Source organism: Desmodus rotundus, chromosome 5, assembly GCF_022682495.2.
Source record: "Desmodus rotundus isolate HL8 chromosome 5, HLdesRot8A.1, whole genome shotgun sequence".
Classification (NCBI taxonomy): domain Eukaryota; kingdom Metazoa; phylum Chordata; class Mammalia; order Chiroptera; family Phyllostomidae; genus Desmodus; species Desmodus rotundus.
The window spans coordinates 165,083,153-165,222,874 of NC_071391.1; the positions used below are offsets into that span (position 1 = coordinate 165,083,153).

The following is a 139,722-nucleotide window of genomic DNA, read 5'->3' on the forward strand; positions in this document are numbered from 1 at the left end:
GGCTCTGTTCCGGGACACCCGGGATCCATGTGTGGGCTATTACCATCCCACCAGCCCTGCACCCCGGCTTTCCCCCGTTTTCCATGGTGAACGGCGCTGCAATCGTGAACCAGTATCTGATGAAGCACAGGTGGATAACACAAGGCCCGTGGGCCGAATCCGGGCCTCCACCTTGTTTTATCCGGCCCAGCACCTGGTTGGCAGCGCCGAGCTCTCCTTTACTGTTAAGGAGGAGTTACATTTATACAGTCCTGAAATTACATTCGTCCCTTTGAAGGCAACCTCCAGGCTGGTGTGGCCCCTGGTGACAATGAGTGTGACACCCCGGTAAAGGGAACCCCTCTATCAGGCTGAAGGGAAGCGGATGTTTCGGGGCTCCATGGCGGGGAGTTGGGCCCCTTGTACTGCAGAACCAGCCCTGACACAGTCCTCCAGTTACCGACCAGCCGCATGCGCCCGCTTGGGGCTGGATGAGCTCCGCGGGAACAGCCCCGGTTGGCCCACGTCGAATGGGGTGCATGCCCGGGCAAACACCACACGCTCACCAGCACACACCTGCATGCCCACCCACACGGCGCCAGAGGCGGCCCGCAGGCCACAGTGGAATACACAGCCTGTCACGGTGACCCTCAAAGGGGGACCGACCCCTTGCTGACCTCCGAATGTCGGGACTGATTTAGGGCACTCGGGCCACAGGGTCAGAGGCCCAGAGCACCATGGCCGAAGCCAGTCACACCTGCATAAGCCGGGCAAATGATGCATCGCGAGGGACCGTTCCTTCATCTGTGGAGTTTTATGATCAAATATTACGCATACTGAGCCCTGGCCGGGTAGCTCAGTTGGTTACAGCATCGTCCCCGTACACCGAGGTTGCGGGTTCCATCTCTGGTCAGGGCACATACAAGAAACAACCAATAGATGCATCAATAAGTGAAACTACCAATCGATATTTCTCGCTCTCTCCCCCTTCCTCTCCCTAAAGTCAATCAATAAAAATTTAACAATTAGAGAACAAATATTACATCTACCTAAAAAACCGACCTGTAGCCTTGCTGAGTTGGAAAAGGAGCGCCGTGTCCTGCAGATGAGCCCTGGGAAAGATTCGGACGTGGGCGGGGTTCACAAAAGTCGAGACGCAGTCCCCTTTCTCTGCTCCTCCCCCGTGTGCCGGCTCTCGCCCCTGCCCCGTCACTGACACCCTCTCTTGCCCCGGAGCGCCCCTGACCTGGACAAAGGTGCTCACGTCGTCCCAGCCGCAGCTGGACCTCTTCTGCGGTTGGTGCAGGGTGACTAGGCCCGCCGGGCTGTCCTCCCCAGACACGACAGGGACAGGGCCTCTTGGCTGCTTCCTCACTCTAGTCCCTGGGGCTGCTAGGCCTCCATCGGTGCAAACTGGTCATGTGACCTCCCCCTGCCCCCACCCATAATCACCTTGTTTAACAATACACACCTGAGCTCAGACACCTCTTCCCGCAGTTCTCCCACCTGCCACCTCCTAGTTCAACTCTCTCTAATTCACCTGCCTCCCGCCCACTGGGTCCTAATCCTTCCCACTGCTGGGAGCTGCGAACAGCAACCCCGGAGCCTGGAGGCTGGCCTTGCCAAAGGATGCTGCCTTAGACCGCTCCCCTTGACCAGGCCCCTCTGAGCGGGGGCAGGGGCAGCGGAGGGACTCCCGCTCCAGGCGAGACGCCTCTGCAGGCCCGCAGCCAGCTGTGGCTGCACGGCCGGGGCAGCACGCCTCTGCTGGAGCCCACTTCTGAGGGCTCATGTGTAACACTCAGCGTTACAGCGTGCGCATGTGTGTGTTCAAACACGGCACTCACACGAGTGTGGGTGCACAAGTCACAGCCACCCAGCGCCCCGATTACTCTTCCAAACTCTCACGGGCGCTCAGTCCTCTCTCGCTGGCAGTGCGTACATTGTCTGTTCTCCTGCTCAACCTTGTCTCCCCGGATGGGACGTCTCAAAGGAACAGGTGCCGTCCCCAAAGCATGCCAGGCAGGTGGTCACCCCTGCAGGGCGGAGATTATCACCCTCGGTGTAACACTAACAACACTTGTTGCACACTCACTCTGGGCATCATTGTTTTGCTCACACACATGCTGGGGACGAGCCTCATGTCACGGATGTGAGGGTGATGAACACTCGGAGGGGCATTGCTGGGCACCCAGGACGGTGGGCCCCCGCTCACTCAGGACACGGCTCTGGCCCCCGTGGGCTGCGGGGGCACGGACGCGGAACCCTTCTGTCCTGCCACTGCGAAGGCTTGGAGTCCGTTTGCCTGTGTGTTTCTTTGGGCTTTCAGTGACTTGGACCCTAGCCCCAGTGGAAACCGCACTCGACCCCTCTCATAAGAACGGTGTCCTCGTGGTGTGCAGCCCGCCCTCCCGGACCCCTGGGCGGCAGCGCCTGCTTGGCCTCTCTTCAGAGAGAAGGAATGTTGGGGCTTACACTGGCTACTGGGCCTGCGGATACATGATTTTTCTCTTGCACGTCATGTGCATGTAACTGGAGATCCGAGGCCCGATATTCTGAAGGGCGGGGGCCACTGACATTTGCTGCTGCAGCACAGGCTTGGCTGCGAAACCCCCAGCCCAGCCCAGCCCTCTCCCTCCCAGTGACTGCATTTGATCCGGGACGAGAGGTGGAAACCGAGGCACCCGTGAGGGCCTGCAGCGCCTCATCGTGACCAGGTTGTCACACACGTCATATTTGAATGTCATGGTCCCTCTGGAGGCCACCTTGAATTGTCATTCAAGGACCACGGCTGCAGGAGGGGTCCCGGGCGGTGAGCACACCCAGAGAAGCGGCAGTATGCAAGAGCGCATCGCAGCAGAAGTAGCGGAGAAAGTGGCATTGGTGCCGTGTAGTAAAAACAGCAGCAGCGCCCGAGACAGTGACGGCAGCAGCGTGGAACCGTAGGAAGGGCCATAGCACGTGCCGTGGTGGGAGGGACATCAGCAGCAGAGCTGGGGGTGGGGGGCGCACTATCATCTGAGACCATTTGAAAAGTGGGCGCCAACCCGCCTCGTCACTAAGCTCACCGTGTGCTTGCCAGCAGGGTCCAGTGAGGAGAAGGGCGGATGCCACTGAAACCACCGTGGTTCGCTGGCCTCTGCTACAGGCCTGGCACACGGCGGGCATCGCTCCTCAGCTGGGTCACGACCCTACCATGTCTGCCCCCGGGGTCCCGTTTTCCGTGTAAGGGGAGCTCAGCTCAGTAAGACCACTCAGCCAAGGCCGAGGTCGTAACAGGCAATAGAGCTGGGATTTGAATTTCCGCCAGAACAAGCCGCAGGCGAGTGCTCCAGACACGCAGGAGTCAAGGCTTAGGATGCAGATGCCGAGCACGGGCCAGGGACAAACAGAAACACCAGGGACAGGTGTACAACGCGCACTTTTTTGCCCAAATTTTTCGAGAGAAAAATAAGGATGAGCATTACACACAGGAATTAGCACCAAAACATGGGTGTGCACTATACACAGCAAAATACGGTAATTCACCTTGCTCATTACCGAAGAGACCCAAGTAGGTAGAATAGATCGCCACATAGAAGACTTAAACAATATACCGAACTGGGCGAAGTGACCCGACCTGTGTCTAGTTCCGTGCCAAGGAGACCGGAAATACGCAAATATTCTGAAGCGCCCGTGGAACCTCCTTAAAACCGACCTCTCAGCGGCCACAGGCGGAGCTCAGGGAACAGGAAGGGAGCAGACACGCCACAGATAGCACTTGTCAATGCAGAGGTTAAACAGCAAAACCAGAAGTAGAACCGACGACGAAAGACTTCCATCTCCTAACCCTCCGGTCAGAGAATAAACCGAAGCCTCGCCACGGAAATGCAAACTCTCTAGGCGTGCAAACTGCGCACACCTGGGCCGCGGGGCCCCCGGCTCAGAGGGAAGGCCTCCTGCAGCCGTTGGACCCGAGGATGGGGAAAATGAGAAAGATAAAGTTGAGGGAAGCGGGCAAAAGAATGAGCACGTGGGGGCGGAGAGCATTTCCTTAGAAACGGAGAAAAGTAGAACTAATCAAGAAACGCGAGACTTGGGTTTCAAACATCTAAGTGCAGGGACAATGAGGAGACACGATGGAGTGCTCATAATGGGAAATAAGGACAAAGGGACTCCAGACACAGTCACCAGACACAGAGGCTTTGCAGACTTTGTGCAGATAAATGGAGAAACTGGGAAGAAAATGTGTCACCTGAGCTGACCCCCGTGGGGAGGCCACATTCTCAGTAGACCTCGTCACGGGGAGCAAGTGACGTCCTCGGAACTCACCGTCTCCCCGCAAAAGGGCCCCAAGCCCGCCATTCAACAGGAGACGTCCACCAAGTTGAGAAAAAAATTACTTGCATTTTAGTGAAAGTTTCTGATCAGGAGGAAGAGGAAGAAGGACAAAAAAGTTTCCAAATCATCTTGCAAAGGGAGTATGTAAATGTAAAACTTAAACCAAACCGAGAGACAAAAGGAATGAGGAAGCTGCAGGCCAGCCACACTGAGGGACGAAGACACCCCATTTCCGAACCTGGGTCAGCCAGGGAGGCCCGAACGGGTGGGGTCTGTTGTACACACGCAGGGCGTTTCAGCCGTAGAGGACCCACCGATACAGGTCTCCACCTGAGTGGACCGAAAGGAGAGAATTTATATCATCTTTGCCCAGGTGTGGGATCTATCTGATGGAAGTGAAAGTCCATTCCTGATTTAAAACTCTCAAGAAAACAGGAATGGGCCGGGGTGTAACCTGTTCTCTACTCCGCGGGCGCCCTCTCTCAGGCCGGCTCGGGTCTGGGCGCCCCCACAGCAGTGCAGCTCAGCGAGGCCGATGGAAGCCCGGGTCACTCCCCACACTGGGCGAGGTGGTTTTACTTGTGGTAAGAGAGCGCTTTGCAGCCCCAGCGTCTCACCCTTATGCCTGATGAGCCAGGGCTTCTGACAACGTGTTCTGAGTGGGGCCCGGCGGTTGGTGGGTGAAAAGTATTCGGTGCCCTTGTTGGAAGTTCCAGAGAGGCCTCCTGGTCAGCCATGCGCAGACCAGCAGTGAGGTTAGATCCAAGATGGGACGCTAATCCCTGCAGTCACTGCGTTACTAACAGAACGCGGTGGATTCATCCTCTTCCCGCATCTTAGGGGTGGAGAGCGGGGACCTGCTGTGCCCAGGGCTCCAGTGTCATGTTGGGGCGTCACTCGGGGCAGGGGGATGGGAGCGCAGTGCCGCGCTCAGAGCCCTTCGAAGGACTGGAGTGACTGGCCCCCAGGGCAGGTGGCGGTCACTCAGGCGGTGCCCGTGGCAACCTTTCTCCCTCTAGTGTGAGGAGAAATCACTGCCTGAGTGGGCAAACCTCTTGTCCTTAGAGCCAACGTGGAACATCCTGCGGACCGCTCCGGTGAAGGTTGGTTTTGCGTCGTCTGGAGCAGGCACACCCGCCCGGGACACCCAAGGAAGTGGACCAGTGCATGGTGGAGAGGCGCCGGTCCACCTCCGGCTGCCCGAGCCTGGCTTCCCCGTGCCTGAGGTCCTGGGTGCTGGCGGTGATGACCGCAGGGCCCAGGGCGGCCAGTGGCCACAGAGGGCTGTCCTCCAGCCGGCACACAGGTGCAAAGCGGGCGCTGGGCTGCCCCAAATGCCACCCGGTCCTTTCTGAGACCAAGCACTTGGGAAACCTCTGCTTGCTGCTCTTATTCTGATTCATCTCAGGGGGGAGTGTACTCTGAATGATGTTGGGTGATGTTGGGTGACATTGGGTGCAGGGTGGAAGAGCAGGAGGTAGACACAAAACTCCAAGCACAAAAACAAAACAAAACAAAACAAAATAAAAAATAGTAACAAAAACTGCCAAGCCCAAGTCCGGTAAATGCATTGTTGGAGTGCCACCTGCTGGCTGTCCTTGGCCACTGCGTGCTGGCTGGCTTCCACCGAGTCCTGAGTCCACAGCCCCAGGCCCCTGGATGCCCCCCAAAACCTGCAGTCGGGCTTCTCTGCTCGGATCCAGGGGTGGGGAAGTCTTTCTACAGCAGACGACTTAACAGCCCTTGTCCAACCCGAACGTCCCACGGTTCCCATACCCTACAGAGCAATTTCAGTTCCCTAAGCGTGGGGCTGGATGACATCCCAGACCTGCCCCAACTCTGCTCCCCCAGGATCCCTGAGAGAGGGGGAGAGAGAGATGGATTGGTTGCCTCCTGTACATGCCCCAATCCAGGGTCAAATCCCCAACCTAGGCATGTGCCCTGACCAGGGGTTGAATCCGCAACCTTTCGGGTGCTTGGAACAATGCTCCAGCCAACTGAGCCGCATGCCCAAGGCTGATTGCTGGGTTTTGAAATCTAACCTCCTCCTAGCCTGCCGATCCTTTAGTGAACGAGATGTCCGCTCCTCCCGGAGCCAATCGAAGTCGAGGTCGCCCACTGTAACCGTAGAGTCCCTGTTATTTCTCCCACCCAACAAGAGGCATCCGTGTTTAACACACTGTCCGACCAGCAGAAGAAGGACGCTCCCAGATCTTCATGAGAAGCGAACGCCCGTGGACTGGGAGACACGTTTAAGCACTTGGGTTGCAGGGCGGCCAAGGGGGACGGGACGCAGAGCTCCCGATGCAGAGATACTGTCTGAAGCTGGTGCGGTGAGGTGGTGAAGGCAAGGGAGGCAGGAGGGTGCGGACTTCCCCAGGACCCGGCCCCCTCAGGTGAACGCCCCTGGGGGAGGAAACCCCAGGACCGGACGCTGCCTTCCCCGCAAGAGATGCCTGTTCCCCCGCTGCCTGCCCCCCATCTCCTTCCGCCTCCAACTCCGCCCATCACTTCTGCGGGCTCCCCACCCGAACAAAAGATGCAGCCAGACAGAACTTACAAAAGTAGCCTGTATTCCAGCCAAAATATCTTTAAAAAGAAATCCCTTCCAAAGGGGGGACAAACTACATAAGACACAATACATTCAAAATATGTATTGAAATTACAAATCACACTTCCCCATGGGACTGCGAAGTACAAATCACGACGCGAGAAGGCATTCGGACGGCTCCCCCGTACATCACAGTGCTGGCGGCGCGCACGCGCTGCCGGGGCCACAACACAGCCGCCTGGCCCCGCGTTCCCGCCGCCCGTCAAACGCAGCACGTCTACAGGTGCGTGGCCCACTCATGCAGGTTCGAGACAAGGTTACAATGACAAGCGAAGTCGGCAGGGGCCATCAGGGTGCGCAGGCACGCCCCCGAAGCCCCTGCGGGGGATGCGATGGCCCAGCTGAAGGGCGGCAGGGACCGTGGGCTGGACTCCGGACGGCAGCACTCCCGGTCCCAGCGCACCTGCTGCTCCAAGAGAACGCAGGCCCCTGCGCGCCACGTGGCACCTGGGGCCACTGCGGCCACTGCTCTCCATTTCAGCTCCCTCGGGACTTGGGTTCATGCCGAGGAATAAACAAGCTTTGGTTTTTTGTTTGTTTTTTTTAACGAGACCTTCCTGGAGCTCTACACACGCACCATGTTCTCCCTCCATGAGTTCGCTACAATGTGTCTATGTATATATACAAGGGGTATTTATTAATACATGAGAATCTGAGAACCATACAGAAAGCGCGCCCTGGTTCTTCCCAACCCCCCCCCCCCCCGTTTTACCTGGGGGAAACTGCCCATTCCATTTTTTGAGATAACTTTTTAATTTTTGTCATTTAGGGGAAAAAAGATAAACTCGTCTTAAAGTATTTCTTGCATATGTGATGACCTCTTTCCTCGTGAGCCTGGGGCTCACATCAGGAATCAGCCCGGCCCCTCAGCCAGTTTTCTGGAACAACACAAGGTTAAGAGATGTGGTTCCTCTGATGGAGAAGCGACAAGTGGGGGTTCCAGCGGCTGCTCCCGGGGGCTCAGGGAGAGCGGACACAGGCAGGTTTGTTGTAGCAAAGGTCTCATCTGTGCTTAGTCCTAACTTAGTCTCCGCTGTGTGATGCTCACAGCGACCCCTCCTCTGAGGCACTGGCCACTGGTGACAATGGCAAAGCTTGGCTATAGGCTGCAGGACATGGGACAGGGCCAGCTGGACAGACGGCCATGCCCATCCAACCTCACAAGGCGGTCGGTTTCCAACAGGACTCAGACAACCTTCGGGCCAGCGGGGCCTCCACTGCAGCCCTGGTGAGTCTGGGAGGCTCTTCTTCCTTGTCCCCTGGACTGAAGGCCTCTGATGGAATCCACATGTACATGCCTCCAGAGGGTCTGCGTGAAAACCGTCTGCCACGGGGGTCTCATCGTCACATGAGCGGGAAGGAGTCCACCCCCTAAGTAGAGAACTCGCCAAAGTTTCTCAGGGACTGACGGTGAGGTTAAAATCCAAACGCAGGCCAGCTCCCCACGCTCTGTCCACATTTTATGCCGAGTCTGGTTGGCATCACGTCCCCATGGACAGGGGGCCCGGCATTCCTGACTGACAGACGTCGGAGGAGGGGAAATGCAGGGTTACATAAGGACCTCGGGCGACCCGCCGGTGTCTTTCCAGGGAATGGACGGTTTCAGTTTTATTGTCGCTGAAGCGCACCGAGGCTCGCTTGGTGCCAAACCTCAGAGAAAGCAGGCGCCACTTCGGCTCCCGCCGGCCCCACAGTCTCGGTGGTCCCAAAGGGGTCAAACCGCATGCTTGTGAAATGCGCCAGCGGTGAAGGCACAGGCAGGGTTTGGCCACGGACTTCTCAGGGTAGACAGACAGCCTGGCCCACCAGGAACAGAGCAATCGGAGCTCGCACCCTGGGAACGTGGCCTTTCCGAGGCTCTGGCCCCCGCCCCAGTGGACAGAGGAGGGACGGTCACTGTGCAGAGAGCAGTGGGCAGCAGACAGGACCGGTGGGATGGACCGGGATGGGGTGCAGCCCCCCAACTCTGGACCCCTGGACACAGGGCCACGCACCTGCTGCTTCCACACACGTCAAAGCACGGTGGCCTGAGGGAGGCGGTCACATACCCCGAGACGCAACCTCAAGCACAGGCCACCAGCTTCACCTTCGGGCCTCACAGAGCTGCCACCCTCTCAGAAAAGCCATCGGGCCACCGGACCCTAGCGCCCCTTCTCCAGGCACTGAGACTCGCTGCCCAGCCCTCCTCCCCTCAAAGGCGGGCGCAGGCATGTTCTTCAATGTAGATACTGAATTTTTAAACTACAGTTACAAGGGAAAATTTTGACACAGACCGGTTTCCTGAATGGCTTGTTTCATGAAAGAAATAAACACCAGAGGGGAAGAGTGAGGTGATCACTAAACCTCAAGAAATAAAGAAGAGACTTCTTCTCCACGGGGAGGTAAACCAGACCTGAGATGATACAAACACCCCCCCCCATTTACACAAGGGCCCCCCACAAGCACACGGGGGAGAGCAAAGTCAGATTTTGTTTCCCTTTACTCCTCTGTGGAAGGCTCATTAGGAAGTTTTCATAAGTTCCACTGTAATAAATCTGCAACATCTGCCCCTCCACCGTGCTTGGAAGTCCCAAGTTCCACGCAACCAGCTCACTGTGTACAAGCACACGGGACGGCTGACACCAACTCTCTGTAAAGAATGCACGCTCCCCACTTTTCAAAGTTAACTGATGGGGTGGCACATCTCACTGACCCGTGCACGCCACTGCCGTGGGAGGGAGCAGTCCCACGGCCTGGAAAAGACTGAGTGGTAGACCCCCGTCAGAATGAACGGAAAGGTTTTCAGCAGGGGCAAACGGTTAGGGTCGGCGCCTGGAGCTCAAGAAAGCAAATAGGTCATGAAAAGTCTGCAGAAACCCAGGAAGCGCCCCCCAGCCCCCAGGGCCCCCCGAGGACCGAGAGCCCCGTTCCCTGCCTACTGTCCACTGGGGGAGACAGAGGCGAGCGCCGAACCGCAGCGACGCCCAGCAAAACCACTTCCGAGCGGACGTGTGGGTTCTGAAGACATGAAGCGGGTCTGCTGACACCCGGGCGAGCAGAAATAAGCCGATGAGCGGAACTGGCTCGGCAAAGCGCAAAGAAAGGAAAGGCAAATCGATGACGGCGACGGTCCTTCCAACACAGCTGTGCTTCCGAAGAAACGCGGAACAGGCTTCTGGAGGGACGCCAGGGCGCCCAGGCCCCAGAGCTCCTTCACCCCAGCTTCTGAGCCTGCGCGCCTCACATCGCGACGAAGGCATAGGATGGCGTAGACGCACCGTGTTGGTTTTCCACTACTCCGCTGGGAAGAAGAACGCCTTCTGAAAAGGATGTTAGGAAGTGCCATTGGGGATAAAAAGGGTTGTCTTCCACGGCGCTATCAAGTCAATACCGGAGTCTGCAGCGAGCTTCAGCCCTTCCAAGACTTCTCTCGGCGACATGGCGCCACCTGGAGGCCAAGGGCGGGACGACAACACTCGCGGAGAAGGTCTCCTGTGCACCTGCCAGACACTGCTAGTCTGTCACCACAGGGAGAAAGCTGCCCGTGTGCTTCCTGCAGCACCTCCCGGGTGGAGTCTGCGGAGCCAGGTTCCGCCGGGACGTGCCCTCCACCCACCAGCCCTGCCACCCCTGCCTCGGCGACGGCACCGGGGCCTCGGCGAAGGTTCTGACATTGGTCCCTGGAACCACGGCGTCCAGAGTGACACTGTGAAGCTCAATGGGGCACATAAGGCAAGAACGATGTTTAGTGGGGGGGGGCAGTGGGGAAGGGGCTCCACGCTTCCCGGAGGCAGGGGTCCCGTGCCAGCATCGCGCCTTCCTCTAGGTGGGTAGGGGGTCGTCGTCACCTTTGCTGCACTTGCACTTGCAGCAAAGCACGAACGGGGTGGCCAGGAGCAGGAACGGCGAGGCCACCAGGAGCAGGAGCCCAAATCCGGCAAAGATGCCCACGACCTGCAAGAAGGAAGCACGGGAGCAGAGGGTGAGGCGGCTGGCCTGTAGGCGCCACAGCTGAAATATGACCCATACAACCACCCCATCCACCCCTCATCCGCCCATGCCTCGCCCTCCCACCCACGCATCCGTCCACACATCTGTCCATCTGTCCATCCACCCATTATTCATGCGACGTCCATCCATGAAGTCTTTCATCCAGCCTTCCACCCATTTATCCATCCATCTACCCATCACCCACTCGTCTACTATCCATACAACATCCACCCATCCATCCATCCATCATCTCTCTCCACTCGTCCATCCAGCCTTCCACCCACTCATCCATCCCCTCGTCATCCATTTATCATCCTTCCATCCGTCCATCCACCCTATTTCCTTCCCTTCCCTTCCTTCCCCTCCCTCTTTCCACCTGAGCACCCAAACACCCATCCATTTACACATCCCGTTAACCCAGCAGCTTCTCCTGCGCTAGACGCTGTCCCACCTGAGCTAGACGCTATCCCACCTGAGCTAGACGCTGTCCTGAGTGTTGCAAATACAGAGGCACTTATGATCGTGGCCCCCAAGAAGCAGACAGTCTGGTGGAAAGAGACCACAATCTAGTCGACTCTAACAGTGCAATGAAGAAACCCTTCCATCAGGTTCTGGGTGTGGAGAGCGCCAGGAAGAAGGAAGCGTTTCTCGGGGAGGTGGCTACGACGGTGGAGAGAGGCGGCGGCAGGTGAACAGGAAAGGCTGGGCTGGGGCAGGGGGCAGTCCAGGTAGGAGAACAGGAAAGGCATGAGCACGGAGCATCAGGGATAGCCAGCCCTGGGTTAACCTTGTTTTAACACGTATGTTTTATTTTGTATTTTGTGTTGTTTTAACACGTATGTTTACCCCTAGGTATGAGTAAATGCTGGAAGAAATAAGCCTCGAATGTAGACTTGTTGCCATCCAAATTAGGCAGGGAGGCTGGTCAGAGAGACCTGAATCTGCTTTGGGCTAGTCTCCTCCCTCCCAGGCAGCTCAGGGCCCAGGACAGAGACCTGAAGATGGTGTTACAGCCCCACCTAGTGCTCAGAGGGATCATTACACAAACGCCTACTGCCTAGTTCTAATCCTGACTCAGGTGTTTACTTCTCCCTGGGCCTCAATTATAAAATGATTTTCTCAATTATAAAATAAACAAACGAGGTGAAAGATCTCTAAGGACTGCTAAAAGCTCTGAAACACTGTAGGATGCAAAGCATCCCAGATGTGTGAAGAAAAATACGAGCTCTGTCCAGAAAAAGTCCAGCCATTATTAATATAATGAGAACCATTTGTGCAAATCGATGTGACCTGGCAGCCAAGGAGAGTGGACTGGGATGCGCACGTGTGAACAATGATGACTTCACTGTACTGGTCAGTGGGGGGCAGTAGACACCATTGAGTGAGCACGTGTACTGTGTGGCCGTCACATTCAGAATGACTGAGCAAGTAGAGCAACGAATCTGTATCCAATTTTGCGTGAAGCTTGAACAGTCCTCCACAGAAACTATTGGGATGATTCAGAAGGCTGCAGCTGTGGGCAACGGTGACTGGCAGCTTCATCACGACAATGTGCCCGCTCATGCATCACGTCTCATGCAGAGTTTTTTGGCAAAACATCCAATCGCCCAGGTGACTCAGCCCCACTACAGCCCAGATTTGGTGCCCTGCGACTTCTGGCTTTTCCCAATATAGGGAACTGACCCATGTGGCAGTGGCGAATGTGGCTCAGCCCTGGTTTGGAAAACCGACAGGTGCAAGGTGGTACACAGGAGCCGGGCCCACAGATCGGCTTTCCCGTGGGGAACCAGGCCTGCATTGTACCCAGGCTGCTTTGAGACTTGCTTTTGCTAAAACTCCCTCACCCTGAATTGAGGCAGCAAATGTTTACTGCATATCTTTAAAGTAACTTCCTAAAGTCTGTTAATCCTCCCAAGGATGGGGTGTAACCCGTTCAACCGCTTTTCCCCTTGCATTTGCAACATTCTTGTCTTTGTTATCTGTAAGAAGTAAACAGCAACATCTTTCCTGTGCATAATAAATGAGGACCTTCCGTAAGGTAATATGCCCAGAAAAGCAATAAAAGCCTGTCCAGGGAGGGGTCGAGGCACTCTCTCTCACTCAGAGAGTGGCCATGCCGTCCCTTTTCTCCGCAGGACTTCTGCAGTCCCTGTGAATTTGTTCACCGCAGCCACAACACACGGACCCCACTGGTCGGAGTCCACATCATCCCAAAATGGAAACCCCTTTGAAAGGGAAGAGATTTCGGACCATCAGTTAGATTCAGGAAATTACGACAGGGCAGCTGATGGCGACTGGGAGAACTGTGTGAGGTCCCAAGGGGCCTGATGTGTCACTGTCCTGTACAGTGTTTCCTGTATCTTGTATCTTCTTCATCAATGTCAGTGTTTCACGGCACGTGGCCGGGTACCTTCTGGACAGGCCTCATGCACCTGGACTCCTGCCCGAAACCACCACCCGCACGCATGCACTCACACGACCCTGCATCAGTAAATGAGACTGGGCTGATGCTGAGACCCAGTGTTTGCCCAGCTGGCCGAGCCCCTTGGTCTGGATCCCAGCAGGGGAATTACGTGCCATGAATTCACACCACGCTTTGTCAAAACCGCAAGCCATCTCAGATGCCGCAGAAACACCAGAAGATGTTATTCCCCCTAGAGGGAGCTCTTGACTCCCCCCCCCCCCCGCTGCCCTGTCTCTAAAGAGCTTTCTAGAATGTAGCCACTGTTCTTTGCTGGCCCACCATGGGCAGCTGCCTCTTCCCCGCCAGAAGCAAGGTGGCTGGGACGGAGCCCACCCCACCCGCAAAGCCACACGACCCACTGTCGCTGTCCCAGGAGGCGTTCCGGGCCCTGACTGCAGGGACCGTCAGCTCGGCCTCGGGGCCACAGGGGATTGTTGAGGATGTGCACTCCCACGCGGGAGGGACAGCGCCCTTCCTCACGCACCTGCCCTGGGACCCGGCTCCCTTACCTCCTGCATGGGGGTGGCTGGCCTGCTCGGTGGCTCTGAGTGCAGGAATCTCATGCTGGCCGCCAGCCCCCGGGGTCTGGCCTCTGAGGCCACCTCCGACCCTTTCCACCCCACTCCTGCCCTGAGCTGGGAACCTTCAGAGAACCATTCTACCCACCAACCCGTTCCCATCCCCTCTGCCCGTGCTCACACCTGCGCAGCCAGCTCCCCATGCAGCCCTGCCTTGGGCCCACTCCTGTGGACCTTCCCATCACACCCTCTGAAAGACCCCTCCCCTGTCACACGCCCTGCCCAGCAGAGGTCCTGCCGGGTGCCTGTTGCTGGTCTATTGCCTCATCGTGAAGCGCAATGTGGGCCCTGAAAACGGAGGACGGTGCCAGGCACCCAGCAGGGAACATAGGTGCATAGAAAGAGTGAACCTGTGTTAGCGACAGGCCTCCACAGGTGCACAGGGACCTCTTCAAGTCGCTCACCTTGGGGCCTCTGCAGGGGTTGCCTCCTCCAGGGCTGCGCGAGGATCGACTGAAAAACTGTGAACCGTGGCCGAGACCACAGGTAAGAGCAAGTCCCTCAGGCCCCACGTTCTCCGTGTGCACCGCTCGGGCCCCACCTGAGAGCAGGAACTGCACGTCCTAGCTCTGGTTTTCTACGCAACTGGCAGGTCTTCTGGAAGCTACCCTCACACACACACTTGCACATGCACACGCACACACACCCACACACCCACACACACTCTTCCTGAGATCCAAGTCTAGTTGGCTCGGCCCTACCTGTGTGCGATGCCAGATGACAGAAGCTCTGGAGTGGCCCAGCTTGTCCCTGCAGGGTCCCTTATCGTAGTGGATCAGGAGGAAGTCGTCCTGGGAAGCGAGAGAGAGAGAGAGAGAGAGAGAGAAAGAGAGAGAGAGAGAGAGCAAGAGCCGGGGCGAGTTAGTGCTGGAGTCCTGGGCCAAGTTCCCAAGGTCAACGGGGATGTGAGAGGCAGGGTGTGACAGCGGAGGGTGAGCAAACGCCACTCCACACGACTCCTGCCGCCCCAGGCTGCTGTCCTGGATGTCAGCCTCCCCTGAAGCCAGCGGCCCTGGGCTCAGTGGCTTTCTAGATTTTGGACGAAGGAGAGAACTGCGTGACTCAGGGTAGTGGGAGGCTCCTGCTACCCCCAGGCTGCCCTGGGCCCTGGCTGGGTGTTGTCCTCCGGGGTCCCTCTGCCTTTGCATCCAGGCAGGATTATCCTTGGAGGTGAAGGTTTCCTTTCTCTCTGGCCACCCTCCTGCCTGTGCAGACGGACCACCCAGGTTCTCTTCTCAGAGAACCAGCCTCGAACTGCCTCTGCAATCCCTCTGGCTGTCCAGTAGTGGGCAGTCACTCCTGCTGACTCTCAGGGAGAAGGACAAGCCGCTCTCCCTCCCGGTGCTCACGGCCCAGCTGGACCCCGACCACCTTCCCGTGACCTCTCCCGGACTGTAGGCTCCCCTCACGGACACCAGTCTGTTCACTAGGACCCCGGCCCGTGCTTGGCAGCCCAAACTTCAACAAGCCCCGACTGAATTACAGGAGGATTTTCCAGACACGACCCTCTGCTCCGCCATGAACGGAAGCTGCTGTTTTCCCCCAATTATCCGTAAGAAGAACAGCTCCATAAATGGCAGAAAGCAGGGCTGGTGGCTGTTTATTCTCTAATGAGGGTGCAAACAGCCTCTTTTGGAGAACAGAGGGACGGGCCTGGGGCCCAGTGTGTCTGCAGGGACATCGAGCCCTTCTCCGGAGGTCCCAGGAGACTGGGTGCAGTGGCTCTTGTCTGGCCCCCCCAGTCCGCTCTGCTGGGAGTGCCCGGGTGTGTGTAGCCAGGGAGCACCCCCTCCTCCTGGAGACGGTGCCGGGCCTGAGTCTGCTGACTGTACAGGTCCCCGCCTGGTGCCTGAACACACAGTGCTGCATCATTACCCTGGATTTCCGGGGGTAGTGAGAAGCCGTGGAGGGAGGTCAGGAGCCCTGGCTGCTGCCACTGGCCTGCGCCCTCACCCCAACCCGCAGGGAGAAAGGCAGCGCAGGCAGAGACGGACGCGCACCTCCCCCAGGTGGACCCCCGTCTTCGTGAGGCTGTGGCTGAGCACTCCCGTCCACTGTGAGAAATCCAACTGCACTCTCCTTCCCACGGAGGTTGCTGGGCATGCCGCCGGAACCAGCCTCCCCACATAGCACTCCCCTTCCCAGACCGCCCATCGCAAAGCCCTGCACCGCAGGCTCCTGAACAGTTTTTGAACTTGTTTTCAAAACACACACCGAATCACGTGGCGCGGCCCAGATGAGAAGCCGTTTGTGAGCTCCCCTTGCAGACAGGAACAAATTGACCTCACGTGAGTCACCTGAACAGCTGATGGAAAATGCCGGGTCCTGGGCCCGTGGGTCTAGGGTGGGCCCAGCTCACAACCTCCCATGGTTGGGCCAGAGTTTGGGAGGCAAGGTCCCCGTGCTAGAGGCCATCCCTCTCAGCTGAGCACAGAGACCCTCATCAGGGCCCCAAGTTCACATTCTGGCCAAGCTCAGGCCCTGTACTCTCTGTTCCTCCTCATCACGTCCTGTTCTCTTTGCCTGGTGAACGCAGGCTTGTCCGCCGTCACCTCGCTGTCACTATGCCTCCACCATCCCACAGCGGAGCCTGCTCCTCCCCGGGGCTGCCGGCGGGCTTCACACCCCCTGACCTGCAGCACAGTCCACAGGACCGCTGCTGCCAGGGCTAGGGGCTCCTCTCCCTGGGGCTCACCCACTCCCCTCCCCTGTGTCTGGGCTTTGCCGGCCATCCCAGCAGCAGAGCGGGGACACGGGACACGCCTCCTGAGCAAGAAGAAAGCGTGTTCAAACAGGACCTTTCTTCTCTCCCAGACGCACTCTCAGGGGCTTTTACAGTGTAAATGACTGTGGGGTCAGAAAGTACCGGAATACGGTAAAGTGCAGAGTTACAGACGTATCCCTTGTATGTGTCAGACATGGAGAGACTGTACACACGGACTGTCTATGTGCATATAAGCATGCACATTACACACACATAGGATGCACGTGTCTGCATGTAAATATATACATTACGCACAGACTCTGTGCATGTAAGGTCCCAGGGAGCCCTCCCGGGCTCCGAGGCCAGGGTGGCCCGAGCGTCCCAGCACGCCCGCCCGGGACCCGCAGGCAGGCGCCAGGCGCGGGCGCTACTCACGTCCAGGGACTCCAGGCAGTACCAGCAGAAGGCGTGTTTGCAGTTCTTACACATCATCTGGGCGCAGCCTTCGTCTCGCTCTATGTAGACCTTGCACTTGGGGCAGCGCTTGATGGGCGCGTCGTCCTCCTCGGGTCTGAAAGCCGAGCTGCAGGGACACGCTCTGTCAGGGCCCCGCCCGCAGGCCCCGAGCTCTGCCCCAGGCTGGGAGCACTGCCCGCCTGGAGCGGCCGGGGCTGCTCGTTATTAAATGAGATAAAGCAAAACCAGAGACGAGAACTCCGGGAAACAACCACCAAAACTGTGAACTGGCCCCTTCAGTTTGGGGGGAAAAGAGCAACATGTGCACACACCCCAATCTAGAGAGAAGTACAGACAAGCAGAAGAAAACATGGCAAACGGCTTAGAACGCAGGAATCTGAGTACCGGGGTCACAGTCAACGTTTGTGTCGTGATCCGTGTGTCTTTATGCTTTCCGAAGGGCTCATCCATTTTATACACGCTCTCGCTTTCAGGGGGAAAAATGCCACAGGAACACACGGGTTGCTGCGCTAGCTCTCCCTGGCCTGTGCTCACAGTGCCTCCCGCAGAATCTGGCGGGTTTGCAGGGTTCAGCTGGACGGCTCCAGAGCTGGGCCGAGTGCCAGCTCGTCTACAAACCCACCGTGCGGCTGCCCCTGGGCCTCAGTCTCCTCGAGAGAGCAGGAAGGAGAGAAGCCCGGGGTGACAAGCACCGGGCGCGACAGCAGGTGGGAGAGGTGCCTGACACACGGCAGCAAGGTTCTGTGCTGCTCATGGAAAGGTCACACAGGTACTCAGGTGTGACGAAGGAACAAGGTCCGTCCCACACAGCTTGCATCCAACCACGGCCGAAAGGTGGGCAGGGCCCACACCTGCTGGAGGTGACCAGGACTCCTGCGAAGTTGGCAGGCACCGAACCCCGCGTGACAACCAGCCTCGATCACACTGCTTTGGTTGGAAGGCGCGACCTTAAAGCAGAGGAACCGGTTTTCTCATGGGACTCACGAGCAGTTCTGAAGGAAACGCCAGGGACAGAGGCCACGTTAGGGACAGAGGCCACGTTAGGGACAGAGTCTCCCCGGGGGACGTTTTCAAACAGAAACAGTCACACCATGGAAGTTCTGAGGCTTCCAGCACACACAGACATTTAGCTGGTATGAACAACAGTTTTCCAGCACTTTCTGGCCCTCGAATTATGCTTGAAATGCGATGACCGTAAAGGTACAGAGGCAGATAGGACTCTGAGAGCGCCACCACCGTCCACATGCCGCAGTGTCTTTGAGGCTCAGGCGTGACACGCGTGCAAAGCTGGCCAGGTGCTGCTTGGTACCGTGGGTGAAGGGGAGACTGGGTTTTGCAAAAGCAGACTCTATTACAGGCAAAGAGCTGAGCGCACTGTAGGTCACAAGTGGCACCTTGCAGTGGGCCTCAGGACCAGGGACCCAGGCGGGAGTGCTGAGGACTCCAGCAGTCTAGGGTAGCGCCCCTCCCCGGGCGAAGACCTGGGGTGACAAAGGTCGAACCGAGGCAGGCCTCGGCGTCCGGAAGGACCAGCCAGGTAAACAGAGGGACTGGACACAATGTGGTAGGCGCCGCAATCAACACAGACGGGCTCCAGCGGGAACATGGAGGGCGGGGTCTGCAGCCCTGCCCTGGGAACCCAGGAGCTGAACAAAGGCAGGGACCTGAGCCAGGCTTCGGGGTGATGAGGAGTCCCAGAAACAGGAGGGGGCAGAGCCGGACGTGCCAGGCACCAGTGCCAGCATGTGCTTGGGACAGAGCAGGGATGTGCCCCAGGGACACCCAGGGGTCTCTGTGCGGGCCAGGTCGTGGGGAGTGGGGGTGGGGGCAGCCGAACGTGGAAGGGGAGGGGAATGGGGACCAGCTGGCGACCACACCCGGGGTGGACAGCGGGGGTTTGTCTGTTAGAAACACGGTCTCAGCAAGTGCAAGGCCAACTCTTAATGGAACCATAGGCACTGCAGTCTTTCAGCAAAAGAAGAGGTGAATGTCATCACTTCCCCATGGTCCAACCCACCAAATTTCAAGGTGCAGAGAATGGTGCACAGTGCCCACCGGGGCACCAGCTGCGGAGCCAGGAGGGGACAGGAAGGCGGGAACACAATAGCGACTGACCATGTTCTCCTGACAGGCTTGGCCTTTCAGGGGATGTGGCCCCCAGGAACTTGTTGTCAGGGATCCTTCTGGTATTTAAAGCTACCTCCCGCCCACGGCGTCTGGCTCCTGCACCCCATTTTGGGTCACCTTCAATAGCAGAGTGTTGGGAAAATCTCAGGACGCAGAGCCCCTCACAGGAACCGTCTGCATGTCTGTCTTTCCAGGCGGACAGAGTGCAGCTCGGGGCCCAGGCCCCTTTGCGTCTCCAGGGCCCTGCACAGCACCCCGCCCGTAAATAGTTCTCAAAATTAAACAATAAACCAACCGGCCAACCCAGGTGTGAACGAGACTCAGCAGGGGGCGCTGATCTGGGTGCTGCCATGTCTGCCCTGTGGCATCTGCAGGGAAGAAGCCCCCTCCCTCCCCCCTCTCTGAGCCCTCCCCCTCGACATCGTGCACTGAGCCTACCTGGTCTCCCCGGGGAGGTAGGTGACCGGCACGGCCTCGGGGCAGCCCTGGCCGGGGTGCCAGCTGGCCTTGCAGGCGGAGCAGAACTCCGTGTCGCAGGCTTCGCATTGCACCAGCTGGGGCGTCTGCAGGCCCATCTCCTGGAGCTGGCACACAGCCTGGCAGGTGGACGCTGGGCACCAGGTCCGACAGGGGTCCAGGAGCACCTCTAGCACAGGGGATGAGAGGGACAGGTCAGGTCTGGAGAGGGACAGGTCTCAGAGGAGGGCGTCTAGTCAGCACAGTCATCAGCAGGCGCCCACCTGGCTTTCTCCTCCTCTCCAGGCATCCCTGCCTCCGACCCAGCTCCAGACACCCCGGGGTCCCCTAGGAACACGGCTGCTGCACCCCACATGCCTGTGGCCCCCGTGACCCTCTGAGAGCCTGCACCCCGTGGCCTGGGCACCGCCTCCCCAGGACATGGATTGCTGAGGCAGGCCTGTGCATCAGCCCGGCGGCCTCACAGCCTGGCCCAGAGCAAGATGCACAGCAGACCCTCAGGCAGATCCTCGGGCAGACATCGGATGGCTCATCCTCCTGGGACGTCGGCCTCCCGGGGTGCACCTCAGCCCTGAGCTCACTGCTGTGTGCGGGGTGTGGGGTCTTCCATCCGGTGGAGGTCAAGGTACTAAGGAGCCAGATTTAATGAAATGAGCCCGGAAGTGGTTTGGAAAACAGGATACCCAGATGCTGCCGTTTCTCCACATCCTTGCTCAGAGCTGCCCGCATTCCTTCACACAATGGGTCCCCCGCTGCCCTCCCGGTGAGCCTGGTTTTGCATTTCATTCAGCCCTCCTGTGATGTGACTCCAGAGAACTCTCAGTGAGGGGCAGTGGAGGGAGCGGTGACAGGAAACCTTGGAATGCTGGTGTCCCGCGAAGCATCCGGGCCATTTTCCAGGCCTGCAAGTGGGCCGCGGGTGTCTAAGCCCTTTAGCAGGGCAGCTCGGGGAGGGAACCCGAGACGACTGAACTTTGCCGGGGAGACTCGGAGGACGATGAAAGGCCGTGCTTCTGGGCTGTGGGGCCAACTGGCAGCCAGGGAGGGCTCCGCTCACCCACATCAAAAAGGGGATCTGTCCTCACTGGGGACCTGCGAGGGCTGGGGCTGGAGGTGGCCTCACCCAGCAGGCTGCCACAGGACACGAGTGTCCGCCACGTCCCCCAGTTCAGTGGGGAAGCCAGAGTCAGCCATCTAGGAAAAGCTTGAAACAATCTCATCGTCTATTCCAGGGGCTGGCAAACCTTTCCTGCAAAGGGGCAGGCGGTGAGCATCCCAGCCTGGGAGGGCCACCCGGACTCGGTCCCACTGGCCAGCTCTGCTGTTGCAGCACAGAGGCGGCCATGGTGATCCCTAGGTGGGTGTGCCAATAAAACTTTATTGACAACACTGGGCCAGGGGCTGGGTGCACTTGGCCCAATGGTCATGGCTGGCCAGCTCCTGATCTAATCTAACTCCCCACTCTGCCTTTTTTACTAAAGTGTATTCATCAATGGCGTAACACTATCGAACTGGTAGGCCTGGCAGAAGATTAGAACAACTTGATAATAAAAAGAAACTCTGGAATCCAGGAAAATGTGCTCCTCTTTCATCGATCTTCACTGTAATAACGTAAAACCGTGATGCCCCCCTGGTGAGTCAAGGAGGAAAAACTGCCTGTTGTTAGCTGTTCACAGTGTCAACGTTTGCTTTCCCAAGACCGGTTCTGGCTGTCAGACCCGAGGAGACGGCTTTGTGGAAAAACGCAGCCTCTGCCCCAGAGACCGTGCACGCAGCAGCTCCCTGCTGCCGGCCTGAGCTGAGGGGGCAGGCGACAGGAGGGAGGGCTGCCCGGGCTGGGTGCTGGGGGCTGCGGGGAGTGCCGGGAGCATCTCGGTGTAGGGGAGACGCCCACGTCCTCCTCAGGCATCGGAGTCTCGCAGAGTACCTAGCAGCCCTGTCCCTCCCTTCTCCGATTCACCTGGAGAACTTCACTACACAGCCCCCCGCCTTCCCTGCTCCGTCTGGGGGGACCACTGGGTATGCACACCCAGGAAGGGCCCTGCAGGCTGTGGGTGCTGCGTGCCCGACGCCAGGTGGCACCTGGAGAGAATTCTGACCTGGCACTGACCAAGGTTAGTGCTGGTCAACCTGGGAGCCCATGCTGAGACCCTCCTGGTTCCCACTGCTCTCCAGCCCCCCTTTTGCTCCGAGGAGCCTTCGACCTCAGGAAGGGACCTGGCTCCCAAGCCGTGTGCTGTCTCCTCACGCACTCCAGGGCCTCACCCTCCTCGCACAAAGGCGTGGCCATTGCCTGCTCTTGTGTGAAGCCCAGCTACAGTATGGCATGCAGGGGAGAGGGGGCCCAGTTACGGTTTCCAGGGTAACGACTTAACTTCTGTCCTCCTGCAGCTGTGGCATGGCACTGCCTGTCCCACAGGCAGACTCCCTGCGGGACAGGTGATGGGCAAACGCTCTGTCCACCCCGACAACTGTACACAGACGTCAGGGCACGGGGACCCCTGTGCACACGGCCCCGGGCTTCAGTGAATTCTGCATCAGCATCCCCACCACGGAGCACTGCCAGTCAGGTGTGCAAGGTCCCTAAGGAAATCCACCTTGGCTGGTATGGCTCAGTGGGTTGAGCAGCTGACTTTGAACCAAAGGATCGTCAGTTCGATTCCCAGTCAGGGCACATGCCTGAGTTGCAGGCCAGGTCCCCAGTAGGGGGCGCATAACAGGCAACCACACACTGATGTTTCTCCTCTCTTTCTCCCTTCCTTCCCCTCTCTCTAAAAATAAATAAATAAAATCTTTTAAAAATTTCTCTTAAAAAAAAAAAAGGAAATCCACCCTCCCTAGGCAACACCAGAGAGCGTTTCTCTCTGGATGGGGCCAAAGTAGGTTTACAGCTGTTTGTATGGAAAATAGTACAATAATTAATAAACAACAGTACCAGAATAATAAACAGTGTTTCCCATACTCGCCACTGTGAACCTGCTTCCGCCCCGCCCCGTATGTGCCCACACAGCTACATTCACCCGTCACATGCGTATCTAATGTCCTAGACATCACATTATAACAGATCTAAGACCTCTGTGGACGTAAGTGCACATAATGTAGTTTCAAACAAGGCGAGCAGGGTATTTCCTGGCGCACTAGCAGAAGCCAATCAGAACCCCCAATTCCCAAAGATATATTAATAACAGCTTACTGTAGCAGGTTCCTAAAAGCCTTACCTATATAAAAACCCAAGACTTTTTTTAAAAGGTGTTTTCCTTTTTTAAGCCTGGCCTTTCCTTGGGAAGCACGTGGTAACGGGCATGTGCCCAGCGACCCTCGAGGCCCCGTACGGCCGTAACAGTCTGTGCACGGGCTGCAACCGGGAGGCAGCATCACTGATAGGAGCCCTTGCCTTGGGCCAGGAAAGGTGTTTCATCTCTGAGCTTCTCTGTCCTTCAAACACACAAACCCACGCCAAGGCCTGCCTTTGGCCTCATCTGACGGGCGCGGCGATGCCTGCGGGGGTGAGGGTCCCAGGAAGCCGGGGACCTGTCTCTGGGCACCAGGGGATTCAGAAGAGGTGGGCATGGTATGACACCTGCAACCCAGCAGGGTCGGTGCTCCCACGGGAGCTGGGTGTACACAGGGGGGCTCCCCAGAGAGGACGTTGCACTGTCCCTGGCCAGCCTCCAGGAAGCTCCCGCCGGGCAGGCAGGGGCTCTGAGAGAAAAAACGTCCCTCACACACTTGCCCGGCTGCCTGCTTGCCGAAGACCGGCTGGAGGAGTGGAGCATTCCCATTAAAATCGAGCTTTTACAGCTCAGGCATTCCAGACCTCATGGAGACAGCATTTGCGACTTAAACCAGCCACAGGACATGTGGAGAAATCGAGTTCTCAGAAAACCCTGGAACGGTCTGAGTTTTCTTCCAGGGCCTTTCAAAGGGATTGCTCAAGTCCACACATGTTTTCCGACCGTATCTCAGAGCCTGTCCAAGGACTGGCCACAAACAAGAGCTGTATTTTAGCTCTAACATTTGGACGTTCAGACAAGTCTTTAGTCCTATTGAGTCTGAGTCCATTTGTTCTGGCTTTTAATGTGGCAAAACATTTTACAGTGATAGGTTTGACGGGTGTATTTTTTACCTAAGTCAAGTTGGGTTCATTTTTATGCAAAAGAAAAAAAAAAAAACCTTTTGACAAAGCCAAGGTACTGAGAAATCAGAGCTAAAATGGGGCAGGAATATCTACCCAGCTGCATTTTTAAATTAAATTCAGTGTCACCGAAAGTTCACTTTCTTATAACCCAAATAACTGCCACTTTCTGTTGAGGTTCTCGGGAAAATGTTTTCCAAAGAGCCTGAAAGTCTTAGAAATCCAAATTAATCAATTTTATAGCTGTACAGGCTGACTTGTGTATCACACAGCATTATATTTAAGTTATAAACAGTCAAAACCAAATGATAAATGCCGTTTAAATAAACAAGCTGTGGAAAAGAAATTTTAATGCCATCAAAAACGTTTTCTGTTTTCTTAAGTTGGCCACTCATTCCTTTTTTTTCTGAGAAGTAATCCTCAAGAGGAAGTATCTTTAGCATTTCTTGAAGAAACCACATACACACACGGAAATTTTCCACATTTAGCTCACCAGGAGGCCCCTGACCCTCTCCTCGGTCGATCCCTCGCTCCCTCCCACGTGGGCGGTTTTCCTGGAAACCAGAGCCAGGGCTGGATCTCAGGGGGGAGTGTCTGCTGCCTGCCCTCCTGCACACTGAGCTGGAAATCTCAGAATCTGGCCTGTTCACCCTGAAGTTTTACCTACACATGTGAGTCCTCCAGAGGAGCCCAGGGCCCTGGTTACAAATCTATAAACAAGGCCAAAGATGAAGACCTGCCTTGCCCTGCAAACAGCGTCAGGCTTGCAGAATCACCTCAGGAGTGCTGTTACCACGTCACAGCTGCCCTGCGCACACTCCATGCCTTGCTCCACGCGGCCCGCCTGCCGGGGTGCTGGGGAACCCCAGGGTCTGGACAGGCGGGGCTCCAGCCTGGAGGGCTGTGCAGGGTGGGGTGGGAGGGGATCAAGCTCACACCCCACCCTGCCCCACCACCCACTGGAGAAGGAGATCAGGGTGAGTCAGTTAGCCTCGGGGGTGTCAGTTCACAGATAAGAACAACCTTGTAGGGCTGATGTAAACTTACTGGGATAAGACACTCCGCCCCCAGGAGGCCAGGCCTGCGGGAGCTGGCCCTTGAGTGCAGGGAAAGGTCACGCTTTGCGTAGGGTGGTGGCAGGGTGAGTGCCTGCTTCTCCTGGGCTCGGCCTCAGGCCTCCCGTCCAGGCCTCTGCGTCTCTTAAACTCAGTGAAGGTCTGAGAGTTCAGCCCTCAAACTGCTGGGCTGAAGACTGACGCATCTCTTTAACCACCCCCCCCCCATGAGGACCCGTCCCTGGTCCCTGTAACACTTGTGTTTCGGGGACCGCTCCTGCCACCACCCAGGTGACCGACAAAGGCCTTCCGACTCTGAGCTCTTCAGAGAATTCAGACTGCTGTAGCCAAATGATGCCCCCTCCTATCTCCCAGAAACACTCCCGCCAGCTGCCCGGATTCTGTCACGGGGTTCGTAACCAACGAACTTGCTGGGGCACCCACCTCTTTCAAACTGTAGCTTCTTGTATCTTTGCATAATTTCAGCCGCAACCATGCACTCGATCTGAGGGAGAAACACCAGAAACAAGGAGCATAACAAGCTGAGGGCTGGACCACGATGCAACTCGGCCAAAATGGAACCCACACCCCCCTGGTCACAGGACGCGCTGTCCTCCCCGGTACGTGCCTCGCTCTCCTGCAGGTGGCCCTGCTTGGGGCAGGCCGCATCCGGGCAGCTGATGGCAGTTTCTAATCCTTCTTTGATCAAGAGTTCCACATACTGTTTCAGGCACTGAAAGAAAACCCAGAGAGGTGTGTAAACATCTGCACGTCCTTGAGGCCGAACGTACAGGGATGCATTAAAAAAACCCCACAACCCCTTAAGCACATTCCAGTACAGGCTGGTATTTTCACCGTGTAGCCCGGAGCTACCATCCAATTAGAGGTTTTCTTCACTCACCCTGTTGATGGGGTGACCCTCTGAGCCAGGGACCACTTTCTGGTGCACAGAACTCGGGCACAGGTGGGATCCCCACTCACAACCCCAGTGGGGACAAGGCCCGAAAGTTTGTCAGCAAGGGGATAGCTGGGGAGGGAGGGCCGGAGGTCACCCTGCTCAAGTGCACGCTAGTGTCCATTGTGACAGGAACAGTGTGACCCTTCTATCGGTCAGAGGTGAAAGCGGAGTCCCCAGCTCAGCCAGAGAGGCAGGGCCCAGGCCGGGGGCAGCCCAGCCCCGCGCCCAGCTGGGAGCCACCTGTCCTCTCACATAGGCCCCGCACAGACGCAAACCGAGGTTAGTCAAAGAGGTCCAGTGGGAGGCTGATCTCCTATCAGAGTTAATGGGCCGTGTACCCAATCCCTCTTGCTTTGCAGCCTGCTAGTCATAGAGCCCAGGCTCCTAAGAAGTATTTTCATTAGAGGCCACAATCAGAAGGGAAGATACGGCCCTCCCCAGGTGAGCTCCCCGCCCAAACAGGCTGTGACAAAAACTCTGGGAACCCAGGGGGCATAGGAACCTGGGCCAAGGTATGAAACATCTCCCTCCCCAGCACCTCCAACCCCACGTCTGATCAGAGCCCCAGGAGCTCTCCTGGGATAACACCCTCGCTGGCTGTCGCAATTACACTGTGAAATACTGTCAGAGCAATTCACCAGGAAGAGCCTAAAGCTGTTTCCTAAGCCTCCACCTCCCAAAATGCATAATCCTTTCACCGTGTTACAGGAACCCGGAGATGGGGGCTGGACGCTGGACGGGCAGAGGGGGACGTCCTGCCTCCGCTCCGAGGCGCTCGATGGCGAGGACAAGTCAGTCTCTCTCTCAGCCTCACTCCCCCCCCACCCCGGGAGTTTGGATGATTTAACTTACTCATAGTGGAGGTGGAAGAACTTTATGCAAGAGAAACAGTCTGGAAAAGTACCCCGTATTTTGCCATGTATGATGCGCACTTTTTCGCCCAAATTTTTGAGGGAAAAATAAGGATGCACATTATACATGGGTAGTACCTGAAATACTTTGTATCTGTTCTTATATTTTGTAATTATTTGTTACATAAAATGTCTTGTACCCGAGTATGTTCAAAAATAAATGCCAAAATTCCTTTATAATACACAAAACAAGTATCTAAATATAAATAAATAAATAATTGAATTAGGTAGGGGGCGTGCAAGAGGCAACCACACATTGATATCTCTCCCTCTTTCTCCTTCCTTTCCCCTCTCTCTAAAAATAAATAAATAAAATCTTTAAAAAAATTAAAACGAAAGATTCTTTCCCCGCAAGTTTGGGCCAAAAACACGGGTGCACATTATACATGGCAAAATACAGTAGTACCCGTTCAATACAGAGGTAATAATTTGTGTATTTTATTTACATAGGTAATGTGGTAATTCTCACCATTCTATCAAACTAAAAAGAGTCACTCATGAAAGACCCGAGACGGCAATTTCTTTAAAAAACAGAAGCCAAGGGGCTCCTCGGAAGGTGCGTTTTCCAGCGCTTTGCTCAGGAGCACTGAACAGCGTGGTGACATCACACGCCGATGGCAGAGGTGGCGTGCATGACCGAGGTCCCTGTGTGGCAGCTCATTCCGTGGTCCGGCCAGAGGTCTGGGGACGGCAGGGACCCTGATCTGAGACTGTCCTCGGATCACCTACATTTCGCCAACCCAAGAACCGTGAAGAGAACCCCTCAGGAGCCAGGACGAGCCCGGCAGCCCGGGAGCCCCGTCTGGGGCGGGAGAAGGCAGCTCGGTGTCAAGAGGGAAGTGCATGGAAACCAGCCCCAGGTCTCAGGGCAGAAGGCAAGCAGGAGGGGGTCCCGCAGAGCCTCTGTCGGGCCTGCGCCCCCTCTGGCGGCACCGGGTGACCCGAGGGGAGACACTACGCTGAGCCCTGCACCAGGGGTCCATTTGCTGCAGGGGCGGTCACGGGGATGTCCTATTTGGGGCCTCGTCCAACCCAAGGAAAGAGGGTGAGGCCATGGTCTGCGGAGCTCGGCAGACACATGGAGCCCTCGTCCTTCCGGGCAGAGGCCACGGCAGGTCCTGGACTAGTTTGGGCCACGGTTCTCTCCACGACAAGGTAGGGATGTCTGTCCCCCTAGCACCACGCCCAGGACGGGGCACCGGCTCACTGAATGTAACTGACACGCTCTGCGGTCTGCCCGTGTGACCTGTTTCTCACCATCCCAGGCAAAGAACAAAAATAAAGATGAAAACCTCAGCAACAAGATCACTGTTCTACTTCCCGTAATTAAGTTTGTCTACACCGGGTGTCTGGGGGCCACAGGCGCCGTTGACCGAGAAAATGCAGAGGACTCCCTCTGCACCGTGCAGAACGGTGGGTCCCAACAGGGTGCTTATTCTCCCCGAGAAGCAACACACAGCGATTATGCTGGCAGGAGGCGTGCACCCAGGGGGCGCCGACGAGCCTGCTCGTCACCATGCGAGGCCACCAGGCCAGCACATGCCTGGGACAGGCAGCGAGTCTGGCCGAAAGCCACCCCAAGACAAGCTCTGCCAGAAGGCGCCGACACCATTTACGAAATGACTGCTCTGGGAGGAGCCAATTGTGTATGACACTGGAAGAGAGGGGGTTCAAGTCGGCCCTGGCAGCCGGGGAAAACGAGCCCAGTCTTCCCCCAGAGAGAAAGTGGGCCAGGATGCCCGAGCTGTGTTTTCCGATCTCGTAGGAAAAGGAGTCTGGAAAGGCGCAGGAAAAGATGGGCAAACAGACACTTTGGTGCGAGTAGACGTGCGGCCTCCCCTCTACCCTCTCAGCCATAGGTGCCGGCGGTCCACTGCCAAAGCGCCGCTCAGCCCCTCGCCCACCCACAGAGCACCAAATGGGCAAACCAAGAGGCTCTTTGTTTCACCTCTCACGAATCAGAAGGGGCTTGGGAGAAGGAGAGGTGCGCCCCTTGGGGTATCTTGCCAATAGGGGGGGCGGAGGCGGGTTTCCAGGGCCTCAGGGCTGCTACAGGGCCTGGTGGGCCTCTGGGAAGGAACTGGGAGATCAGCTTTGGGATGCTGAGGCAAGTGCCCAGAACGGGGAGACAGTGTGTGGGTCCCAAGGGTCCTTCCCTAGGAGGGAGAGGCGAGGCCTAGGGGCGTATGTAGGAAGCCTGCAGCCCTTGACCTCGGGCGCAGGGTGGAAATGGCCTCACAGCAGCCCTCCGCCCTTCCTGGAGTCTTTGGCAGGCATTTACTTAAGGGCCTTGAATAGGTAATTATGCGATTGTAATGCAGGGAGCAAGAGCCCTGGAGTGCACGCCCCTTCCTCCCGAGGCCATCAGCACACAGGTGCCTCCTTCCCCTCCCCTGAGCTGCAGGAAGAGCCCCCCACTGCCTGCAACATTGTAACTTTTCCTAAACGCCTTAAAAACATCACAGCTGCCCCGCTGTTTCCCGGAAGCCCTTCTTTGAAAAACCAGTGCTCTTTTTCTCCTTTCACAGCCCCGGTTTAAATTAAGCACTCGATCTGAATTACAGTTGCTTATTTATTGTTACTACTATTTTCTACAAACAAGAAGCCAAAACAACAACAAACAGTGAAGGCCTCCCCCCCTCCCCCCAGTAAAAAGGCTGGGTGTGTGGGCTTGTCAAGGGGAAGAAGACGAAGCCAGGGCACCCAAGTCCCGCCCTCCAGGACGGCAGGGGCCTGCCAGGCAGCAGACTGCAGCAAGGGCGCCAGGATGGGGGACTGGCCTCAATTGGGGGGAGACAGGCGTGTGCACGAAGCTGATTTTTTCACCCAGGGACCCGTGCCGCCAGCCTGTCTCACCCTCCGGAAAGGGAAAGGAGCCCCTTCTGTGCCGATGGCCGCCGCTCTGTCTCTGCACCTGCCCCGGCGCCCTCTCCTCCCAGCCTTCCTCAGCTCCCAAACCTGCCAGGACTGTCCCGTCCCCCAGGGGGAGTCCCTCCCCCAGGCCCTAAGGAGGAACACTTCTTGGCCTGTCAACTGCAACACGGGATCCAATCCAGTGAGCATCACTGATCGGCTCTCAGGAGACCAGGGGCTTGGGGGCCAGGACTCTGCCCCGCAGAACGCTGAGTCGGGCACAGGCAGAAGGCAGAGACGTAAATGTTTGCAAAGCCCGGTCTCCTTGTTTGTAAAACGGAGGTGACGACACCGAATGAGCTGATGTCCCAAGGAGACCACGAGACCTGCGGAGTGAGTTCCGTGACGTGCGGGCGAGAATGGAGAGCACGTCTCGTGCAGACGGCAGGAAGACAGACCATCACATCCGAACAGGGACACGCCCACACAGGCGGCTGGCCTGTGTACAGCAGTGACAGCCACTCGGGAGAAACAGTTTTGGTAATTTTAAGTTTAAAGAAAGTGGTTCACCCTGGCTGGCGTGGCTCAGTGGATTGAGCACCGGCCTGCGAAGCAAAAGGTGGCCAGTTTGATTCCCAGTCAGGGCACGTGCCTGGGGTGCAGGCCAGGTTCCCAGTAGGGGGCGTGTAAGAGGCAACCACACATGGATGTTTCTCTCCCTCTCTTTCTCCCTCCCTTCCCCTCTAAAAATAAATACATAAAACACAAAATATTTTTTAAAAAACGTGGTTCTTTTTCGGACTTTTTTTGCATTCCTTAATGGAAAGAAAAATTAAATAAACTGCACTGAAAACAAACCCAACCCACTCCTCTTCCCTCTCTGAGGAGTCAGCACTGGGTCAGGGTCGGGCCGATAGAATGAGTCCCCCCAACCATCACGAGCAGATCACGGGCCCCAGATGAGGCTTGCTCATAAGAAACCCTAACTGTGACTGCATCTAGGTCAGCCGCAGGCCAGGGCGAGCTGACGGCACGGCCGGACGGCCCCGCGGTGCGCCCTCACTGGGTGAGCGCTGTTACAAGCCCAAGCGTTCGGCTGTGACACTTGATATGAGGTGGGGCAAGGCCTCCCTGTGCAGAGAGTGGGCTGGGGGCCGCGGGCCACGGCAGCTTTGCTGCATCACCCTGCCAGCTCCGGAGAGTCTGCTGAACTCACAGCCTCTGCACCAGGGGCACCTGCGGTGGAATTCTACTGGGGGCTCAGGGGGTGTGACCCAGGGAGTCCCAATCAGCACGGGGAAGCCTGGGAAGGGAGTGACCTGCCACCTGCAAAAGTGAGGTCACAGGCTGGCTTGGCGTCTGTAAACACGAAATCAAAGGCTTGTCCTGACACTCTTTTCAACCGAAGTTTCCTCCAGAAACACCCACCAGAGTACAGAAGATGCAGCGGCACTGGGCGAGGGTCGTCATCTGCTCGAGCGGGTACTCGCCGAGGCACAGCTTGCAGGACACCAGCGGGTCCAGGGCCAGGTCCCACGTGGGCCGGTACCACGCCGTGGTCATGGCCGGGCAGCCTGCAACGAGAGAAGTCAGGCCGTGGGACGGACGCTCGTCGCTCCCGGGTCGGAACTGGGGCAGGTCAGGGCTGCTGCCTGCAGCGGGAAGGGGGCCCAGTGGTGCGGATGGGCCAAGGGTTTCAGGGGACTCCCTGGGGTCCTCTGAGAAGTCTTAGTCAGAGTCCCCTGGCCTAGGTCTGTGGGGGACTCCTTCCCCACATTGACAGTGACATTCAAGTCTAATCTCCAAACGACGAAAGACGCGCCTCGTCTCTACCCTTCCCTCATCCCTCCCAGGGCTGCTGAGGAACATGTCTCCCACCCGCCGAGCACCCAGCCTGGGGGAACAAAGCCTCAGCCGCCAGGGACCGGTTTAGAACAGCTGTGGAGGGGATCAAACTGGCCTCCAGCTGAGCCAGTCGGTGAACCACGGTGAGGCTGGGGTCAGGATTCGGGGCAGGGACTGGGCGGCGTGTGGGAGGGCCCGGTCTCCGTCCAGGGAGGCCGGGGAGTAAGAAGCCAGGAAAATCCCTGGGTCAGTGGGGTGGGGAAACTGAGACAAGAAAACCCAACAAGGCCGAACGGTTTGAGCAGCTTGCATCCGCTGGTGAAACGCAAGACCTCACCTGCCCAAGCCAAGGACACTCGAGAGCAAACGGTTCGGGCCTGTCCTCCCTGACCAGAGGACACACAGCGCCCCGGCAAAAAACCACAGGGTCCAGCAGGAGAGGAAAGCCAGCGCAAGGGGAGAGCGGACACTGGAACAGAGGGAGCGAGCGTGGGGAGAGGCCACCGACTCCCCTGTCAGTGCCCCTCCCAGGAGCAGCAGCCCCTCCCGAATCCCTGCATCTCCCCCACACAACCCTGCTTCCGAAAGGGGGAAGGGGGGTGTCAGGGTCTGTGCCCGCCCCCTCTCAGGCGGCCGACCTCTGATGGTCCTAAAAACACAACCGCAATCGGGTCCCCAGCAGAGCGGCGACAGAGCCCGGGGCTCGGCCGCCCGCTGCCCTGTGGTTCCACCAGGTGCGCCACTGCCCGAGCACCCTCGTCCAAGGTGACTGCACGTTCTGCTGTCAGCAAACAGCTCGTTGACAAAACTTCAGGTAAGGTCTGCATTAGTTGGAACCTTCCGGATTATTTAAACAAGCCTTATATTTGGCCTAACAACAACAAACACTCAGACGACGACCCGGGGGTCACCCTGTGATCTGGGGGTGCTGGGTGCACTGGGGTCAACACTTCTCACCTGCCTGACTGCACTTCACTGGCTTCACCCCCCCACACCTTGGGGTGCATTCTTGTGGCTCCTGTTCTTCCGGATACCCACAGGAGCCTTCTGGACCGATCCAGGCTCACGATCTGTTTTCCTCCACGTGTCTCTGCACCTTTTCTCTGTGTTAACCCTTGACGGTTTGTTTTCAGTAACGTCTCTTAAGGCTCAGTGTACAGAGTGACAGGTACGGTTTTTGCTTGGTGTTGTTTTTGAAATATGGGGGGACGACGTTGTAAGGTATCTGGGTGACAATTAGTTTGGGTTAACAATGGGAACGAGCCCTAAGAAGGACACAACCCTTCACCGACGGCTCCGGAAAACACGCAGGACTGGAAGTGGCCCCCAGGGGGCAGCGGCTGCTAACTGGCTTCCCGTCCGAGAGCTGGGGGGAGGCGGGCTGTCAGTTCCCTGGAACAGTCCTGGGGTCAGGTCCCCGAGGCCCCCAGGAGCGGCATCTCTCGGGCAAGAGATCACACTGGGGAACCAAGCCGACCTGGGTTCACACCCTTGAGCAGCTACTTGGTATGCGACTTTGGAGAAATTATGTAACCTCTACAAATGACAGTTTCTCTCCCCTCCTGTGCAACCTCACCCACCCACCGCCGCCTCCCAGGTGCACTTGCGGGGAACGAGAACACACTTAATATTCCTGGGGCCTATTAGCTGCTTGCAAAGGGCAAGTCATGATCACGTGTTGGGACTAAGGCCTGGGACCTGAACTGGCACGGACCAGAGAGGAGGAACACTGATAAACTCAGTTTTGGGGGTGGTTTAGGCTGATGGCTGTGCTCTCTGGAAGAAGCAAAGGAAGCCTCCAGAAGCCTGGTGCTTTACCCCCCGCTGGGCAGTGGGGTCCAGGCCAGAACATTGCCCCCAGATGTGTTTCGGAAGGGCAGAAACCTAGGGCTCGCCCCTTCCGCAGGGGGTTCGTGGAGCCCACCCACCGTGAGTCCCTCCCGAGAGCCACAGCCCATCTCTCTCCACCACGGTCGTGCCCAGCTTCCTCCCAGGGCAGCTCGGCCCCTTTTCCTGTTTACAGCCTCCCCGAAGACGTGACCCTTGGCCCGGACTGCAGGCCTGACCTCTCGCTTCCTTTCTTGGTTTCCACTCGCCCTGGAGACTGGGTGGCTTCCCACTGCCCTGGGCACACGTCCCAGCGGCCCCTCACCCCCGGCCAGCTGGGAGTTTCTCTCCAGCGGGGTCAGATCCCAACTTCCCTGCATTCTTCCCCCTCCAGGGCAGATCCCCTCCGAGGTGCGCTCAAAATCGTGACTTAAACGCTGCCAACAATAGGTCATATTTTACCCCAAAAAAGAGTGTATATTTATTGTTTAAGCCCATCACGGACCTTCCTACACACAGGATGGGCGGAATGTGGCTTGGTGAACGCCGAACAGCTGCGAACTGGGACCAGGAATTTGCTAAGAGCATCACAATGCACCATCACAGACAAGTGGCCTTTGTTTTCCCAGTGTCAATGTCCAGTCACACGAAACAACCAACTATTTTAAGCACATCTGGTCAATTATTAGCATTATTCAATCTAAGGAATTCAAAATGTTTACGAGGCGAGTGGCTTATTCAGCGAGGGCTGGGGGTGTGCAAAGCACCCCGTGGGCTGGGACGGGAGAGGTGTGCGAACGCGGAGAAAGAGCTGGGAGCGAGAAGAGACCGTGGAGGGAGGCAGCCCGCTGATTCATACAAGGCAGACGTGGCTCCTGGACCAGACCCATCCAGCCCCCGGGGTGTAGGGCTGTGGGCTTCGGTGGGTTTCCCTCCTCCCACCTTCAAAGAAAGTAAAGGACGAGAAAGCAGGTGTCAGCAGTCACTGGCCCCTTTCCCCCCATGACCTCCTCCAAAAAGCCCCTGCTCTCCGAAAGCCAGCTGAGCATCACCCACGTGTGCTCCCCAGCCCCTCCCTCGCCACATGTCTGAACCCCCCACCCAGCAATAGTCCCCGGTGCTCCGAAAAGTCTCCCCGCTCCCTCAGAGGCCCTCAGTGGTCCCCGTGCCCAAATCTATGGGACAGGGGGTCTGTCGGTGGTCCTCAGCATATGCTCCCCAAAACAGCAGCCCCGGTGAGGCCTGGGACTTCCCGGCACACACCTACTAAACCTGAACCTCAGGCAGGAGTGGGGGGGACGCACCGGCCTGTGTTCGCTCCCGCCGTACAGGGTGTTTCAGCCACAACAGTGCCTGACGACCACTGGTCTTCATCTTCCCGCCCGAGAGCACACCCCACCCAGCTCCACGCGCTGCCAAAGCCCACGGGGTTTAGCCCCCATGAACACATCGCCCCCGAAACACAGCTACACAGCCTGCGTCGACCAGGCTCTGGGTGGACTCTGCATATTAGCTCTCACTCACTCCTTTTCAAGACTGGGGGCAGGTATGGCTTCCAATCGACCCCCAGTGACAGTCAGCCTGTCGCCCCAACTTGATGAGCTAGATTTATAAATACACAGCCTGACTGCTTCCTGCCCACCATCACGCCATTCATCTGTGCATTCTGGGTGAGCTATCAGACCGGTTTTACCAATGAAGAAACCCAGGCACAGAGAGGGTGAGACCCTCTGCTCCAGCGCACAGAGCTGGCGGCTAACTGGCAGTCTGCATGACCCCGGGGACCCTCCGTGAGCCACGCTGCCGGCCCCTCCCAACCCCCTCTGGGTGCAGCTCGAAGAGAGTGCAGATGCAGGAGACACGGACCCCACCTCTGCCCAGGGGCCTGCCGGGCCTGCCTCAGTGACCCCCTGTGGGCAGCGGCTGGAGGCCATAGCTCGGTCATCAGGAGCTGTCAGCCGCCGCCACAGCCACTGGAGACGGGAGAACAGGAGCGGAGCAGGAAGTTCACTGCGGAGGAGCTGACTTAGCCACGTCAGGAAGGAGCTGGCAGTTCGCTCCTCCGAAGGCCACACTGCTCCACAGCTCCGTGGTAAAACGTGGCTGCTTCCTGTAGCTGTGCCGCCCGGTGCCCACGCACACCCACGCAAACCCTGCGAGCGCCTGGTCTCAGCAGTTTTATTCATAACCCCCGAAGCTCCGAAGCCGCCAAGACGCCCTTCAGCAGGTGATGGCGAAGACCCCGAGGGGCCTCCAGACAGCGAAACGCTACTCAGTGCTTAAAGGACCTGGGCCCTCCAGCCAGGAAAAGACGCCGAGGGACCGTCCCATGCCTGTGACTACTTGAAATAAGCCGATCGTGCAAGGCTCTAGCCCGTGTGATGCCAAGTCTACGGCACGACTGTGGAGGCAGCGAGGAGGAAGGGACAGACGGGGGCCGTTCAGGGCAGCGAGTCTCCTCCGTGTGGTGCCCAGCGGTGGGTGCACACCATTCGCGTCTGTCCAAACCCAGAGTGCACCGTGCGACGAGTGAGCCCTGACGTGAGTCCGGGGACTGAATCGCATCCCCTCGTTGCAGCCCTCACCCTCAGGGACTTTAGGAGGTAATTAGGGTTACACAGGTCATAAGGGCGGGGCTCTAGTCTAACAGGACCGCTGCCGATTAAAGAGGACGATCTCCCTCACACACGTGCACACACACACAGGCGGAGAAGGCCCCAACCTCTAAGCCACAAAGAGCATTCTCACAAAACCAGCCCACGGCGCCAGGCTGATGCTGCCCTCCCAGCCTCTAGGACTGTGAGGAAGTGAATTCCTGTAGTTTATGCCCCCTGGCGTATGGCACGTTGTCACGGCAGCCTGAGTGACAAAGACAGCGAGCCGTGGACTTAGGGGTAGAAGGGTGTTTCCTTGTGGGTTCGTCAGTGGTAACAAGTATGCCGCTCTGGTCGGAGGCGTCACGGTGCTAGGGGCGTCCACGGTGCTGGGCACGTCCACAGTGCTGGCATGTCCACAGTGCTGGGCGCGTCCACGGTGCTGGGCAGTCCACGGTGCCGGGGCGTCCACGGTGCCGGGGCGTCCACAGTGTTGGGCAGTCCACGGTGCTGGGGCGTCCACGGTGCTGGGCAGTCCACGGTGCTGGCATGTCCACAGTGCTGGGCGCGTCCACGGTACTGGGCAGTCCATGGTGCCGGGCGTCCACGGTGCTGGGGCGTCCACGGAGCTGGGGGCCGTCCGCCTCCGGGGACAGGGAGCGGGTGGGAACTGGGCACTCCCCCTCAATGTTGCCGTGACCCTGCAACGCTTCCCTGTGGGAACTGAGCACGCGCATCGGCTTCCTCATCCAAATCTAATGCTAAGTCTGGAGTGATTAAATCTAAAGGACCCTAAAATACAGAGTTTATTGTTAAAAACAACTTCGTTTAAACCCCAATAAGCCCACAGAAACGCCAGTGTGTGCTGTAGGACTCTCCGTCACCTGCGCAGGTGGGGGAGGAGGAGTTCCATCACTGGGACTTTCTGACTGGGGAGCACAGCATCAGCCCCGGGACACAAAACCCCTAGGGTGGGCGAGGGGACGCTCACTTGGAGGGAGCAGTGGCTTCCCCAGAGCAGGCCCAGCCCCGCGCCCCACCCTGTCAGAGCTCCAAGGCTGTGGGCCCCTTGCCAGCAAAGTCTGGGTTGGGGAGAGGTCACGAGGGTGATTCCCGTAGGAAGGCTCCTGCTGCTGCTGGGGTGTCCCTGAAAAGGGCACCCCATGAGAATATGACAATACCCCACGGAAAAAGGCCTCAGAGAAATTTCCGGGCAGGCCAGGGCTAAGGCCTTGAGACACTGCCTCCCCAGCTCTGGTTCAGCAGGCCTGCACACTTGCTTCTGGAAGCTGCTCCTCTTCTGGTGGTTCGGCTTGGGAAATAAATGGCCATTGGGGAGCTCGGTCTTTCCCCAGAGATCCGATAAAACCGTCCACATCCCCCCTTTAACCAAAGGCTCCACAGCTCCCACTTGACGCTTGGCTCCCCACATGGCCTGGACCAGCCTGGCTCTCAGACCCCCGTCCGGGAACAAAATGCAGAGGAAGACACAAAGGGCCTATTATCTCAGCTCCAGTTTGCCCGCTGAAACACCACACTTGCCCGCCAGTGAGTGGGGCTTTAACATTCAAACACACAGCCATTACGTTTCACGGCTGCAGGAGTCCTGGTGTTGTGGGTGGAACTCAGGCTCTGCCACGGGATCGTGAGGAAGGCGTTCCAAGGACCCACTCACTGCAGACGGTGGTGTGGCAAGATGGCTTATTAGTGGAAATCCGCCCCCAGGTTTTCCAATGTCCCATCTCCATCTGTCCCACCATGGAATAGGTCCACCGTGTCCTCAGCAGACAAAAGCCAGTGTCCAGTTTCTGCTTCATGTTGACGCTCTGTCCTCTGCAGCCCAGGCTGTCTACCTCGGGCCCTGGTAGCGGCTAGGCCCACATGGTTGTGTGCTCCTGGGTGAGAGAGAGTGTGCCAACATGTGGGGTGTGTACAGGTCACGTGTGTGTGTGTGTGTGTGTGTGTGTGTGTGTGTGTGAGAGGGAGAGGGGGAGAGGGGGAGAGAGAGAGAGAGAGAGAGAGAGAGAGAGAGAGAGAGCTAGAGCTGCTTCTTTGTCCCCCTGGGGTTACATTAGCATGGGTTTGGGATGGACCAGGTGCTTTTTCAAAAGAACCAATCACCTTGCCAGGCTTTCACAGGCTTTTTGATGGGACCGCCCCCTCGTTAGACTGACAGGCCTCTGCGGCCCAGCACCTCCCCCTGCACCCCCAACAGTCCTGTACTGGAGGGTGAGGGGAGGAGGAGCACTGATCCCCTTGGCGGAGCCCAGTCCTGGGGCCCCCTGGGGAGTGAGGCTGCAGCTTCCTGGGGAAGCACACGGGCTCCTGCCCCAGTTTGTTAAGCTCGACATCTAATTCCCTCCACTCTCTCCTTTATTAACATCTAGCGCCTGCCTACGGCAACACTGGCCTCCTTCATCCTTCAGAGACGATTCCGGAACTCACAGTTGCTCAGGGATTTGCTAAGAGGTCACACAGCCACCCCACCTGCACCCAGCCCCGCCCCCGTCTACCTGATAACGTGTTCCTGCCAAACCTCGCTGGCGGCATAGTTTGCCTCGAGGTCCGTTCTTTCTGACACGGACAACGTGCCGTGAGCAGCTGCGTACATCACGTCTGGGAGGAAGCATGGGGAGCAGTCGCACCCCAACCCCTGCTCTGAATGGACCTTCCACTCTGCCCCCACAAAGTCCCTCTGTGGGGTGTGGAGACAGGTTTATGCTGCCACTGGCACTGTCCCTGCTGCTTCCTGTCACTTCTGGTGAATGGCAAGGCTGCTGTGGGAGCGCCCGTTTGTCAGCTTGGATGCTGGTAGGACGGGCTCGGACTGCTTCCTTCAAGGGGCCAGGCAGAAGCCTTGTTGCTGGGGCAACAGCCTGGATACCCCTGGGCCTGGGGCCTGTCTGCCCCTGGGGTCATGGGGAGGAGACTAGCAGAGGAGGGAGCACTCTGTGGGGACGAAAGAGGCCTCTGAAGCTTCCAGAAACCTTTGTTGTCATCTCAGTGCTGCTACTGAGTGACCCTGTGACCCTTCATGGCCTGTCACTGTATCTTCCTGGACCAATGCCTTACCTTCACTCTGGCTCCCACACGCCTCTGCGCCCATGAGGGCCTGGTGACTGTGGACAGAGCTGATCAGAATGCCTGCCCTCCGTTTTACGCTCTGGGTGGAAGATGAATAAATAAGGTCGGTCGGCAAAGCATATGGCGTGTTAGCTAGTACCGCGTGTTCTGTGGGAAATTAAGCCGGGAGGGGGAGTCGGTGCCAAAACTGTGTCTGGGGTGCCCCACAGACCAGCAGGCTGTGTGACCCACTCAGGGGGGTCTGCTACAATCCGGAGATCAGGGGGTCATTCGCGGGGGGCATGACAAACAGGCCTGAGGACAAGCGGTCACCCCTAGATACACTTTGAAAGGAAGGTCACTCGGATGTGCTGACAGTTCGGGCACGGGTGTGAGATAGAGGCAGGGAGCAGTGAGAACAACCTCAAGGCTTTGTTTGACCTTGGCCACAGGAAGGAGGGACAGAGGACGGATATGTCCTCATTAGAGCCCGGGGCAGGGAGAGAAGGTCAGGTCCACGTGGTGTTAGGGCTCCCCCACTGTTCACCAGCTGGCTGGGGGAATTCAGTGGCCCCTGAGCTCAGGCCCCCCTCTCTGTGAAGCAGACACTGCGTCACATCACCAGCAGACAGGTCAGGTGCGGGGGCCAGACAGGAGGCCCGGAGTGTCCAAGGTGACGTGCTGGGACCCGATACGAAGACCTGCAATCCATCTGGCGGTGGGAGCCACGCCCGTCTCCCTGTCTTCAGATGGGGACGCAGTGACATCTGCCATCTGCCCACACGGGCGCAGGAGAGGGAGCAGGCGCCCACCCGGACTCTGCAATGCATCTGTGACGAGTACGTTTCCTGTGCTGACCCCGAACGCTCGTTTCTTCCATCACAACCCGAGTTCACTTCCGGTCGCCGATAAGCAACTGCCCCTTGTGCCCCGGCTCGGGCACTGCGTCCCAGGGCGGGCAGCCATTTCCCCGTGTCTCATGGGCCCAAGGACTATGAAAGGGCCCCCGCGTTTAGGAGACAATCTGGACTCGACTGAAGAATCCCTTGTCACTTCAGCAGTGTGACAGCCCTGATGATAACACCGCAAAGCGTTGCTTCCAAAGCCTGAAGGCCTGTAGTCCTGGCATCCCCCATGTGTGCATCACCTGACCACCCACACACCACCGCCTGCTCTGTCACCTGCCCCACCCCCTCACGGGACCCCACAGCCCTCCCAGCGTGGCGTCCGCCACCGAGACTTCCTGATGCATTTACTGTCTCCTTCCCCCTCGAGACAGGAAGTGTTTAAAAAACCTGGTTGAAGGAGAAACTGCTCTGTTTTGTCCCTCCTTCACTGCCCAGGTAACTAGGTGAAACAAGAGGACCGGCGTCGGCGGGGTGCTGCCCGTCCCGCTGGCGTGAAGAGGACAGGGTCTTCCTCCCGCGACAAGGAGTCAAGCAAATGGGGGCTGTGCTCCCCCCGCCCCGCTGCTGGTAGACAGCGGGTCCCGATTTGTCTGTTTCCTGATCGAATCGTGCCGAACAGCATCTGGGACTTGCAGACCAGCTGTCCCGGTTCTGGACGTCCGTTCCCCAAGCCCTGTTCTGCAGCTCATCCGGGAACACGGCAGACACGCGCGGTCCGCTCAGTGCTCCGCAGTGAGCATGTTAGGGACTGGGGTTGCAGACTGGAAATGATTTGCCCTCAGTCCCCAGGTCAAGAGTGGCAGATCCCAGATTCTGGCCCCAGGCTCCCGACCAGCTGTGCTCACGCACAGCCCCACTTCCCTGCTCGGGCAGGGCGGGTGACATTCCTCAAGCTCAGAAACACTCCCGCCCGTGGCCCCTGCCCTGGGCCACTGCCTTCAAAGCACACTCGTCCATCTGGCTAGTCCACCTTTGGGGCACAAAAGAGCCCAAGAGCCCACCTCCGAGAACAAACACCGTGAGGTATTTACCCTAAGAACATAAAGGCGCCATGTGACACACCTCAGATCTCTCCCATCACGCAGAGCCCTCCAGCTGTGAAAGACCATGTTCCGCCTGGTGATGGCGGTGCCGGACTGTCCAGGCGGCCGAGGGGCTGAAATCCACCCAGTGCTCACCTGCCCCGGTGAGCAGACAGCTACCTTCACAGACCAGACAGCCCCACTGCTCCCCACGGCCGATGCCGGAGACCGTGGTCACCAGCGGGAAAAGATCCCTACCCCCTCTCGGGGCTCCCCACCTCTCTAGGAAGAAGGCTGCCCTCGGACAGGACTGAAGAGCCCTGGGTAAGGGGCGTGACCAGGACCAGGAGGTCAGGGAGGGTCCAGCCTGCAGCTGCATCGCCCCCCCAGGCCAGAGAGACTTCTGTTTCCCCCATTCCACAGCCTTGCACCCACCACCCCAGAAGGCATATCCCCACAGGGATTCGGAAGACGCCGAGGCCACACCAAACGCTGTCTTTTCTGACCCTGGCTGGGGAGACCCCAAGCGCAGATGAGCTCCCTAGACGGAGAGAAAGGACCCCGGCACGGCCGCCAGCCCCTGCACGTCTGCCTCTGTCCCCAAGCCTCGCCTGCACCCCCTCCTCCAGCTAGACAACATGGGGAGCGCCAGCAGCTACAAAAGCCCACCACCAACTTACTCAGGATGAGTTCTGCCATGACGGCCCCGAGGCGGAAACAGAGCTGTGACTGAATGTTCGCAAACACCGGAGGACCCACACGCAGGCGGGGCCCCACCTGCAGACGGGTGTGTTTCCCGGGGGTGTGTTTTCCGAGCGTGAGGCTTTGTTCGAAGACCACCCTTGAGGGAATTGCCACCCAGTGCACTGATGCAACCTGTCCTGAAGGAAAACACACACAGACCTCAAATTACTCCCAGGAAAACACCCCCAACGACCTGGGCACACCTGCCTTCCAGTCGGGAGGCATCCCTGCTGGGAGTTCCCGTAAGGACGCAGCTCTCCAAAGTGCGCTGTCTCCGGCACACCACCAGCGGGGAGTCTGCTCCCAGGGCCTGTGCGCGCCGTCCCTGCACACAGCCCTTGGTCATGCAGAACAGTCGCGGAGCTGCCTCAGGAGTCTGTTCCAGGGAAGTTCGGAGTTGCTGAAAGAGTAATGGGTCCAAGGGGACTACGTGCTCATAAGGACGCGAGACTCTTGAGTCACCTGAGAACCATTAGTGCAGAGCTACGGCGCCAAAAATAATCGACTGTGCTACGTCCAGCCAGCGTTCTCCTCATTCACGGGTCAGCCCAGACCTCTGACACAGATGAGGCCACCCGGGAGCGTCCTGCGGCTCCAGAGGGAAGCAGGTCCAAGTTCTCTGGGGCAGCGGAAATCTCAGGCCCCCAGCACTTCTGTGCCCAAATCTCCTCTCCCACTCTGCTCACCACCGCACAGAGAAGGGGCGGGGAGCTGGGGGCTGTGTCTCGGGTTCCCCAGACACCCGGCCACCAGCCGTGACACTGTTTCATCAGGCCTCCCCAGCTCCGTACCTCCCAGGGGCTCCCCAGTGACGCACGTGGCACGCAATCTCCACTCCCGCCCCCACCGACACTGGTTACCGCCTCCCACCCTTCCCCTTTCTGCTCGGCACTTCCCGCTGTCCACTGTTTAACTCAGCGCCTTTACGCTCCATCCCCCTTCCCAGGATGCTCCTCAAGGTCAGTGGTTTTCGCCTGTTTCACAAAATCACTCTTGTATCCAAAGAGCGCAGAAGTCTCGGGTCACCTGAGCATCCTGAGTCTAGAATTATGACACCAAATGTAACAGAACCCGCTACATCCAACCTGGGCCCTGGCATGGGGAAGATGTGCCAGGAAAATGGGTGAGCACAAGTCACCGGACTCGCCAAACTCACCGGCTGGGCAGAAGCTGGGGCGACATGGAGACAGGGTTTGAGCGATCACGCCCAGGACACTAGAGGCGTCCTGGTCCCCGGGAGACTTTCATGCCCGTGTGGTATCAGCTACCTGGAGCTGTGCTCTGGGTGACACCTGGTGTGATGTGCAGACACAGGGAGCGCTTCCCGAGCAGAAGGCTCGACAGCTGCTGGCCCCTGGGTGTGACTTTCTCTGCAGTGGAGTAAAAAGGCTGACGTCCGCCCCATAAATTTACCTGACAATCGTCCAAAGACCCAGCTGCAGTCACCGCCAGGGCTCATCGTCTGCCTGCGAGACGGGCGGACCCTTTCCGGAACGTGGGTGGTTCCAGTCGCAGGAGGCCAACAGACACACCTGGCTGGTAGTTGTCCAGGATGGAACGCTTCTGAGAGGCAGCGGGCGACGTTTGTCAAGGACCTAAAAGGGTCTGCGTTCTTTGGTCAGGCACCCCCATTCCTGGGATTTCGTGCATAGCATCCAAAACTGGGAGCAGGCCCTGGCTTGTGTGGCTCAGCGGACTGAGCACCGGCCTGTGAACCAAAGGGTCGCAGTCCCATTCCCAGTCAGGGCACGTGCCCAGGTTGCAGGCCACGTCCCCAGCAGGGGGCACATGGAGGCAACCACACATGAATGTTTCTCTCCCCCTCTTTCTCCCTCCCTTCCCCTCTCTCTAAAAATATTTAAAATATTTAAAAAACCCAAAAACTGGGAGCGGGAAATTGTTCACAACAGCCTTTTCTGTAAAGGTCTAAATGCACCAACATCACTTTTGAAAAGGAATCGCAAAGCGGTGAGAGCAGAAGAATGGACAAGTGTGGGCCAGAGAACGCCATTTTTCACTTTCAACAGACAGCTTCGGGGTGTAATGCCGGCGGGTGGCAAGTGGGACTAAAAATGACTCACTCATCACGTGAGCCTCCCTGCACGGCGACAGGGCACACCTCACACGGGGAAAATGGGTCCGATAAGTGAGGAGAAACTACATTTTCCCCGCAGTATTCCTCCTTACAAATAAATTTCAAAAACTTCCGCAGCACCAGGGAACGTCAAAATAAATAATACCAAAATGGGAAAGAAAGGAAAAAAAACTTATCCCAAATCGTTAATCTCCTTAAAATGGAATTTGGGGAATTGGGAAGTGGAAGTGAGCAGCCAGGTGCCTTGTCGGGCAGGGTCGCAGGAAGGTCTGCACCCAGCGTCCAGCCTCCCGGTAAAACGGGTCATAAACCGGACGCCAGGCGGGGGGCAGGGCAGGAAGGGACGGGCTTTGCCAGGGGAACCCAATCCCACGGTCCCGTGCCCAGAAACAGCAGTTCATCCACGGAAGAGGCCAGCTGGGGCTGTTTCCACTCAGACCAACCCACTCCAGAAATTCTTCGGAAAGGAAAAAAGACGTTGCTAGGGTAGCAGAACATGCACCATCTGAGGAGGTGAGCAGGGGTGAGGTGGGAAGTTACATAATATCCCTCCGGTAGCTGGGGGGGCGGGGGAGGCTGTCACCCAGGCTTTGACTAGTGAACCGAGAGGCACGGCAGCTTGGCGGGCTGTCACTCAACCTCGATGCGCAGCGGGCCGGACGCTGAGCTCCCCTGGGCCCCGCCCACCTGGGCCCCACGCCCAGGCCTATTATAGGAGGGAGACGCTGCCTGGCTGTGCCGCTGGGGCTCCGGCTCCCAGGGAAGTGGGTGGGGCCCAGTGGCTGTAGCCCGATCTCTGTGAGTTGTGTAAGGTGGGGGCCCTGCAGGAGGGAGCCACTGACCCCCAGGGGCCTGCGCATAGGGGCCTGAGGCTCCTCCCCGAGGGCCCTCGTCCCTCCTGAGCCGTGAACCAGGCTGCAATCCCCTGTTTGCGAACCAGTAACGGAAGACCAGACAGAGAACTGCATTCAGTGCAAAAGTGCCGAAACCAGAAATCTAGAAATAAACACTCCGTGCTTCCTTCACCTACAGTAGGCACGGGCCTCCTTCAAAGGCAAGGGCGCAGGTTAACTCAGCAGGAGTTGAACCCACACCGGAAGTACAGTAAAAGTGCCAGCCGGGGACCCCGCACCCCAGCCCTCTTCCGCACACCCCTCACAGACACGGGGCTGAGCGGCAGGGCCCAGTGAGGAAACAGGACTCCTGGCTGCCGGGGCAGGGCCACCACCACACGGAGTCGAGACTCTGGGCCCCAGGTGACGGGCTGGAATGGGGAGCCTGCCAAGGGGAGGGGTCAAGGGAAAGTCTCATCACCCTGAGGCTGCCCCAGGTCTTCGGGTCTTCGCCAGCCGGCACCGCAGCTTGCCATTCGCTCTTCAGCCGCCACCATCACATCACACCAGTCGCTCCCGACCTTAACCTTTCCGTGCCTAGGCCTTACAAGGTCGGGGCCAGCATGTACACCAGACAGCCCCCGGGCCGGCCCCGCCACCCTCCCGGGTGACTCCAGAACCAGACGACTCAAGGAACATCCGATCTGGCGCAGCTCACAGATATTTGGAAATGGAGGGAACTTAAGAGCACGGCACAGCCCTCCTCCTGCCCCCCGCCAGGCACCCCGCATGACCCCTGGCCTGGGCTCCCCTCAAGCAGCTGCCCTCCCAAAACCAGAGATGCGGAAGAGGGCTGGGGACCCCAGCAGGCGGCCACCGACTCAGAGAATGAAGTGCTAATCAGCGTTTGTTCCCCTACGCTTGCCCGACAGACCACAGAGTGCAAGCTCTGCTTTGCAACGAGCAAGACGAGAGAGCAAAACGTGGCAAAGCTACGACTGTTGAGGGACAGAAAGCAGAGCTGAGCGTGATTTCAGCCCACAAAAGCCTGTGACTCAAGTGTGCGAGTGTTTGTGTGCTGAAGGATGCCTTTGTGCACTCAAGTGTATGTAGACCACACCTCGGGGCCAAACTTCCAAAGGCGGGGGGTCACCGTGGGGCGAAGGACCCGGGCCCAGGCAGGTGTGAGCCAGGAAGGCTCCCAGCAGCCCCTCCTGGCCTGGGGCCGCCCCTCCCACCACAGATGTCTGCCGCCTCCCAGTGCCGGGGCTGCTCCTGCAAGGCCAGGCGTGGGCAAGTCGGCCCCTCTGAGGCCTCTCCCTGGCGAGCAGACAGTCTTCCCGTGTCTCTCACGCCGGCGTTGCTCTCGGCACGTCTCCGAGTCCACATTCCCCCGTTTGATGGCAGCGCCCGGGGTTTGGCTAGAGCCCCCCTCCTGAACTCATTTTAATTCGACCCCCCTGAAGACCCTACCTCTGATACATGCACACGGGGTGGGACACGAACCCATAGGTTTGGGGGGACACAGCTCAGCCGACAGTGCTGCTCTCAGAGGGCTGTAGGTGAGGACCAAGCGTGGTCACAGATGTGACACCAGGCTGCGGATGTCACCACTCTGCCAGAATGACCACTGTTGTCATTGTCTCGCCTAGCGTGCCATCCCCGATGACGGCTGTCAGTCACAGGCAGGGTGGGGGCCGTCCTGGGCCGAGAGGCAGGAGACCCCACGGCCACCACGCCTCCCTGAGCCTGAGACCTCGTCTGACCAACTGGCATCTGCCAACCTCACACGCTCGCTGCTGGAAAGCAGGGAGGATTCGGGGGGCAGCCCCCCGAGGAGGGAGCATGACGGTCACCTGTCCTGATGCTGTAGGACGATTCGCCCAGGCCGTGGTGACAAACCACCAGGGTCGAAGTGCCTCCTTTGTCCGGAAGGAAAGTCCATTTGTTTTTCCAGCCATGGCAGCTAAATGAATTCACAGGTAAGTCAGGGTGCTTTTTCTTTTTTGTATGGCTGGAGAAAATGACCGTCCTGTCAAGTGTGTTTGCTCCCTGTGACGAGAAGAGGCTGGCCGGGGAAGGGGAGGCAGGTCTCCAACGCCCAGAGCCCTCCCAGTGAGCGAGCACGGAGCCCTCATTACCGCAAGGCCACAGGACACCTCTCAATCACTGCAGTGGTTCTCTGCGTGCCCGGAATAAATCCGGAGCAGCTGGGGCTGCCCCAGCGCAGGAGGTGCCCAGCGGTTGGCTGAGCGGGTTGTGCCAAGCGGGAGTTTGTTCTGGCGTGAATTCTGACCTGGCTCGCTTCTGTGTCCTGAATGTTCACCGTCCGCCTGCTTCAACCAAAATAAAATAAAAACTGCTCTGCCAGCGTATTTCACCTTGTGAGTCACGATGGAGGATGTTCTCATCCTGTATTTTTCTAACGTAAATAAAGAAAGCCAGGAGGTTCTAGAACACGTCTTCCAACCTTCCCAAGAGGGGTGCAGAGAGGGGAAGGCAGTGGGCGAAGGCACACGGTCAGGGTTGGCAAGATGGGCTGGCTGCTGACCACCAGCCCGGAGCTTTCTGCCCAGGCTGCTGTGCTTGCAGAAAACTGTCTCCATCAGCAACGCTCCGTCTTCCTGTAAACGTCCCTTTGTTCCGGTCACAGTCGTGACGCTCTGCAGAGGGGCACACGGGGCACACACGACTGAAAAGCAATGGAGATCGCAGAACTGCGTGCCCTCTCACGAGGGAACCCTCGGCCTACGCGGTGATGCCAACAGCTCTTTGCGGGCAGTGACCCATTTCTGCAAACATCGGAGTTCCTGGAAGTGCCCGCAGGAGGCCCGCCAAACGGCAGTTCCAAACCCGGACGCGTTCCTGCTTCGAGTCTGAAAGGGCCTTCGTGCTGCTGAATGCATCTCACGCTCCCGGGAGCTCTCGGGCTTTCCCTCGCTTTGCACCTACACAGCAGAAGTCCACCTCGCCTGTCCCTGGCAGCAGAGCCCGAGACCTGGGTTCCCACCCAGAGGCTGGTTTGGGAATGGATCCCAGGGAACGGACAGAGACGCACGGAGTGAGGCGGGCCAGGAACGCAGCCACTACGGGATTCACCATCAAGCAATTGCCACTGTGGTCCATGAGACTTAATCTGAACCGCCGGGGAACCTGCACCACACCCTGGGCCCTCACCCTGTCCCAGAGGCGAGGCAGGGGCAGCTGCCTCCCGCCTGTGCCCCCAATTACAGGGGCTGCTGCAGGGAGTGCCTCCACACTGGCAGCCCGCAGGCCGTTCTCTGGCAGAGACAGCCCCCCCGCCCCCCACTGACAGGTCCTGCACTTTAGAAATGCCAGGGGAGGAGGTAGCCATGCCAAAGGAAGCTAACTACTCCTAACTTCCACCTTAAAATAATCTTTTCCTAACAGGCTGTTGGGATATTCTTGGTGGCTGGGGGTTTCTACAGTGGCAATTTACCCTCCTCCCAAAACAAACCTCAAGGCAAAGCCTTTTCAGGTCCCAGGGAGACTGGAGCCAGTTCCTTCCACCAACCGGACAACGCTCAGTGTCTGTGCCATTGCCGGTGGCGGTGTTTCTGCTCCGCAGCGAGAAGGGAAAGGAAACACCCAACTCCCGGAGGGGAACCTCAGTTTGAAACTATTCCAGAGCCCTTCTGGCCAACCTGCCGGGACCAGACTCACACGGGCAGTGTAAATCACCTGCATTTCCGACCCAACGTGTCTGTTAAGAAACTAGGCAAATTCCCTGCCACACACGATCAGGCACATGGCAAGCGTGGCTGAGCAGACGGCGTCCCTGAGGCCGGATGGGTGATGTTGCCGTTTGGGGGCCAGGGGGTCCCGTGTGGGGGCCTCTGCTGGGCCCTGGGTGAGGCGGCAGCTCCCTGTCCCGGGAAGCTGACAGCACGGTTGATGACATACAGCGACACAGTCAGGGGAGTGACGCAGCGCAGGGTGCCCAGCCCGTGTGAGCAGCTTTGCCGGCTCAGTTAATGTGGCCGTCCCCACAGTCTGACGGGGCACCTGTTCCCTACCCTCCCAGACGAGGAGACTCGGAATGTGCGCCAGGTAGCAGCCCGTGGCACGAAGGTTTCGTCCGTACTGGGGCCCCTCCCTGTACCCACCTGATACCACTGTCCCCACAACACAGGGGACAGCAGGGGCTCTGGGGAGGACACGGCACCTCCGGCAGCCTCACCGGGAATGGGCCAGGGCAGGTGCCGTCTGCTTGCAGCTGAGAAACCAGAGGGTGTCGCTGTGTGGGAGGAAAGGGACACCTGGCAGAGGACCAGACGGTGGAGAGAAGTCACAGCCTTGGGCTGGAAGGCAGCGTGTGACCCCGCAGGTCGCCCCGCAGTGAGGTCGCCCTCGTCGGGGTTCCCGTTCCTTAGTGCCTGTGTCTCTTGAAATAAAATACAAACAGTGTCCCCAGCACACGGGTCTCCCTCTCCAAACACGTGAAAAGCCCCGTGGGGGCTGGGTCCAGGCCACATACCTTTGGATCCCCAAAAGCTCCCCCACGGAGCCTGGTATACATGTGGCGCTTAACACAGGTCTCTGTGAACAGTCAGGGTTCTGAGACAGAAAGTGTGCTTTTATGGGAAGTTAATCCACCCCTCAAAAAACAATCTGGGCTGCGCACTCCCTCCCTAACACCTGACACGGCTACCCAGAGGGAGCGTAATCTCAATGCGAGTCGGATGCCGATGAAGCAACCGCCTTCCTGTGATGGGCTGACGGGCCGTTAGAACCCTGGCTGACTTCCCATCAGACTTAGAAATAGGAAGGCGTGTGCAATGTCTTTTCCGGTTGCAAAAGCATCACATGATGTTTTACGGGAAGACACAAGACGAGACATAAAGAAGACAAATGACAAATCCATCGGGGAAGCCATCGGGGCCGGGGAGTTTATTTCAAACACCAGAGCAGGGCTGTTTTTAAAGGTTTTTTCACAATGCCGCCCCCCTAACCAGCCCCCCCCCTTAATTGGCATTGCACTGACCAGTGACTTCATACAATCCCTTCACTGCCAAGGTCAGAATGAAACGCGGCCAGCACTCCGCTGGGCTCTTCCAGGCTCAGGAAGTGAACAAACCACTTGTGAATGTGGAAGGCAGTCCCGAAACGGGCGACAGGGCGCCGGGCCTGCCCGGGGCTCCGGAGCAGAGATGCACGGCCTCCCTGCAGCCCCCACCCTCCTGCACATCACCGCACGGCCCCTCCTTGCACAGGTGGGAGCTGAGGGCCAGAGAGAAGACACGCATGACAGGCGGGGGCAACCCTGGGCTGGCCACCTGCAGGCAGCCTGTCCTCCCCCTACCCCCACTTCTGAGTCTCGATGGCCGTCTCTTCTCCCTCAAGGTTGTGTGAAGTTTCCTCTCTGATGTGTTTGGTTATCACTTCCTGCAGCCTGTCCCAGTCGCTCTCACCAGCTTGGTGAAGAAGCAGCATTTGGGACCCAAGGAGACTTGCTCTGACTCAACTCCTCTAGCAAAACAACAGTGAAGACCCCCTCTCCCTTCCGGTTTGCCCACCAACAGCCCGCCTGTGCTGGGCTGAGTGCAGGAACCATAAAGCAAAGCAGATTCCACCTGTCGATGTGGGAGCCTCCAAGTGGGGTCTGCGGGGAAGGGTCCTCCCAGCGGCAGGAGCAGCAGCCCTTACGTCCACCCCGACCTTCCTGGAGGAGACATGGGCAAAATACAGCTGAAGGTCTCAGCGAGCAAAACCCGAAACCACACGGCATCCTTTTCCTCCTCCTGCGGTGTCCACCCAGCGTCCCGGCGGCCTCCATGTTGTCACCTGGCCTCTGGGGGATGACAGGCAATCTGAACACCTCTCCAAGGTTCTCAGAAGCTCAGAATGCGTGGGCTGGGAGGTGTCAGGAAACCAAGGGTCCCAGAGAGGCGCCGTGGAGCAGTGGCGAGTGCCCTCAGCCTGAGAGCGAGAGGTGTGTGAGGTCCATGGCCTGTCTCACACCGGACGTGTCTTGGGGACCCCTGGGACACCCGGGACCCGGCAGGTCCTGCCACCTGCACGTGAGCATTCTTAACTAGCCGTCGAACAATTCCGCAAACATCCTGGGCTGACCCTCCATTCCCCATCCCGCCTCCTTTTCACCTTTTCCAACTCCCAGCCATGCCCAGACCTCCCCCTGGGAGGCCAGGTGGTAAAAGTGACAGGCCTCAGGAGCCCCCAGCTGGCCCGGGACAGGGAAGGTCATGGGCCTTGGGGGAGGGGGAGGGGGAGGGGAGGGGAAGGGTCACACAGTCCTCTGTCCCAGCTCAGGTCATGCGAGATATCTGATTTCAGGGCAGAAAGTTCTGTCCAAACAGAAGCTGTTTGTCAACACATGCTCTGCATGTTGCTTAGGCCCTCACGTGTCTGAAACCCTCGGACTGGCCGCTGCCGCTGTGAGCAGGCTTCGGTGATGCCACCACCCTGGTGGCCAAGACCACGCGGCAGGGACAGAGAGCACGCGGTGTGTCTCTCCATTCTGTACTTTGAGGCACATGCAGCCCAAACGCGGGTGAGTGATACACACCCAGGGTGCCCCGCAAACCCCGCACCCTCCTGCCCAGAGTCCTGCACACCAGGGCCTGATCGGAAGGAGTGGCCGGCCCGGGGCCCTTTGGGAAACCAATTACAGTCACATGGACATCCCCAGAATAGAGGACACCAAGGCTTTGGCTCAGCACAAAAAAGCCACATCAAAGTCCCTGGAACTCACCACCGTGACTCAGGAGAGAAGCAGCCACAGAATGGGCTGTGGGTTCTCGTCACAGCCTGCTTTTGGAACTCCCCGGGGGAACCTGGCGCCCCACCAGCCGCTTCATCAGTGGGTCACCCGGGTCATTTCTCCAGGTACGAGCTGAGAGGTCTGCAGGTGGGACTTCCTCCTACTAGGCTGCTCTACTGAAGCACGGCCCTCATTTCTCTGGGGTGGAAGGAAAGTGCAGAAGGCCTGCCCTCTATATCTGTCCGTCTGTCCCAGCAGTGGGGGAGTGGGCAGGGTTTGTCTTCAAGTTGTCCCCTTTGACTTTCTGGACCCTTCGCCAGCCTTCCTGCCAGAGCAGCAGAGCCGAGCGGGCGGCCAGGCAATGGGATCACTGGGCATGGTGGATGGTGACTGGGTTTCGGAGTCCTGGGCATGGGCACACCTGGTGCCCCACGGTAGCCACAATGGCTGCCGTGTGTCCATCTGTCCCCCTCCAGGGCCATGGACCCAAGCCCTCCGGTGGAAAAGCTGAGACCCCCGCGTCTAGTCCCTAAAAGCGGGAAACCTGGGATGGGGCAGCAGGCGGGGCTCAGAGAGGCCTCCAGCACCCCCGGGACAGGTCGTTCAAAGAGTGGAACTGGGGGAGGGAATGAGGACATCCACTTAAAATGACAGTGCTTGCAGAGCTGGCTTTCAGTAGGAGCCCCCGGGTGTGCTGGGGCCCTCAGGAGAGGCCTGGCACCACGGGCCCGAGAATCTAAGCAGGGAAATTATAGGGCAATTCTGCTCTGTAGACACCACTGAGGGCCGCTCTGCCTCAGAGGCCGCACAGCTCTCCAGACAAATCCCGGGCAGACGGCGCAGGGCACGCCCCCCGGCAGGCCCCACAGCTTCCTCTGCTCAGTGGGTCCTGTGAGCCCAGGACCAGCAAGGGCAAGGTGGACAGCAGGAGACCCGGCGCCCTCTGGGGAAGCCCAGCACCGAGCTCCGTCCTGTAGACGACATCTGTGCGCCCACAGAGGGGATGCATTGTTTAAAAAGGGATGTTTTCAGGGCAGGCCATTTACCCAGCAAACGATCACACAGCATGTGCCGACCCCAGGCTCTCTCTCAGCCCGAGTGCACGCTCGGCCTCCTGCAGTGGGCTCACACCCAGCCGTGCGGAAGGTCGAGGCTCCGACAGTGGCCAGGACGGGGTGCAGAAGGGGGGCTGCCCACCGGACGGTTCTCAGGACGGGCCTCCTGCAGACACCTGACCAAGGCAGGGAATGACCTTTGAGATGTCAGCCCCTGGACTCCAGCCACCTGTCTGCTGGGCCCAGGAGTAGATGAGGCTCGGCTAGGAGCTGCTGCAGGGGTGCAGATAGAGTCTGAACTTGGCCTGTGAGGCCCCGGGAGCCACTGAGGGGGTTAGGAACAAGGAGTGGCTTCTTGCTGGTCGTTCTAGAATGATGCTCTGTAGTAATCATGTTAGAGCAGCACATGACGGGTGAGGATGCGCAGTGGCCCGGCTTCCGTCATGTGTGCGCCCACATTCTGTCATGTGTGTGCATGGGGTCCGTCGTGTGTGCGCACACAGGGAAAGGCTGCGGGATAACCGATGGGGCGGGGACCGCCAACCGCCAAGCCTCCCAGAGGGCGATGCCGAGGCGGAGCCGCGCCCCCGGATGCTGGGTCCCCAAAGACCCCCCTGTGGTGGGCACTGATTTCCGTCTAAGGCCCAGCTATGAGTTAAATGAGCTCCGGGATGGTTCCAGGAGCCCCCGGGACCCTCACACCCATCATCTGCAAACTGGGGTCCAGGACAACTGCCCCACCTCGCGCAGGGCAGTCACGGGTGGAGGAGAGGACATACACACAGGACACGCCACAGGGCCGGGCACGGGGCAGGGACCGGACGCTCCTTCAGCTGGAAACACCCCCCCACCCCTGTCTCCAGCAAGGCCGCCTCACAACTACGTCTGGTACCTGCCCTGTGTGGGACGACGGGGTGTGAGGGCCATGCAGGCAGGCGCCGCGCTCAAGGAGGGTGCCGGGAAGTGAACAGCTTTTACACAAAGGACAGACGCAAGAGAGGAAGGGGCCCGCCGGCAGCCAAGACTCCCCAGTGTCCAGAACAATCCCCTGTGAATCAGACTCCCCTGGACCACGGAGCTATTCTGGAACACCCCATAAGCCTTAAGACGGTTCGGAGGGGTCCCCTCCGGGTCAGAGGTGACGAAGGGCCCACAGCCACGAGGTAGTTTTAGAGCTTCTTTGGGAGTCGTGAGCTTACGGATTTTGCACTCCCTCTGAGTCTAGCTGGTATTTCAGTGTGCTGATTATAGCTGCAAACACACCTCCTGCTCCCTGTGTGGTCGGAGAAGGGGGCGGAGAAGGGGCTTTGGAAATTTAAATTTACAGCAGGGAGGGAGCGTGGAGCCCGTCTGCTTGAAAGAGTCCTCTTGAGAGGGACCAGCGCAGCGCCTGATGCAAACGACAGACAGAGTCCGAAACGAGGCTTGCTGTCACAACACGCCTGGTACCGGACATGCCACAGGTTTCCCCCGTCCAAGGCTGTGGAGGACGCCAGCAGCAGACCCTGCCCGGGCCTTAAGAAGACATGGCAAATGGGGCCCACCCAAGCCACACGCCTGGGCGTGATCTGGATCAAAGGGGAATTATTTTAGGTGGGAACATGACAGCCACTCGCTACCTGATTCTCTTCCTAACGCGAGTAGCGACTGCTTCTCGAGCAGAAAAGTGCTGCTGGGTCCCAGATGGGGCTGCGAGAAGCCGAATGCATGCTGGCCGCCTGCAGCCCGGCTGAAGGCCCTTGGGGCGCTGAAATGCGGGGTTCCGTGCGGAGGACGTTTGGAGGATTCTGTGGATCCGGCTGTACTGGGGGCCAGGCGGGGTGGGGCAGGGCGGACCTCGGGCTCCCCGAGCGTGTTCCAGGCTGAGCCTCGGCTGGGTGTTAGTTCTGTGTGTTTCTAAGACGAGGGCTTCCCCAGGCTGCTCTGAGGAAAGGATCCCGGCGTCGCCGGCGTCACTGTGGGAAGTGCTGCGCCCCACGCGCTCCGTGACTCCCTTTGAGCCAAAGGTCTGCAGTTCCACGTCATCGCGTCCCTGTGGCCTCGCCGCTGGACACTCCGGAGAAAAGGGACTCTGATCCCGCCCCAATCAGGTCTGGCCCAGAGCCACGGACACCTAATACACACACTTGATAATGAAGCCCTCACGTGTCCCAGAATTCGAGTCACTGAGAAAAAGTGGGACAAAGGTCTCCTTAAAAAAATATACAATTGACCTCTTTTTTTTTTTGGCGAGGGGTGGGAGAAGATGGTGTGAATGTCTTTATAAATGTTGATTCACTACACAAATAGAGCCATAATGAAGTTACGGAATAAGAAAGTCTAAAATGCCACGTTGATAGGAACTGAGTTGAACACCGCTGTGTGCTCCCTCTGTGTGTGTGTGGCGTGCGAAGAGCCCCTCTGCTCACACCCAGGTTAGACCCGATCACCCGGCCAGTCCAAGTCCGCCAGCCAGTATCTCCTTACACGAGCCCTCGCTGCACCCCCTCCGTGGGCCATCGGCACAGGAGTCACGAGAACCGTCCAGCAGGCAAGAGGAGGCCACCCTCGGTGATGCCCCAGACACGGACAGGGACTGGGGACCCAGGAGACCATCGTGTCTGCCGGAGCAGCCAAGACCAAATCAGTTCAAAGGTGAGAGGCGTCGACTGCTCACCAGATGGTGAAGTAGATTCTATACAGTAACTAAAGCCAGTTAAAATACTGCACTAAAATAAACAAACTAACCAGCACACCTGGCTGGTAAGTATCTCAGTCAGGTATGATGCGCTGAGACTTTTGTGTATTTTGAGAACGGGGAGGTTAGGATATCCACTTTAGACTTCCTGGGTCTGCCTGGTAGCATCTCAGTGGTACCCTCTGGGAGAAGGGAACAGAACGCACGGCTGCCAAACTGCGAAAGGAAGAACGGGAGAAAGAATGCACGGAGACAGAGGTATACTTTAAAAAAGTCAGAAAAGCTCCAAATTTATTAAAGATCACAAAACAGATGGGTTGGACTTGACAGCCAAAAGGAAGAAGAATAAAACTGCGAAGTGTGAGACGGTAAGACATTGGTAAGGCTGGAAGTCCAGGGCGATCCGGAAACCCAGCCGAAACAAAGTTGCAGTCCAACCGAACGTAACCATAAAGGTCCAGTGCGTCACCAAGCTATTAAAGTTCTGAGTTTGTTACATCACGCAGCTTCAAAATACAAAAAGGAAACATGATACACTTCCTGAAAAATGGCAAACACACCATCGCAGTGGGGAAATTCACTACGTATTGCTTAATACAGCAAACCTACAAAATCCGTAAAAATCTAGAAGCTCTCAGAGGCACAACGGTAACCACCTACATTTCATGGACAACGTCAGTCTCATCATCAACAAACTGAGAATCCACGATCTTCCCCCAAACAGGTGGAACCTTCACAAAAACTGAGTGCACAGGAGTGTGAAGGTCACCGAACTTCACGGAACCGGCGTCACGTGGGTTCTGTATTCTGACTTAATGCAACTGAGGTAAAAATCAATAATGAAAAGATTCTAAAAGAATCTTATCAATAACTCCTGGGTTTAGATAAAAATGAAGTACTTTAAATATCGGAACAACTAAGAAACAATAAGAATATCATTTAACAAAACCTATAAGATGAAACAAACACTTTCTGGTCAAGAAAGGAAAAAGAAGTGTGACTCAAATAGACTGTATTTGTAGTGAAATGGATAACAGAGATTTCAAACTAAATGAATAACTCTAGGCTAATCTTAAATTGTAATATAGGAGGCAATGAATATACACCTAGAAAAGCAAGTAATTTAAGAAAACTGACTCCAAAGGAACCAGGAGTTCAAATAATTTTGCAAGCCTTGAAAAAACTGGACAAAAGAAGCCTTCCAGCAAGGAAGTGACTGGGCCTTGCTTTCAGCTGAGTGAGACCAAAATGTCAAGGCCCGATAATGCAAGTCGCACACAAAACCTTGCAAGGAATGGGAAAAAATAAAAATAGGAACAAAAAACCCCTCCTTCTAAGTCAGACAAAAGCAGTTAAGGAAAAATAGAGGCCAACCTCACTCATGAGTAAAGAAACAAAAATTTAAAACAAAATAAAAGCAAATAGAACCCAGATGTCCGTCAGATGTGCGTGCAGGGAGAAAACAGGCACAGACCCAGCTAGATCTACCCCAGCAGCGCTCGAGAGTCCCGCGCTGGCACAAGCCGTACGCGGAGGCGACAGGAAGGAGAAAGCACCCGGTCGGACTAAGCGCAGGAGAACGGCCTCTGGTAACACTCAACGTGCGTCTACGATTGTAACGAAATGCGACCCGGCGGAGCAGCAACGTAAGGGAACTTTCTTAACCTAATGAGGGTCATTTGGGGAAAAAAGTGACAGAAACGTCATCCTTCCTTCAATGAGAGCGTTCCTCACGAAAGCCAGGACAGAGCAAAGGACACATTCCGTCACTCGCCATGTTGCACTAACCAAGAAAAAGTGTGTGTGAGAGCTGAGAAAATAAGCAGTACTTTGTTCACAGCTGAGTGTGTACACGTAGGAGGACGCACAGACAAACTCTTACAAACACTCAGGAAAGGGTTAGTAACGTGGTTGCAAGAGCAAGAGCGAATGTCAAGGACACTTTTACGCTCCAGCAAACGCATCCCAGAACCAAGCTGCCTCGGCAGAAACACGAAGTTGCTCTTACCTAGGAGCATACAGAAGGTTACCCGGACCCACAGAGAAGTACAGAAGTGTACCCCCCAACATTTATGAAGACAGATACATGGACAGCGATACAATGTTATGGCTACGAGGACTCAGTATAAAAAAAGCCCACTCTTTCTAAATGGATCACTAACTAAAACTTCTCCAGAAGGGCAAAGGCCCACGTACAGCCAAACGTCCCCGAGCGAGAGGGAAGAGTGAGGAGGCTGCATAGCGAGACTTCGTAGGGAGCTGTGGTAACCAGCATCAGACCACGCTGCCGTGCCTAAGGTCTACGCATCATACTTGATCCTTTCCATATAAAGGACATTCTTCGTGTCCTGTCCCATAAAAGAACAAGAAGCTTCCTTAAACCATGTACTTCTGATCCATCCTCACTCTTGCCTCTGACCGACCATCATCCCCACTGCGCGAATCCGGTGTGTAGGAACACCAAGGTCACTCACGCACCCTAGACAGTGAAGCCTGGGTCAGCCGTGTATGAAGATGACCGAGACTTGCAAACCGAACAAAACAGAAACAACAACCAGAAAGAGAGAGAAACCAAAACCGAGATCTCCGTGGACAGTGTGGTTGCCGTGGTTTATTTCAACAGGACCCCCAGCCGTGAGTCTCAGGACAGCAACCTGAAGGCTCTTGTGTCTAGAAATGGTGCTGGTTTCACTCCTCGGCCGGTCTGGAGCCGGTGGCCACAGCAGGGCACCGGCACTGTCCATTCCAGTCAGGGTTTCCAAGGCCTCTGCCTGGAAGTGTCACCGGCCGCACACAGAGCCACAGCTGTCCAGCAGCGGCCCTCCCCAAGGCTGACTCAGGGCCACGGCCGAACTCATGTCTCTTCACCAAAGATTCCTTTTTTACCCATGACATTCTCCACTCGAGGAAAAACAAAGAAAACCAACTTCCAGATGTAGCTCCGTCAATCGCAGGAACACGTATGCCGTGGGTGGTTTACGTCCAGGAGGACGGCTTCTCTTGGTAAGTCCTAAACATTTAAAAGTGTCTGTGCTGGGCTGGGACGTCACGTTCTGCTGTGTCGGCCTCTTCAACTGGAGACTTTGTAACGAGGAAGCCGTTGCACAGTGGCGGGAATTTGCTGGAGACGGATGCGGGGCTGCGGCAGGTGCGGCAGGAAGGCAGGGCTCCACTGTCCTGTAGCATCAATGCATCCTCATCCCCTCCCCGCCCCACCCTTTGCCCCCCCCCCCCCCCCCCCCCGCCAGGAGACTCAGCGTCTCTCTGGAGCAGTAAATGCACTAACCCTAAAACGTTCAAGTGCAGGTTCTAAAGCACTTAGTGTCCAAGGAGTGTGAATCGAGGGAGGAACAGCTTCCAAAGTCAAGTTCACAGATCCCCACCACAGTGAGGACGGGGAGGTGGCCTGCCCCGCATCAGCAAAGAGATGTGTCGGTCCTGGAGCGGCCACCTGTGAATACTGGTATGTGGTTGGGGTCCGAGGAGAGCTCTCATGCACGCAGCGAGAAGTAAACTGGGGCAATGAGGAGCTGGGCTGGGGGGCGTTGGAAATTAGGTTCCCAAAGGCCCCCCATTGCCAGGCCCGAATCCAGCCTCAGCCCAGCTCCTCAGTGTCCCCAGCCTCCTCCTCTAGGGACCCTAACAGGACAGCTGCCCCCACTCTCCTGCACCAGCGACCCACCCGTCACCCGGCCCCCTTGCCTCCTCGCCCCTGATGTCCTCTCCTCACGTCACTGCCTCAGGCTCCATGTAGCTGGAGTCACCTCTCCCCTGCAAGCGCTGTCACCTCAGACCAGCCTGCCACTGTGCCCCTCTGCTTGGCCGAACGATAATTCAACTCTTGACCTGCCTCTAACTCGTCCGCTGAGCTGCCCAGAGAAACACTCACACCGTTCACGGGCTTGCAAGCCATGGCCTCCGGCGTCCGGGGAGCTCTGAAAGTGGCCAGGTGACCCCTCTGCACCTCCCTTCTTCTAGAGGACTTCTCACGCCTCCCCCATCCCCCAACTTTCAGTCCCACCCCTCTGCCCCGGCCGGCCGTGGCTACCCAGCTGGTGCCTGGCTTTGTCTCCTGGTTTGCAAGGGAACCAGAAGCGATTGGAAGACTGCGGAGGCTCCTCCTGAGTGCCACAGGCTGGCCACCCACATACATGTCACCATCGGTCCCCACGGGAGCCCCCTGCATCCTCCTGTCACACGAATTCCACCTACACACAAATGTACCTCTCCCTCTCTGACTCGAGAACCGATTCATCAACCTGGGTCCTGCCGCATCCACGCTCATTCATTCCATCAGCGTGCAACCGCACCCCTGATGCTCCCAGAGAGGCACAGGTCCTGGGCTCTTACTCACTGCTTGCCCTGCACCCCTCTGCAGGGAAGCTTCTGGGAGGAAGTGTCAACCACCCGCATCTGTGATCCCTCCCTTCCCCCCTTCCCTCCAGACCCACAGCACCAGGGCTTGTGGCCATAGCTGCCAGACCCACATGGCATTCTACACGCTTGCCCAGGCCACCCAGGGCCTGCAGGACCCTGACCCGTAGGCCGATGGCTCCGTTGTACATCCAGCTTGGACGGCAGCCTCCCAGGCACACTCCTGGAGATCCCTGCCCGCTCAGCACCCCCCTCTGCAGGTCTTATAATCTCAAACTCGGTGTGTTCCACACTGACCTTCTCGTCTCTTTTTGCACCCAAGCCTTCTCCACCTGCAGGCTTCCCCACCTCAGCTGGTGACGACTTAATCTAAGGTCCTCGACATCACTGTAGACTTTTCGTTTCTTTCCACACCACACCCACCTATTCTGCCAGAACTGCCCGAGGCTCCATCTTCAAAACGCACCCAGAACGTGACCACTTCTCAGGACGTCCTCTGCCACCAGGGGAGCCGGCCACCCTCACCTGCCGTCTGAGTCGCTCCCGTGGGGTTCTCCAAGGGCCGAGCCGGCTTCTGATCTACCTTCCTCCACCACCCTATGCTCTGTGACGAAGTCAGAGCCCGGAACGAGCCTGTGGAAACGGAATGCAAACCCTGTCTCTCCTCTACGTGAAACCGGCGCTGACTTCCCATCGTAAACCCAGAATTCCAACGCCAGGGAACGCCGGGCCCCTGCTGCCTCCCGAGGGCCGCGCCCCTGATTCCGGGCCCTCTGCTGGCCCTGTGCAGCCAGCTGCCTCCTGGTTGTCCGCCGGCACGCCGGTGCGTAGACGGACGGGGGCCGCAGCACCCACCTGCCCTTCTGTGATACTCTCGCTCCCAACACTCAATAGTTTCTTCCCACAACTCCCTAAATGCATGTTCAAACGCCACCTTTTTATTTTATTTTGATTTATTGATTTTAGAGAGAGAGAGAAAGGAAGGGGCAGAGAGAGGCAGACATGGATTTGCTGTTCCACCTACTGGTGCATTCTTTGCTTGATTCTTGTATGTGCCCTGACCGGGGGTCGAACCCGCCACCTTGGTGCATCGGGACGACCCTCTCTTACCAGCGGAGCTACCCGGCCAGGGCCAAATGTCACCTTTTATAATGAGCCCCCCGACCATTGCATTTAAAACTACAACCTGCCCCAGCCCCCCAGCGTGGTCTACTTTTCTCTTTTCTCCACAGCATTTATGCCCTGTAACAACGAAACCATAACATGCTGCTTCGTGCTGCCGGCGGTGCCCGGTCGTCTCCCCGTGCCAGTCCCCGCCCCCGCCCTCCACTCACACCTCCCGAGCCTGGAATCCCGTGGGAGCAGGGGTTTGTGCCTGCGTGTCGACTGGGTGTTCTGCGTTAGTAGGGCGCCTGGCACAGCCAGAAGCTCAATCCACGCCTGCTGGGCTTTATTTCTTAAAAATAAGAACAGAGTGAGTCAGGATAAGCTCGGAATTTCCCAACTCTCTCTTTTCTCCAGGACAGCTGCTGCTCGTCAGAAACGCCACCCCAGCACCTGAACTTTGCTTATTTTTAGGACTCTCTGGCCAGGGAGGAAAGACCAAAATCGATTCTGTGTTTCTTGTCGCCCCCCCAGCAGGGAAGGCGAGAGCCGGCAGGCAGCTGGGGTTCAGGTCTGAGCGGAGGCAGACGCCCCCAGCTGGGTGCATCCACATCTCCTGGCACTTCCCTCCCTCGCTGCTCGCTCACTGAAATAGCCAGCTCGCCCACCAGCAGCCTGGGAAAGTGAAGTCTCCCGCGATGCTCACGAGCAGGCTCCTGAGTTCTGAAGGCTTCAAGGTCGAGGCTGAGAACCCCGACCTACCCTAACATCACCTGGCTCCGTCTGTCCGGCAGGGAGCAACTCCAGAGAATGTGGTCCCTTTTTTTGCAACTCTACTCTCTGCCTTTACTCACAATAAAGTCAGGCCCTTCAAACAGAAAACAATACGATACAATCTCTTTCACTCCAAGCTTCTGCCTTTTTTCCCAGGGACAAGCCCTAAATAGAATTCCAGTCTTCAGCAGGAAAGACGAGCTCCCTGTTCCACCAGTGCACTGGCCGCGGGAGACTTTTTTAGCTGCATTATAAAAAGATTTACACAGAGAGGCTGCACGCAGAGCTCTCTGCCCAGAGGCTGTGCGGTGAGACTGGGTGGCTTTCAGGCTGCTGGCGGGGTGCAGAGCCCCCGTCGCCCCCTTTCCAGAGCCACTCAGCCCCACAGACAGACGGAAGAGTAACTGAGCTGCACTCACTGGCTTTTCCATCCATGTGCTGGCTGGGAGCTGTGGCCACCCCAGCCCCGGTTCCGTGTCCACGACTCAGATAGCGCCCTGGGCGGTGCTCCGCTTGCAAAGCTGCTGTGGGTGCTTGGTGGTCTCCCTGACGCTCCCCCCACCCCGCCCTGCTGTCCTACTGTTCCTACTGCCCAGCACCTACTGAGCCCCCCGATTGGGCCTTAGCAGACACACCTCTCGGCAGCCTCCTCTGGCCCGCCGACCGCCTGCTGGGACACTGCGCAGGACTGCGAAGGTCTTGTTTTAACACCTCCGTGGGCCCAGAGTCTTCACCCACCCCACCCACCACTGACAGAAACCGCAGAGACAGGGCGAGACAGCGTGGGAATCTCACACGCCCACGGTTTACCCACCGGGAGAGGAAAAACACCAAGCACCACTGTTTGCCGCTTGAAGCCCAAGTGTAAGGTTAGGCTTCTTGTTTGGTACGAGTGTGCTCCTCTCCTAATTTTGAATTCGTGGGAATATAATTTAAGTAATTCACTGTTCGAAGTGAACCGGGATGCTCCATCCAAGTATGAAGTAAAAACCCGACGAAGCCAACCTGGAGCAAAACGGGCCTGCGAGAGATCATTTCAGTCACTGATCGCTTTCCCCAGGTGTAGGTACATCGTCAACCGTAAGTGTTTGAAAAGACGCTGGACCTCACTTACAGTGAAAAGGAATGGAGTACAGACGTAAAGATACCATGTTTCACCCATCAGGTCAGCAACGGTTACAAATTCAATATTGCCGAATGCAAACTCAGCGTGGCTGCCTGTGGTAAAAGAGAAACAGAAAAAAAAAACAAACCAAAAAACCACACACACACACACACACACACACACACACGGTAGAAAACAATTTATGTAAATCCAGGTGGTGAACACAAATTTAAGTTGAACGCACACACACCTAAGTTTTCTAGAGGAATGTTAAAAAAAGGGGGAAAAAAGCTGTCAAAAATCACTTGAGACTAGAGGGAAGTTTCCTGTTCACTTTATTCCTTACTGGACTTACTTTCTTAACTGGCCGCTCTTGTAACTAGATTTTTAGAGCTACATATCTCCGATGTCGTCTATGACCCGCAAGATGATACGCATTGAGGGAAGATAATCATTTTTCCTTTGGCCTCACAAAAGATCACGGAATGCAACCCTTTGCAAACTTCATTGAAACCCCACTACAAGGCCCCACGTGTAAGTGCTGAGGACGGCCCTGAGAGCTGTTCCCCCTCCTCCTGCCCCTCTCTCGGTCTTTCACATAAATGGACACTTAGACCCGGGGCCAGCTAGTCACCAGCACGGAATCCTGCTCGGGAGGACAGAGCCCCACCCCTACCTTCCATTCCTGACCCGCCCTATGCAAAAGGAGCTGAGGGCCCTCCCTCGGCTCCCCCGAGGCCCTTCAATTTCCAGGTCGAGAACTGTCGTTTAGCTGCTGCTGAACCTCCAAGCTCCTGTTTCAAAACCCTACACAGCTGTGTGCAGGTGGGCGCGTGCAGCTGCGAGGGGAGGTTTTCGCATCTGTGATCGGTTCACCTGACTTCAAGATGAATGGAGGTCTTGTCCGTCCTCCATACAGGGGGCTCTCTCTACGGGGGTCGTACATGGGCGGTGGGCGCGCTGGGAGGCAGGGCCGCGGTCACCCCCCCACCCCCAGAGCTGTCCTGCAGTCCGTCGGGTCACATTTATCTTCTCTGGGGGAAATAAAACACATTCTTCAGGAATGGAGCTATTTGTCCAATGACAGCTATGGGACGGACTCACTGGCTCGTTGTCTCTCAACGAACTTAGGTGTTTTGGGGTTTTTTTTTTTATTCTTTCTCTGTGATAACAGGCATTTGGCTGATTCTGCCATCACTCCTGAGTTTAAGAAGTGACTCCTAACGATGAATCCGACTCTTGGGCTTCCACCTGCTCACAAAGAGCCGACTGACTCACGCAACTGAATGTTGAATTGGGCACAAATTAAGAAGCTTCTTATAGCATCAGCCCTGGAAAAAATAGGTTGTTGGGGACGGTGAGAGAAAACACAGCCTCACGTTCTGCTCTCTACCTTGAAAGGCTGAGAAAACCACTCCTTTGACGATGCGGTTTTGAATGAGGCAGATTTCTACGTGTGGCAGGTTTTCTATGTGGTGCTGGCAAACCTCCCTATTAAGTAGGAATACAGCGGGAGGTAGCAGTTTCCATGTAGAAGGGGGGTGAAGGGGTGGCCTGCAGGGGGATGCAAGAAGCCAGAGGCAGACACCTGCCTCCAGCCTGGAAGACAGGAGGCCGGGGCAGGAGAAAGATGGCTTTTCACAGTGGAAGTTTAGTCCTGCGAGATTTTTTACTTTTTAATATCTATTTACTTTTTATTGAGGTGCAATTCACAACACATAAAATTAACTACTTTAAAGTTAATTCAGTGCCATGTAGTACATTCAAAATCTTGTGTGATCGGCACCTCTTATCTAACCCCAAAGCATTCCTGTCACCCCAAAATACAACCCATTGCCCACCAGGCAGTGAGAACCCAGTCCCCTCCGCCCAGGTCCTGGCCACCAGCAATCTGCTCTCTGTCCCTCTGGTTGTCCCTATTCTGGGTGTGTCCTATAAATAGAATAGTACAGTAAGTGACCTTCTGTGTTGGCTTCTTTTGGACTTACTTCTCCAAAATTAAAATTTAGATAAATTACTTCCTACAAGGATTCCATCCCAGTCACTCATTACACTTAAAAAATACTTGAATACCTGACATCTGTAATCGATATGCCACGTCCCATGGATGCCGTTAAGACGGAAACCATGCATGCCAAGTCGTCCAGGTAGTGCCTTCCTTCACTGGGGCAGAAAGGGGTCCAGCAACAGAAAACCGTGACCACTCAGTGTGACGAGTGATTTAGGAGAAACAGAAGGTTCGAACCAAAGCTGGAAGGGAAAAGAGGGTTTGCTCCCTTTCCCTTATGAGTGGGAGGCTCAGGCCTAGGCCCATAAAACTGCCCAGCCTCCCACAGAGGTTCTGACAGCCTGTGTCCCACCACGCCCGTGCCTCCACGGGCTCGTAGCTCCACACACCGGGGAGGCAGCAGCACACGTGGGGTACCACAGGGAGGGTGGGGCAGGAAGCGGTGAGCCGCGACCTCACGAGAAAGGCCCCATGAACTGACAACCCGAGAACGGAAACCCCGGGGCACACCACCGAGGGCGTATCTGCAGAGGTGGGGTCCGGAGCCCCAACCCAGCTGTGCTCACCTGCAGGAGACACCCTGGGGCCCTGACTGATAGGAACTCCTGTGCGGCAGCTTTTCCGGAAGGCTGGAGGCTGGGCGTGAACTAGCTTTGAGTGAGCACCAGACTTCTAGGGGCCACAACCTTGAAAGAGCCCCACCCTTCAGTGGGTGTGACCTCCAGGAATGCCACCAGGGTCTCACAGTGATGCACCAAGAAAATTCCACACCAGGCTCCGACGAGGGAAGGGCGGCCAACCGAAATATGCCCAGGGTGGCCCACATGAGAAAGGCCCAGACCCAGAGACAGCAAGGTGGACAGAGAAAAGACCCTGGAAGAACGTGGGACCTCTAGACCCAGCCCGGCTACTAGCCAGGTCAGCCTCACACCTCACCCTGAGAGCCTGGACCTCAGTTCCCGCCACCGAGCCCAGCAGGCTCAGCAGCAACGACAGACCCCACAAAGCAGGCCGGGCCTCACTCTGAGGTGACAGGGACACTGGGACAGCCAGACAAGGCAACGCAAACAACTGTCATGAACACAGAAGGGGCTCTCGTGGGAAAGGCAGGCAAAACACAGCAGCTAGTGGGTTCTGTGAGCAGAGCGATGGGGTTTAATACCTAACCACGGGAAATGCCGGGATAGAGACGCAGTAAAGGAGGAGGAATGCCCGTGCCCGGCTCGTCAACACACTGCACACGGCCAGGGGAAAAGGCAGTGGGCCTGAAGACAGGCACCAGAATGTTCCCAAATTAAATATAAAATAGGAAAGCAAAACAATTTAAAAAAGGAACATCCAAGAACTGTAGGGCAATTCCAAACTGTGCAACCTACGCACGATTGGAAAACCAGAAGAAGGAGAGAGAACAGGGCAGAAAAATAGTTGAAGCGAGAATGGGCAAGAGTTTTCCAAAATCAGTGACGGGCACCAAACCATAGCTTCGGGAAGCTCACAGGGGACTCAGGAGGACAAATACCAGAAATGTTCATCAGGCCGATTGCAGTGCATTGCAAAAATCCCAGACAAAGTGAAACTTCTGGCAGACGCTGAGGGCGAGGGGGGAACAGCGCTTATAGAGAGAGAATAAGAATTAGATCTGACTTCCCTTCAGAAACCGGGCAAGCAAGAAAAGAGCAGAGTGTAATTTTTAAAGCGTTGAAAGGAAAATGCCACCCACCTAGAATTCTGTTTCCGGGAAAACCACGCTTCACAAGCGAAGGAGAAACAACACTTCGTTAGACAGGCGGGGATTGAGGGAATCTGTCACTGCTCATTCTGCCTCGAGAGAAGTGTCGAAAGTTCTGCAGAAAGAAGGAAAATTCTATGTCAGAAACTCAGGAGGAGAGAGAAAGAAAATACGAAGGTAAAAGAAAACGTCTTTTTTTTCTTATGCTTCATCGAGCTAAAAGAAAATCGTTTAAAGCAGTAAAAAGAGCACCGTGTGGGAGGACTGGGGCACGGGAACAAGGGAAGGAGACGGCAGCAGTGCCATTGGGAAGGAAGAGGAGGAGCTGGGACAGTCCATGACAAGATGCCATTGCTACATATCCGATGGCACAGTATTTGAAAGCGAACTTAGTTTTAGTTAAGAACACATATATTGTGAACTCCAGGGCAACCACTAAACCCTAAAAATGTTTTTAAAGAGTATAACTGAACACCAATAGAAAAGACAAAACAAAGTTACGTAAAACATGCAGAACCAAAGGAGTCGGAAACACACAAACAAGAGGTCAGGGACAGACAACAGTTACGAGCACAGTACACAGTCACCCAACTGAAACAGTGATCCCTTTCGCTGTGAGTGGCCGACATAGGCCAGTTCGAATAGAAAGACTTTCAGACAGGATAGAAAAGCAAGACGCAAGGATACGTTGTCTGAAGAAACACACTTTAAATACAAAGAATCCGGTTAGCAGTAGAGGGCAGGGAGCGGATGTAACACACTAAGGCCAATAATCCAAAGCCAGCCGGAGTCACTCCAGACCAAGCAGGCTGCAGAACCCGGAAGAGCCTCAGGGACGAGGATGAGGGCCACTGCCAAGCCACACGGGGGCCAGTCCCTCACGAACACGTACCAGTACTAAACACACACGCACCTCACCACCGAGCATCAAAACGCACAACGCAAACACTGAAGAAACAGGCAAACTGACTGTGATCAACAGAGGCTTTTCGCTCTTGCAGTGAGGGACAGATCCAGCCAGCAGAGCGTCAGTAAGGACAAAGCAGACCGGGACAGAATGGCACTAGCAGTCAACTTCCTTCATTGGATACGTAGAATATCCCACCCCACCACAGTCCGAGGCACATTCCTCTAGCACGTGGGGAACTTTCTAGGCCATAGTACAGAAACCTTAACAGATGATCCAACAAACCAGAAATCATACAAAGTGAACTTCCTCAACACAGCGGGACTGAACTGCAGGTCAGTAGCAGAGGGATGGCTGGAAACCCCCCAAATAGTTGGAGAGTAAACAGCATGCTCTGAGCAATGGGCCAAAGGAGAAGCCTCAGGAGAATCTAAGAAACATTGTGACCTGAGCGAAAATGGAAAGATACAACTTACCCAAACGAGTAGATGGCAGCAGATGCGGAGCTTCATGGGAAATTCATAGCATTACATGCACTGCATATATCAGAGAAGAAGAAATCTAAAATCAATACTCTCAGCTTCCCCTTCAAGAAACGAGAGTAAGAAGAGCGATTTAAGCCCAAAGCAGGCAGAAAAAAACAACGAGAACTGGAGCAGAAATCGGTAACATCACAAACAGGAAACCACAGAGAAAAACAGCGAAGACCTGGTTCTTTGAAAGATCAATAAAATTGAAAAGCGTCTAGTTGGGCTGAACTGTTATGGGTTAAGACCGGTACAGAGGACGGAAAGGGTGTGAACCTTCGAGAAACGGGCGTGCTGTTCAGCTCAGCCAGCAGCCACGCACCTGCTGTGCGTTCCAACAGCACCACGGTTTGCTGGCATTTTCCCTGAACATTTAAGCCACGGCCGCAGCGAAGGGAAACCACGGACAGGAGGAAGTGCCGCATCATTTCGTTCAGGCTGTCCCATCTTTAGCTGAGAAAGTAGTAACGGCCCCAATGGGGCTAATACTTTCCATTCTCGTGGCGCAGAAGTGCAATATTCTATCCGACCGGGAAATGATTTCCAGATGGGGTCTGAGTGCGTTAGTCGGTGCCTGAATCCGTTCCGAATTCCCGGGGCCCTGGCCACTCCCCCCACCCCACCCCCCACTGTCACCCTGGCTGCCCCACCCCCTCCATGGAAATCGAAAGGTTTACTTGTCAATCTGACTTCTGGATAGACCCCCCCTTTTTTGGTTTAAATTTTCCTATTCCTTCAAAACTCTTCTTTAAAGTTTGTATGTTTTTAACCCTCAGAGGAGCCCCGAAGAAAGGAGAATCCCCATCACTGTTCCCACTTTTCAGACGCGTCAAACCGGAGCTCTGGCGGAGGCCAAAGACCGTGGTGGCAGGCAGTCTCCAGTGGGACCCGCGGTCTGGAGCGGGACAGGAGGCCCCCAGCCCTGAGGTCCCACGGCATCCTGCTCAGACCATAACCACCGCCCCCCGGCTACGGAGGAGGCGACCCGGACGCGGTGGGGTCACACATCCCTGTCTGACATTAGCTGTCACCGCTTACACGTGCAGGGGTGTGACAGAAAATAAGACCGAAAGCCCCCTGTGCTGCTTTGCTCTGCTTGTCAACAATGGGAGGGCTTTCTCTCTGCGCATCGCTCACATCCCCCCTCGGTCACCGCTGCAAAGTGCCGGCCGGAGGCGCGGGGCTCCTCGATGGGTTGGGAGTTGTATTTGTTGCTGATGGAACGATAAAATAGTGAGTGGCGGTGGCAGCACTTACAATGTGAACTCTTTAACCAACATCACTTATTTCACTGTGAAATGAAATATAACCACAATAAAAAATCAAATGCAGCAGAAAAGTCACAATCCTCGTGAGTCACGATTCCTTTCTTTGCTCGGCATACTTTCCACGTTTGCACATCTCTTCCACACCCACTTCAGTCCCAGGGTCGTTTCACTTAATGAGACACTGTACGCGTATCCCCACGTCCGCGGTCTCTGAACATCTTACCTAATTAGGCAGGATATGCACCACACTGAGATGCTTCCCATGCGAGGCTGTTTTTTTTAAAGCAGCATTTGTGCATAAAGCATGTCTTTTCCTCGACATCTACTAACAGTTCCCTGAGCGGGACTCCCCAGGGCGCCCCATCCGAAGGAATCACGCGGTTGCCGATGAACACGCCTTCCCCCGTCAGCCGCTCCTCCCCCAGCTCAGGCCTGGAAACCCGTTCCTCCTGCCGAGCCAACACGATTTATATATAAATGCTTCCGGCTCAGCAGAGGGCTCACTTCATCTTGATTGCAACCGTTCCTGGTAGCTCACATGACTTAGAAGAAAATTACAAAGTGATGACTCCATGTTTACCAAGATGACTTCTATCTGACGGCCCAAGGTGTTTATTTTCGCTGCACGGGCGCGAAGCATCAGCAGACTGACTTCCGGATGAACAGATCGGGACTAGCGACGTGCGGGGAGCCCGCCCCAGGGACGCGCCGAAGGGAACGGAAAGTAAAACCTCCCGACGAGCTCGCGGCTTCCAGGTGACCTTCGGTGGCAGCAGCCCGGCTATGGCTTTGTCGCCAGTTGGAATCATTTATAGATGTCAGTGGCTTTAAAAGCCCCAGAGGGTGGTTTTTCAGACAGGATCTCTTGTTGCTATTGTTCTCTTTAGAAAACGGTCTTCTCTCTTTTTTTAAATTTTAAAAAAATTTTCCATTACAGTTGACATTCAATATTGAGTTGAGCTTCAGGTGTACAGCACAGTGGTTGGACATTAATATTAGCTATAAAGTGATCCTGCCAACCCTAAGGTCCTTCATTCGTGAAAAATCACGGAGTTCATTTAAAAGTTCGCTGCACCGAAGCTGGGAATTCAAAACCGAGTCGGGCGCCCCTCCCCCCGCCTGCCACACGGTCACCCAGGACAGCGTGATGAGGACGTGTCCACGCATGCATCTCATGTCTGCGGTCACGGAGAGTGGGGAGCAAGGCAGGTGCGTGGAGGGCAGCTCCAAACTTGGGAGTGTCGGTGCAAGCCGAAACCCAAAGCTTACCCTTTAACTCACGCTGCGGGTAAAATGTCATTTATGTGACTCAAGTCCCAGCTGGCTGCAGGACACTTACGTTGTGTCAACACCGACCCCGATGTCCGTGTTTTCGGACACTTCGGAGCTCACACGTGTTTCCAGGACATGAACACACTTGACTGTGCAGAGCTTCAGGCCTCACGTGCGGTGCCTGCTGCATCCAGCAGCTCAGGGGCACTATGACGCCTGCAGGGACCACACAGGGGTCCTGGGAAATGACAGGAAAATCCGAGGGATGAACCAGGATGACCTTCAGAAAAGGCAAGCTGAGCTGAGACCGGATGGAGGAAGAGCAGGTGACCGGAGGGCAGGGGCTACCCCGGGATGCCCAGAACCACAGGGGACATCAGCTGACCACAGGAAATGCAGCCAGCCACGGAGCACAGGCCAGGGAAGCCACGTGTGTCCACGGTGCAGCAAAACGTACTGGGCGGCTGGAAAGTGCAGGTGCAGCTGCGAGGCAGGAGCTGAGCGGTGTGGGCTCTGAGAAGGAAGACACCTACCGAGAAGGGCTCCCTGCAGCGAACTGGGCACAAACGGAAAGGCAGAGCCCAGCACCCCTTTCTAATCGGGGGCCACTCGTGCAAAGGGCGCCTCAAGCCCCAAGCCCGGGAGCAGCCTGGCCCCAGGGATTGAAGGGGCCAGAAGGGGCCAGAGGAGGTTAGAGGGCCGTTAACCACAGAAGACATACATCTCTAAGTCCTTCCCGATCATCCGTCCAAGGAACTATGCAAGCCGATATATAATCTTTAAATTTAGTGTCCACATTTACAAAAGAGTAAAACCAAGCAAGGAGAATTAATGTTAGGAATATGTTTTATTCAAGCCAATGCGGCCCGACTGAAACCATTCAGCGTGTGATCGGGATACAAGTCCCTACTGAGATAGTTCACATTCTGTGCTCCGCCCCGATCGTGGGAACTCTGTGGGTGCGTTCTACACTCCCTTGGGAGCAGGGGGCGGTGGCTCCCGCTGCGCCAGCCCCTCTGCCTGCCCGCCCTTGCTTGGCTCCTGCTATTATCAGGAAGGGGTCCTGCCCTCCCCAGATAAACACAGTCCCTGAGAGAGCGGCCTTATCTGCCAGGCCAGCAGGGCACAGCCAAGGCCTCTGATGAGTGGCCCCGCGGGCAGAGCTGCTCCTCCTGGAGCAGGCTGGAACCTCTGCCCATGGCCAGGACGGATGGAAAACAAGGTCACTGCCAAGGAATCAGGGCTTCAGGCCAAAGGAGAAAAAAATCCTGGGAGTGATTAAAGTATTAACAGATACGGGCTGCTCCCCTCGGCCCCTTGAGGCGGGAAGAGCACATTCAGCGGAGGACAGACTGCGCCTCGCACGGCCCAGAGCCTGGCTTAGGGAGCGGCTGCGCAGTATTTATTCAACAGACCAAAGAGCTCGCGCCTGAAATGTCGAGCTGTTTCACAAACAGGAGACACGGACATTACGCGATACTGCTGGATGGAAAGGGCTCTGTGTCCCAACGGACTGTTTTTACTGGACTGAAACGGGAATTCACGGGATCCCAAAAGTTAAAGAGATTAACACCTGCGCTGTTGCTTCCAGAAGAGCCCGCCTCACCTAGTTCTCGCCAGCCCCCGCCCCCTCTCCTCGCCCTCCCCCTCACTGGACATTCCTGCGTCTGCCTTTGAAAGTGCCCAGCACCAAAAAGGTTTGGCCGAGTGAACGGGTAAATGGACAAAAGAAAGAGTGAATGGATGAGATTGTTTCTGGATGCAGATGTCTTTGCTGGGAAAAGACGCCCAATGAGTTCAACTCACAGTCCGTGATCAAGCACCCATGCTGGGCCAGGCGCTGTGGGGCTGCGAAGGGACACAGAAATGCCCGTGATGGGGCGGTGATTTCTTGGTCCTCACTGCACCCAAAGCTGCAAAAGTTCGCGGGAGATCCCAGTGTGCCCGGCACCAAGGGCATTTCAGCCACAAGCACATCGGTCTGGACCCCGGCCACAAGGTAAGAGAAGCAAAGACTGTCTATTCAAGTGCAGCCTGGCCCGCCCCACACTGGGCAGCGTCTCCTCCCTCTGTCTGGCCAGCCCTCTCCAGGAGGCGCCCCAGGCCCCTGCAGCCTCACTTTGTCTCTGGCCCCCAGGAGTTGCCACGAAGCCCAGACCAGTGAGACGGACAGAGCAGCCAGGGTGCTTTTGGAAAAGCCTATTCTCCCCTGAAAAAAAGGGAGAGAGGTGGGCAACACCGACCTCCCCCATCTCTACTGCGACCCTCCACTCAGACATCAGCGGGGAGCCCTGGAGAGCCCTGTGGGCCTGGGCCACCCGCAGGAGGGCAGGGGGCACAGGCTAATGACAGTGGAGCGACACAGCAGACCCCGGGGTTCTCGGTGACAGCTCCAAGTGGCAGCACCAACGCCCGTGACCACTGCCTTCGTCACCTATGGAGACCAGTGAGGGCTAGCGTCATACCCGCAGGGGTTAAGAAGGAGATAGTTACATAGCTAACCACAAGCTTCGGCTGAATGTGGCTGTAACTTTTGCAGAAGAATTATTTATCATTTAGAGAGCCTGGGAACGGAGCAATTATGCCTGCAGGTTTTCCCTGAGTCTGCAAAACGTCCTTGAGCTTTATCTAACTAACTCCTATAAAATAAACATGGAGACCATGTTCAGGGTCATTGTCTCTCCATCAGAGGACAATGTCCCACCTGGCCCCCACTTTTCCTTAAACTGTCTGTGTCTGTGTCTTTCTTAATCACCCATCGCCCCCTCCCTCAGGGACCTCCTCCCCACGCTGGTTGCGGCAGGTGGCGCCCGAACAGGGACTTGAGTATGGGGGGAACTCATTTACCCGAGACGAGGAGAGATGCTCCTGACTGTGGCCACGAGTCTCGAAGTGAGGTACAGAGCGAATTAAGTTTGCAGCCAGGTGTAAAGCACGGGGCGTGCAGGATCCGTCGAGACGCAGCTTTGTGAGCAAATGCTTAAACCTATGCTTACAGCTCGGGGAGCTACGGTGCACAGCTCTCAGTCGGAACAGTTCCTGGACTTTGTCCAGCAGACGTGCCCTTGGTTTCCAGACGAGGGAACCGTTAATGAGACCACCTGGGCAAAAGTAGGAGAAAACCTGCAGGCATAATTGCTCCGTTCCCAGGCTCTCTAAATGATAAATATTTCTTCTGCAAAAGTTACAGCCGCATTCAGCCGAAGCTCGTGGTTAACTATGTAACTGTCCCCTTCTTAACCCCTGCGGGCTCCGGCTGTATGACGCCAGTCCTCACTGTCCTCCACAGTCACCTTGTCACCAAGGACACAGAGCCCATCTGTCTGAGTCCTTGTTAGTAAGTGTCCTGCTGCTGGACGCACAAACAGCACCGTACAAGCACCTGGACACTCGCACTTCCTGACCCTGGTGGGTGGGAGTTAGGGGTTGACCTCCTGACCCCAGAATCAGGAATGTGACCTCGCTAGGGTCTTTGTAGATGGTCAAGGTAGGACGTGACCGACAGCGTGGGCCTGGCTCCGACACGGCTGGTGACCAGCCATCTTTGCCTGTCTTAGTCTATTGGGACGATGGCAACACAAACCCCAGAGCATGGGTGGGCAGCGTAGAGACAAACGACATTCATTCCTCACAGTTTCGGAGGCTGCAAGTCCAAGATCAAGGTGCCAGCAGAGGCAGTCCTGGTGAGCGCTCACTTCCTGGATGACAGACAGCACCTTGTCACTGTGTTCCCACGTGGCACAGGGCCTGGGGTCCCTTTTACAAGGGCACTGGTCACCTCCTCCCACCATCCCACCTTGCGGTCGCAGAGCGCCCTGCGTCTCCCACACTGCCCTGCGCAGGAGGTCGAGGGGCAGTTGTGAAGCCCTCAGTGGGCAAGAGCGAGCAGACGCGGAGCCAGAGGCGGTTTCTGAGGGGCGCAGGAGCTGATGGGATAAAGAGGCCTTTTTCCTTCTTTCTCTTACACATCCGGCCCTATTCGCCGCCCTGGGGCCGCCCACGTGGACTGGCTGGGCTCTCCCGGCCGGCCAAGAGCTTCGCTGAGACGGAGGAGACAGAACAGCTGTGGTCTCAGCAGAGAGAGCCAGCCCTGTCTCTTCTCCCACACCCGAGACCAGCGTGCCGGGCCCTGCCAAGTGATGAGGGAGATATATTCAGGGTCAGCCAACGAATTCAGATCCTGCACCGCCAGCTCTGAACGTCTTCTGGAAGCCCTTTTTATCCCCTTGTCCGGACGATTAACCTCCAGCGCACCGCTACCGTGAAGCACTATGTGGCAATTCATCGATGGGACTCTTAGTGCCCTTGTGTTCTCGATCACAGGACAACCGGCCCGCCCGGCACCTCCCAAGCCTTCACACTTCCCAGAGCAAAGCTGCTTCTGAACCACACACCCTCTAGATGCCTTTGAACTCAAACTGGCCCCACAGACCGAAGAAGAGCGAAAGGGACGCAAGAAACCAGCTCCACAGAGACAGCGACGGCGCAGGCCGCCGGGGATCACCCACAAGCAGGGACTCCAGCAGCGGCTATTCCGGCACAGGAACCCACCTGAACCCACACCGCACCACGCTTCCCGCAAACACTCTTTCAAGGAACTCTGGCCGCCTCATTCCCTGGAGCACCCCAGGGTCGCAAGGCTGAGGGCTCCCCACACCCTCCCGTCCCCCAGAGTCAGCCCCGACTGCTCCGCTTCCTTGGGAACAAACCCTGTGCGTCCGCACCTGGGGCCTCTCTGCACCTGCACAAGTGCCCTCCCCGGTCTCGGCTCCGCCCCTCTTCTCTAGCTCCCTGCAGGCACGCCCGTCTCCACCTGCCATTCCCTCTCCAGACGTCCCATCCTGACTCACACTTGGACGGGCAGCTCCTCACTGCTGCTGGACTGTGGGCCCTGCAGGCGAGGTCACGTCCGTCCCCTGCCTCACCCTCCCCTGCATCCCAGGGTGCCCTATGTGGTGCCACCTCCAGCCAGCCTGACAGGCCACCGTCTTGTGATGCTGGGATTGGTGTCGTCCGCTGTCCACACAACCACAGGGCCGAGGACAGGCAGGGTCTGCTTCCTGCCTCCCAGGACGGAGCCGCGCACCCAGACGCTCTGACGGGCCTTCGGCCTCTGTCTGAAGCTGACACCAGCCTGCTCCCCGCCCTGCGGAGGGATGGCCGCTGTGTGGCTCCATCTCCCACAGAGAGGACGCAGTGTGCCCTCGGGCCCCCTTCTCCCAAATGTCCCCTCTCGAATGAGATTCCTCCATCTTGTGTTCAGTCAGGGAACAAAAATGCACCCAGGGAGACCAGGACAGGCAAATGCAAAAACGAACAAACGTCTAACCTTGGAAGACTCACGATTTCGCAGAGGAAATGAGGCAGCGACATGAGTCACCAACAGCAGAGTTTTAGGTGCACTCGCAGAGTCTGAGGCAGAGTCGCCACGGAAGCGCCTGGTCGGAGAGAGGAAGTTTCCACCAGTGGACAGAGAAAGAGGGGCAGGGGTCCGGGCAGGAGGGGTGGGCGGGAGCCCCAGGCCCCCTTTCTCGCCCCTGGGGTGCCGGGACTGGATGTGTCGCCCCCACGTCAGCCATTCCCCCAGCAGCAGGGACGAGGCGAGGTGTGTGCCGAGCCTGCGAGGATCACCGGGGATGTGGCACCCACGGGTGGAGGCTGTGAGACAGGAGAGCTGGAAAGTCGGGCTGGAACAAGCAGTGACCAAGCTCCACGTCTCACCAAGGGGCGCACTAGAGACTGAACAAGCAGGGCGCTGCTGAAGGCGCCCCAGCAGGGAAGTGACAAGAGGCCAGCGGGCACAATGATGAGGACACCAGAGGGACCAATCCACAGCATCCCAAGAAGACACCACCTGGCTTCTGGCTTCAGAAGGGCTGTGCAAGAGAAGTTCCACCTTGAGAAGAGGTTGCCTGAGGCAGGGTCTGCACGTCCCCCACCAGCTGGGGGAGGGCGACTGGCAGGCTTCCAGGATGTGGACGAGCCTCCCTGGAGTGGGGGCCGCAGGGGGTGGTGACATTCGGAATGAGAGAGACAGGCAGACAAGCCAGCGACAGAGGGCAGGTTGGGAGAACCATGGGCCAGTGGCCCCAGGCCAGTGAACAGATGTCCTTGATGCAGGGACAGACCTTGAAGGGATAAAGGGACAGTCCGCGCCATCTGCACGGCTCCAGGGCCACGGAAGTCAGAGAGGTGCCCTCTTCTCGGGTGGCGATGCCGGCATAGCCCCACCTCCCCCCCAGAGCTCCTTACAAGGCAGCTGCCCCCCAGTTCTCAGGCACAGGAGCGGCCCCTCTCCTGTCCTGTCCTCTGGGAACCTGTGAGAACAGACCCCTGGCCCCGCCCAGCACTTCCTGTCAGCACCTGGAGACAGGAACACTAAATGAGTGTAACTACAGCTTCCCTCCAGTGCCAGACACAGGGAGCCTGTACGAATAATAAGAAGCGCAAAATATAGGAAGTTGGAATATAAGAAAGTAAGCTCCTGCCACGCAGGAACTCAAGTTTCCCCATCACACCCAGCTTGTCCTCTGGCTCCTTAGAGAACCTCTGGCCCTGGGTGTCCACGGGCCTTCCTGGAACAAGCTCGAGGCAGGGGTTAGATTTGGATTCCAGGGACGAAGGAAGGTGGAAACTCATCACAGCTGGACCGTCCGCCCCAAAGCCTCCTCTCTCAGCATAACGTTCCCGAGAGAAGCCTTCCTCCCTGCAACAATCCCCTCCGCCCCCCACCAGGGCTGCACGGGGCGGCGGCCCCACGCACTGAGTCTCCTGCGGTGCACCTTTACCACGAGCACCATGTTCTGGGGCTCGAGAATCGGTTAGGCCAACACCTTCATTTCACAGCTGAAGGAACGGGGGCCGTGCAGGGGGGCTACGACCCTTGCCCAGGGTCGCCGGGCTGGGTCACGGAGCTGTGCCAGCTCTGTCCTTCGGTCCTGCCTGATCCCCAGCAGGTGTGTGAACAGTCGCTTCAGGGTAAGGTGTTCGTCCAATTAGGCAAAGGCATCCGTGCGCGTCAGAAACGCAGACACAGAGGACAGAGGGGCTGGTTCTGGGCACGATCTCCCCCAGCGACTTTTCTAGTCTTAGAGACAGGCACTTTCAGTGTGCTGCTTGGGTATGAGGCAGGAAGTCACCCAGAGTGGCTGTGGAGGGGCTCCTCTTCCGTGGGGACACCCCGCTCTGTCCACAGCCTCTGCTACGCCGCACCCCATAAATCCGGGGCGCCCGTGCTTGGCCAGAGGCCTGGAAGAATCTGAGGGCTCAACATTGTCCTGAGTGGCTCCAGCCCCTAAGCCCCCAGAGCCCGAGGCAGCCGACACACCTCCACTCAACCCCCCCTCCCCAGCTTGAGTGCACAGCAGGCACCAGCAGGGACCCCCGGCCAGGGCCCCGGACCTCTCCTCTGAGTCCAGTGTCCTCACAGTCACGGGGGCGGAGCTGGGAATCCGAGAGACTGTCTGGCACTATGATTCCCAGTCTCGAGGACAGGCCTCCTCCAGCCTCTCCCACGAAGAGAAAGGCTCCCAAGAGGGGGGGGGAATCATGAATCACAGTGGAAAAACCAGGTGACGAGGCTCCCAGCGCCTGGCCCTGCTGAGTGGCACGTTCACCGGAGGGATGTCAGCAGCTTCAGCGGAACTGAGAGTGAGGTCCCGTCCGAGTCTCGGGCCACGAGAGAAGCACCACGCTCCTGTGGAGCTCTGACGCGGGGACCACACGCTCCCCATCAGTGCCTCGCCAGGGGCGCCTGCTGCCCCCAGCCCTGGAGCCCACTCTTCTCTAGTTCCCTTCCCAAATTTAGCAGCATGAAGTTCAAGGGCCCCTTTAAACACACAATCTTGCAAACTCCAATTGTGCTGAACCTGGGCATTTTCCATTTTGTTAAAATGAGGTTATTCGCATCCTGTTTCCTCATGAGGACCTCGTCCACGCCAGCCCCGCTGGCAAGCAGTGCAGGTGTGGGGGTCTGCTTCTAAGGCTCGCGCTCCATACACGCCCCCGTCCCTGAACACAGCCTGGCCCACAGCCCACTCCGAAGCAGGCTCAGCGCACTCGCCTCCTCGACAGCCATCAGCAACTCCCACTGCCACGGGGGCAAGACCAGAGCTGGCCTGGAGTCCAGAGATTTCTTGATCTGTCCCCATCTGACCCGGCCTCCCCTCCTGGCAAAGCCCACAGGCATCCGCAGCAGCCCCCTTTCCACCTTCCACTCACAGACACATCTTATCTGCTGAGAACCTCTCGCCAAGGGCCAGCCCTAGCCAGAGGCCCTGGACATGCTCTCTCTAGGTCCCCAGGCCCCACTCCCAGAAAAAGAGCTTCCTCTCCATGGCTGGTCAAAGCCAGATTTGGGGTCACTTCCTAGTGCAGGCACTAAAGGCTCCCCCAGGGCAGCAGGGCCCACTCCAGACATCCCCCTGGGGCTCAGCGAACTCCTCCTGCTTACCCTGCCCTCCCCCTGGCACAAGGAGACCACAGGCCAGGTAGAGACAGAGAGAGCACTTTGGAGTGACCATCGTGGGACCTGTAGGCGGAGATCATTAGGGCACAGGAAAGTGACCTCTTCCTCCCGGCCTGGAGGCTCCAGCTGTGCCCAGCAACCCAGGCTGGGCACCCAGGACGGTGCAGGGCAGCCACTGCTAGGACAGAAGCGGGGAGACCCGCCGGGACGTCCCCAGCCGCTCCGCCCAGGGAGGCTTGGCGGGAGGCGGGCGGCCACTGTCCTAAGGCGCCGGGGACGTGCAAAGCGGGGGACGCTCGCAACGCGCGGCTTCCCCGCGCCCCAGCGGAGTGCCCTGCCCGGCCCTAGACATCCACGGCCTGCAAAAGGCCACGCATCGCCGGACCGGCCAAATGCCAGGGACGCAACGCTACAGACCCGTGCCGGGCCGGGGAGGTGCGACCCGCGGTCCTCAAGTGGCCTCAAGCGGCGCCGAGGCCACCGAGGGGCAGGCCAGGGCCAGGGTGGCGCCCTCGGCGCGGAGCCCACGCATCCCCACAGCAGACCCCGATCCGAGCGTCCGGGACCCGGCTCCGCACGGCCACATCCCTCGGTCCCGCTCGGCCGCTCCCGTTCCCAAGATGCCGACACAAAGGGGAGACGCCGTCACCCACCTGGTCCCGCGCGGCCCGGGCTCCGGAGATGGTCGCTCCTGCTCGGCCGCGGCAGGGCTGCAAGCGCTGCGCCCGCGTCTGGTGCCGCGGCCGGGTGTCCGCGCCGGGTGCCCGCCGCCCCGCGCCCGCGCCCCGCCTGCAGCCGCCCTTTCTTCCCTGCCCGGCCTCCAGCCGGGGCGCGCAGCCGGCGGGGAGACAGGGCGGCGGCGCGAACGGCACAAAGACGCGGGCGCGGAGAGGCCAGCTCCCGCCGCCACGCAGCGCCCCCTGCTGCCCGCCCTCCGCCGCGCGCGCGGGCCGGGCCGGGTCACCCTGGGCTCCAGGGGATGGACCGCGGCCACGGGCGTGACAACGACCAGCGAGGCTCCTTGCCTGGTGGCCGCCAGAAGACAGCCCCCGATGAAAACACTCTGGGGCGAGGCGGAGGGGTCATAACCAAGCTAGGAGAGAAATGGGTGCCAGATCAGACGCCCTCTATCCAGCAGAGTCACAGTAAAGGTCTTTCCATCCCTCTATCGGGATGCTTTGAGCCCTGGAGAAGAGGGGCCAGGACAGTTTACTTCCGGCTGTTAGGGCTCCCGCTTGTCAGAGTGGAAGGTGTTGGAAGGCGGGAGTCTCGTAAGGTTTCCTTCCACCGCTTCCCTGGGAAGCTGGAAGTTACGCGAGCCTTCCAGGCCGCTCAGGCACGCACCTCGGACAAAACGTAAGAAGACCCCTCTCTGCAGAGTGACTGGGAACTCCCCGGCCACCTCTTCCCTCCGCAGCACCACCGCACCCTGCCCAGTCTGCTCTGAAGGTGCCTGCGCGGGACTCCAATGTAAAACATGAGTGTCCCAGACAAACCAAACGCCACACAGAGGTGGTCGAATCCGTGGTAATAAAGCAGAAGTTTGCTACTATGTTAATCAAAAAGTAAAAACATTTTTCCCGGCATCCTCCCATAAAGTAGAGACCCTTGCCGGCCTGTGCACCACCGTGCCCAGCGCCGGAGGAACGAGCCTGGGCACTCACGGTCGTTGGGTGAAATCAATGAATCTTGTTTTCTAGAACTCTCTGCGAACTAGTGCTTCCACACGACTCAGATGCAAATGCCGTAGATCCTAATGAGACGCTGGGGCCGGAGAGAAAAGGTAGTCTGGTCTTTTTGTGTCACACAAGGAAACACTGAGGTGGGACACGGCCTTGGGGTGTTCCAGTGTCACTGCCGGCGAGGGGCGGAAGGTGGCCCTTGTGGCTGGACAGCGTTTTCAAAGGCCTCGGAACTCCGAAGGCACGATCAGATTGCATTTGGCGCCAGCAGGTGTCCCTGCGGGCAGACAGTTCATGCTGGCCGAGCGCCTCAGTGCTCCGGCACGATTCCCTGCCCAGGCACTCGGGCAGGACCCTGTGACTCATTTGGGTCACCAGACGCCAGCAGGAGTGTCACTGCTGGGCTGAGGCAGAGAAGACGCCCCAGGCGCCTGCCTTGCTCCTGTCCCCATCTGTGGCGATGGCTGAGCCACAACATGAAGTCAGCTGTGCCCCTCGGTCGCCTCTTGGTGGGACGAGCCCCAGGGGGGTGCTTTAGGCTGCCTTGTCACTGCAGCTCAGTCTAGTTTTTTTTTTTTCTTTAAGATTTTATTTATTTATTTTTAGAGATGGGGAAGGGAGGGAGAAAAAGAGGGAGAGAAACATCAATATGTGGTTGCCTCTCATGTGGCCCCCACTGGGGACCTGGCCCACAACCCAGGCAGGTGCCCTGATTGGGAATCGAACTGGCAAACTTTAGTTCAAAGCACTCAATCCACTGAGCTACACCAGCCAGGGCAGCTTGTTCTAGTTTAAACTGACCGCTGTAGACTCGCTAGGAGGGGCAGTCACACCCTGCAGTGTGTCCGGAAGAGAGCTGAGGGCAGGGGTACCAGGCAGGCAGAGCCCACAGTCCAGTCTCAGACGTGAGGGCCTGCTGGGGGCCGGGGGCCGGAGGTGGGGGGCCGGGAACCGGCCCAATGTGGGAGCTGGAAGGAACTGAGGGACAGGCCAGCAGAAAGGGACGCAGTGAGGAAGTCAGGCCTGTGTCAGGACAAAGCCACAGGACGTGGGGCACCCAGAGCTCATTCCTCATGGAAGTGGCCACAGGTAAAATGTCCCTGAGGTTTAAAGTAAGAAAAGGGGGTGGGCAGGGCACGGGTGTCACCCACAGAACAGAGCCTGGGTGAGACTGGACAGCTGTGAGGGGTACGCAGGGCCTGTGCAGACTTGGCCGTGTGATTGGAGGGCCGGGGCCCTCAGTCCCACACCCCTGGCCTTCTGGGCGGGGGGAGGGCTGGACTTTGAATCAAAGGCCAAGGACTCAGTCAAGCCTGACTGTGCAGTGAAGCCTCCATGAACACCCCAGAGGAAGGGGCTTGGAGAGCCTCCGGGCGGGCGGACACGTGGACCCTGGTGAAGAGTGGGGGCCTGGAGAGGAAGCTCTGTGCCCCTCCCCAGGCGAGGCCCTGGGCTGCTCCTGAGTTACACCCTTTTGCAATGAACTGGTGATCTCCTAAGGAACAGGAAGGGGCTGGGGACAGTCATCTTGTGTGCCTCTGGGGGACCTGATGCTGCCTCCGGGACGGCAGTGTCCCAAATCAGCTGAACTGCAGAGCGCCCAGCTGGTGCGGCGCATGGCTGGGTGTGGGGAGAGAACACCCGCGTCGGAACCGGGAGCAGAGCCGGACTGGCACAGGCCGAGAGGCTGGAGGGAAACTAAGTCACTTTGGGCCGTTTCCCAAATCTTCCAGGAATCAGCTCGCTCAGAGCCTTGTTTTATGTTTGGGGTTTTTTTTTTAGATAAAGTGAATTCCCCGAACATGAGGTACAGTCACATTCATAAGCGAGCATGTAAAGAACTCCAAACCAAACCCGCCACTTCCCTTTTTCAGAGTGACCGCGGTTGTTTCCGATGCCATTGGCTCTCTTCCCGCCCGTCAGTGTGAATGCTCCCCCTGAAGCCCAAGCGTGCTCCTTGGCTCTGAGAACCTTCAGAAGAGACGTGCAAAATAAAATCGAGAGTGGACGCGATTCTGTTACAATGTGTGTGCCTGGAAAGCTAGGAAGTAACTGAGCAGTTTTCCTCTGGACGACACAACTGTGGGTAACTTTTATTTGCTTCATTTCGCTTTCCCCTGTCTTTCCTAACATGCTTTATGTGTGTGTTATTTGTAGCATCATGGACAGCATGTTAAAATCCTTCTGCTCTTTGGAGCCCCTGTCAATGACCTCCGAGTGGGACTCTGTGCCATTTGCCCCCTCCCTCCCTGAGCAGGAAGGGCTGGCTCCTCAGGGGCTGAGCATGGAGCTGAGCCCTGCCCCCCCAGCCCCGCCCATGTGGCAGTCAGGGACCCGGCCACAAGGACCGAGCGGGCCTGCCGCCCCTGGAGGCTCTTCGTTGTCGTTAAGCTCCTGGACCTGGCCCTGTCTTGGGGTCTGGAGCCCAGGGTTGGCACATCGAGGTGGGGAAGGTAGGGAGCCCACAGCTTTCCCGAGGAAGTGTGTGTTTCTACCCAGAGGTCAAGTCCGAAGAAGACCACTCCGAGGCCAGAGGCCGTGAGGGGAGCCCTGGGGCCAGGCGCGTGGCTCCCTTGGTGCCGAGAGCTGGGAAGGAGGGCAGGAGAGAGAGCGGGTGACAGAAACGCTGGCCGTTCAGGGGTGTGGAGTGAGGCAGGGCCATGACTGTGGACACACTTCACCACACGGAGAGATCGGGCAGGTAGGAAAGCAGTTTAATATATAATATATTAGAACATCTTATAATATGCCAGACCTACATACAAGAGCATTAGATACAGAGGAACACTACATACACAGTTCCCTAGCACCCCACACCGCCTAGGCACACTGGAGACCAAGCCCTAAAACCTCGGGGCGCGAGCTTTTCCCTCTAATCACAGCGGGTCACACAGTCTCTGCAACAGGGGCTGTGCTGTGTGACGGCTCGATGCTGGACAGAGCCCCGTCGCGACTCGGTTCGCCTGGGTCGTATCACGGCTCTCCGTGTGGGCCCCACGACTCGCTCCCAAACCGCAGCATGAAGCCTGACACGAGCCTGCGTGTCAGATGATTCAGCCGAACAGTCTCACTCATGTTCCCACGTAAAAGGGAACAGGCACACCTCATGCCCCTTATCACTAAATAACAGAGGCGACGCTTTGAAAGCCAGCATGCTATCGCTAATGCCTGCTGTTTCCTAAGACAGAATTCCAATCATCATACTATAGCATCGGCTTAAATTAAGCAATAATTAAAGGCACAGAATATATTTGCCCTTCACCCTCCTATTGCGAGGCCTCGGTTCCACCACCCCTTTGAGCTTTCCTGATGAAAAGAGCATATTTCATAAAGCTGGAGATGCATGCTTAAAACTGACGAAACAAAGCCAAGCATTACATAATTTAAACTTAAAGTGCACTGCAGTGTGACAGGTAGAAAAGACAGACGTGTGACTACTCTGAACATGGAGCCTGACAGTCCTGGAGTGTGTCAGGAAGGAGGCGGTAGGGGGTTAGCAGCTGGAAATGGATTCGAGTCCTGTAGCTTATTGCTGATGTGCAGTGTGTTTGGTTTTCTCTCTCCCGTTGGGGAAAGAAAACAGTCCCGTGCAGCTTGAGAAAGTCCACCCCAAGGCAGAGGATCTGGGTCACGCGCTCGGATTTCGTTGCGGGGGACGCTGGCGGAGCCCCTGCCGCACGCCGCACCCAGCCTTCTGCGTCCGCACACGCCTGCTCTCCCCCTTTGCCGTCACCCCCGTGGCACGCTGTGAAGGCCGGCGAGGCACACACGTGCTGAGTGAGAAAAGTGTTCTGTCGGCAGGGGTGATAGTAGCATCTCATAGCTTAGCCACCGTCAAACTCCAGAGGGGACACAGCTACTAATTCATCCTTCTCTTGTTTCATAAACATCCTGGGGCTCATTTCGGGCCTCTGGTTCAGCAGCCACTCTGTACGGTGGTGTGTTTTGTCTGCTGTTGGACAGGCACACACAGGCAATTTACAGAGCGGAAAATGGGTGGCTACTCAGTGGGGCACAGACCCTTCAGTTGAATCAGAGCAACTTAAAATTTGCAGTAGGAATATGTTTTCTGAGAAAAAAAAATCACACACATGAAAAACCAAGCCTTTCAAAACCAACGTCTCAAGGACGTGGACTTGGCACCTGGTGGCCTGTGCCACCGGCCACCTTGGCCACCACCCTCTGATGCCCTGTGGAGTGGCAGCTGGGTTAAAATAGCTCTTCCTTTGTTTGGGAAAAAATTTTTTCCATGATTTTGCCCCTTTGAAAGAATGACAGGAAATCATTACTTTACAGGCCCTGGGATCCCGTCCAGGTTACATAAACAAGCTGCCTGTGATGTTTCCGCCGGCGAGAGTTCGGGTCCCCAGTGCCGTTTGAGTGACAGTTTCCCTCTGAGGGCTGGAGCAGGGAGGCAGGGACCCTGTCATCCTGACCTAGATCCTGTTTGACTTCAAGTGGCTCAGAGTTCTTTGAGAAACATGGCCTGGCGCCAAGCTTCATGGGCACGAGGCGCAGGCCGGCCTGGGCTCCTCATCACACTCTCCTCCGCGCCAGCCACGTACCTCTGAAGAGCAGCTCGCACCAGTCCAGCAGAAGGGGACAGCCGCCTGCTCAGATGCGCTCGGGAATTTCTGCTTGGCTGACTCACATGGCTTGAATAGCAAGCTCCCACAACAACCCCAGCGCAAACCCCTGGCCTCATTCCCCACGAAGTGAAAAGTGTACCTTGGTTTTGCTAAGAATTTTGGAAGGCAAAGGACAGCGAGCGAGCAAGAGAGCACGCATTCAAGCAGCAAGAATCACGGGCTGTGAGCTGGGTTGGAGCAGCGTGGGTGGCCGCCACTCCCTCCTTCTGCGTAATCCCTGAGGACAGATGAGATGATCATTTCTGAGCCTGGGAAATGCCGACTCCCAGGCAGCAGTGGTGTAAGGGCAGGGGAGGGAGCAGTGTTACAACAGACAGAAATGATCGGGAGAGATCTTTTGCGATTTTTTTCAGATGTGAAAATTGGCAGCTCAATATTTAGCAAAAAAGAATCCGCTGTGAAATGAACAAACTAAGAAAAAAATGGAAATGCAGGGGTCATAGTAAATAGTGCTCAAAAAAATCAAAGCCAAACTAAGCCGAGTAACTGAAGTTAATGGGTTTGCACAACCTACGGATTTCAACTACCCAAGTACGTGTTAGGAGGATTTCAACTACCCAAGTACGTGTTAGGAGGATTTCAACTACCCAAGTACGTGTTAGGCGGATTTCAACTACCCAAGTACGTGTTAGGCGGATTTCAACTACCCAAGTACGTGTTAGGTGACTGCACATCACCAGCCATCGTGCAAAACAGGAAATCCGGTCTGGGACCACCGACCAGTGCCAGCAGGAGGCACTGCAGACGATGACAGCCACACGAGCCTGAGCGACAGTCCCGTGTGGGTGCGAGTGGGCGGGAAGCTGCTCCCCGCCAGCCCTACCAGTCCAGCTTCAGGTCCGCCTTGCTCCACACGTACTTGCCCCCGCGCTTCAGGAACGCCTCCTCATCAAAGCCGCTGAACTTGATGGCCTCTTCCACGCCGACATCCAGGATGGACCTGGAAGGGTCCTTCCGCCCCTCTCTGCAGTTCAGGAAGCGCATCTGAAAAATTCACGGGAGAGATTGGGATGTCTCCATTCACGTTATCCCGTACAACTCAAGTTTGGAGTTTAATCCAAGAATTTTTCTGGTGTTCCAATCGCTTCCACAACTGTTCACTGAGAACCGTGGGCCGGATGCCACCCTGAGGATGCCAGACTCCTAAGACACCTTGTCTCCCATCCTTCAGCTAGCCTCGACCCATGCAAACATGTGGCGTCAGTTGAGTGCACGACAAAGGGAATTGCAGACGTGCCCCCCGAAGTGTGTGTGCCTCCACTGGACAGGGCGGGAGGATGGGGGGCTGATGGGGCAAGGCTTTGGAAAAAATGGGGACATCTACACGGCACTTTGAAACTGTGAGCTGGAGGGGATCGTGTGGCAGAGGCACGGGCACTGGGGGCAGCGCGGGGGGTCTGGGCTAGCTCAGGTAGAGGATGGCGGGTGAAATCTGCACGCATGGACACCGAGGACGAGAATGGAGCTGCAGGGATGGGCACCAGGTCGGGGGGCATCAGAGGGGCCCTGCTAAGGGCCTTGTGTTGCCTTAACTCATCTGCCCGGTAGACAGAGGTGACTGGGCATTTCCCACCACCTCCAAGAACACGTGTGGAATCAAAATGCTCTTGAGTTGCTGCAGCAAACTCGGTTCCACCACGCGTGTCCCTGCTGTGTGGGGACCCAACAGTCTGCCGAGGGACTTTGGTCAAGACCCACGGCCGACAGTGATAATCTGGATTCCAAACATACGTTCTGTTTGAATTCACCTCTCTCTCTGAACCCATAAACTGAACATTTGTGTGATCACCTTTCCTCTCTGGCCCCAAATGAAAAAAAAATTGAAATGGCTGTGAAGTACCTTTGATTAACTCAAACACAATAAAATGCTAAAAGTCACAATAAGCATTTCTCAAAACAGATAATCAACTTAAACATTGACGCCATGGTTCTTGTTCGAACTCATTTTTCAAAAACAGGTCTTTGAATGGAATTATTTGTTCTATTCTAGAAATATTGGCAAAGTTTTCTAAATCCAGAACCCCACCCCCCACCCCCCCAAAAAAACGAGGCAAAGGGAAAAGTGATGTGTTTTTCAATTTTGAGAAGGGTGGGTTTTCCTTGTCCTTTGGGCGGCAGTGAGGGTGGCTTTGGGGAGGACCTGCCACCTCTTCTCACCAAAGCCAAGGTCACCAGTCAGATGACGAGCTGGCACCATCTGAGGCATTAATGGTGCTGCAATGTGGGATTCAACTTCCCTCCAAATGGCCCGGGTGCCTTGTTGCCAGAGAAGGCATAACAGGGGACCGCTTTGCGTCATATCAGCACGAGTGTGACACCCACGGATCCACAGCCACACAGGAGAAACCGTCCCCCGGGGGCCTTGGTGCAAACATGGGGGCCAGGTCAGGCTCCTGCCTGCCACGTGCCCAGCTCAGACCCCGACACAGTATCATCAGGGAGCTGTCGTGTGCTGCTCCCTGGCAATCGACACGGGAGTGGCTGGCCCAGGACAAAGGCCAACTAAACGGTCATTCTCGCAACTCAGCCTTAGCCTCGCCACTCGATTAGTTGTTAAATGACAACCTTATAATTCATGGGAAATACTCACATACTCATCCAGAATCAGGTAGGAGTCCTTCATCTGCAAAGGAGAAAGGAAACTCGCATTCAGTTCCGAGGGTGCTTTTTGGTGTGCGCGCTCAGCGCTCCGCCCCCCGCCCCGCGAGGTTTGTGGGCTTGTTTTCGCTCTGTCCAGGCTCAGCAGTCCCTGCACCGCCCGTGTCTTTGGGTGGGTCTCACAGTGGGGAGCCTCTCCGGCCAATCCCATCTCTGGGGGCAGCTGGCTGTGTCCCAAAGGCTGGACTCTCTGCCCCGTGGGGCTCAATGTCACCCTGAAACTCCTCTGACAATGAAATCCCCAGGCTTATCCCCCCATTTCCTCAAGTGGGAGGGGAGAGCCCTGTTCCTCCTTATTCTGTACTCTCGGGGGGGCTGACTCCACCCAGCCTCTGGTGCCCCCTTTTCAGTGTATCTGTTACCAGAGAGAGATCACACCAGCCCTCTGCGGGGTCACTCGGCACCGGTGGGGCAGGGCTCCTGGGCTTCATTCAGAGGCCCCGCAGCTGGAAGGGGGCCCCGGTCTGGAGACCGCACCCCCGTCTCCTGGAGCCCTCCTCTAAGTGACCTGCGGAGCCCTTGGGACCGCAGATGTGCCTCTTTGGACCCAGTCTCAAAGCGCGCTTGGGGACAAAGCTGCGGATGCTGGAGATGACCTTGTCATTGCACTCGGGCACTAGGCAGGACACATCTCGGTGGCGGTCCAGGAACTCCTGGAACTCCTCGTTGCTGATGACGAACTTCTCGGCCTCCCGCAGAGCCCCTTCTCCGACGTTCTCGCCCTCGATGAGGAGGCACTGGAACACCTGAGAAAACAGGAGGGGGCCTTGAATCGCCGCCTTCACGGACCTCGTTCCCCCGCCCCAGCGGCTGACCGCCTCCCACTGAGGAGCATTCTAGAAAGACGTTGCTCTGGGGGAGCGAGAACTGGCCCTGACATTTAGGAAGCACGGATATTCTTAAAATATAGACTTACAAACCCCACCCTGGATTTTACATTTGATTTGGTCTTATAATCTGATTTTTTAGACTCCACAATAACAAACTCTCAGTGAAGGATGTACAGACCATACAAAAACATGGAGAAAATAAGCAAACCATTTGCAAACCCCGAAGCAGGAAATAAGTGTTTTCAAAATGCTGTCATTTGTGCTGAGCTTTAATACATCCTCACAGGGGCCTCTGGAGTGGGTTGGCTAGAAGGACAGTTTTCCAAAGCCTTGCGTCCTGCTTTTCAGCATTCTTTCAAGTACGTAAATAGGGGTGGGTGTGTGTGTGCGTGATACTGTTCCATCGTAAGGAATGCACCAACTAAAAGGAAACCCGGCCCTCTGCTATTTGCCTTGGGGGCTGTTTTCCTCTGGGAACACCAACCATTGCTCTGCCCGTAGCTCCCACCCCCGGTCGGTCACAGGGCGGGAGTGGTCAGCGGCCTGGCAGGGAGGGGCGCCCTCCTGGAGATCTGGAGCCCTGACCTGACTGGAGGACCGGGCACTGAAGACGCACATGGGCATTTGTCCCTGGGACTTTGGTTCTAGGACCCACCAGCTAGACTGGAAGGGGCTCTCGGGGGACAGCCAGGTCATGGGGACTTGAAGAGAGTGGAGGGCGGTAGGAGGGGAGGGGTAGGTTTCCGCTGCTCCCTCTGCTGGAGCAGGCCTCCAGGGGTCACATGCAGGCGACAGCAACACTCCCACATGCTGGAGGGCTCAGCGGGGAGCTCTGTTCACAGAGCTCCGGGAAAGCAGGTTCTGAAATCGCTTTGGGATTGTGCAACAACGGGGCCGGCGCTGGTTTCCAGCAGTGTGTGGCCTGCGGGCACCAGCACTCTGGTGGAGAACCTGCTTTCCAAACAGGCCCCAGCTCATCCTCGCCCACCGAAGAAATCCGGAGTTTGAAAAGGCCACTCCAGAGCGAATCGGGCAGGTGGAAGCCAGAGGAGGAGTCGGAAGATTGGAGGAAAAGGCTGTTTCTTAGCTGTGCAGCGGAGAAGAGGAGAGGGGAGCCATGAGCAGATCAAGACTTTGAGAGAAAAGAGCACACACGTATATACATACACATCTAGACTGCAGCGAGAGCAGGAAGGAAGATGGCCAGCGTGGAGGGCGAGGTGGAAGAGAGGTGGGAGGAGACCATGACTCGCAGCAACTCTGGGAGCTCGGAGCAGCCGCTGGCCCCCCGTCTGTCCCGTCTGTGGGCTCATAGCCTTTGTTTCTTCTCATCCCTCTTAGTATTTTTGCATTTTTTTTTAAAGTTCTTCCTTAGGCCCAGGAGAGTGGCTAATACTCTGCTTTCTTTATGTGTAACCATTATTTAAGTTTCATATATCAATTTAAACAACTAAAAAAGGTAACATTTCCAGTTTCCCCTAGCCTATTTCCACATATTTCAGGGTAACGTCAGAAAAACAAGATAATAGCCCTTTTCCCCATCTCTCCAGGTCTATGCTGAATGCTGGTGTGGATTTAAACACACCCCAGGCAGCTTTGAAAGGAGCGGCTCTCTTCGTGGAGCGTGCCCTGTACCCTGGATGGGACTTTCTTCCCCAGACCTTCCCCAGCCACAGAAGTTCTATCCTTTTTCCAGGACCCAGCCGAGTACCACTGCCTACACGAAGCCCTCCAGGCACTCTGGCAAAATCAAACTCTGCCTGGTCCGCCTTTGCGTGTTGTCCCAGCACCCACAGCCTCCCATTGCAGAGTCCCCTGGTCCTTTCTCCTTCCTAGAACCGAGTTCTGAACCCTATCCTTGGCGGCAGGTCCTCAGAGGCCCAGGCACAGATGTGGGTCAGCTCTGTAACTGTCACCAGGGCAGCTTGTGATGTGTACATATTGGTGCCCCTGCTGATGTCTACCTGCTCCCCATCCCCGGGCCCAGGGTCCTATTTCAGGACATGGGCATGGGGTAAAGTCCAGGAAACTGTTTTGTTGTTGTTGTTTTGTTTTGTTTTAAACAATTCCCTGAGTTGATTCTGAAGAACAGCCAGGAGTGGAAAACTTTACCTTATTATTTGCAAGTGGGCCACACGGTGGGCGCTGTACCTTGAATGGGTATGTATGCCTTTGAACTTTGGACTTTCAGTAGCTGATCGTGGAGCCGATCCAGAAGCATAGCCCTTGGTGAATGAATTTTGCTACAACTTGGGAATGGCCTTGCCTGCACTACCTTTTAATAATTCAATGAAAAATGTATTAACGGAGTGTGTGAAGAACACACATCCATTCATAAATAAGCCAAGAGCTGTAAGAAGAAATCCAGCCGTGTCTTCATTAATACATATCGGGGAGGCTTTCTGTGAGCACCTTCTTCAAAACACCTAGTATATCTCTGGCTTTTGACCTCAGAATATTCCAGAAGGGAATCAGCCCTAGTTTTTAGGACAGACCACTGAGGCAAAGAGAGTGTAAGCAGTTTAAAGGTGAACGGATAAAAGAAAGACTGAGGACCCAGCTTCCCGGCTGACATGGTCACTTCAGATGCCCCTGGCTCCTCGACATTTCCGACTTCCCTGAAGCGGCTCTCCCCCGGCCATTCTAAGATTGTGGTCAGCAAAGACAGCTCTGTGCTCACCTTCCAGCGGACGGGGTTCAGCTCCTTGATGTGCTCTCTCATATCCTCGTCCACGTTGAACCGGTTGATGACCGAGTTAATCTTGAAGGCCACCTTGTAATCCCGGCACCACCTACGCAGCTTCCGAAGGTTTTCCACGTGGTTTATCTTCCCCTGACCTCGGCCAATGAGGACATTCACATCCTCGTTGAAGCTGTCGCAGGAGATGGCCAGAATGTCCAAGTATTGGCCTGAGGGAAAACGAGCGTCGTTAAGACGTCCATCCAAGGACCAAGCCCTTGTGGCTGTTTCCACACCTTGCGCTAAAGCATACCCGGTCCCCATGCATGCTTCAATTTCTTCAACGAAAAAACCCTATTCCTCACACCCTCACACTCACTGGGTATGCATTCTACTGGGCACGTCTGTCAACGGGCCATGAAAACTGGACACCTAATGAGATGATGGCCATGCTCACACTCGAGTGTGAGCACCCGAGTGTGAGTGCTCGAGTGTGAGCGCCCGAGTGTGAGCGCTCTGCAAGGCGTTTCCGGGGGGCGTTTCTTTAGCTCTGCCCCGGGCCGCCAATTGCCAGGCCACCTTCATGTTTCGGCCCCCTGCCTTCTTCCCGACCTCTGCCCTGTATCTGATTCAGCATCTGCACATCCACAGAGACCCTACGGTGTGCAAGGCGTGACCGTGTTAGACTGGGAGGAAGCCTAGACAACGGGAGTTGGGGGGTGCAGAGTGCAGCCGCTCCCTGAAACAGCACAGAGAATCGGCCATGACGGGGGTCCTCACGGGGCACAGAATCAGCTTTGTGTGGGTCTCTCTTCCTTCGCTCTCTGTCACTCCCCCTTGTCCCCTGTGTCTCCTGTTCCTCCTTCAATTTCCCCTGCTGCTCCAAACCATCCACCTGTCTCTTCTTTGATCTCTTTTTATTTTCATTTTGATACAGTTTACATTCAATATTATTCTGTATTAGTTTCAGATATCCAGTGAAGTGGTTAGAAAATCATGTACCAGGCAGGGTGGCCCCCCGATCGCCTGTCTCTAAAGCACGGTTGTTCTCTGCTGCCCAGCCAAGTCCCTGCACTTGACCCAGTGTGAGTCTCCCTAGTTCTCGGGGCCATGCAGAGTAGACGCCACAAGTCAGTTCTTAAAGCCGCTCTCTAATTACAGAAAGCAGGAGGTATAGAAACAGTGAGAACAACGGTTTTAGTCCAATCGCTTACTTTAGATGAGACTAATTTAAAGAGTGGTTATTTCTGTAAGTATTTTTTAAAAATTAAACATTGATAGCAAAAGAGCAGTGAGATGGGGGATGTCAGCTGTAAACTGTGTTCCCTGACGGCTGTGGAGCTGGGCCTTAGCGCTTATTCCCCACTGTTGTACCTTGGAGCACACAGAGGGCGGTGCCGACAGTGTTTTCTGTTATCTGTCTGGCCAGGCTGGTGGGTGGGCAGCTCCGCAGAATGTAAACACCCTAAACCCAGCGCACAGCTTGAAGAGAGATTAACGGGAGCATGTTTGGGTCCCCCCGCCTGGGCCCCAGCAGGCCTGGCCCACCACGGCCCAGGGTGGAAGGAAATGCAGCCCCACCAGCGACAGCAGGTGCGAGGGAGGCCCCCAGAGGAAGCTCACCATAATTCATGAACCAACGCTCGCGGATCAGGCTCCCGTTGCTGACGATGCTCACGCTCGGCAGGCGCAGGTCCCGCTTGCAGAACCGAACCAGCTGGCCCAGGTACTCGCCGCGGTCCTGGAGGAATGGCTCCCCGCCCGAGAAGTTGATCTTCTCCATGCCTGGGAGAGACGAAACACACGTTTTCCTTCCATGTCTCCACGCCACAAACGTTGTGGTTTTCACGGCAAAAGCCGTATGTTCTCCGTGTCACAGACGGGAAATGAAACCCCTCGTCATCCCCCCTCCCCAAGTCCAGGCCCTGTCACCCCCATGTTAGGGCAATACCATGTATGTGATTCAGGGCTTCACAAAAAAGAAAATTGCCTGAAGTTTTTTTCTTTTCTTCCCTATGTTGAACTAGATGCGTGTGACGTAGGTAATTAATTACAGAGACGAGAACATTCCTGAGAAGCCCAAGGGTGCGAAGAGACAACAGAGAGATTTGCAAAGCAGAACACTCCCCCCCCCTCCCCATCTAGAACAATCTAGAATGTTTGTACGCTTTCAAGTAGATTTGTGGTCAGTAGTTTGGCCACATATAATGTGCAGTGTGAAATCATCTTGCGCTTTGAATTTTAAGGGCCTTGCTTATGGCCTTCTAGGTTTTTATAGTCTTGTTCAGAGGTCTGACACACTCTTAAAAACACAAGCCTTTCTAAGGATTGCAGCCTTTTCTCTTCCAGAAGCTTCCTTCCCAGTGTTCTGAAACTTCAAGGTGATGTATGTGCCTTAGTGGAAACGCACAGTATGCCGCAAAGTTCCCTGAGAACATTGTTCATTAATCCGCGCGTGCAGCAAACGTCACACCCGTGAGCTAGCGAACGCCGTGCGTGGCGCTTTGGTGTCTGCAGGGGCACTGTCACGCAGCCTGTAAACATGCCGCCTGCCCCAGTCTCCAGGCCCCGGCTAGAGGCGGCAGCCCCTCTCCTTGAGTCGCCCATTAAGCGAACACCCACACCTGCTGTCCGGGGCACGCGGTCTGGGTCGCTGCACAGCGCCCTGGGCACTCCCGGGCCCAGAGAGCCGGGGGCAGCATCTGTTGTCAGAGCCCCCGGGATGCTGCAGACTGGCTCCTGCTGGGCCGGCCGCCCTGCCCTGTCTGTTCCTTCCCACAGAAACCACAGTGAAGGCTTCTGCCCAGATGTCCCCTCCCCACCCGGTGACTGAACCCAGGAACTCCCCTGGGCCCCAGGGGGCAAGCTGTACTCTCCCCAGGGAAGTTAAAAGAGAGGGCTGCCCTTCACTCCACCTTGGCCAGGGAAGCCCCGGGTGATGGCACAGCGGGTCATACCAGGTCACAGTGGTGCCCATCTCACTCCCAGCTGTGTCTCCGACGGGACACTGATGACTGGTGTCACCACACTGCTCATGAGCAAGGAGGCTCCTGGTGGACAATTGTTACAACCCAACAGAACAGTGTCTTTTCCTGGAAGTATGACGTGTGTGCCGTGGCGAAGCGCTCGGTGAGTTTGAGGAGCAGGGGCAGAGGGGGCGAAGGAACAAGAGCCCCGAGGGGACAGGGGTAGAGAAGGGGTGACGCTCTCAGACCAGGGACAACCGGTTCACAGCGGTGTGGGCGAGCGAGGAGCTGCCACCATGCGGTGCAGACCAGCGGCTGCGGCTCCGGATGGGTAAGTTCTATCCGTCTTTTCTGTTTCAAAGCCAGAGAAGTAAATGCTATAGAAGTGTCTTCAGCCAGACTGCTACATTTTAATTTTAAATATATTGTACGCTTAAACAAAAGTGAATTGTAATTTTAATGTAAATTTGAATATTTGATTATTACCCAAACAGATTTTCCTCTAACAGCCAGAAATCTCACGCACAGGACAGGCCACTTGCACTAACCCTTAACCATTTTAATTCTTTTTTCTTTGTGCTGCTTTGCTTCGGTGTTTTTTGCTACCTTGTCTTCCCAATTGCTGATTCGATCCTCTGCTTCATCTAACCTACAGTTTATTCCTCCCAGCGTATCATTTATTTCAGATATTGCATTCTTTATTTCTGACTGGTCCTTTCTGATGGTTTCTGTGTCTCTTTTCCTGCTGTTGTGTACCCTTATGCTCATAACTCTAAACTCTCTATCCGATACATCGCTCGCCTCCATTTCACTTAGTTCTTCTGGAGAATTCTCTCGTCCTTTCATCTGCTGCCTATTCTTTGTCTCCTCATTCTAGCTGCTCCTTTGTGTGTATTTCTGTGTAATAGGTGCGTCTGCAAGGCCTCTGGTGCAGGCCTGTGTCCGTCGCTGCCTGTGACTGGCCCTGGGCAACCTGTTTGGAGCCCACAGTGAGCCACGAGTTGCGACTCCCTCTGCTCGGCCTGGGCGTGTGTGGAAAGGATCTAGCTGTGCACCAGGGCTGACTTTTACCAGCACCACACCCAGCGAAGGGTCAAAGGGTCCAGAGACCTGCCTCTGCTTGCAGGCTGTCTGTTAGGCTTAATCACTGAAGTAGCCCCCGGCTGTGCTCCTGAGAGTGGGCTGCAGCTCAGCAGGGTGGGGCGAGAGGGAGGCCTGTGGGAGGGGCTACTGCTTCTCCCCAGGCTGCTGTCACACGGAGACCAGTCATGTGCCCGAGAAAGGTGGCTTCCGCAGTGTGGGGAATGACTCAGCACAGGGGTCCTGGTGGCTGACCCCTTGGCTCTGTCCCCAGAGCTTCTTGGTGGACAGAAACCTGGCTGCCTTTCCCAGCTGGGTATTATTTGGGTTCCTTCCCTGGCTCTGGTGCTCTAAGCTGGGGGTCACAGCGTGGGGCTTAGGGCCCCACGGTTCTCAGAGGGAACCCACCCAGCCCCTGAAACGTCTCACCCTCGGGAGCCCAGCCAGCCCTCTTGCGCTCCCTCCCAGTCTCAATGAGGCTATGTTTTTCTCCCATAAGTCCTTGGTTATAAGGCTTCTCTCCAGCGAGTGTTCAGTTGGCTATTCAGGATGGTTTTTCTATGATTTAGTTCTAATTCCAGTTTGGTCCTGGGAGGAGCTGAGTGTAGTTTCCACCTACTCTGCCGCCATCTTGGATCCTCTACTTTAACCGTTTTAATTCCCTTGGCTTTTATGGACTTAAAACTGAAAAGTCATTATATGAAAGCATTAGTTTTAACTCTTTTCAATAGTTTCTAAAAGTACATAAGCATCCACTTATTTGTGTCTTGTGAAAATAGTTTGAGGTTGGTACAGGAGTTATTATCGTTATCTACGTTTTAAAGATTATTCAACTGATATTCAGAAAAGTTAGATGTTGGGGTGAACCCTGTACCTGAGGAACTCAAGCCCAGGTTTCTGAATCAAGACTCAAAGACCCTTCCCCAAGACAAGATTGCTTCTCCTTCATCCATCTGCCGTTAATTCACCGGTTCCAAACATGTTTAGGCCCCTGTGACATTCTAGATGCTTTTCTAGGCGCAAAGACACACAGATGCTGAGACTCACCCTCGGAATTCAGACGCTCTGGGGACTGGGATGTTTACAACGAAACAGCAAGACAAAACACGTGGCACAACTTAGAAACCGCTCTAACATGCACGTGTGACGTGGGATCGCAGACGAAGGGCAGAAGACCTAGATTCTGCCCGAAGAGGACCAGGGATGATGCTGAGGAGCTTTGAAAGTTTGGCAATGGAGATTGGGGCGGCCGGCCTCCCAGGAAGAGGGAACTACCTGATCACACACAGGCTTGGCGGGGCGGGTGTTAGGGGCACAGGGTGAGGTGGCTACGGCACAGGGGATGTAAGGCCTTGGGGTGCAGGGTGCTGGTGGAAACACGGAGCTTGCCAAGGGCCTTGAGGCCTTTGCTGATGCGTGTGAGGCTGGGAACCATGCAGGACAGTCGGGTGGAAGCGCTGAAGTGCCGCGGGTATGTTTTAGCACGATAGTGTGCTTTCCTGCGGGCACAGCAGAGACAGGGAGCTGGCATGCATCTGTCCTGCTGAGAATGCTGACACCCTAAGTCGGACCCCACCAAAGGGCCAGGCAGGTCTGCCCCTGGCTCAGCCTTGGTCACTGAGCCAGCACGACGGGGAGCAAAACAAGTCATATCCACTAAAACACGAACTGTGTGATTTGATTGCATAAAGTGCTAAATCAGGCAAAACCTGTCTGTGCGCTGGAAGATAAGCTAGCGGCTCGCCTGTAGGGGCAGGGCAGCGGCTGGAAGAGAGCAGGCCCTCCTGGGGCTGCGATCTCTCTGCGCCTAGGTGTGCAAGCTGGTTCCCTGCCTGGGGTCACGAGAGGACCCTCTGGAGGGGGCGACCGTGTGTACACGCGCTTTACTTCCACGAGAAAGGTCAAACCCGTTGAGAGAAAAGGGGGTGACGCTGCTGGAATTGCTAGTCTGGAGGTGCTCTGGGAAAGATGGGATGACGAGGAGTGAGGGAAGGCAGAGACGGAGTGGAAGACGCTGCCTCTGGACAGGCCGGGCCGAGCCACCTCGGGGATGCGGGCGCTTGACCACTGGGTGTGACTGCAGCAGAGGAGCGAGCTCGTCGCCATATTGGAGTTAGAGTCTTTCAGGTGCGTCATCCGGAATGGAAGACACCGCTATGGCTCTTAAGCGAAAGCCTGTGTTTGTTTTGGTTTCAGACTTGTTTCCTTCACTGTGTCCGGGAAACCCTGATCCACCACTGCTTTGGACGAACTCAGGGAGTGCCACAACCTGCCCATCTGCCTGGTGCCCATGCAGCCGGATGGGCGCCTGCGGTCTCTGCAGTCGAGAAGACCTGGGCGCCCACCTGCCAAGTCAGAAACAGCGTCTCCCTGGACGCTGTCCGCACCCTGCTGTGGGAGACGCCTTGGGTCCTCCACCCTGTGTGCGCACCAGCCATCCCATCTCTGCCTGCTGCCCAGGGTCCGGCCCGCAGCCTGATTTCCTCAGGCCGAGACCCCCCCCCTGCAGCCCGATTTCCTCGGTGCCCGAGATCCCCCCCCACAGCCCGATTTCCTCGGTGCCCGAGACGCCCCCCCCCCACAGCCCGATTTCCTCGGTGCCCGAGATCCCCCCCCACAGCCCGATTTCCTCGGTGCCCATGACCCCCCCCCGCAGCCCGATTTCCTCGGTGCCCATGACCCCCCCCCGCAGCCCGATTTCCTCGGTGCCCGTGACCCCCCCCAACAGCCTGATTTCCTCGGTGCCCGTGACCCCCCCAACAGCCCGATTTCCTCGGTGCCCGTGACCCCCCCAACAGCCCGATTTCCTCGGTGCCCGAGACCCCCCCACAGCCCGATTTCCTCAGTGCCCGAGACGCCCCCCCCCCACAGCCCGATTTCCTCGGTGCCCGAGATCCCCCCCCACAGCCCGATTTCCTCGGTGCCCGAGACCCCCCCCACAGCCCGATTTCCTCGGTGCCCGTGACCCCGCCTCGCAGCCCGATTTCCTCGGTGCCCGTGACCCCCCCCAACAGCCCGATTTCCTCGGTGCCCGAGACCCCCCTGCAGCCCGATTTCCTCGGTGCCCGAGATCCCCCCCCACAGCCCGATTTCCTCGGTGCCCATGACCCCCCCCCCGCAGCCCGATTTCCTCGGTGCCCATGACCCCCCCCGCAGCCCGATTTCCTCGGTGCCCGTGACCCCCCCCAACAGCCCGATTTCCTCGGTGCCCGAGACCCCCCCACAGCCCGATTTCCTCGGTGCCCGAGACGCCCCCCCCCACAGCCCGATTTCCTCGGTGCTCGAGACCCCCCCCACAGCCCGATTTCCTCGGTGCCCGTGACCCCCCCTCGCAGCCCGATTTCCTCGGTGCCCGTGACCCCCCCCAACAGCCCGATTTCCTCGGTGCCCGAGACCCCCCCCCCCCCACAGCCCGATTTCCTCGGTGCCCGAGACCCGCCCCACAGCCCGATTTCCTCGGTGCCCGAGATCCCCCCCCACAGCCCGATTTCCTCGGTGCCCGAGACCCCCCCCCACAGCCCGATTTCCTCGGTGCCCGAGACGCCCCCCCCCACAGCCCGATTTCCTCGGTGCCCGAGATCCCCCCCCACAGCCCAATTTCCTCGGTGCCCGAGACCCCCCCACAGCCCGATTTCCTCGGTGCCCGTGACCCCCCCTCGCAGCCCGATTTCCTCGGTGCCCGTGACCCCCCCCAACAGCCCGATTTCCTCGGTGCCCGAGACCCCCCCCCACAGCCCGATTTCCTCGGTGCCCGAGATCCCCCCCCACAGCCCGATTTCCTCGGTGCCCGAGACGCCCCCCCCCGCAGCCCGATTTCCTCGGTGCCCGAGACGCCCCCCCCGCAGCCCGATTTCCTCGGTGCCCGAGATGCCCCCCCCCACAGCCCGATTTCCTCGGTGCCCATGACCCCCCCCGCAGCCCGATTTCCTCGGTGCCCATGACCCCCCCCGCAGCCCGATTTCCTCGGTGCCCATGACCCCCCCCGCAGCCCGATTTCCTCGGTGCCCGAGACGCCCCCCCCCACAGCCCGATTTCCTCGGTGCCCGAGACGCCCCCCCCCCGCAGCCCGATTTCCTCGGGCCGAGACTCACCTGCCTCCTTCAGCAGCCGCAGGCCCCTGCGGGCCTCCTCCAGCGGCAGCACGAAGGACGTCTTGGCCGTGTGGAAGCAGAAGCCGCACTTGTAGTTGCACTGGCGGGTGAAGTGGTAGTTGACGCTGGTGGGAACGAGGGGCTCGTCGCCGCTGCCGTCTCGCTCTCCGGTCCTCTTGGCTCTTCCCCTGAGCTTTGGCCGCGGTCCCTTGTCGGTCCCCGCCAGCCAGAGGGCTGCCTTGAGCCATAGGAGCAGGGCGACCAGGATGCCCCACAGGGTGCTCAGGGGCTTCTGGAAGACGCGCAGCAGCTTCCCCAGAGGGGCCAGAAGCGCCAGAACCCACATGATGCCAGGTGCCTATGGCTGTCTGGTCGCCCGGACACTCCCTTTATATGTGTTCAAACAAGCTGTCACATGGCAGGTGGACACACCTCCTTTGAGTGACGCTCCCCTGAGTTTGAGTTTCGATTTTTCTCCTCATGAAAATGAAAGTTGGAGCACAGCCAAGGCTGTTAGCCCCAGATTCGGGTGGGAGCTGCCTGCCTCAGCCTGGGGACCCGCCTGCAGCACGTTTCGGGGTGCAGGTCAAGGTGCTGGTGCCTCCCTGCACCTGGGGCGCAGAGCGATGGGACGGGAGAGAGCGCCACCTCTGGCGTGGCTGCATTGCTCATGCGTGACACAACGCCTAGCAGCCGCTGATCCCTCCCCCTTCCCTCGCTGGGCTCTCGGGGAAAGTCGGTGGTGAGGCCCAAGTAAATGATGGAGAGAATGACAACCCCGCTCCAGGGCGGAATGACAGCAGAGCCCTCCCGCCCTAGGACCCTGTGAAAGCACACCCGTCACGCACAGGCACATCAGGATCTGTGTGGCCTCGGTGTTTCCTGAGCCGTTCATCTCAACTCATACTTTGTCACAGCGTGAAAATTCAGGCGTTTAACATGTTTTCCTGCCTTTCTCCCCCATCTTTCACAGACAGCAGGAACACCAGGTGCTTTTCTAAGATGCTTGTTAATGGACAAGCATCACTGTGGCTTGCTCTTTATTTTTGCAGTTTTCTTAGAAAGTGTCACTGAATTCTGTACTGAAGGCTTCTCTCCTTCAGCCCTCGTCCATCTGGTCTGCGTCGGAGTGTGCATTCTCGGTCTGTGTGAGGCGTGTGAAAGTCGGGGTGTCTGAGGGTGGGAGCCGCTGGGTCCTCTGCCCTGACCTCATCACTGGTCAGCCTGTGGCTCTGAGTCAGTTTTTATTTCCCAGCTCTTCTTTGTCATCTGTAAGCCCAGACAGCTCATGAGATTCCCTGAGGCATGGGGATCGCTGGGCACGGGCGTGGACGTCGGTCAGTGCCAGTGAGAGCGGGCTGTGGTCTGAAGGGAGACAGGGCCCCCTGTATGTGGACGAGAAGGGAAACTGAAAACCAAGTGTGGTTACCGGCTCTGCAGGGGTGGGCAGGAGCCAGGTGTTCGTAAACTCTCACCACGGCCGGGCTCACACCAGGACCCATTTGTGCCAGGCTCACACCAGGACCCATTTGTGCGAGGAAACGAAAAGCAAATGAGTTTGCATTTCAAATCCAGGACCGGGGAGAGGCACAGAGGGTGACCTCGCAGGCTTTCGAAACCACACCTGTTACGGTGTGAATTCCAGTTCAGCTGATCATATTTAATTTGGGGTAAATTTCTTTACCTGCTTGATCTGGTTAACACATCTGGGAAGTGTGGGTATTGGCGTCTAACTCACACAGGACATTTCAAGCATTAAATGGCATAACGCATGTCGTGCACTGAGAGCAGGGGGGGGCATAAGACACTGGAAATGCCTGTGCACAGGGGCGTGGCACACCCGGCACTGGGCTCCCTTCGTTTGCACTAACTTACTTTCTGCCTGGAGAAACACCCATCCCAGGCGCGTGAGGGGGCGAAGTAGGGTTTAAAAACCTGCAGTACTGCTCACTAATTGACCGTTATTATCACATTAGGCTATATCACGACTTTTTGTTAAATCGGTGAATTCCAGTTGCTCGAGGCATTTCATTCCTACTAGGCTGACGCTCACGAACAGAGGTTATTATTACTCCTTCAGTCCGTCGGCCCAGGCCAGTTTCTTGTACTCATTCACTCACTCACTCATTCATTCAGGCGTTCTTTCCTCCCTTCCTTCTTTCCTTCAACAGGTGTTCATGGGGGCCACATGTGTATCAGGTAAAAGATTAACATATATAAAAATATAAATAAAATAAAGAAGTCAAAGTCCCTTCTTGGCGAAGAGTTCACGGACGTCACAGTCCCTGAGGTATTTTTTGAAAACGCACTTGTTTCTTCCCAACTCGTCTTTCTCTGCCCACCTAAGAGGGAGGCTCGGGACTGGCAGCCTTCCTCTTTCAAGGTCACGGCTTTCAAAGGCCAGAGAGGGATTTTTTTCCCCCTCACTGCGTAAGATAAGTGGGCTGGAGGGAGGTCGAGGCAGGCCGCTTCCTGCTCTCCTGCAGTCCTCGGGGCCAGCCACCTCTGAAGGCACCCACAGAAACTGGGTGCCCGCCAAAGGTCACCGTAATTTTTCTTAACCCCGGGACATTTTTTTCCTCTAAACATGTCAACCTACTGACGTATTCCAGACTCTCTGATGTGAGCAGTCCCCTGCGGCACCATCAAACACCGGCTGGGACGCGTTAGTGGATTGTGGAACTGGTTTGGCGGATTGTGGCAACCTCATGTCTGCCTTTGGCAGATCTTTCATTGAAACACACCAAACATGCTTCGCACGGGCACCTCAGTTGCTCACGGGTCAGCGCAACAGCGTGGGCAGAATGAATGTTTATGCGTGATGACCACCTTGTTTAAAAAAAGAAAAAAGAAAAGAAACCTGACCGAGACCTTGAGGTCTCCCGGACCGTCTCCCAGGTCCTAGAGCCTACCTCTGGCCCAGGGACAACCCTGTCCTGTCCCCCCAGCACACTACAGGGTTGCCTGCCCTTCCATCTGGATGCACCCACTCAGCACGCTCCTTTTCCGCCAGCTCCCCTCAGCCCACATTTGTAGGTTCACCCATTGTGCTGAGTCCGGCAGCAGCTCATCCGCATTCGCCACTACCTAGGACTCCACAGTGGGCATGTGCCCGCGTATTTGCCGTTCCAGTTCAGCGAGCGTTCGGAACGTTTCGTTCTTCCTTTTGGTCAATGTACCTGTGCATTTGGGAGCCCGGGGTGGGGTCACTGGCTCCTAAGCCATACGCATGCTCCCTCAGGACAGAGCTGCACGGCGTGTTCCAGAGTGCTCGGGCTTGTTGGTACTGCCACCAGAATAACGTCAGCGTGCCGGGGGCTGCCCCTGTCCCTCATCACCTCGTGGCTGCACAGCCCTCTCCTGCGGTGCTGACTTCCCCACCTTTCTGGCTCCCGGCTGTCTGACGGCCAGTGGGGGGGAAGCTCCTTTCACTGTGGTTTCTAGCCCTTTGTTCAAGTCTCTTACTCCTTTTTGTTCTGGCATCTGCATTTTTCCTGATGGGTTGGGAGGCGTTGGTTGCGCGTCCTGCACTTTCTTGGTTTCATCTGTTGCAAACATCTTCTTTAAGTCTTTGGCTCTCCTGTTGACTCTCTTGCTGGCAGTGACCTCACTCTTGTGGGGAGTGTAACTGCACTGATTTGCAGAGCTGTTCGTGTGCACGTGTGTGTGTGAAGAAATGAAACAAGTCCCCAAGCACTTCACAGTGACAGTACTGCTCCTGGAAAGTTTTATTTGAGGTCCATGTGGGTTTGTGCACACGTGTGTGTTAGGCAGAGGCCCCCCGTGTGTGCTGATTGGCTGAAAGAACTCCTGGGCCTCGGGAGCAGGCTCCCCTTACAGGCAGGGCTTACTCCAGGGAAGGGGGGTATGGAGCAGGAGGGAGCAAGGGCAGCAAAGGGCCCACGTCACACAGAGCCTGGCGAGGCCGGTGCAGGCTTCTGAGGCCTTTGCCCCGTGAGGCCGCACAGGCTGCGTGTCCTCTCAGGCAGTGAGCTCAGGGACCAGTGTGAGACAGCTCTGGGAAGCCGTGCTTGCCCGATGCCAGGCCCCCAGCTGAGCATGAGCTGCCCATCCCGGGTCCTGACATGTGCGCACAGCAGCAGGACAGGATGGGGGCCTGGGGTCCTCAGTGGTTGATACCAAGAACCTTCCGGGGACACGTAGCGAGGTGTGGCCAGGACCGGTCCTGGCTCCAGGCCCCCCTGGAGAGACACCAGCAGCGAGCCCCTGCCCCTGCCAGGGGCTTTCCTCTCGGGAGCTTTCCTTGGGGAGCTCTGTATGCCAGGTTCCTTAGAGCGTCAACTCCACAGGCTGGCCCTCCAATCAGAGGCCCCCCGCCCCGACAGGCCCCGGGGGGCTTGTGTAAGAGAGAAGCAGAAGGCCACCCCAGACCTTCGTCTCTTCTTTCCTGGACTTCAATCAGAATCATCACCCCTTCTCATTTCCCGAGTTCATCCTCACCTCTGGCACCCCCAATTATGGATGTAGAATTGCATTCTTTTATTATAGATACACAAAAGGATGTATCTTTTGGGGTCCTTTTTAATCCATGCTTCTTTCCTCTCCTGCTTTCCTGGTGTGCTGATTTCATCTTCTTCTTAGCGACCTGAACAGTCCGCCTAGAAGTGTATCTAGTTAAATAGGGGCTGGAAAACTAATCTTCCTCAAAATAAAGGTTATTTTTTCATTCTATTGTTTACTAACTGCTGCCTGCACATTTGTGAACCCGCCCTTTCTGTTTTATTCCCCCGTGAGCAGAATGGCTCGAACGGCTGCACTTTTCCCCGTGTGACAGTGTAAGTGAAGACCACGGTTCCTCCAAATGGATGATGCTGAGTTACTGGCTCACTCGGAGAAGTCTCTGAAGTCCCTTTGCAACTCCAGCTTCTCCTTTTCCTGCAACTACGGGCAACTGTATTTGACGCAACCCCACCCCCCCTGCAAGTTGGAGCTCGAAAATACGAGACATTTTAATGAAAGAGGATGTTGTGTCTTCAACACTGAGCTCCGGTCCTGCAGTACCGTTCATCTGACCATCTCCTTACAGGGAGGAGGCAGGTGAAAATGGAGAGGAAAACTGAAATTAAGGACAGGTGGGTGGGGGCGCGGACAGAGAGTCAGGGAAGGCCCCGGGGTGGGGGGGGGGATGCAGGACTGTCCCACAGTACAAAAAGGCGTTTGTTCCTTTTTTATTTTCACACGTGCCACACTCGCACAGACATCTCTGCACGCTGAACGTCCCAGAGTCAAACTCCTCATGGAGCATAAACAGGACCCTGAGCCCACGGGCTGAGAACCGCCGGCCCGCTGCATTATCCCTCATCGATTAACCCCCACATCAGCTGCGGGTCTCTAGGAGTTCCTGTTTGCCAGACATTTTTCCTTCGGAATGAAACACAATCCCACCCAAACCCACACTGACGGAGTCACGCAGTCTACTTGTTCCCAGTACATCTGGTGTTTTCCATCTTGACCTCGGTTCTAAATTTCCGAGATTTTTCTCATGGCATTCTTTTCTCGGTCAGTCGGACAATCACTTTTCAAGATCAGAGCAGGAGGACGAACGGTACCCTCTGTGGGAACCACTGCGGGAACAAGTGCGTCAGACCCGACCCCGCAGTCGCGCTGCGGGCGCTGCAGCCCTCGCGCCCCACATCTCCCGGGCCTGCGCTCCGGACTGGGTTTATGGAAGTCCCTTTAGAGGACAAATCTGGGGACATCTCTCAACGTTGGCCAATAAAGAGGATGATTCCAAGAAAAGGGGAAAACATGTAAAGGAAAGTGAAAGAACGTGTTCAGGCAAAAAGCACCTCCCAGTGGTCAGAGTGGGGAGCAGAGGTCGGGAAGAGGTTGCAGGGCCCGTCAGGCGAGTGAATTTGGGGTGCAGTTGAGGACAGAGTCACACCGGGGCGGGGCCGCCTGCCCTCCGGGACCGCGACTCCCCACAGTCCCATTCCGCGCCGCCTGCGGGGCTCGCCCCCGGAAGGCAGCCCTCGGGGTGGAGCCGGGGGACCGCGCGGGCCAGCGGGGACGAGCACCTGCGGGCGTTTCCTCCCAGCCTGGGTCCATCCGCGTGGACCTCGCCCGTGGCTCCCCGCCCCCGCTCCCGCGGCCAGTAAGTTTCGTTTCCTGGCGGTGCCTCCTGATCGCGCCCAGTTTCATTGGCGAGCCCTGGGGCTAGGGACCCGGAGACGCCCATGGTCTTGGCCCACAGCCTGCGCGCCCTGCTGCTTGGGATCCTATCCGGGCCGCGGCGCGGGGCCTGTGCTTACACCATGGCGCCGCCGCGCTTCTTCGCGCTCGAGCTCCCCGGCTGCACCTTGGCACACTTCGCGGTGGGCACCGACGCCTCCGGCGCGCCCACCGACCCCCGTGTGGCCGCGCTCATGGCCCCCCCGGGCCGCAGCTACTCGCTGTGCGTGCCGGTGGCACCGGGCGGGGACTGCGGGGCCCGGGTGCGCGCGGCCCGGCTGCACCAGCGCCTCCTGCGGCAGCTCGACCGCGGTCCCCTCAAGCGCTGCCAGCTGCACCGGCTGCTGTGCTACCAGCCGGGCGGCGGCGCGGGGACCCTGCAGCAGGGCGTCCTGCTCCACGACCCCAGCGACAGCCCCGACACCCGGCGGGCACTGCTTGCGTTGCTGGACTCGTATCTGGAGGCCCCGCGCCCACGCCTGGGCGAGTTCTTGGCCGACTCGCCCCACCAGCTGTGGCAGCGCCGGTGGGAGCTGCTGGACAGCCAGGGGTGGCGGCAGGTGGAGCCCGAGCCCGTGGGGCCCGCCCCGGAGCCAGAGCTGCATCCAGTGGTACTCGACCTGCCCAGCTCCGGGGTCTTCCCCCACCGGGAGGCCGCCCGCGCCATTCTGGAAGCGGTGAGTTTCCCTCCCTTTCCAGCGTCAGACCCTTCAGATCTGAGGGGGGGCAGCGTGGGGGGCGGGGGCTGCCTATCAAGACCTCTCCTGCCCGGGCAGTGGGTTTACCCCAGTGCACACACCGGGCCGTGAGGGCGGCCTGCGTGAAGACTGTCCAGACGCCTGGCCCCTTCGCGATTCCCACCAGCCAGGACCTCCCCTGCTGACTTAGGGGCTTCCGCCTGAGTCGCTGGGGTCTTTCCACGGTTCACGCAGGAGGCACCCGTCTTGCAGTGCTGTGACAATTTAGGGAACACAAGACACAGCAGGTGCTCGGTGAAGGGGAGCTGGGCGGGCAGGGGTGTCCACACACGCCTTCCGAGGCTGGACTCATTTTCCGAGCTTGTGGGGTAGCCCTGCGGACGGGCTAAGAGCGCAGGGGCAGCCACTGGGCTCGGGACCCGAGCAGTGGCCTTCATTGCTCACGTCACTTCTAGCCCGTTTCCCAAATGGCCCGTGTAGCGGTGTCCTTACTCCGTGGCGGGGGCAGTAGGACCAGCACTCACAGAGGTGTCAGGCAGACTGGCCACGGCAACACCCCTCCCGCGCACAGAGTACGGATTGCCTGGCTCAGTTCACATGAGTCAGTGTCTGGGCCTCGGCCTAGCGATGCTGGGGCCGGCCGTGGGGCGAGGCAAGGTAGGAACTCTGAACCCCGCCGGCCCGCCCCGCTCCCTCTGTGGGGCCTGCACAGCTGCTGCCCACTCTTCCCCGCCCCGATCCCATCGCCCCTGGACGGAGGCCGGGGTGCTGGCTGCTGTCTTGGGGGCCGCCCCGCACCTGCCTCCCACACCTGGCACACTGCTGGCGGCCTGCAGTTCCAGCCTTGCTGTGTGACTGTGTGTTGCTGCTGGGTTCCTGCTCTGGAGGACACGGGTTGGCAGGGTCACAGCCTGGGCAACCCTGACAGCCACCGCCTCTGTGAGCTGGGGCCACACAGTACAGCTAAGTCTGCCCCCGTCCCCAGGTTCAAACACTATGAATTTGGCCTGGTGCCCAACATAACTCAGGCCTCGGTGGCAGCGGTGGGCAAGCCTGCTCTCAGCAGTGGCTGCCGCTTCCCCGCTGACGCACTGATGCCGTCTTACAGTGCACGGCCTTCATCCCGGAGGCCCGGGCCATGCTGGAGCTGGTGGACCGGTGCCCGGCCCGGGTCCAGAAAGGCAAGTTCCCGGTCATTGTCATTGAAGGACTGGATGCCACAGGTAAGAGAAGGGTCCCTTCTAGTCATAGCAAGGAGATGAATCAATCAGTTGTAGGAATAGACAGGTCTTGGCAAATGAAACTTCCTACAGAGTTCAGATAAGCCTCCTGGGAGCCCCTCGTCTGTGCTGGCAAGGGCTGGACAGGCCCGGGACGCTGCGGTGCATACGCCCTTCCGTGTGCGGCCGCAGAGGGCTGGGGGCACTGGATACAGCTGGGGGGTGGAGGCCAGGGGGCCTCGGACAGGGTCGGCGAGAGCATGGGAGGGTTCATGGCTGGAGTGTGCATTCAGTCCAGAGAGGGGCTGGCCAGGTGAGGAGGGCAGGGTGGGTCCCCCGGACAGAGGATCAGCACATGCGCAGGTGCGAGACCTGAGCCAGCATGGCGTGTCTGGGAACCCCGGGCTGGTCAGCGGCTGCTTGTGGAGGCCGAGGTGGAAGAAGTAGGAAGTGGAGGGAGGAAGACTTAGGAGCTGCCCAATGGCTGTCAAAACACAGTGGAGGTGCCCGTACTCAGCCCCGCACATATGGCAGAAGTGTGGTCCCAGGGCAGCAGGAGAGACTGAGGACGAGGCTGGGCTTGGGGCACAAGTGGGTCCCCTGGTGTGGAGGCAGGAGGGGCTCCTTCCCAGGGCAGCCGAAGGGCTTTCTGAGGAGGGAGGCAGAGCTGAGGGCAGCTGCCACACCAGAGTCTCCCGTTTGTCAACAGGGGGGCCAGTCTGCTTTTCCCCCTAGTGTCCTAACACCCCAGAGAGGGGCCCTACGTTCCCCAGGGTCTGCAACTTTCCGTCACCAAATGGCGTAATCAGCCCCTTGGATTTACAGGTTGAAGGGATGCCATTGCTCCTTCTGAGCTGGTAGCAACCTGGGGGAGGGAGGCGGCGCGAGGGTTAAGGTGTGCTGTGATATCGTCCACATGGTCTGCAGGTAAAACCAGTGTGACCCAGGCTGCGTCAGAATCTCTCAAGGCCGTGCTCCTGCGGTCCCCACCCACTTGCATCAGCCAGTGGCGGAAAGCCTTTGATGACGAACCAACCATCGTGAGGAGGGCTTTTTACTCGTTGGGCAATTACATTGTGGCTTCTGAAATAGCCGAAGAATCCGCCAAAGCCCCCGTGATTGTAGACAGGTGGGTGCACGACGGATTTGGCATCTTGTTCCCACCACATAAACGTGTGTGTGTGTGCACTGCATGCATGTACACAAGTGTGTTTATGAGCAACCCTGCGTCGTGAGGGTAAGAGGAGTAATGTCTGTGATTTGTTAATGACACCACTGCCTGGCATTTTGCTAAGAACACAATGTGCATCGTACTGATAGCTGGAACAATGACTTGCCCAGGTGGGTACTAAACATCTTCCCCATGGGAAATGCAGGTCTGAGAAAACGATGTGACTTGCCAGGGCTCCTGAGCTACAGGTACCACACTGTGAACAGCAACCGGAGCCTCTGCCTCACAGAGCGATGCTCTCCGGGCTCGCTGGCGCTTCGGCTCAGTCGGCAAACATTTATTGGCCGCCTGCGGTGGCTGTTCTCCGTGAGGACTTCAGTGGGAAACGAGCCGGGCGGGGAGCAAACACTGTGGAAGGAGAGGGGCGGGCAATGAAGAGCGCGAATACGCAGGATCGTGTCAGAGAGTGGGAAGCAGTCTGAATGGAGAAGCTGCACCCGACAAGAGGGTGAAGACTGGCTTCCCCCACACGAGGTACGGTGTGGGGGGGCCTGTGTGAAGACCCCGTGCCGACCGCCCCAAAAGAGACAGACGTGGGGGGGCCTGTGTGAAGACCCCGTGCCGACCGCCCCAAAAGAGACAGACGTGAGCTCCGAAAGCATCGCGGGGAGAGGGAGCAGCAGAGCGAAGCAGAGACAGGGAGAAGTTGACTTCTTTGAGGACTAGAAACGGGCTGGTGGTCGAGCGGGGCTCTCTGGCGGAAGGAAAGAGAAAGGCAGGGGTCGGGGCCCCGGGGTCTGCCGCTGTGGCGAGGAGTGTGGAAATGATGCTGAGTGCAGTGGGGAGCCAGTGGAAGGTTCCAGATAAAGGAGCAACATCAACTGAATTACACCTCTGAGACTTCATGTATTAGCAGTAGCTTTACTACAAAGAAGAGGCCAAGGCAAGTCATCTAGGCTTCCTCTCCATGACTCGGTGATAGGACAGTGACAGCTATGACGAGATCCACCTCCCTCTCACCGGGCAGGCGCGAGCTCGTTCCACGTGCCTTGGCACACAGAGGGAGCGGCGCAGGGGGTGGTGGGAGCGGGCTCCGGCGCAGGGCTGGGAGAGGGACTTGAGAAGCCGTAGCCGAGTGAGGGAGGGTGGCCGCCTCCGGAGGACTCTCTCCCGAGAGTTGGTTTCAGCTCTGTTTATAATGTGCAAGACTCTGAGGAACCAAAAGCTCGGCGAAGAGGAAAGGGTACATAAACACCGGCCTCCATTGGCGAATGGAGCACTGAACAGCAGAATACACTTAACAGCTGAAATTGTAAAACCTCTGTTTCAAAAGCAAAAAAAACAAGGGGAAGAAGGCGATTCACCAGGACACATGCCCAAGGATACACAGTGCTGAGCGCAGAGGGACCGCAGGTGTTAACGCCAAGTTAGGAGCCTGCCGGCCTCGGGGCAGAGGGCAGCAAGGCTGCGGACGGGTGCAAAGGTTCCCATTGCGGGTGGGCTACTTCTGAGTGTTACTGGAACATCTATTCTGATGCCCTCTCTGCAATCTCCCTTATTTGGGGGGAAGACAAGCCATGGCGTTGAGGTGTGACCAGCATTCAGGAAAGAGCACTGGTCCCAAATGTAAATCGCAATGAATTTCAAGAAGTGGACATGTCCAGGTAGAGCCTGCACCCCGCCGTAGACTGGGGGGCCTTTCCAGGCTTCGAGCCCGCCACCTCCTCCTTCCGGCCTCTACCGCTCTCGCCCCAGCGGGGACCCCTGTGCTCACCCCCTTCGCCGCAGGTGAGTCCCACCTGCTCTTGAACGCAGGCAGAGAACTGGAAGTGCTCTCTGCAGCCGACTTCCTCCGTGCCGCACGTGAGATTCTTCCTTGGTGTTAGGAGCATCCTCTAACTCACTCCTGTGCACACGGGGGTGCGATTCTGTTGTGTCGAATCCTGGAGTAGAGCTGGGGGTCCGCGGGGCTCATGGGTGTGCCCCACATTAGTGGGTGTTAACGAGATGTTTTTCGGAAGCGGGGGAAACAGCCCAGTGCCCTCCCCACACCTGTTGGAGAGTTGCCTTAGCCGCACGTCCCAGCCAACACTGAGCCTTGCCGGCTTAGCCACCTGCTGCGGCTTTTCCTACTCGTGCCGCTGGGCAGCTCGGTCAGGTACAGGCTGGTTCGCCCCATCTGGGAACGGAACATCTACCCCTCTGTTGAACTAGCTTTGCACCCCTCTCTCTATCTCAAAAAACACTCCGTGGAGAATTCACCATGCGTGCTTGTAGAGGATCGGGTGGGGGCAGGGGCCACGGGGAGACCAGCAGAAACCAGGGCACAGGCCGGCGTTGCCGTGGTTTGTGCTGTTGCCCTGGGACGGGGAGAAACGCGTGCCTCTCTGGGGCTTCTTTGCCTGGGTAACGTTTTTGCCCTGTGGTCAAAGCGCCTGATGCCAGTGTACTTGCTGTCTTTTCCTTTTTTACAGCCTCCTGTGTTTCATAGAAGGCGTCAGCTCTTCCTCACTGAGCGGCGCACAGTTGGGCCAAGCGCAGCCTCGGAAACTCCGCGGGAGTTGTGTGCGAGCCAAGTCAGTCACTCTCACCTGGCTGTTTTTAAAACTGTGTTTGGGCAGGAACAGAAAATCACAACCCTAAAAGAAAATCAAATCAGCCCTCTAGTCTTAAAATGCCCAGCAGAGGCAGGTCGTTCCCAAGCAGCACAGAAGGGCTGAGCAGCGCCAGCTTCCCGCTTCCTGTGTTAGAGGGGGTTCTGCATCACCCCTCCCTGCTGACCACCACCCTGGGGGATGACCAGCCAAGGCGGAGTGCAGGGGCAAGCGTTCTGAAGGCAGCAAGCTGCCGTTCAAACATAAGGCAGGGCCACCTGAGCTGTGTACAGTGGGTTGGTGAATCGCATTTGATTTGAGCTAAGGTGGCTCCTGGATGGACAGGACTAGAAAACACCAAGTTGACAAAGAGTGAGAAATCCGTGGCCGGAGGGGGCGGTTACTTAGGATGAGCCACAGTGTTGTCAGTGAGAGAGAACTCTCCTGGAGAAAACAGGGCCGGTTCTTCCTGATTTTTCTTCTTTGTGCCCGTGAGTTGTCCCCAGTTTTGTACTTCGAAGCGATGCCGTGTCCCTGTGTCCAGTGAGAAGAAAAGAGCAGCTGTTGGCTGTGCGGGTGGGTTTTGTTCCTGTTGAAAGGTTTTAATGAAACCCATTTTAGACAGCACCATTGTCTAGCTGGAAATATCAGGGAGGGAGTCATTTTTAGTGGCAACAGTAGTTAAGGTTTGCAGCTTAATCATCCTTACTACTTTTAAAAGCCTGTTCTTGCTCATGGTTTTTCTACAGTAAAGAAGACTTTTAAATTAAGGTATTATCCTCTGTATTCACAGTTGAATATTTCAGTCTCTGAGAATGGGCCATGTGCAAAACACAGGGAAAATTGTTGTTCGGTTGCCGATGGGAGGAATCCTGGCCCCTGCATACCTTGAATGAGCTCGGGAGATAAGATGTACCTGATAGAGAAGGTGGACATACGAGTTTGTCAGTGGCGAGAGTCACGTAGGTGACCCAGAGGAAATGTTCCAAGTAGAATCCAGAGCCCGCAGCTGCAGTGGCCTGGGGACCTCAGAGCAGGGCACCCCTGTGGGGGTGGCCAGGGCTCTGGAGAGTGGGTAGTGTTGGACGTGATGGGCTCCCAGATCAGTTTTTGACATTTGTCCTACGCAGTCCTGTCTGTCACGTTACCATAAGTTGAAGTGACTTGGCTTTGTCCAGTGACAGTTAGATGCTGTCTTGTGCTGGCAGTGTGGAACAGTTTTCAAAGCATTAGTCCATTTTTGCAACACCTGTAGAAGAAGAAGCTGGCAGGACTTCCGTTTTCCAGGTGAGGAATCCGAGACCACCTTGGTTTAAGTGACTTAGTGACGTCCACCAAGCAAGTAGGTAGCAGAAGGCGACACACTACTCAGCTCGGATGACTCTGGGAATTTATTTGGTCGATACCAGCCCATCCTTTCCACTGTGCAAAGTAGTTCAGATCTACGATGGTGAAGAAGTTCGGAGTTTAAACCTTGAGGGTCATGAGTTGACAATGCAGACGGGTTTGGAGCCACGAGTGTTTTTCCACCTTGGGGTGTTTGCAGTGACTTCCTGAGTGTTAGCTGCAGGTGGTCACCCTTGACGCCGGGGTGGGAGTTTTGCATTGAGTCACTTAATCATAAAACTGTGCCAACGAGGAAAAGAAACCGCTTCATCCACTCTCCCCCGAAGAACACTCAGTGTACACGCCTGGCGTGCCGCACGCCGCTCGGGGTTTGGATGCGGGCGACTGAAGAGGCCTTTCCCGATGGAGGACACGAGAGCTCACGCTTGTAAACAGTGAGCTCTAATTTACAGTGAGCTCTTCTGTAGCGCTCGGTGTGAAGGGCGTGAGGAGGAGGGAACAGGGACTTGGTGTGGGGGCTTCACCTGAGCGTGACCCTGACAGACGGGGAGGGATTTTGCTGACTGAGACCCTCACTGCAGCCAGAGGAAGGACGGTGGAGACACCCCCCGCCACCATCACCCCGTGCAGGAGGTGCCTGGGGAGGCCATGGGGCATTTTGAAACAGGTGGCTGATTTGATATTCTTTTATGGGAGTGATTTTCTGTCCCTCCCCCAAAACACTTAAAAACAGCCCGACAAGAGTGACCAGCTTCGCTCAGGGATGACTTTCCTGGAGTTTCGTGGGTGGCATCTGGGTTTCCGCCTCCCCTGCCCGACGCAGTTAGCCGGCTGCAAGGCCGGGAAGGACACCGGCTGCCTCCAGTGGTCCCAGAACGGGGCTTCCGCTGGCGAGTTCAAGTGTAAAACCAGGCAGGAACCGAACGGCAGGCAGACCTTCGTTTGGCACCACGGGACACTCAAGGGCTAACATACGAGCCCCTCGTCCCCGCCATCCCGCCCTCACGGAGGAGCGCACAGTGGGGTCACACCCTCCATCCAGCTTCCACGGAGCCGCCAGCTCTGCACAGAGCCCACCGCCTTCTTAGTGTGGCTGTGGGTTTTACTCTGTACATTGTATAAGTACTTTAAAGACAAGAGTTAGTTTGTTTAATGGATACAATGCTGGGAAAACTTGGGCAGAGCCATCTCTGGTGTCAGCATCCTCAGGGGCTGATTTTCTCATCCTCTGGGGCTACCTTGATTTCTTCTGCAGACGGAGACCTACCTCACTACTCCTTCCCTTCTCAGGTACTGGCACAGCACGGCCGCCTACGCCATCGCCACCGAGGTGAGCGGGGCTGTCGGGCACCTGCCGCCGGCCCGCCACGCTGTGTACCGGTGGCCGAAGGACCTGCTGAGACCTGACCTGGTCCTGCTGCTCACCGTGAGCCCTGAGGAGAGGGTGCGCAGGATCCAGGGCCGGGGCCTGGAGAAGACCAGAGAGGAGCTCGAGCTAGAGGCCAACAGCATATTCCGTCAAAAGTAGGTGTCTCTGTGTGACGTGAGTGACAGGGGTCCCCGGCCACCGCGAGCGCCAGGAAGGCCACTGACTTTAGGAATCTGGCAAAATGGCCTTGTTTCCGTGTTTCAAACCCAAGTGCCAATTGTCTCCAAGTGAGTTCAGCTGCTTCCAGTGGGGTTGTCACATGGGGCTCCAACGCCATGGGATGTCCCGCTGGGGAGCAGAACTTCCTAGTCCCCCCGTGCCAGGAACAGCGTGGACCCGAGCAGGACAACACGCCTGTGTGGGTCCCGGCTTCCCCCTCGGAACACCGTGAGCGCAGAGCGCTGCCTGAGGAACGCAGGGACTCTGCCTACTCGGCGCCCCTGCGCCAGGCCTGCCGGCCGAGGACAGCGGCCACATCTTACCCATCTGATCTACCCATGTGAGGCCCAGAGAATTCAGTGGTTGGTCTAAATTTGCATAGGCCCTCATTAGCAAAACTGGCATTAAAATCAAGGTCTTTCTGATTGCGAGATGGTGCTTTTGTGCTCATGGGAAAGCAAGAACGCCACCAACACCCTCCCCCGCCCCCCACCACGTAGGAGCCAGTTCTGTGGGGCAGGCTGGAGAGGCCACAGCAGAACAGCTTACGTAAACGCACATGGCAGCACAGTCACCCTGACCCACAGCCCTCGCAGCATAAACCGGGAGCAGCCCTGCCACGCGCAGAGGAACCACGTCCCGAGCTTGACTCGTATTAAGTCAGTGGACCCTCGCGAGAGACTTGCAGGGGATGCGGTGTTACCTCAGTCCTCGTTTCACTGAGGAGGGGCCCCTGTAGCCACAGGGCCGTCCTGCTTCAGCAGTGCCGTTGGCTGTCGCTGCGCATGTGTGCAGGCAGGGGCCAGCACGGGGAGGAGACGGGGAACCCTGGCGACGGGTTGGGCGGCTCCGCAGGGAAATGTGTGTGTGCAGGGGCTCAGGCTTGTGTCCCGCCTGGCTGGTCGGAAATGCTTCAGGGTGCAGACTGGGGAGACGCTCGTCACGGGGCAAATCACTTCATCTCTTTGGGCCTCCACGGCGCTCTCTGCAGAACGGGGGTGCCAGTGCTCCCTCCCTGCGGTCCCTCTCGGCACGAGACGGGAAGAATCACGCAGGATGCTGCTGCTTGGCACACAGTGGGCGCTCACCGTGCCAGCTGTACACATCGCCACTGATGTATCACGCACTGAACGCAATGTGTCGGGCGCTCCTGGGGCAAGGCTGGCAGCCAGGGGAGCGTGTGGTCAACCAGATGGGGCTGTGAGTCAGGTGCTTGGATCGCGGTGGGAAATGCCAGCTGTGTGGGGAGCCGCGTCGAACGGTGTGCCAACTCTGTCCCTTCTTCCTGTCCCCAGGGTAGAGGTGTGCTACCAGCGGATGGAGAACCCCGGCTGCCAGGTGGTGGATGCCAGCCCACCCCGAGAAGAGGTCCTCCAGGCGGTGCTGAGCCTGATCCGAAAGAGCTGTGGTTAGTGGGGGCCACCCGGGGCCCGCGGACACGCAGGACTGGGCGTGATGCTGTTCCTCACCCACGACTGGCTGTGCACGTTTCCCGGTGGCTGCTGCGTAAGCGTGTCGTGTGGCAGAAGACTGGGGACTGGACATTTCGATTTCACTTCAATTATTGTACTTGCTTCTGACCAAAGGACCCATGCGGGCGGAGGCTGGTCATGTTCCAGGGACAGGTGGGGGGGTGGCTTTCTGCCTAGCGTAACCCGCATTTTCTTGGGGTGTATTTTTAGCTACATCCTCACCAAAGGCCTCCCAGGGTTTGTCACCCGGAAAGCATGTGGTGGGCAGAAGCCATCAGTGAGGTGCTCCCACTCAACAGAAGCCCTGCCCCAGCCTCTGCCCCCCCGCAACCCCTCCCTGGCTCCCCGAGGAGACCTTGACATGGCAGGCTGAGGTCTCCCCAGCCTCCCTGCACTCCGTCCTTCTGGCTTAGCCCCAAATCCTGGAGCCAAGCCCTCCCGCAGAACCGGCTGTGTGTCCCGGCTCCCACGGAGTCAGTGTGTGGGTAGGGGACACTTTCCCAGAAGGCACCTGCACTCTGGCTGCCTCTCGCAACCCTGAGGAGGTTCTCTCCTTAGCCCCTCAGAGTCAGCCAGGGAGACAACCAGCCCAAGATACTCTAAGGCCAGATATACCAGCCTTCCTTGAATTATATTCCGCTCATTTTGATTCCTGTCCTTTCCTCTGCAGGCAGGGCCTTGGATACAACGCCTGTTTCGCCCTGAATTGGACGCATTAAACTTCGCCAATGCAACAGTGTATTTAGACTGAGGTTTCCCAGTAGTGTAGGGAGGGGCGCTTCGCTAACTGCAGTGCAAGCCCGCCGAGAAGCTGAGGCGATGCGCGTTCTGTATTTTCACTCCACAGAGTTCATTCGTTCTGCTGAGTGGAACCTAGAGCGAACCCAGACTCATAGTACATTACCTTGCACTTGAGTGTCTGACGACTGTAGGTGAAACCAGGTCAGAGATTCGTGTAGCTGGGGAGCAATAGCTCAGAGAAGAGGGAACCTAACAGCTTCGTGGCCTTGGGCCACTCACTTACCACCAGCAGTCCGGGCAACTTGATCTACGACATGGAAATAACTCTTTATTTGTCTTAAGGAGGCAGCAGAGCCTGGCGGTTACCTCCAGTTTCTTCCAGTTCTCAGACGGGTGAACCTGTAAATATTATTTAAGGCCTTATTGGGTTTATAATATGGGATCTTAAATGAAATAAAGTTTAGTATTAACTCTAGCACCCTAGTGTTCAAAAGGACAGTAGGTAATTTATACACAATCTATCTCTGCATATAAGTACGTAATGGAATTCAGTTGAAAACGTCTTTAAAGCTGATACATAGTATCAGGGTTCTTTGGGTTGAGACACCTAATGATGTCATTGGTGTCGACTCCGTGAGGCAGCCTGGAAAGCTGGCTGCCTGGCAGGACATGCGTCGAACGCCTCCCGGGAGTGCCTTGCAGACCAATAAACTCGCTGTGTTTTCTGATCTGTGCCGTTGTCGCAAGTGTGTGTTGGTTTTCGCCGGTGTGGCTCTCGGTTGGATGGGGGGGCGGGTGTTGGGGCAGGGAGAGGAGAGGCCTGTGCTCCCGGGGCCAAGTGCAGTTTGTGGCAAAGTGACTTCAGAGGCGGGGAGGCCGTTTCTGTCGTGTCTAAACACCATTCGAGAAAGTGCAGGCCCTTCTGCATCGCACATACGACTGGGATGGTCTTCTAACCTGGGAAGACCTAATTTTTGGGCCCTTGGGCTCTTTGTGCGCTGGTAGGTGTATGATTCGTGAGTCTGAGATAAGACGGTGCCCCTCGCCCAGAAACCGATGACAGGGGCTGTTTGCTTGGCTGTTTTGTGACAAGGTGAGCTCCATTTCTGTGCCTGTGACAGACTTCTTGCTGTCCCAAATATTTATTCTCCCTTTCTGCCACAGTAATAGATTTTTTAGCTGCACACGCAGCTGCTGAGAATTAGGAGAACATTTCCAAGGCCCCCAACATCTGGAGTGGCCACTGACCACTTCCAGGTTCTTCCCTAACCTGGGAGCAGAGGGGACAATGGGAGGTTGGGCGGGCGACCCGCTGCCCTCCTCACCGTACACACTGGTGGGCATTCACCGCAGGAGAGCGCACCATCTGGGGACCAAGCGATGAGGGCGGCAGCTTGGAGGTGGAGAAGCAGCAGGACGAACGGAGGTCGCCTTGACTCCAGAAGAGCAGCTGGGGACAAGGTGTGCCGTGTCTGGGGTTCTACCTTCCTGACAGCGCGTCCACCCAGGACAGAATGTGGAGCAGACGCATGGGTGCAGAGCCTCAGCCTTGCCTGCTGCGCTTCCTCCCGCCCCAGGTGCACGTCTGGGTGTCCAGACCAGCTCAGGGGGACTGACCGAAAGCGAGCACGACACTGCCACTCCGGATGGAGGGAGAGCTGCCGCCGCTCGCCTGCCTGCCCGGTCGCCTAGCGCCAACCGTCCATGCCACTTGGTCAAACACCCTGACCCAGTCACTGTCATCGATCGCCCACCGACACCAAGATTCTTGTGGGCACACGTCACACACACAGCGTCTCACTCGAACCTTAGGTTTTGTTTGGGGGCTGCGCCCTCGCGTCCGCCTGCTGTGTACATTTCACCGTCGATCTCGAATTTGTAAGGAAGGAAATGTGGGGGGAGCCTGTAGCAGAGGGTGTTCGCTGTGATCCCCAGCTAGGATGTGGCTCTTTTCCTCCAGTTTGTAGCTCAAAGATGAAGGTGGTGACGTGGGGGCCAGTGCGCCGTGATTCCACCAGGGGGAGGAAGAGCCCCAGGTCCAGTGTCCCCACTTCCCGGAGCTCCCCGCTCTGCACAGAATCACTTCCTTGACGGCACACAGGCCCCTGGAGAAACCACAGAGACCCCTTTCATTTTAACTTAAATGTCTGCTCTAGTGGGAGGACAAAGGACGAAACACAGGGCCTTTCTAGGTCAAAGGAGCAAGTCTTTAAAAGTGGCTGATTTCTGGCTTCAAGAATTCCAAAAGCAGCCCGGGGGTCAGAAAAATATTCCAAGAAAGACCTTAGTGATCCTAGAACTCAATGTCTTTCTTTAATAATCGTGGAACGTGGGGCGCCTGGAAAGGCCTGCCCGGGCCAGGGTCAGACCGTTCGTCGGGCACAGAGGCACGATCGAAGTGTTTCCACGGCTTTTTCTAGGGCTCTTTGTAAAGCAGGAGGCGGTCAGCTTCCCCGGTGCCGCCAACACCGCACAGGCCCCCACCTGTGTGTGCGCTTGTGCCCTTACGTAGGTGTGCTCACATTCTCCTCCTAGCTCACGACGTGTGATTTGAGCGGATTACGATGTGAGACGGGGCATGAAAAGCCTTCTGGGGTTTTTATGTCTCCCTGTTTACTTGCTCTTAAAGCCTCCCCACCCCCACTCTGCCCTTACGGGACGTGACGCCAATGCTTACCTGGGAGACAGCTAATGGCTTCCACTAGGGCCGGTTCCTGGCAGTAACTGACCAGTCGCCAAAACACCATGGTGTAGATTACACATCGTTACTCTCCTGTGACGTCCCCCAAGTTTGTATCAGCATGTGCGACATTGGCGTGGGCGCCCATTGCGCTCTAGTGGGAGGTGTGGCTGCCTCTCTGGGGTAACCAGGGCCCCGAGCAAGCTATTATTCCTCACTTTAGGCCGAGCCTGGTCCCGAAGCTCTTCCAACTGTAGTGCATCTGTGTTCATCTTCGAGGTAGGAAAGATGAGTTTTTAAGTTCTTTTTCTTTTTTTTAAGATTTTAATTTTAGAGAGAGGGGAAGGGAGAAAGAAAGGGAGAGAAACATTGATGCGAGAGAGAAATAAACACCTCCCGGTTGCCTCTCGTACGAGTCCTGACCGGGGACTGAGCCCACGCGTCAGGCCCGCGCCCCGACCCGGAATCTCACGGGCCGCCTTTCTCTCTGGAGGGCGATGGCCGACCAGCCGAGCCACGCCGGTCACGGCTGTTATTTGCGTTTTAATTGGGGAAAACAAAAACAAATCTTCCCGGTGGATATTGTTTAAAAACCACAGCCATCAACAAATGTTTACTTTTCTGAAGCGCTAGAAAAACATTTCCTCCAACCAGAACTTGTAAGGAGTTTGCCTCGTGCCTCTGAATGTTCCCAGGAGCAGCTCTGGTCTACTTCTGCCTGGAGACAGTTCGCGGAGGCGAGAATCAGGACTAGGGTTTGGGAAAGTGGACGTAATTTACAGAGTGAGCTGTGGCCTGAACTGTGGCCATTCTTTGAATAAAAAGTTATCACCTTCCCTCTTTTTTTTTAAAGAATTTATTTATTTTTAGAGAGAGGGGAAGGGAAGGGCAGGAGAAAGAGAGGGAGAGACACATTAACGGGTGGTTGCCTCACACACGCCCCCTACTGGGGACCTGGCCCGCATCCCAGGCATGTGCCCTGACTGGGAGGTGAACCAGCGACCCTTTGGTTCGCAGGCCGGCGCTCAGTCCACTGAGCCGCGCCAGCCAGGGCTGCACTTCCCTCTTTTATGAGCATAAAACACAAAGCAGCGTGTGGCAGGACCCCTGGCTGCCAGCCTGTGTGCCTGTGAGTCCCAGCCGAGTGGCTGTGACCTTAGATTAGCTGCTGCGTTTGCAGCGCACGGGCTGGAGGGCACCTAACCCTCCTCCCCCACGACTTTACAATTGCAGAATGAGTGCAGCTCACCGAGAGTCCTGAGTCCCTTATGATTTCTAACGAGGTCAGGACACAGGAATGCAGTTTGGGGGCCGTTTTGTCCCGTTTCGGTGACGTGGGAGAGTCCGGCGTTGCTGCATACCGCGTGACAGAACGCACCGGCTCCCTACGACCTTTAGGGGAATTGGTGTTTTATAAACACCATTCGCTTCACATTTCCTAGGGAAAGCTAATGACTGACAGGTGGGCGCTTCTCCTCCCGCCCACCTTTTCCCCCAGGAACTGCCCAGGCACCTTGCCAGGGGCACTTCTGCCAGCCCTCTGCTGCCCCCTACAGTCCAGCTTTTGTGCAGACCCAACGCGATCCCTCCAGGGCACCCAGCTCAGGATCTTCCCGGCCTCACTGTGGCATCGCTCCCAGGAGAGGCCATTCCGCGCCCCAGTCCAAAACGCCTCCCACCGCGCTCTTCCCCTGGCCCTGACTCAGGCTGCTGCCTGTCTCCATCCATGTGCACCCCGCTCCTGCATCTGTGTCAACGTGCACGCCCCTCGGATCCATGCCCCGACCATGTCCGTGTCCACGTACTTCTGTGTCCGCCTCTACATCCACAGCGGCATCTACAGCCACGCCAGTAACTATGTATCCACGTCCGTATCTGTAATTATGTATCTATACCCCCCCAGACACACTGGGCGTGTGCATTTACACTTCTGCCCGGGACAGGTGCTCCATGAGGCGGAGGGTGCCCACAACCCCACCCTGTGCCTACCACAGAGCCTGGCGTCAAAGGGAGAACCAATCTCCTGCCCACCTGCCATGTCCGCACTGGGGTTTGCGTTCCGGCTCTGATTAGCTCGGTGGACAAGTTATTTCACTTCAAAGCCACTCACTTTTCTCATTTCTCCATCAAGGGCGTTGCCATTCCCCTCCAAAGCTGGAAGTGAGGATGAAAGCAGATGGAATGACAGGGAGCTCTCGGTCCTGGCCCAGGGAAGGCCCCTGGCCAGGGTCAATTCCCTGCTTCCCCTCCTCCGCCCTGGCGGGCACGTCCAGACTTCCGTGGATGTCCGGGCTCACAGGGGAGCGCCCCGTGCATGGTCACGGGTGCGTTACTTCTGCTCCGTCAAACCGAAACTCGCCAGCCCCAGAGGACTGTAAACGTAAACGCCATTTTCCACAGGACGGGGACCACCAGGAGGGCAGATTTACCCAAGAGTATAAGCATGGAGTAGTAAATACATAGTTTTCCAAACTCAGAAACTGGTATTTTATTATTTAAGGCTAAAAATAGACGAAAACAGAGAGTCGACTGCTACCCTCTTACCGTCTAGGTAGCCCAAGCTTAAGCGTTTGCCCTGTGGTCCAACATAGGAGACCAAATGTTATAAATGAAATACGTTCAAGACACTTGTAGTTAAAACCAAGTACTTTTAGAGCAGGAAGTGTCCTTCCCTAGAAATAGGAGCCGCTCAGCTCTGTGAGCGATCGATCGGCATTAAAGGCACTGCTGAGCGTTTCGCCCGCGTTCTCGGCCAGACTGCTCACCTCTCGCCCACGCATGGACTACGGTGGTGGCCCTGCATCTATGACGGAGCTGCCGCACCAGCCCAGGGCCGCGGGGCGGGTCAGCACTGAAGCCCGGGGTCACCCCGTGCGCACCTGACCCTGGAACGGCTGTGGGCCCAGCGCTCTGTGCCCGGGTCCCCGGGCCCTGACGGTTCCGTGTCAACACCCCAGTGAAACATCAGGGGACACGGAACAGCCAGACCCGGGACTTGTTTAGCATTGTATGTGCACCGCTTGTTCTTATTCTTGCACGGGCCCGTTGTAACTCATCTCAGCTCTCCGGATGGAGGGCCGGGCAGGGCTCCCACCACGTTTCAGGTGAGGCATGAGAAGCGAGGCAACGCCCTGACCGCCCCCACCCCCCTCCGCGCTGGAAAGGAGCAGAGTGGGGGACTCTGCCATCTGAGGGGAGATCGTGGCCCTCCTCGGCCTGTGCAGGCGAGCGATTTCTCTTCCCCGGTGTGGGACGCGCTGATGCAGGCACAGAGCATCGGTGAGCACAGGCTGCTCTAGAGCCGTGGGGTGCACGGGGCCCTCGCACAGGCCAGGCCGGGGCACCAGCCCTCCTCCGCACCGCAGGAGGGCACCTCGTAAACAAAGACACACTTAGACAAGCTGTGTGGGGGGGTGAGCACAACATTCAAGTACGTGAGGGGGCGGGGAGGACCAGACAGGGGGGAAGGGGTGGGCGTTTAAACTAGCTGGTGGGCGGGAGCTCCTCTGCTATGCTCAGGTCTGAGCACCCGTGGAGGCGGGGAGCCGGCAGGGCAGTGGTCGGGGGTGACCGGGCAGAGATCGTGCCGCCAGCAAAGGCCTCACCGGGAGGCACTCTCACCGGACCCATTTCGTCTTTCACGCATAAAACAACTACACGTGGATATACATATACCATATTTTTTTTCCCGTAAAACACATGGCACTTTGCAGGGAAAGTTTTTACACCTTGCACTTAGCACTATCCCTTTAAATGTTCTCACACGAAGCACAGATCTACCTCATCCATTTGCACATCCGTGTAGTTTTTCACGTTGTGTGTAAGTCACACTTTAATGGCTTTTGATCGACGGAAGTCGCTTCCAGTTGTGAGCTCTAATAATCAGTGCTGCAAGCCAACACCAGTGTGTGTGTGTGTCTGTGTGTGTGTGGATGCACGTGTGTGGACGTGTGTGTGTGCACACACATATTTGTGCACCTCTGTGATGAGTTTATCTGCAGAGTAAATGCACCACAGAGTAACGACTGAGTCAGAGAATACATTCTTTTTACTCATTTTTAAGTTGTTCTGAATCGACCAGTTTGGCTTCCAAAAGGTTCTGTCGGTTCAGGCACAGCCTGGTGTGCGTTTCTCCATTTAATCTGCAAGTTGTGTCAGCGCGCAACCTCATTACGTTGTTTTAATTCGTATTTTTAAATGGAAATAAATCTGAGAACCAGTTATGTTCTAAGTCTTTTGTATCTCTGTCTGTCTGTTCACATGCATTGTCGAGAATTCTATCGGGTGTTTGTTTTCCTAGAACGTTGATTTGTAAGATTTTTTAATATTTTGGCGTTAGTTCTCTGTCATGTTTTGTAAATATTTGCAGCTCGGTTTTATGCTTTTCTTTCTTTTGGAAGAAGTTTTAATATTTTTATGGATTAACATCTTTCCCTTAATGGATTCTGACCTTTCTCTCCCTTCCTTCCTTCCTTCTTTTTTCTTTCCCTCTTTCTTTCTGTCTTCCTCTTTTCCTTCCTTCCTCCCTCCTTACCTCCCTCCTTCCCTCCCTTCCTTTCTTGACATTACATTTTTAGAGAAGTTTTGGCGCACAGCAAATCCAGAGAACGGTACAGAGATTGCGGCATAGCCCTCCTGCTGCTCATGTGGGAAGCCTCCCACCCTATTGACACCTGCCCCCCCCCCCCCCGGCCCCCACCCCCCACGCTGGACCAGGGCGCTTACCGACACGCCCTAGTCGCCCAAAGCCTGCTGTTTCGATGGGAGCTCATTCTAGGTGGCGTGCGCTCTGTGGGCTTGGACGCACGCGTAACCGGGCTATCCAGCGTCAGTGTCACAGCGAGAGCAGTTCCACTGACCCGAAGACCTCCCGCGCCAGCCTGTTCGTCCGCCCTGCCCTCAGCCCCGGGACCGCAGCCCTCACTGTCTCCGTGGCTCTGCCTTCTTCGGAATGTCCTGCAGGTGGGGTCATTCAGGAGGTCACCTTTCCGGACCGGCTCCTGTCCCTGAGGGACAAGTGTTTAGGTTCTCCCACGTCTCCCCGGGACCGGGTAGACCGTGCCTTTCCTGCGCTGACCAGCATTCCTCTGTCTGGATGGACCGCAGTTTTGGTGACAGGGGACAGAGCTTCCATAAACACGTGGGTGCTTCTCTTGTTTCCCTCGGAAAGCTTTTCTCCACTCCAAGACACATTTTTAAATATTGTATATCTTGTTTTCTCCTAGGTTGTGATTTTAGATTCAAGTTTCATTTTTTAATCCATTTGAAATCAGTTAGACTATATATTAACTTTTGTCTCCTTTCTTGTGAGTTATCTTGATGGCGAAGGCCGCATGGAGCACTTCTGTGGAATCCGCCTAAGATGTAGCAGAATGTTTGGCACACACGTGGTGCGAGTGCTCGCTATTAGCTGCAACAATGTGTATTTGCTGTAATAAGAATTAGCGGACTGCCAACATGCAGAACCTGTGCTGCTGGCCTGTAGCAGCTGCTGACACAGCGGCAGTAGCTTCCACTTGTTGAGCAGCTACAATGTGCCGAGTAGGCTCCGTTCAAGCTTGACTCATTTTAAATCTGACACCCGTGCAAGGTGTGAGTTGTCTCTGCTTTGTACATAAGGGAGTGAATGAAATGACCTTGAGCTCACACATCTTGAAGTGGCAGAGCCTGGACTTGTACACGAGTTGGCGTATCTTCACACAACCCAACTTTCCCGATACCCGACCCTGGAACTCATGGCCCGAAAGGTGCAGTCTCCACATCAGATAGTTTATTACAGAGCTGGGTTTCGGCCTCTACACTGGCTGCCGAGCCCGAGGAGGTAAGACTTAGTGAATGGCCCCCGTGGGCGTCTGTCCCAGGGCACTGGGCCGAGCACTTCACAGTGATAATTTCCTCCTAATTGGTTGTAACTAATGCACTGCCATTCTGGAATTTGTCACCTAAGGAAATGCGCCTTAGCAAATGGACCATGTTTTCCATCTAAATGTAAATTCACACACACTAAAGAACAGCAGGGCGAGAGGGGAGAGGTGACCTGGAGGATGTGGCTGAGTGGGCAGTGGGTGGCCCAGTGAGAGGCCATGCTCTGCGAAGTCTCCTTTGGCTGAGGGTGGGTGGCTGAGAACTGGGGGCTCAGAGGCCCAGGGGGAGGCCAGCCTCTGCCCGAAGTTGGTGGGCATCTCCTGGGTTTGTCCTTCTTCTTCGTAAGTCAGTTTGCTCATAGGTAAGGCCTGCTTCCATCTGTGGTGTCCAGCTCTGCTCCGCGGAGGTCCCTGGGGCCACTGTGAGGAAGGGGAGTGGGAGAGGCCGAGTCCCCTGCTCCCTGGACCCTCAGCCATCTGCTGTGCCCGTTTTATGCCCCAGGTGCCCACAGCGAACAATATTCAAACCACTGGGAGCCAGGATCCCCAGGGTCCTCCCCCTGCGACACTCTGCAGTCTTGCCTCTGTAACCCATCTCCAGTAGTGCCAAGGCCAAGTGATCAGATGAAGGTCGGCAGGACGAGCTCAGGCACGCTGCCCTGGGGGTTTTCCAGGGACAACACAGAGGTGCGGGAAGGTGTCTGAGTCGAGCGGAGCCTGTGGGTCTATCTCCAGGGAGAGGAGCCAATAGAGCAGAGGGTGACTCGGGCGTCTGTGTCTCCATGTGGAGTGTCAGGGCTGGGGCCGTGGGCCGTGCCAGGCTGTCCCAGCTGGCTCCTTTGGGCAGTGCCCGCTGGAGCAGGACAGCCTCCCTGGTGGGGACTCCTGACTCCAGGGAGGGCGGGCCAGGGGCCTCGAGCGGAACGTGTCAAAGACAGACTGAGGGACTGAGATGACAGGAGGTGTTCCCACGGAGGGGTGACTTTGGCTTTCCTTCGGTTACAACAGGAAACTACCAGTGATCTTTCTCTCTCTCATCTACATTCCACTGAGCGGTGGCTTTCAGCAGGGGTCTCAGGTTTCCACGTCAAATGGAGTAAAATTGTAAGTGAAATTGTAAGTTACAAGGGTTGATGGCAGAGTGAATTGTCCTGCCTGGGGGCCAGGCTGAAACCCACCGGGGCTGGACTTTGCAGAAGAATCACACCTGGGGGTGGGAGTGGGAGGAGAGGACCCAGAGAGAGGAACTGAGAAAGATCCCTAAGGAACCTCACTTCTGCCTTCAGGAGCTGGTCGGGAGCAGGCGACCACTTCGCCTGAATGAAGGTCGTTTCCCACATCTGTCTGGTGGACTTCAGATTCCTGACGCTGACATTCGAATGCGCCCTCCGGGTTTGCTTGTTTGTTATTACGAACGTGCTCACCGGTCTGACCTAACTGCTACGTGCTCCGGAGGTGGTGGCTGTGAGTTCTGGCAGGTCAGAGCAGCTCAGGGACTGCACCGACCCTGGCGGCATCGTGATCCCAAGGTCACATGGTCCCTGTCCCTTCCAGGCGGCGGAACCGCCCCCCCCCACATGTCCTACTGTGTCATCATCTCATTTTCTGGGGCCTGAGAAAAGGTTGAGGAAGCCACAGTCAGAGAAAAAGTGAAAAGAACTATTTAAGTCCCAAAGGGAAGTTATTTTTACCTTCATATTCTTATCTTTTCTCACTGTTTTGCCAGCAAATTCCAGCCTTTCCAAGTGGAGAAGTCAGAGGTTTGAGGGGCCCCAGAACGGGAGCTGCACTCTCCACTCATTTCTTGCCTGTTCTGGGGGCTCACCACTTCCGGTCTGGCCTGGCATTTCCTCCTGCGGGAAGTCAGCCAGCTGGCTTGGTGGCTCTGAAGTCCACCCTGGGAGACAGGCATGCGCAGCATGGGCACTGTGGTGGGAGCGTGGGAAACAGGGGCCCACGTGATAGAGAGGAGGGTCCTGGCCGGCAGGAGGACTTCCGCAGAGGAGGCAGGATGCCCACAGAGGACGAAAGGGCCTTGTATGGGGCAAGAAGTTGGGAAGAAGTAGAAAGCGTGAGAGGGGCAGACACTTGGAGAAAAATGCCAGCCGAGGGGTGAGGGCTTGGAGAGTGGCCGCCTGAACTAGACTCTTGGGGCCTGAGGCGGGGAGCTGGGAAAGGGGAAGTCCTTCCAGCTCTGCCTACTGAGCGACCGTGTCAGAGGTGGGGATAGAGAGACCCGTCTGTCCACCCACGCTTCCATCCATCCACCCCCCTGTCATTCATTGATTCATTCATTCATCTATTCATTCGTCCATCATTCATGCATCCGCCACCCACCCACCCATCCATCCCTCCCTTTCCTCTAGCAAGTGCTTTCCGAGCCTCCCCTGTGACAGGACCACGAAATGAGTGATTAAACACGAGAAAAACACAGCCCCTGGCCCCAGGGACGTGCACTGGCGTGGGAAAAGCAGAAAAGCAAATAAGTACTCGGGAGGAACTGTGACAGTGGACTGTGTCTGGTTCTGTCTGGGCGGAGTGGGACGTCCCAGGAGGGGCTCGGCTGACCCCGCAGGGCGCAGGGCAGCAAGGCTGGGGTGCAAGTCTGCGGGGCAGAGGAGAGGGTGGCCGATTGGAGGGACCTGCCATGTTAGTTAGTTTCCCACTTGGGCTAAGGGCATAGCTGGTGAGGGGGACGGCCAACGGGACAAGAGCCAGATTCTGAAACCTCCACACACCACGTGCCGAGTGAGCCCCTGGCTGCTGAGGAAGGCCTTTGAGAGGAGGGGCTGATCCCACTGGGTGCACACTTCCCACTGGGTGCTCTGGCCCCCAGGTGAGCAGATCCCAGGGTGGGGAGTGTGGACCCTGGAGAGGCCACAGAGAGGGAACCGCATGTGGTTGGGGATGTGGCGATGGCCTCGCAGTTGGGTGCAACGGGGACCAGGGCAGGGGCCGTGACAACATTGGCTCTAAGCAGAGCAGACTGGCCCACAGCCTGCAGGACAACAGGCCCGAGTCTCACTGTGACCTCTGTGAAGCGTCCCGCCCCCAGGGCCCTCCGCCTGCGAGACAGACGCACAGCAGCGCAGGAAACAGGAGGAGGACGGGGAGGTCTGCTGTCAGAAGTGGGGGGAAGAGCGGGCTCAGACCTGATCGACAAGCAACACAGCCTTTCAGCAGGAGGGGTGCCCCGCTTCCACGCTCTGCTCTTCCTCCTGCAGGGGCAAGGGTCCCCTGTGCCCCCATCCTCCTCACCCTGGGATGATGCCGGCCCTCCCTGGGGGGCCTCCCATGGTGCCAACGGTGGGTCCCCCTCCTCCTGGAAGGATGCCCATGGGAACTGCTGCTGGAACAGGACCACCGATATGGGGGCACACGCCAGTGATGCCCGGGCCCCCCACGATGAGACAGACCTCTTGCCCGTCCCATGGTGGCCACCCAGGAGGCCAGGGGTAAGTCCACGGGACAGACAAGGAGACAGGGGGCCTCTTTCTATGCGTTTCCTGTTACTTGTTCTCCTTCCCCAGGGGGGCGTGGTGTGGGCTCTGGGTGCTTTCTAACAGCAGGACAAAGAGGAGCCCCCTCTGCTCTCTACCAACGAGAGGAGGGTTTTGGAGGGCAGTAGTGGGACAAAAATCATTTGTATTGTGAAATGTGAAAATAAAATTGCAAACTCTGTTAGCGAAAAAAAATAATTGCACTAAAGCAGAGACACGTGTTAATTCCATGTTTATCCTTCGCTTTGACATTGGAATGTGTGGGCGTCTCATTCTCTCAAAAGTGCGGAATATTTTCTATTTTATAATCTATTCGGGAGCCCCGTTGCCTCTCAGCGCCTGCGGAAGAGAAAAAAGGACCCGCAGCCGAAACCCAACAGACCGCGTGGAAATCTCATTAACTGAGTGCACAGGGGACCCGAGGCAAGGGATGTGGATTAATTAGGTTTGCCGGATGTGAAAGCATCGCGGAGAAATGTGGGGCGTGGTGACGGCTGAGGGATCCCCGCTTACAGAGCGCGCTGGTTTAAGTGAGCCGACAAAGACAGCGATGCTTCCCGCGTTCCTGGTCAAATCTCAGGTGGTTGGGGAAGTGTCCTCTTCAGCTCTCCTGGCTGCACGGATGGAACCCGTGGGACCCTCGCCTGCTGGTGCATCTCGGCACCTCTCACGTCCTGCACCGCCCTGGGCTTTTTCCCTTCCTTCTGAACCCTAATCAGATGGTTAATCAGAGATCCCGTGTTTTGTCTGAGGTTTATTGATTACTAAAGATTGAATATTATAGTTTTTTCATTTCAAGATCTTTCGTCTTTTCTTCCCACGTGGCTTGTAGCCATCAGAGAGTGCCTGTCCTCCATCTTTTTTACAAAGGACCTTCCGATTTGCATCTCACTGTCAATGAACATGACTGATCATTCCGGCCAGTTTCCATGGCACTGGGGCCTGGCTCGGGGGGTTGGGGGGACACACCTCTCCCCTTTGGTGGCTGTAGTGTGACTTACGGCTGGTGCACAGAGACATTCGAGCGATTACCGTGTGCGTGCTTGTTGGCCTTTTTTTCTGTGTCAGCCATCTTCCCCTGGGCTTTGGGGAGATGAGGCTGCAGTGTGGCGCTGAGTGTGACGGGGGGAGAGGCGCTGTCAGCCACATGTGGAGGACCGGAGTCCGGAGGGAGGACCGGTGTGGGGGGAGCTGGCAGCAGGGGCTGCGTGTCCCCGACTTTCGTGTGTGCTCTGCACCTGTCTTCCTTGGTTCCCCTCTCTCTCTCTCAGCCACCCTCCCTGGCTAGCCCTGCTTGTCTCAGCAAAGGTGCTGAGGCCTCTGTTGCTGCCCCAGCCTGGGTTGGACTGTCCCCTGTGCCCCCCCAGAACGACCTGCATGCTCTTGTCTCTGTCCCCCAGGAATTACAGCCCCTCCCTCTCAGCACCACACCCCGCCTTTCATATCCACAGTCCCTGCCTGTAGTGTGGAGCCCAGCAGAGCCGAGCCGCCTAAGGAGCCGTTGCCAAATAGCTCTATGAGTAGATGGGTAGAACCGTGCGGAGCTGCCTCCGAAGGAGACGCGTAAATATGAGAACGCTCCCTCCTCAACAGGACCCCCAGCCTGTCATCTGTCCCCTCTCTGGCCTTGGGCCGCACCCCTTGGCTGCCTCTGCTCACAGGAGGACCACGCCCCGGGGGGAAACCTCACCGATTCAATCCCCAGCCAGCTATCCCAGCTCTGGCCTCACTGCGGTCGGTGCTGGTCCATTTTCTTCTCCCACTGTCCTCTGGAATCAGCGGGAAGGAGGGAGAAGGTGCCCCAGGCAAAAGCGAAGGTGGTCAAGCTTCATTCTTTCTTTCTCTAAATTAACCCATGGAATGATGTGGAAGCTTGAATGAGGTCTCAGGGTCAAGGCAAAGGAGCTGCTTGAAAGAGAGGATGAGAGGGGAGGTCTAAAGCAGGACCGAGAGCTGGGCGGAGCCCTGGAAGGCCTGGAGAAGGGACGGCTCAGGGAGGCCGTGCTGGGGCCGGGTCAAGGCCGGACGGGAGAGATGGCCACTGTCTTCCCCTGAGACAGGACAGGAGCAAAGGAAACATCATCATTCAGAGGAAGTTTGTGACAGTGCTTGTTTATTTTTCTTATTTTAAAATCCAGGCTAATTTATCATTTGATCCATTTTTTATGCATCATCTCCCAAAGTTTTAACTCTGAATTATTCACATGTTTACTGATCATTTCCTTGCTGTGGGTGAGCGGTTCTCACTGCGGACCACCGATTCCGCGGCAGAAACCCCTCCCACTGCTCCGCGCTGGGCCGGGGTGCCCTGTGCATCTTCCGTGGGCACCGCGGCCCTGGTGGGCTCCGAAAGGGGAAGACAGACTGGCGTCTTCGCTTGAAGGGAGCAGCCTACTGGCTGGCGTTGAAGAATACTGTGTTTCAGTGATACTCTGAATCCCCCGTGATTGCCCACAGCCCAGAAAGGCTGTCTTCTGGCCGCAGAGAGCTCATCCACCAGCGTTCTGAGAGGTGCCTGTCTGTTCCACGCACCATGCCTGTGCCCACCCGGGGCTGTGGCCAGCTGGCAAGGGCAGAAGGGGGATTGAGTGTGGGTGATGTCATCGGGCACAGGCCTCCACATGCCCTGCCTCAGTTTCCCTCCTTCGTAAAGTGAGAGACACACAATTCTATGGGAGCATATTAGTCTCCAGTTCCACCCAGGCTGATAGGTTGTTATTTTAGGAACGATACAGGGAACACCCATGCTCTCCGTGGCTCCGAGGAGAAGAACCGAGTCACATTTCTGCCCAGATAAGGGTCGATTTCAGCCCCCTCTAAGCTCCATTCGGCTCGGGGGGGGGGGGGTGCTCTGTATTGTATTAGTGACCCGCCCCTGGAGCGTCCTCGTGAGGCGTTCGTGTGGTGAGTGTGTTGCGCGGGCTGTCCTGTTTGGACAAGGTGACCTCAGATGTCACCGTGAACTCCGAGAGGGAGTCACTGTTTGCCAGCACATCCCGCAGAACAGAGGGTGAAAGGCCGGGCCTGAGGAGGTGTGTTCTGTTCAGTTTTCTCCCAGGTTTTGTCTGGGAGGGCAGAGACACTCTGAGTGCAGAGAAATTTGAAAGTACACGTCGAATCAGTTTATAGCATAAATAAAATCTGAAAATCACCATGACCCCCCCCCCCCCCCCCGTTTTCACACAATAACTATTCATTCCCTCGGTCCCAGAAAACCCGCGCCCTCCGCGGCACACGGGTTTGTGCGGGGCATCACAGGCATGGAAGGGCTAGTGCAAATCAAGCTTCTCTGAGCTTGTCTTCCGATGGCCAGAAATAAAATCATCGTCCTTCTCACTTTATGTGGGAAAGAGTACCAAATACAGTGTTGATTCGTAAATGTACATCAGCAGTGGGATTTTGCCCGCCCGGCTATGAGTACACGGGTCGGCCTGTGCGTATGTCGACGTCCTGCTGGCAGCCTCTTGGGCCTCCCGTTGTCCACTGCGCCTTTTCATTAACTCGAGTCCGCAGATGAGCCTGAGAGAGACCGGAAAGCGCTCCAAGTTCTACATACACGTTGGCAAGCATGTCTGAGCGCTGCTTTTTCTAGGGGAAAACGCTGGAGTGTTCGTCAGTTTCTCCCAGACGACTGCGGCCCCTGATGGCTTAAGCACCACGGCACCCACCAAGCGGGCCTTCCACAGCCGCTCTGCGACCTTGGATGAATGTGCTGGTCCAGTCTGCTGGAGAAGTGTCGCCCCCTGCAGCTGGCCCAGCCTGTCCCAGACCTGCCTGCCCCGTGGACGCCACCCCACCCTGGTCATTGGCCACTGGAGCCCACCTATGCCAGGCTCCCCTTGCTTTCCTCTCTCATCTCACAGCCACTGAGCAGGGCTGGGTGGGATGTAGGGAGGTTAGGGGACAGCACTTCATGCAGTTTCGGCCACAGGTCAGGCTCAATACACACCGGTGGGTGTCCCCAAGCTTCTCTTATTATTGGTGCTGACGGTTCAAAAGGCCCCATTCCCAGCGGGCTGTGTGGCTCCCTTCTTTCTTGGTGGCAGCAAAAACATGCAGCAGGGGGCAGGCAGAGCAGCGAGCACCTGCTGTGGGAGCCCAGGGTGGCAGGCTCTCAGGGAACGGTGGGCAGAGTCCGTCCTAAGACTTGTGCCGCCCTTCCTGGTGGCTGCCTCTTCGTTCTCATTAAAGGAGGAAGAGCAGACAGCCCCTGTTCGGGGAGTTTTCTCCCTGCACAGAGAGCCCAACCTGCCCTGGCTCCTCCCCGCGCTCTCTGACAGAGGAGAAACGGGGAGGGGCACTCAGGGTGGGCGCTCCCACCAACTGCGCCGGCTGTTCAATCCCAGACTGCCCCTTGCAGCCTGCGCTCGCTCCCAGTAGGTCACCAAGCCGGAAGCTCCGACTCAGACTGGCCGGTGGGAGACGGCATTCAAACCCTGCGCTGTCTCCTTCGCAAATCAAAGCCCTTCCCCATGTCCCCACATCCGAGAAACAAGCCATCGAGGTCTAATCGTAGAGACTATGGAGACCCCACCACACAAGCTCGCTGTGTCTACGGCAGCCCTGAGTAACCCTGGGGTGGGGGAGGATTTACACCCCCCCACTAGTGACAACGATGCTGCTTTACAGAGGAGGGAATGCCCCTGCCCTCCAGAGCAGTCAGGAATCGTGCTTAAGGGGACACAGTCCATCCAAGGTAGCACTAGCATTTGAACCGGGGGAGGGTCCCCCCTTTCATCCTTCCCTTTCTCTTTGATTCTTGTCTCAAATCCTCTTGGTTTGGGCACAAGCTGCATCTCTATTCATACACCGAAGCAATTACATAGGGTTCTCTGGCCTGGATGCTTACTAATTCCTGCCCAAACCCCCGTCTGTTACCGAGGATGACGTATTTGCCGTGTGCGGAAAATGAAGGAGGGTCCGTCCTTTAAAAACGCAAGCTCCAAAGAGCCTGTCCGGAATCCCTGCTTCGAGCACCCGTGTGTGGGAGGCTGGAGGCCAGAGAGGGCCTCCTTCTAAAACTTGCTTATCGCTCCCCCCCTCTCGTGTCTGCGGGCGATCCCCGGTGGAATGAAATTCCCAGACGGGCTTTTCTTCTTTTTCTCCTGCGGGCTGTGACAGCACAAATCACCTGTGAGCGGCGACCGGAAAGCCCTCATTCCACGCAATTTGCAAACAGAGACAGTCTGCCAGGCTCGGGGGTTAATTACAGGATGGAACAGGAGGCGAAACGTGGGTCCACTGGACACCCTTGTTTTCATCCCCTGAACTCTCGCCGACGGATCTCGGGGCCGTTTCGATGGGCCAATCATAAACGGACACTTTTCCCGCGGCCAGGGTAAATTGCTGGGTAGTTGTGGTGGATGGAGGCCTGTGCCAACGGACCTCGATCTTGCCTCCTGCCTTTCCTCCCGTCTTTGCCCCTTTGTCCTCCCCGGCTGCCTGTCTGCTGGCAGGGCAGCGAGGGGGGCAGAGACTTCCCTCTTACGAGGCGGTTTCTCAGGACGCAAGGTCCTCCCTGCTGCACGAGGCTTCTCGGGGCAGGTGTGGACGAGCCCGGTGCTGCCCCGACCTGTGGACTTGCCCTGAGCAGGGATGGACGGTCACATCAGGAGGGCGATGGTGCCCTGGTTTCCAGAGATGTCACTGGTCGTGCTGGCAGTCACCAGTCGTCCCGTTGGGTAGCTAGCCTTTGGGAAGGTCTGACTCAGGGTGGAAACTGTGAGAGCTTCCTCCCTTCCCTTTTATTTTGGCCTCCACCTGGGAGGCTCTGCTTAGGGACGTGGAGTGGACTGCAGATGGCCGGACAACAAGAGAACAAAACTTGCTTCCACCCTGGAAACCACAGCAGCCCCTGCCCCCTTGCATTCCACTCCTGGACCACTCTGGGCCCCACCTGGGGCTGGTCTCCCCGCCACCTGAGTGGGGCATCAGTGAGCTCAGACAGTGGGCTCTCTTTGCAGCCACTCCACGGAGGGCTTTGGTTTGAGCTTTTCTGCAGCTCAAGGCCCCAGGTGCGTGGATAGCCTGTGGGTCCGTGATGCCATGAGTGAAGGCAGTCACTGGTGGAAGTGCCACCGTGTCCCCCTGAGGAGCACGGGAGTGGCACCTCAGTGGAGGCTGTGACAGGAGCAAGGGTGGCCGTCCCCACCTCACCCTGCACTGCTTTGCAGTCCCCCCAGTGCAGCTGACCCGCTCACTTTGCTTCTGAGAGTGGCCCCCCTTCAGCTTCCCTTGAGCAGGTGTGCACGTGAGGTCAGTGAGTAACTGCGGGGGTGGGAGGGGCAGGTGGCCCTGGGACAGAAGGGTGTCCTGTCCCGGGAGGCCCTGCCTGGTGCCTGAGGCTCCGGCCTCCGAGACCACGAAACAGAACCAGGGGGCTGGAAGAGAGTTTTCTTACTTATTTTAGTTCTTCTTTCTTCGGTGCAGGTAGAGCTTCCGCTGATGTCAGGGTTCGACGCTGGGAGTGTCTGGGCCTTTATCTAGACGCTTGCTCGTGCTTTGGAGAAGAGACACAAGCGGCAGGAACTTAACTCGTCTCTCTGTCCGTTAGCCTTGGGTGAGCGGGTTCCATTCCACCTTGCATTGCTTGAAGTCCGGTTTCCAGAACCTCCTCCGTGAGGACTCACTGAGGAGACTCTCGGGGCCGGGGCGCCGCACCGTGTGTGAGTGCAGGCAGGTGCAGGCCCCCGGCTGACTCGACGGTCAGCCTGTTAAAACGGCCGTTAGCCTGATTCCGTCTCCGTTAGATGGATAGCATTTCAGTCTATCGCTGAAAATACAGCAGCTCCGTGCGCATATTTTGCACCCGGCTTTCCGGGTTGGGCTTTCCCTGCCCCTGAGTACACACTTCAGAGCTTTAGAGACAGCTTTCCCCGAGCTAACGCCGTGGAAACGGGGCTCAGGTTTGGCCCATCATACGTGCAGGGCTGTGGTTCCGTGGAGAGATGCCTGAGTGCCCGGCTGACGCCCTGAGAAGTGCAGCTCGGGCTTCCAGGCTCCGCGCCGCGCCGAGCGCAGAGCTCAGCCTCTCTCCCCTCCGCTTCCAGCTGAGCTGGTCCATCCACATCCCGCCCCCCCACCCCGCACCCCTCCACCTCTGCTCTGGGTCCGTCTCTCTCCGGCTTTTCTTAGATTGCTTCTGCGCACCTGAGGAAGAGTGAGGGTGCGTTCTATCATTTAATCTAGATGTAAAAACAGAAAATTGGTCTTTCCATCAGTATACGGGCAATATCCTGGTTTCTTACATTCGTGAACTACTTTTCAAGGTGAAATAACTTCCCCTTCGGTCGTGTATTTAACCGTCACCCCACAGGTGGTGTGCGTCTGGTCTGCACTTCCTCGTTTTACCCGGGACACCCTTTCAGGCTTCAGAGCTCAGACTTGCCCCTCACGTGGCCGAGATCCCGGGACCTGTTCAAGGTCACGCAGGAGGTTGTGCCTGGGATGGCCAGCTCTGTGAGCAGTGCCCCTCGTGCCCTGCCGCCTGAGCGGGTCTGGTCAGTGACAGAGATCGCGTGGGTCGGGGGGCAGCGGGAGCTCGGTGCTCTGTTAGACCCCCGCGGGCCTCCTACCACGCACCCTTTACATCTGCGTGAAGTGCAGACCTGCCGGCTCCCGAGTGACGTTTGCGCCGGGCTTAACCCCACGGGCGAGGCCTCCCACGTGCAGAGAAAAGCGCCAGAAGTTGTTTTCTCTTTTTCCAATGGAAAGACATGCGTTCTGTTCTCCTGAAGCACGCCACATTAAGTGACAGGGAGCTGCGTTCTCACTAAGCGTTTGACTAAAAAACGTGAGTGGCTGACGAGGTCACCGAGGGGGCTCTGTCTATGGCGCCCTGGACACAGACTGGAGGAGGGAGCCGGGTAGCTGCCGAGGAGGAGGCTCGCGTCGGTGGGTCTCGTGTTCTTGCCTGTCCCTTCTCAAGTGGGGCTCTTACTGAATGAGCAGCAATACCGCGAATGAGTCAGCTGGACCTTTCTTAGGAGCGTGCTCTAGCTGGGAGTCAGCACATGTGCACGCACACAAACTATGCACACGCAGACACACGTGTGCACACGCACACACACACACCACCCACACACATGCGCACAACAGGGGCAGAAGGGGGCTAACACGGGTGGAATGCTTGTTTGTTTTCCTGTCTCAGACTGATGACCCGCCCCCCCAGCAGTGCCCAGGGGCGTTACCCTGTGTTTTGGACGAGCCCAGGGAGAGGAAGAAAGTCGGCGTGTCTTCCTCGAATGCGCGCAGCTGGCGCCTGCTGCCATGCGGGGAGGTGAGGCCGATCCGGGCACCAGCCCAAGACAGACATCTGCTTCCACAGAGGGGAAGTGCCGGGCGCAGGGGGACCCCGCAGGGCCGGGTGGTGGAAGCAGCTGTTTCCAGGTGTTGTTCCTCCTGTGCAGCCACCTTGGGAGCTGCTTCTGGTGGCAGCTGCCCTTGACAGGACCAGCCGGCAAAGCAGGAAGCGCTGGTGCCAGCCACTGCTTGCGTGCATGCTACGTAGCTCCGCCAGGGCCGCCCCTTCCACGAGCTCGGGGCGAATGAGCCCTGAGGGTCGCCTCTGGTCTCAGCAGGGCGCAGAGCAGAGTGGGCGGGCCGATGGCGGGAGGCCTTCATCCCGCCCCCTCATTGGGCTTTGCTGGTGGGTCTCTCTGTCTCTCTGTCCCAAGAGGAGGTGACAGCTCCCTGGTCTGCCAGGGCACTTCTGTCTGAGAAGCGAGGACACCAGACTCCTGGGGGGACACCGGGTGGGTCAGGGTTAGGACCAGGACTCTCCTTGGGGAGCCACGCCAGCCCAGCCTGACGGAAAGAGGGTGGCTTGATGTCTGATGGATGCCTATGCCACACCCCCTTCAGAGGGTCCTTGGCCAGGCAGGGGCTCCGTTTCCTGCGTCTACCAGAGGGTGCTGGTGCCTGGCTCCCCGGGCAGTCGAGAGGCCTCCCTGAGAGTGTGCATGTGGAGCCCCTGGTCCAGCCTGGGGGACCGCCTGCGTCCTGGGCCCGGAGCCCTTCCCCTCCCGCCCGCCTGCTTCAGTTTGGACGCCACTTCCTCTGCGGAGTTTCCCGCCGCTCGCGTCTGGGTGGGTGTTTGAATAAGTAGGCGAGGGATGCTTTTTTCTCCAGTAACAGGAAGCTTGTGTTCCTAAAAATCACCAACCTGAGAAATTGTGGGGAAAGTGGGTTTGGGGCACAACACTGGAAAGCTTTGTCAGTGACAGAGGAAAGGGTAAGGACCTTGTGAAAGCACTTGGCCCGTTGTGCACCTGATGAGTGACTCAGACAGAGGTCCACAGTAACCTGGAGAAGGGCCTGGGGTTTGCCCTCGGCCGTGGGTGCGGAGGCATCTGCTGGGAGCTGCGGGGCAGTGGAGGAAGGGGGCCACGTGGAATTGTGGGGGAAGTTCCAACAGCAGGCCTGCCGGCGGCGGCTGGAGGCTCGGGCGGTGATCTGCGGTAGCTGGAGAGGCTGGCAGGTGCTGGCAGGTGCATGCAGGTGTGCGTGTTCCTAGGCTCGGACCAGCTGGGAGCAGTTTTCCTGTGCACCCCCTGTTTCTCGTGAATGACGTCCCGCATCTGCAAACACACTGGCTTTTCTCAGATTGTCCCCTGATACCCTGACCTCCTTCAAGCAAGTGCATGAGTCAGAACAGGCGCCAGAGCGGAGCTGATGCATCAGACAGTCCTCCCCGCCCCCCGCTAAGGCCAAGGTCCACAGGGCAGAGGGTCTGAGGCAGGGCAGGCACACCCCAGCACCTTCAGAGCCTCGAGCGACCGAGGCGTCCTTGTCTCTTCTCAGGGGCATCCACAGATCATCTTACCTGGTTCGCACTTTACCAGCCCTCCAAAGTGGACAGATGCCCTCAGTGCGTTCCCGCAGCAACCGTGAGTGGAGGCGAACACACGTGCAGGTGAGCGTCGCCGAGGGCCTGCTCCTGACGCCTGTTCTCCGTCCGCCACAGCAGATAAAAGCAGTGGCATTCTGATAAAATCTGGCACCAGCAAACACGGACTTCAACACCATACCGTCATTTTAAATATCAATTCCAGCCCACCGTTTTTAACTGCAGAGCCCCCTTTCTGTGCACAGGGGTTCAACCTTGGGGCGTCAACTAATAAAAACACAGGTGCGTCTAAACTATCGGCCGTTTGCGAAAACGAAGAATCCACAAATGAAGACCAGCATTGAACTCATTGGGCAAAGACGCTGCAGGTCCACATTTTTCATTCTATTATTTGCAAAAATCTGCTAAACTCAATGATCATTCTTCTTCAGAAGTCTCTTTTGAGTTTTTTCCCCCCCTCAGTAAAAAAATAGACAAAAAGCCACATCAACTGATAACCTATTTTTTCTTCCGACTTGGGTCACACTGGCTGAGAGGCAGAGAGAAAACGATGAAGTGGACACAACATCGTACGTACCCTTTGTCTTCAGACACCTTCGGAAGATGCCTGGAAATGTTACGGAAGGTGGGGAGAAACCAATTTGTGAGTGAATCGCTCCGTCTAGGAGGTTGCTACACAGCTGGGCAAAAGCGCGGATGTTTCTAGCATGTCCGCCTCTGCTGCCTGCTGAGTGGGGTCGGTAATGACGCACACAAAGGACAGCTTCTTCGTGACCTAAAGAGAGACGTTTTAGAGAAGCTCCGCCCTGAGCGTCGAGGGCTCCAGTCAAGAAAACGACGTCTAGTGGAGGACGTTGTGGGAAGGGGGCCCCGGGTGCTTTGCCTCGTGAACCAGAGCCTCCCGGCATCCCGCCTTCACCTGCAGCCTCGCTCCTGGGAAGCCACCCTTTGAAATGACACAGCGCGTTTCAAAGACATGGAAAATAAACAGGAGCATCTTTTGTATCACACACACGGTTGCTGCTTATTACATTGTGAAGTACTTGAGTTCTCAGACTTAAAAACGAATTATGAAAATTATTTGTTCCGTGCAAGTGATGCTTTGGGGTGTGTGGTAAAACTGGCTGTCTCCAAGGCTGCCACCCAGATGCGACTTTAATGAATACATTGAAAACAAATAGATGACTGATAAGTAATCTTAAATATATATTCGACTCACAGGGATCTTTAAACAGTAAGTGGGAAAGCGCCGGCTCTGGGGGAGACCCCTACACGTAGAGGGGGCAGCTTGGGATTGCAGATCTGGGGTGATTCTGCCGAGATGTGACTTTGTCATCGGAATGCACACATCAGCAACGACAGCCAAGCTCCCTAGCCCGTGCATTATCATAACTTAAAAAGTTATTTTTCTTTAAATTTTTCTAAAAGGAGACACAGTGATTGGTACCCTTTGGATAAAATTATAAAAGTGCCCCAAAGGTGCCAGTTTTGAGTAACTGGCAACCATGGACTGAGAAAGGGGGAAAAGAAAACTTACCAGCTGAGTTTCCGCAACAACACAAGTCTTGTCGCTACAGAAGCGGATGGACACGTGGCACCCACACCTAGAAAGGC

The 139,722-nt window shown here is 56.9% G+C and overlaps 3 protein-coding genes and 1 long non-coding RNA gene across 13 annotated transcripts; 2 read left to right on the forward strand and 2 right to left on the reverse strand.

Moving 5' to 3' along the window:
• Positions 1-6,855: 6,855 nt before the first annotated feature.
• Positions 6,856-79,438, reverse strand: RNF144A (ring finger protein 144A). 9 transcript variants are annotated; one of them, XM_071221587.1, is made up of 10 exons: positions 79,212-79,438; positions 75,421-75,529; positions 66,109-66,232; positions 31,047-31,192; positions 25,525-25,629; positions 25,341-25,401; positions 19,668-19,875; positions 17,061-17,208; positions 14,623-14,712; positions 6,856-10,843 (listed from the first exon to the last, which is right to left on the reverse strand). In XM_071221587.1, exons 4-10 carry the CDS (start codon positions 31,179-31,181, stop codon positions 10,712-10,714), a joined length of 879 nt encoding a protein of 292 aa, XP_071077688.1. In that variant the 5' UTR covers positions 31,182-31,192; positions 66,109-66,232; positions 75,421-75,529; positions 79,212-79,438; the 3' UTR covers positions 6,856-10,711. The 9 variants fall into 9 exon arrangements, with proteins under 9 accessions (XP_071077688.1, XP_053779916.1, XP_045045502.1 ...); XM_053923941.2 differs by lacking the exons at positions 66,109-66,232; positions 75,421-75,529 and adding an exon at positions 41,558-41,758; XM_045189567.3 differs by lacking the exon at positions 75,421-75,529.
• LOC139440940 (uncharacterized) lies at positions 31,145-31,906 on the forward strand. Its single transcript, XR_011651273.1, has 3 exons — positions 31,145-31,256; positions 31,472-31,606; positions 31,769-31,906. It is a non-coding gene; the product is annotated as an uncharacterized lncRNA (long non-coding RNA).
• A 3,495-nt stretch (positions 79,439-82,933) lies between the features above and the next one.
• On the reverse strand, positions 82,934-99,555 carry RSAD2 (radical S-adenosyl methionine domain containing 2). 2 transcript variants are annotated; one of them, XM_045189564.3, is made up of 7 exons: positions 99,195-99,555; positions 92,681-92,842; positions 91,058-91,287; positions 88,144-88,293; positions 87,480-87,512; positions 85,749-85,873; positions 82,934-84,192 (listed from the first exon to the last, which is right to left on the reverse strand). In XM_045189564.3, the coding sequence occupies exons 1-7, from the start codon at positions 99,538-99,540 to the stop codon at positions 84,105-84,107; spliced, it is 1,134 nt and encodes a 377-aa protein (XP_045045499.2). In that variant the 5' UTR covers positions 99,541-99,555; the 3' UTR covers positions 82,934-84,104. The 2 variants fall into 2 exon arrangements, with proteins under 2 accessions (XP_045045499.2, XP_024408744.2); XM_024552976.4 differs by lacking the exon at positions 82,934-84,192 and having other exon boundaries at positions 85,156-85,873.
• A 5,461-nt stretch (positions 99,556-105,016) lies between these two features.
• Positions 105,017-116,950, forward strand: CMPK2 (cytidine/uridine monophosphate kinase 2). The gene is made up of 5 exons (XM_045189563.2): positions 105,017-106,063; positions 107,193-107,307; positions 108,232-108,433; positions 113,707-113,940; positions 115,300-116,950. The coding sequence occupies exons 1-5, from the start codon at positions 105,392-105,394 to the stop codon at positions 115,415-115,417; spliced, it is 1,341 nt and encodes a 446-aa protein (XP_045045498.2). The 5' UTR covers positions 105,017-105,391; the 3' UTR covers positions 115,418-116,950.
• Positions 116,951-139,722: the final 22,772 nt, after the last annotated feature.

Excerpts from the sequence above, each read along its gene's own strand:
- RNF144A (XM_053923937.2), bottom strand. The coding sequence starts at position 41,967 with ATGACCAAGGGCTGTGTGCAGGGACGGCGCGCACAGGCCCTGGGAGCA. Across the intron at positions 31,193-41,828 it reads GGATGCCTCCCGACTGGAAG|GCTGCCCGGCCATGACCACG; the intron begins GCAGGTGTGCCC and ends CTCTCGTTGCAG. Across the intron at positions 25,630-31,046 it reads GCTGCATCTTCTGTACTCTG|TGCCTGAAACAGTATGTGGA; the intron begins GTGGGTGTTTCT and ends GTTTTCTTTCAG.
- RSAD2 (XM_045189564.3), bottom strand. The coding sequence starts at position 99,540 with ATGTGGGTTCTGGCGCTTCTGGCCCCTCTGGGGAAGCTGCTGCGCGTC. Across the intron at positions 87,513-88,143 it reads TGCCCGAGTGCAATGACAAG|ATGAAGGACTCCTACCTGAT; the intron begins GTCATCTCCAGC and ends TCTCCTTTGCAG. Across the intron at positions 85,874-87,479 it reads ACCTGATTCTGGATGAGTAT|ATGCGCTTCCTGAACTGCAG; the intron begins GTGAGTATTTCC and ends TGAATTTTTCAG.
- CMPK2 (XM_045189563.2), top strand. The coding sequence starts at position 105,392 with ATGGTCTTGGCCCACAGCCTGCGCGCCCTGCTGCTTGGGATCCTATCC. Across the intron at positions 106,064-107,192 it reads CCCGCGCCATTCTGGAAGCG|TGCACGGCCTTCATCCCGGA; the intron begins GTGAGTTTCCCT and ends GCCGTCTTACAG. Across the intron at positions 108,434-113,706 it reads GCCCCCGTGATTGTAGACAG|GTACTGGCACAGCACGGCCG; the intron begins GTGGGTGCACGA and ends TTCCCTTCTCAG.